General features: G+C 34.1%; 1 long non-coding RNA gene across 1 annotated transcript; it reads left to right on the top strand.

The window, feature by feature from the left end:
* LOC110257315 lies at window positions 64977-127968 on the top strand. Its single transcript, XR_002339767.1, has 3 exons — window positions 64977-65202; window positions 120153-120249; window positions 126648-127968. It is a non-coding gene; the product is annotated as an uncharacterized LOC110257315 (long non-coding RNA).

The raw sequence follows: 144179 nt of genomic DNA, 5'->3' as shown, positions 1-144179 counted from the left end.
TTGCATACAAATGCCCAGTGTGACAGTATATTATATATAATTATAAATAGTGGTTTCAGAAATTATGATCAAACCACATTCTATCATTTTGGTAAACTGACAAGTGAATTTTCCAGAAAAATCTTATATTTGCTATTTTTCAGGGAATCTGCAACTACTAGAGATGAAAATGGTCTAAGATGGAGTTCCTGTCGTGGCTCAGTGGTTAGTGAATCCGACTAGGAACCATGAGGTTGCGAGTTCCATCCCTGGCCTTGCTCAGTGGGTTAAGGATCCACCGTTTCCGTGAGCTGTGGTGTAGGTTGCAGACGCGGCTCGGATCCCATGTTACTGTGGCGGATGTAGCCCTACAAAAGACCAAAAAAAAAAAAGAAAGAAAAAGAAAAAAAAAGAAAAAAGAAAATGATCTAAGAACTATTCTATTGATATCTGTATCAGTCGGGATAGATCAATTGTTAATACAGTAGCCAGTTTTAGGAAATTTAAGACCTGTAAGATAAGAAGTTAAACAGGGAATGACGGAGTAACCATGGATTAGCAAAATCTACCATCTAGGGAAAAAGGTATAAAAACAGGAGATGGTATTATCTTGATCTCAAAGCCTGGGCTGTCTGTTAAGAGCTATAATCACAGGTGCTATGGATGGAGGGAAGAAAAGGAGATACTAAATAATATGTCCCCCAAAAGAGGGTAAGAGGGGGAAATATACTCTGGCTTTTCTCTGCTTTCTCCTCTCTAGTGTCCTATCAGTTCTTCCATTTGACTGAACTTAATCAAACTTGGCAAGGGAGCTTGGGAAACTGTTTGTAGAAAAAGGGAAAGGAATGGACATGAGAACAAATAGACAATGAGGTAAGCGTTCTTCTACCCGGACTGCAGCAGAGCTAAGGGAGTGAAAATAGAATTTTGTTAGAGGAGAAATACAGCATGACGGAATTCTTGTAACTCAGGCTAATGTAATTAAGAGATTTTTCCAGACTCCAATACCTTTTCCTCTATCTTATTGAAGGTTAAGAGTTTAGAATGCAGCCCTAGAGTTCTCTAGCATTGTAGAGAGTATTACTATTGTTGTCTATTATGATTTAACCATGATGTTGAGGTTGAAGAAAGGATAAGTCAGAGCAGAGTGTTACTAAAATAGAAGCCCACCTCAATCCTGCCCTGCTTACTACTGGGAACTCAGGAGGAAGTCCAGAAAACTCAAGTCAGAATTTGTACAGACAATGAGGTGCCTTGATTTATCAATGTTTAGCTGCTTGGATTCCTCTTCCCCCTCAAACCTCAGGGGTTGCTGAGACAGAACCCAGAAGTGGTTGAGAGTCCAGTTTGAAGCTCACCAGAGGGAACACTTAAGTGGGGGTGAAATTGGCTGATTTCACTCTACGTACCAGGGTCAGAGTGAGTCAAAGGAGACCAAGAGCTAGCTTGAGCATCAGTGAAGACCAAAGTGAAGAAGCTCCCAAGGGCATGCTATTGTATTGAACTCAAGCCTAGGTATATACCAAGCATGTCCATGATATGTACCAAAAACAGACTTGGTAGCAAACCAATAGGCAGGCAACACTCAGAATAGGAGTAGATTTGTCCGTGCCCTCACAGACATTCACATGCCTGTGAATCTTTCTCTGTAATATGAGACTGAGTAGTGTTATTCATCCAACCTATATCTAGATGCCATCTTAGAAAGGAAAAGAAGAAAAGGTAGAAAATGTAGAAATTTGTGCCTATTAACAGTCTTTTTTTGAGAGCGAGTTGAGCAAAAATTAATGCCAGTGTTTAATATTTTAGATAAAGCTAAATTTCAGACTGAATAAAACATGTAATTCCCACACCCCATTAATCATGATCTAGTGAAGAAAGTGAGAGTACATATAAAAATAAATACTTTTTTCCTGTATTTTAGAATTTTGATATGAGTGAGGACAGGTACTATTCTAAACATTTTACAGATGGTCATTTAATTCTCATAACAATCCTTATGAAATAGAGCCTACTACTCTCCCTTCTTTATAGGCAAGGAAACTGAATCCAATGCCTCTCTCCCTACCTACCATTTAAATTAAAAAAAAAAAAGTGTTTCATCTGCTCATTCTGATGTCATGCGTATATGAAAATAGTAAATAACAGTGATAAGAGTAAAAGCAAAATTTTCTGATTATTCCAAGAATATTGCATATTATTTATTCATTTTTCAGTCATTATTAGAGAAGCTAGAAGGAATTACCAGTAGCTTTCTAGAATATGAATAAAAAAGGCTATAGCAGATGCATTTCTATGTTTTGAATTTTATTGGGGTCCAGAGTGAATAAGGAAATCAACATAAGAAAGATAAAACTTCACGTCTTAAAAGGACAGTTTACACCCATACATTCATTTATGTGTTCCAGATTAGGTACAACTCTGAATATTTATTTTCAAAGTGGAAGGAAACAAAGGGAAGAGGCTATGTTTTTGTATCTCAGGGTAGAGTCATTTTACAAAGTGAAGAAAATTATATTTTAAATTTTGAATGTGTTTACATCTATTCCTGTGGTACTTTTGTAGAAGAAAATCAGGTTCCTCCACTCCCTCAGATGTGGGTGAACAGCCCCGATTTTAAAGAAAAGCAGCACAAAATTGTGAGCTCCCGAGTCATCACTGTTCTACCTCCTGGGGATCAAGTTTGAGACAAGGAATACCGCCCAACTGAACTTTGTCTCTGCAACTGGTCGATTTGCTTAGGGTGCTGCTACTGAAACATCTTAATTGTTTGATTTGCCTTTTGCCTTATCATCTGTACTCTTACCTTCTTTACCTAGTTTTACCAGACATGCTCTTTCCATGAGCTGATGCTCAATTTTTAGGATTCTAGTGAAACAGCATACATATTTATAAAGTTAGGACCTTACTGTAATTCCACAGTGCTTAATACTGCCATAGATTAGAATAAGACATTACATACTTTGAAAGCTATGGCCTACTATTTCTGAAAGGCAATCCTGTGAACCTCTTTCAAGTTAGTCACCCAATCTGGATGTTAATTAAATTGATGTTTATCATATCTTTTTACTTTGAAATGTTACTTTAAACTTCAAGACCTCAGCCATACTATGTGCCTCTGCTGAGTTTTTAGAATTCTTTACAGCCTAATTAAATGTGGGATTCAGAATCACTTCCTCATGAAGGATGACTGCCCTGATCAATAATAGCAACTCACAGGAACTCTCTTTTTATCCTGTCACATTAACACTTAATAGATCCAACTGAGTCTGTGTCACTTCACCCTGGCTGGCATGTGCCTGGCAATAGTGTGACTGTCCATTCACGTGAATGAAAATTTCTTTTTGTTGTTGATGTTTTGTGTTTGTTTGTTTTCACACTTCCCTTCTAGAACCCCCAGTTACAAATACAATTCAATGGAATTATCCCACGCCATTCCCTTACAGGCATAGTATGTTCTCTGTTAAATTCAGTGAGCAATTTGCTTCTTCCATTTATTGAGTAGCTAGTCTTTGCCAGGCATCATGCTAGAACCAGAGATAGAGTGGATAGCTTATGTCTAAATGGAGGAGACACATAATAAATTTGGAAATATATAACAGGCAAGTTACAGATTTTGGAGAGTGATACAAATTAAATATGGATGTTGTGATATAAAATATTGAAGGGTAGGGGGTATTGATGGATGGAAGGAGTTTATCTGATATATGTCAGCAACAGATAGGGTGCGTCCTTTATCTGAAAGAAGAGACAGAGCTTAGCAGAATAATGAGTTTGGGGAAGATACTGAAGGCAGCGGGCACATCAGTTGTAACAGGGAGCCTCAAGAGATTCTCTGATTCATGTTGAAGGCATTGAAACACATGATGAGAACGAAGCTGTTGGAAGGCACCTTATTGTGGAGAACTATGCAGTGAATGATACAGCAGGATTTCTGTTCTTGTTAATGATGATGATAAGCCATGACAAATTATCAGCACTCTCCCCTGGGCTCTCATGTAATATAAGGCCTACATAGGTAAAATGCTTTGCCTGGGTTAGAGTTTGGTCAAAGAACAGTGTATTTGTGTGAAAAAATCAGTCTATTAAGATGATCAATTCATATCTCTTTATTGATATCCTATTCTTCCCAACTGGATCACATTGACTAAGTTACCTAACATATTATGACATGCATAAAGGACATGGGTCCTTGTAAATATAATGAATCTATTTGTGGGTACATTACAGTACATTTGATAATAAAGATTGAGTTAGTGTTACTCTGTTTTGTATCTTTTACTTGTATGAGAAAGATGGTATTATGTTTGTTAAAATATGTGTAGTACATTCCATATAAATGTACCTTTTACAAAGATAGACTATGACTCTTGTTAGTATCTTGTTTAGGGCTTTAATGTAAGCAGTATTGCAAACATAATCCCTATCTATAAGATAAAGAAAATGCAAGAGGGGTTTGAAAATAAAATTGAACAATATTTTGCCAAATGATCATGAACATATATATATATATATCAAGGCTTATCTGTACAGGTGGTTCTTGTACAGGAAACAGCAGTATATACAGTTTGACTAAAGGTCACAAAAGAATAAATACAGTTCTTTTTGAACTTGACAATAATTTATTGGAATGTAACTTGCTTTTAATAACAAAGTGGCAGCTTAAGCCTCAAAATTCTCCATTGTATACACTCATTTCATTGACCTGACTCATTCTGGGGATAGACTGGTCCTGAGTGAAAGAAAAGGAAGTTTGTATTCAAAGATGCATTGTTAACCATTTAGTTATTATTAGAGTAAGAGGCTTCTAAGAACACTGGTCTTAATTTTTATAATCTTTGAGAGATTGACTGAAATCTAACAATCAGTGATTCAAGAGTCTTATCTTCTGTCTACCTTTTAATCTATTTATCTAATCTATCTGTTAGAATTAAATCTGTGTAGAATTTGGGCAAAACCTTAGTAAATCTAAGATGTATAAACATATAAACCTCAAATCATACCTTAAAAATAAAGTGCTAACTTTTTTTGCTTGCTTAAATTCTAGTGGAATCCTCTGCCCAATTATGGTTTGTTACTGAATTTTTCTGTTTTCTGAGGTGATATTTTTCACCTTTATCCTTTCTGTTGATAAGATAGGTAGGGTAGCAAAGATGTCAGAAAAAATACTTTTTATAGAATTTTATTCTTGTGAGGATAGAAAATATGTTCACAAAATAATGAACTTACTATTTTACCTATGTTTTGAAAAATTGATTTTGTGATTTGCTTAGTATATATTGAACAAGTAATTCATGCATCACCTTGCACCAGGAATTATCCATGTACTTCATTCCCTGTATGTTCCAGGACTCACCTAACCACTTCCCTCTGTCAAATACCCATTTATTTTAGTTTCTTCATTAATTGAAATGCTCCAGTGGATATTTTTTTCTTTTTGTAAAAGCCCATGCTCTTAAGCATTGTAATATATGCCTTAAAACAGAGAGGAATCATATTTTCAATGTAAGTTTGTTATGTTTGGCAGAAAGTAAAAAATGACTTTGCCTTAAACAGAGATAACAAGGGGAGTAGGGCTGATGTTTAGAAGATTATTCTTAAGGAGCTAAGCATCTCATCAAACACTGGAGAAAATTCTGACCCTGGGTCATGGATGACAGTTACCCAGGCCATCTCTACACTGACTTTATGGAATTTATAAGTAGTCTATGAGGTCTAAGTTGGCGTATTATCAATTTTTTTAACCTATTTAACTACTGTCTATTCTCCTGTATTGACTGCTTTTTATTTTTTTCATACAATATGAAAATTGTATGTTCTTTATTTTTTTCATACAATACTGTTTGTTTAAATTTTTAAAATGCTCCCAATAGAACTCTAAATATTCTTCTATGAGTGAAGGGTAGACTGCAAAACTGACACCCATGGCTTTGAATTTTGCATTTCTGTCTCTGCTCCTTATAGACATACTCACTCTTAGTTTCAATAATGACTGAGATGTCAATTTTTAGATAAAATAAAAAAGCTTTGTTGCCCTTTGGTTGGTTAGAGCAGAAATGGAAAGAAAATTATCTTTGATTTTAAAGGTAATTTGCTTAAGAATAAATCAGTTCGAGGTATTTTTTTCTTTTCTTTCAACCAAATGTTTAAAAGACTAGTAAAAAAGAAGTGCAGTAAAAAAATAACTGCAAGAGAACGAGACCCTTAACACTCTGTAGATAATTCTTCAAAAAGGTATCTTTTGTTAATTTTTACAATTTAATATAAATTCAAACAGCACAATTGCTTTAGATACTTATCTTTCAGTTACAAGTATAAAAGCCCTATGGATAGATATAAGTCCAGCCTCCCAAAACATGTAATAATAATATCCAAAAAAGGGTTGAAATGAGGATAAATGGCTTTTAAACATGTAAGCATATATTTAAAATATTCCTTCTATTAAAATTCATCAAATTGCAGGCCTATAGATTGGAAGAGTTGCTTATATTATAATTAAATTATGCCTTCTAAATATTTTATATTAAAAATACTTTTTTTCTCTAATGAATTACACAATAATGTATAAGTGAGTTGTTGAAAAAAAATCCAGTTTTATATGCACACAGTTTAATAAAGTAGTCATGAATAGGAATATAATATTTTAAGTGGAATAATATATTTATTTGCTAAATATAGTATTTCTTCACACTAAAAATGATAGGTAAAATAATACATATCCTTTCTTAGGTTTATGGTTAAAATTATCCAGCATGGCAGTAATCAACTCAATTAGAAAATGCCTCAACTGAATTAATTTAAAATAGATACTTTAATGGCTATGTGATTAGAACTATATGAAAGAACTCTATTCTTTGCATTCTATGATCCACACAGAGTTCTCGGGGTAGCCACATTTTATAGGCTGAAACAAAAACTTTTCTTATGATCAATTTATCAGACTTGAACAGTAGGGGACGATATTTCACCAGCCTGTGCAAAATCCATCAGCAGTAAAACAGAAAATAAGCCTTTAATAGGGTGACATAGCTAGCTAAAAGTAAGACAAATCCAACAGAAAATGATTAAATTAAACTACTTCTGTTTTAAAATGTTTCTTTTTACTTTTATCAAGATCAGCTGTTGTTATTTCTGGAATATTTGGCTGTTCTGTCATCAGCATTTTTTAATATTTATATTTCATTGGAAAGAAACACTTGCCATTAGTTATTTCCACTACATCTTCCCAATTTGAATTCTCCATAGAGGAGGAATTTGCATTAAAAGAGATTGATTTAAATTAGAAATGTTTTTATCCTCTAGCTTTGCCAAGAAAAAAAAAAGTCAAGAGTTAAAAACATCAGGAGGGACAATATCACTGATAATGCTTCAATAGAGTTTATATCAGTACTTTCAGGTCTATTCTATCTCATATTCTGGGCAAAAAAGGAACCTTATCAAAATTACCCTTTTAAAATTATGTTCCTAATTAGATAATTCTGGCAATGAATGGCTCTAGAGTTTTCATGGACTAAATTTCATGAAAATAAATGGTAGAACATAAATCCATATGTGTATATAGATAAAAGGCAAACATGTTATGGTAAAATATTCCAGAGTAGTTTTTTGCATGCTTTTGAGGTTTGCTACATATTTCTTCCATGATATTTTCATGAAAACCAGAATCAGGAAATATATGTTATTTCAAGTTAAGCATATTTATTGATGATAATTATGGTTCTGGTATGAAGTATTTTAACTGTATGTATTAACTATTAAAAGGAATTAATAAAAGGCTTAATGTATAAATTTAGTAATTCATATTTCTGTGTTTTTCTAGAAATAAAATTTCTATTTGCTATTCTAAGAAATGATGGTGAATTAATATTCAATTTTCTTATTGTGAATTAGAATCCTACTTTTAAATTACAAAATATAATTGAGTGCCTTTATGAAGATAAAGTCAGTATTATTAAAACAATGTTTCTGATAGTTTAATTAACATGGAATAATGAACAAAGAATGTAATCTCCATAAATCTTAATTTAATGATTGTCAAAAGTCCAGAAAATCAAATACAAACTTTACCCACTTTATTTTTGTCAATGATTGGATTATTTTTGTAGAGAGTATTTTCTTAGGAAATCTGATTTGGTTAAAAGAGAATTTTGCTGAAACAAAACATACTACAATGCAAAGATAATTTGCTATAAAAAGCAGAATATATTTTGAAAGAAATTTCTCATAATGATCTGAGTTTACTTGTAAAGTAAACTAGATGTTAGTATTGGTTCTGAGCTTCACAATTAATGACACCTACATATGACTTGGATAATGAGAGGAATAAAAATTACAATAAGGGTAAAAAATGATGGAACAAGGAAGGAAGAATATCCAAACAGATGGGCTAAGCAGTCTTCAAACGGCATGCTAACCCTAATTTCTCTCACTCCTAAGGACTGTGCAAACCAAGCAAAAAGATCTCAGACTATTACATAATAGACTAATACATAATTCTAATATTACATGTAGGATTGATTTTAGACCTTGTCATCATAAAGATTTTACATACCACACAATAATAAAGTGTGTTTTATCTTTCAAGATATTTTCAACATACCAAACACAAAACAAAAACTACTTGGAATAATAAAGTTCATGGTCTCACTGAATACCTATCGCATCCAAGGTGTTTTTCTAGTCCTACAGAAACCCTCTGGCCATCAACAACAACAGAATAGAATCCCCTTCACCCACTAGGAGCATGTGTCCTTTGTTTTCTGAGCTACTTGTGGATATATGTATGGAGGTTTAAATGCACTAAAATAGAACTTTTAAATTACTTTGAGTAAGAAATGAGTAATAAATTTAGTGTAATTTTTTTGCCCCCTAAGAGACATTTAGCAACGTCTGGAAACATTTTTGGTTGTCATAACTTGAGAGGGATGATGTTACTAGAAATTGGTGGGTGGAGTCCAGGGATGGTGCTAGATGTCCTACAGTGTACAAGCCATCCCCACATCCCCCCATTTCCAGAATAGAGCATTATCTAATCCAACCTATCAGTAGTGCCAAGGTTGAGAAATCCTGATTTAAAGGCAAGAGGAAAATATTCAGGAAAATGATATTTCTCTCTGCTACCTTTGAGGTCAAGTGGACAAGGGAATAAAGACATACAAAGATTCTTTGGCTGGAGACACATTGGAGAGACCTGAAAAGAGCTGCATGTTATGTAATAAGATCTTTGGCCCCTTCTTGTGACTTATAAATCTTGAGTAAAAGTACAATGCATTTGTTTTGCTTGATGTCCTGTGAAGGGATTGAGTTTTTCAGGTAAGGCTTGTGGGTCCATGAAGATGAAGGAGAACAAATTCTATTTTAGTTGATATTTAGTTGGTGCATACTAGCTCATTGATAGCTGTATTGTTATATTTTCACAAAAGTTGATAAATAATAACTGTCTTGAATTCCCCCAGTAATCTCGATGGCCTGGCAAACCTCCATACTTCTCACTATCTGGCAAATCAAGGGATAATGTCTGACCCAGCTAGGGACTGAAACTGGCCTCCAACACTAGACAAATGTCTTTTCAGATGGATTTGTGTCCTTACTATACAGTGATTAAATATTTTGAACTTCATTTCCTATTATTCTCTTAATAAAATCTAATATCAATCCTCCAAAATTGGCACCTAAAGGGCAATCTACATAGGGTTCATGGGAAGGGCAGTAAAAACCAATTACTCTTTCATAAGTTGAGATTTTTCTTTCTGTTGCAAGTTTGGTAGTAGAGTTTTAAATTTATTAATGAAGTTGGAAGATTCCTTTTGAGAGATTTAGTGTGCAAATCTTGTCAGTATGCTAGTTTTCTAAGCAAAACTAAGAATATTTTAAATAGCATAATATTTATTTGAGTAGTTCAGGATCCTTTGAGTGAAAATGCTTTGAGAAAGCCAGCTCAGTGTCAAAATAATAAACATGTCAAGAAATGGAAATCTCTAAAAGCAAAATGAAGATAGGAATGGAAATGTCAGGTTTGGGCTGTACAAGTTCTCAAATCAATTATATTAAATGCATTTTAATTATCTGAATTTACTTGCTATATTTATTTTGAAGAATTTTTTTTTTATGGTTAACTAATTTTTTTGTTTGTTTGTTTGTTTGTTTATTTTCCCACTGTACAGCAAGGGGGTCAGGTTATCCTTACATGTGTACATTACAATTACATTTTTTCCCCCACCTTTTCTTCTGTTGCAACATGAGTATCTAGACATAGTTCTCAATGCTATTCAGCAGGATCTCCTTGTAAATCTATTCTAAGTTGTGTCTGATAAGCCCAAGCTCCCGATCCCTCCCACTCCCTCCCCCTCCCATCAGGCAGCCACAAGTCTCTTCTCCAAGTCCATGATTTTCTTTTCTGAGGAGATGTTCATTTGTGCTGGATATTAGATTCCACTTATAAGTGATATCATATGGTATTTGTCTTTGTCTTTCTGGCTCATTTCACTCAGTATGAGATTCTCTAGTTCCATCCATGTTGCTGCAAATGGCATTATGTCATTCTTTTTTATGGCTGAGTAGTAGTCCATTGTGTATATATACCACATTATTTTGAAGAATTTTTTTATTGTTGATATGATACTTGTGGCACTACAACTTGGATTGGTTTGCATTTCTTTTTTTTTTGAGGGAGATCTCTGAAATAATGTTGTGAATAGCAAAAGTAATACAGAAGTCCTGGATAAAGAAAGGCTATGGGGCTCTATGATTGTGTTTGGGGAGACAATATTAAAATAGCCTGGGCCCAAAAGTTGTATGGTAGTAGACCTCTTAACTATGGCATTGAATAGTTTTTTTCTTTTCTTTTTTCTTAATTTTAATTTTTCATCAGTATATTCTTTATTTAGAGTGTTTCAGGTGTACAGCAAAAGTAATTCAGTTTTACATATAGATATGCATATGTACTCTTTTTCACATTCTTTTCCACTATAAGTTCTTACAAGATACTGAATATAATTCCCTGTGCTACAGTTGGTCTTTGTTATTTATTTTATATATAGTAGTATGTACCTGTTAATTCCAAATCCCTAATTTATCCCTTTCCCCCTTTCCCCTTAGGTAACCATAAGTTCTTTTTCTTTTCTGTGAGTCTGTTTATGTTTTGTAAATGAGTTCCTTTGTTTAAGGTTCCACATATAAGCGATATCATTTGATATTTGTCTTTCTCTGTCTGAGTGTTTGACTTCACTTAGTATAGAAATCTCTTGGTCTATCCATAGAAAATCCTAAGGGTGCCACTAGAAAACTTCTAAAACTCATCAGTGAATTTGGTAAAGTTGCAGGATATTAATGTAATACACAGAAATCTATTGCATTTCTGTACACTAATAATGAAGTATTAAAAAGAGAAATTAAGCAATAATCCCATTTACCATCACATCAAAAAGAACAAAATATCTAGGAATAAACCTACCTAAGGAAGCAAAAGACTTGTACTCTGAAAACTGTAAGACACTGATGAAAGAAATTGAAGATTTCACAAACAGATAGAAAGATATACCATATTCTTGGGTTGGAAGAACTGATATGGTGAAAATGATCATACTACCCAATGCAATCTATAGATTCAGTCAATCCCTATCAAATTATAAATGACATTTTTCGTAGAACTAGAACAAAAAAATTAAAAGTTTATATGGAAACACACAGGATCCTGAATAGCCAAAATAATCTTGAGAAAGAACAGAGGTGGAGGTTCATGTTCCCTGACTTCAAATTATACTGCAAAGCTATAGTCATCAAAACAGTATGGTCCTGGCACAAAAACAAACTAAACAAACAAACAATAACATGGACACATAGATCAGTGGAACAGGATAAAAAGCCCAGAAATAAACCCATACACCTATGGTCAATAATCTATGACAAAATAGGTAAGAATATACAATGGGGAAAAGACAGTCTCTTCAATAAGTGTTGCTTATTGAAGGGAAAACTAGACAGTTAAATGCAAAAGAATGAAATTAGAGCACTTTCTAATACTGTATACAAAAATAAACTTAAAATGGATTAAAGACTTAAATTTAAGATCACATACCATATAACTAGAGGAAAACATAGGCAGATACTCTTTGGCATTAATTATAGCAATATTTTTTAATTTGTTTTCTAGAGTAATAGAATCAAAAGCAAAAATAAACAAGTTGGACCTAATTAAACTTAAAATCTTTTGCAGAGCAAAGGAAACCATAAACAAAATGAAAATACAACCTATGGAATGGGAAAAAATATTTGCAAATAATGTGACTAATAAGAGATTAATTTCCAAAATATACAAATAGCTCATGCAGCTTTATATGAAAAAAACAAACAACCCAACCAAAAAAAAAAAAAAATTAGCAGAAGACCTAAATAGACATTTCTCAACAGAAGATATACAGATAGCCAACAGGAACATGGAAAGATGCTAATTATTAGAGAAATGTAAATCAAAACCACAACCTCACACCAGTCAGAATATCCATCATCATCTACAAATAATAAATGCTGGAGAGGGTTCAGAGAAAAGGGAACCCTTTTATGTTGTTGATGGGAATGTAAATAGGCACACCCATTTGGAAAGCAGTATGGAGGTTCCTTTAAAAATAGAGTTACCATATGATTCAGCAATTCCACTCCTGCACAGGAAATTCTAATTTGAAAAGACACATGTACCCCAATATTCGTAGCAGCACTGTTTATAATAGCCAAGATATGGAAGCAACCTAAATGTCCATTGACAGATGAAATGATAACATTCCACACACTGGACTATTACTCAGCCATAAAAAAGAATGAAATTTCCATTTTGCAGCAACATAGATGGACCCAGTTATTCTTCTTAAATGAACAGAAAGTATTAATTATAATGACCTCCATGAGTTTCTTCCAGGTGCATTATATTTTAGGGCTAAATGGCATTTCAGTGAAATACCAACCTGTGTAGCATATAATTTTGAAGAGTGTCAAATTATGTTACAGAAGTAGAGTAGAAAATTGGACATCCAGAGTTCCCATTGTGGCACAGCAAAAACGAATCCACCTAGGAACCATGAGTTTGCAGGTTTCATCCCTGGCCTCTCTTGGTTAAGGATCTGGCATTGCTGTGAGCTGTGGTATAAGTCGCAGATGCAGCTCAGATTTGGCTTTATTGTGGCTCTGGCATAGGCTGGCAGCTGTAGCTTCTATTAGATCCCTAGCCTGGGAACCTCCATATGCTGAGGGTGTAACCCTAAAAGGCAAAAAAAAAAAAAAAAAAAAAAAAAAATTGGCCCTCTGATGTAAAGAAATGGATATTCAGATGAAGGATTTCACAGTGTGGAAAATGGCGATGTTCCAAACCACAGAGAGATCAGATGGCTTTGATAATGAATATTTGTAATAAAGTAATTTTTCTACTGTTTTACACTGATAAAAACTAAATAAGCTTTGCCTTCAGCCCACATGTATATTCAGCTTTATGTCCACATCTGTACAGTTTGCTCTCCTGAAAACACTCACATATGCACACACATACATGCTACCTTGCTTGCTTTCAGATACTGAAAACTCTAATATCATCAAGGCGCATTATAATCAAATTATCAGAATCAAAGAATAAGCAGATTTTATAAGCAGCAGGAGAAATGTGACTCACCAAGTACAAAGAGCCACTATAAATCTGTTAGTGGGTCTCTCAGCAGAAACTTTGCAAGTAGAAAGAAAGTGGGATGATATAATCAGTGGGCTGAAAAAAAAACAAGCAAACAAAATACCAATCTAGAATACTTGCTATATCTGGCAAAACTATAAAAGAAAGATATTCTCTCAGGTAGACAAAAGCTGAGAGAATATATCACGACTAGATCTGCCTTGCAAGAATTGCTAAAAGGTATCTTTCAAGCTAAAATGAAGAGATGCTAAATAGTAACACAAAACCATGTGAAAATATAAAGCTTCCGACAAAGGTAAATATATAAACAAATACAGAATACTGTGATGTTATAGTGGTAATGTATAAACACTTTTAATTCTTATTTAGAAATTAAAAGACAAAAGTATAAAAATAACTGTAAAATATGTTCATGGATACACATTATGAAGGTTTACAATTTGTCATATCAATAGAATAAAATAGGATGAAAAAGTATAGAGTATTTGTGTATGATTGAAGAGATTATTATAACTAGAAGATACTTTATGTAAGTCTGATGGTAACAACAAAGAAAATATTATACAAGATAAAGAAAATGAGAAAGAAATCAGAGCATGTCACTACAAAAAATCAACAAAACACGAAGAGAGTAAAAGAAAAAAGCTGCAAGACAGAAAACAGTTAACAAAATGGCAATAGTAACTTCTTACTTATCAATAATTATTTTAAATGTAAATGAATTAAACTTCCTGCTATGATGTATGTGGTTTCTTGATGTGATTCTTTTGATTATGTATTTCTTTTGTCATTACATGTATGTTGTGTGCAGAATACAATAGGAAGGTACCCTTTGAGGCATGGTGTCAGGTTCATCAAGCATGACATAAAGCCTAGTCTGGAGATGGACTCCATGCTTCATGAGGTTTCATGAGGTTTCACTTTTAGTATTGTTGTACCTAGCCAAGACTGATCGGTGCTTGCTAATAGGAAGTGGCAGAGATATCCATTTTGGGGATCTCCTGCCAAACTGACCTAAGATGACATCTGTAAAGAGAAAGTTGGCACTGAAACTCTTTCCTTTCAAAAATGGACATTTTGAGGATCCCCTGCCTAGCCGACCTGAAGTGACAGAGTGACATTAGAAAGTCCCCTCCTTCCAACTGAGTGTATGGCCTTGGAGTTAATGTGCTCCTGGGACTATAAAGATGAGTGAACTGAGAGTGTCAGTTTGAGACACATCTCACTGTGACTCCACCTCTTTGTCAGGATCTGCTTTCCAAGACATCAGCCACTAGAGGCTTTGATGGAGTAGACAGTCTTCATTGTTGGTGACCCAGAGTTAATCCGGACCTGCTTGAGTGCCTCCTTGAGGAAACTGGTCCTCAGGACCAATTGGACTTTCCCTTCCATAGATGCATGTACTTGGTTCATTATTAGAATTTTGTGCTCAAGTGGTTTATTTTCATTCTGCATTTTTTTTTATTTACATCTTTGTTCTCTGTTACTCTGCTCACTTCTCATTTATGTGAAAGTTTCAATAAATTCGTTCATTCATGAGCTACATTTGTTTGTCCTGGCCTGCAGTTTGAATAAAGTAATAAGAAATCTGCCCCTCTCTTTAAGGGTTAATTTGGCATCAGGATATCAGGGATTGAGATCACACTTGGCTGGTACAGCATGACACTCACCAATTAAAAGACAGAATAGCTAAATAAATTTTTTAAAATGTTGTCTATAAGAGACTCACTTTAGATTTCAGAACATGAACGGGCTGAAAGCGAAAGGCTAGACAAAGATATTCCATAGAAATGGTAACCAAAAGAGATCAGAGATGGCTAGTCTTATATCAGATAAAATAGACTTTAAGTCAAAAACTGTCAAAAGAGACGAAAAAGGACATTATACGGTGATAATTACACACACACATCAGAGCACCCAAATATTTGAAACAAAGAATGATAGAACTGAAGGAAGCCACATAGCTCCCTTGGACAGCAACACAATAATAGTTGGGAATTTCACTACCCACTTTCAATAATGGAGAGAAGATCCAGACAGTAGATCAGTAGGGAAACATAAATTACAAGCACTATAAACCAAATGTATCTAACAGATGTATTAAGAACATTCCACCCAACAGTAGTAGAATATATATTCTTCTCAAGTACACATGAACCATTATTCAAGTATAGATTGCATGTTGAGTCACAAAACAAGTCTTAAATTTAAGATCAAAATCATACTAGGTTTATTTTTCAACCACAATGAAATAAAAATAAAAATTAACAGCAGAAAGAACTGGGAAATTTGCAAGCATGTAGAAATTGAACAACATACTCTTGAACAGTCAGTGGGTCAATTAAGGCAAAAGAGAAATTAGAAAATATTTTGAGGCAAATGGAAGTAAAAATAGAACATATCAAAATTTATGGGATACAGAAAAAGTTTTACCAAGAGGGAGTTTTATAATGAAACACAACCATATTATATAAGAAAGATCTCAAACAACATAACTTTAAACCTCAAGAACTCCAAAAAAAAAAAAGGAAGAAAATAAGTACTATTAGAACAGAAAAAAAATGAAATAGAGAATAAAGTAAAACCGAGAGTTGCCTTTTTGAAAAAACTCACCAAAATTGACAAATCTTTAGCTAGATTAACTAAGAGAAAACAAAAGACTCAAATGAATAGCATTAGAAGTAAGAGGAGACATTAAAATTGATGCCACAAAACTATAAGGAGTGTAAGAGACTACTGTTAACAGTAATATGCCAGCAATTTGGTAATATAGAAGAAATGGACCAATTACTAGAATCATACAATCTATCAAGACTGAATCATGGAGAAATAGAAAATCTGAATAGACCTATAAATTGTAAGGATAAATTAGTAATCAAAACTGTGCCAACAAAGAAAACCTCAGGCGCTGATGAAAATCTATCAAATATTTAAAGATGGATTAATGCCAATCATTCCCAAATTCTTCCCAAAAATTAAAGAGGAGGGAATACTATCAAACTTCTTTAATGAAGCCAGCAATGTCTGATACCAAAGCCAGAAGAAAAATCACTACAAATAAAGAAAACTGCAGGCCAATATCCCTGATGAATATTTTCAACAAAATTTTCAAAGAAACACTAGCAAAAATTTACAACAAAATACTAGCAAATGAAATCCAACAGCATTTTAAAAGGTCATACATTATGTCCAAGTAGGATTTATCCCTGGGATGTAAGAGGGTTCAACATATGAAAATCAACCAACAAATACACAATATTAACAGAATAAAGGATGAAAAATCCCAGGGTCATCTCAATAGATGCTGATAAAGCATTTGACAAAAATTCAACACATGCTAAATAATAAATGTATATTTCCAGCATGACCTCTATTCTGAATGTTTGTACATGTGAAAATAATTATATATAAATTGTCATACTATGTCACTACACTATAAATATATAAATATACTACCAACTCAGTATCTCCAGTTGGATATGTAATGGCCATATCAAACTAAGCATGTCCAAAATTCTTAATTTCCGTTTTAAACTGCTCTTCTCTCTGTCTTTATCGTCCTTAATTTTAAATTTTCTTTCATATCCTTTGTTAAATCCATGAGTAAATCTTCCATGTCAACCTTTAAAATATAGCCTAAATTTGATAACCTTTTACCACATTCTCCAAGCTTATCCTAGTCCAAACCATCGTTAACTCTTGTACTCCTAAGGTGATCTTCTCTTGTTAGAAGTCTTCCACTCTTGTCTTTCTTCCAACTTGTTCTTTATATATAAACCATTCTTTATATATAAACCATGCATTTGTTCATTCAACAAGTATTTATTGAACATCTACTATGACCAAACTACTTTTCTAGGTTCTTAATATACATTAGTGAATGGAAGGGATAAATTTTCTATGCTTGTGGCATATATTTCTGGCCAGAATTTTTTAAAAAGTCAGATCATGTCAATCTTCTCAAAACTCTGATAGTTCCTCATTCAAGACAAAATCTAGACTCTGTATAGACATGAGGCCTTAAACAACCTAAATCCCTTTGGAAAATTCCTGACCTCACCCATCTCCTACTATTTTCTCCTTACTGATTTAACTTCATCTGTACTGGTTTTTACTTTTCTTTCTTTTTCTTCCTTCCTTCCTTCCTTCCTTCCTTCCTTCCTTCCTTCTTTTCCTTCCTCCCTCCCTCTCTCTCTCTCTCTTTCTCTCTCTCTTTCTTTCTTTCTGCCTTCTCCATGGCATGTGAAAATTCCTGGGTCAGAGATCAAAACTGTAAACCCACACCACAGCAATGACCCAAGCCACTGCAGTGACAATGCTGAGTCCTTAACCTACTATGCCACAGGGAACTCCTATACTTTTTTTTTTTAATGTTCCTTTAGTATGGGAACCAAGCTCCTCCCTTAGGACATTTATCCTCCTGTTCTCTCTGTGAAGAGCACTGTTCCCTCTGTTCCTTCACTTTTTTCAAATCTCTGATCCAGTTTCATCACTTACAGAGCGCCCATGATAATCATTGTAAATTGTGCTCCTTTCTACTTCTTGACCTTGATTTATTTTCTTTGCATAACTCCTAATTTACTAGTATTTTATATATTTATTTGTCTTATTGCCCTAGGTCTGCAGATTCTAAACTGTGCACCAGAGTGCACTGGACCATCACGGTAAACTCACAGGGCACTGCCCAGTATTGTAAATATGTGAGGGAGGGGAACATCATTATACTTAATATAGTTCAGAAGACACATAAACTGCTAATTTGAGGAATATCAGTTTTAATGTTAGATCAGTTACATTCTTTTTGAGGTGTCATACTTTTACAAAGCTGGGTTTTTGGAGGTGATGACAATGATAAAAAAAGCAAGACCCATGAAAAAATCAATACGAAATAATAAATTAGGGTGGTGGATTGTAATGTAATTCCAAAGTCTGAGCATCACCCAACAGATGCACACTTCCATTATTAAATCATTGAAACCATTAAAGAATATGAAAAAATATTTTTGCGATCTATGAGTATTGTTGTTTTAAATGGCTTGTTTAGACCTAAATAAGTAATAAATAGAACTGTTAGGTATTTCTTTTGGCTTAGGACTACTGCAAAAAAAAATTACTGAGGAACTAACGGTTCTGTGAACCAAGACAGTTTGGAAACCTGAACTCTAAACTGTTAGATTCTTACAGACAGAGACTTTGTCTCTTTTGGCTTTTACCCTAGTACCCAAAAGAGAATTGACATATAACAGTACTATAGCATTACTCAGAGGTAGCATTGGAAGACAGTAATAAAGAGAATCTTCATATTGAGAAGAACTTTAGATATTTCTGGTGATCCATTTTATGTGAAAGAGATGGCCTGAGACGTGGGTTGTTGCTGACTTACAGTAGCTAATAGTTTGGGTGGTGGACAAAATAAAATTGGAAAAGTGATAATTAAGACATCAGGTGTGACGTATATGGTTGGACCGCTCATAAGTGGCACAGGGTGTGAAGATACCAGTGCCCCCCAGAGTCTATTTGCTAAAAGGAAGTTTTCATTGAACAGTTAGATAAGATCATTCATCCTGGGGATGTCTGTTGGCCTCTTGCCTTAGACATCCTTCATCAGAAGGCTTATGTACAAAGAGCCCTTGAACATGGGGACTGAAGCTACACATTGGTTCAGCAACATGGACTTCCTCTCACCAAGAAAATTCTGGCTTCTTTCCCAGTTGAGTTTTCAACCTGCCAATATCAGAGGACATTCATGAGCCTCCAGCAGTGCACCATCCACTGGTGGCAGGTAAATTACCTTAGGCTCCTGTCCCATGGAGGGAAGCAGAGATTGACATATTTTATGCAAACTTGGTTTCTTCCCTTTGGGCAGTATTTCTCTCAGAACAACAATGCAACATTAAGAATGCCTTACCTATCACCATGATATTCTATATGGCATCACTTCTGATTGGATGATTGGTTTTATAGAAAAGAAATGTAGGGAGTTCCCATTGCAGTGCAGTGGTTAACGAATCCAACTAGGAACCATGAGGTTGCAGGTTCGGTCCCTGCCCTTGATCAGTGGGTTGGGGATCCGGCATTGCCGTGAGTTGTGGTATAAGTTGCAGACCAGGCTTGGATCCCATGTTGCTGTGGCTCTGGCGTAGGCCGGTGGCTTACGGCTCCGATTAGACCCCTAGCCTGGGAACCTCCATGTGCTGCGGGAGCGGCCCAAGTAATTGCAAAAAGACAAAAAAAAAAAAAAAAAAAAAAAAAAGAAATGTAGCAGTAGGTTCCTCTACGAAATTATCAGGAAGTTTTATAATGCTAGGTGGAACCTGGCTTTTATTACTCAACAGCAACAGCTTTGATAGAATTAACATGGCCTACTGAAGACTTTGTTGAGGTGCTAGCTGGGAGAAGATACCATGAGAGGACGGGGCATTTTCCTACTTGAGATGTCAAATGACATACACTTGTGTTTGATATGTGTTGGCACCATCTCATACCCAGAACTTGTTTTTCTAGGACAAAAGGATAAAGGTAGAGGTGGTCCTTTCATTATTCCACTAAATTATACTCTGGAAGACATTTTGCTTATCTTCTCTGCTACCTTGGACTTTGTGTATTTGGAAGTCCTCCTGACTACTCAAGAAGATGCATCCTGTCTGAGAACACTGTTATGGGTCAGATGTATTGGAAGATTAGGTCTTTTCTGGGCTATTTTGGGTATGTTATTTAAAGAAAAGTCTGAAAGATGGGGTTACGTAAAGTCAGGGAGAGTGATCCTAATTATCAATAGGGATATTGGATTTCTGCTATACAACTGAGGCAAGGAGGAATGAGGGCCCTGAGTATTTACTTAGGCACCCTTAGCACTCTCCTGCCTAATATTCCTATCACTAGAAATGGAAAGCTATGATAACTCAATAAAGATAAGACCACCGAGAACTCAGATTCCAGGAAAATGAAGGTTTGATTCACTCCAGCAGGGAAAGGACACTGTTCAATTTAAATGATGGATGGGTAAGCTAAGGGGAGCATGGAATATGTGTGGAAGACAAAAACCTTAGTTGTCAATCAACTAGGGCCTCATGATCAGGCATAGAAGCAGGATTACAGCAGTCAAGGTATTTCTTCCTTTCTCCCTCCTTTCCATCCTCCCTCCCTTCCTCTCTCCCCTCATTCTTTTGCCCTCTTTTTTTTCTTTCTTTCCTTTTTTAATTTTTTCCTTTTTTTCTATTATTTTTGTTTCATTTTTTCCCTTTCCTCCTTATCCTCTCATGACCTTTTAAAAAGAATACAATAAATTAAATGTGAACTAAAATTACAAAGCCATAATCTAGAAACAGAAAAAGAATAAATATTACTGGGAAAATATATATGGGTTGTACTGGATATTTTCAGTTTTCCCCTCCATATTTCTACCATTTAATTCCTTGATTCTTTCTTTGGGAGGCTAAGCTGTATGGATTTCGTTACAGGACTCCTTTTCCTCTGGATTCTGGTGGGGTTAGGACAGTGGGAGGCACCAGCAGGAGACTGGGGAGCAGGTGATGAGCGAGGTCCTTTCTCCTTCCTTGTCTGTGTTGGCAGTAGCTCCATTCCTTTATTTAAGGCTGTGTCTGCTGTTGGTTGACTTCTGTTTTACAACCATTCTCTGAGTTCCAGTAACCACTCCCTCTACTTGTCCATTCAGATCTTGTGCTAGGAAATGTACTAGCCTTTGTTAGTTTCCTTACCTCTACCAACACATTTATAAATTGTTCTTTTATTAAATTCTCAAGTATGCTCTTTAAATGTGCTATATCTTTCATGCCAGAACATCAGCTGTTGGAAACAAACAAACTTAAGCAACAGGCTTTGTGGCCATACATTGAGGTCTGTTTAGGAAACTTTGGGTGTTATGTGTAGACAGTATTACTCCAGAGCCTCTCTTAACTACTCTATATAATCTTTGGGGAGTTTGAAAACACTTTCTTTTAAGTCATTACCCTCATGCTTTTAACTCAGACTACAGTTTGGTTAAATTGTCTCATCCTTTGCCTCTGTTCCCAAACAGTTTCTCTGTTGTCTGCTGTCATACTCAAGATGATATAGTGAAACTGTGTTGCATCTCACAAGATCAGCAAATGCCAGTCCATTTATTAATGTAAAGTGTAGCTGAAACATAAAATGATTAACAACTTATTCTGGATGCTTATATTTGAATTTTGTGTCTATAAACATTATTTAGAAACACACAGTGTACTGATTATTGTATTTCAACTAAGCCAACAGCCAAAGGTAATTATCTCCTGGAAATCATCAATAATCTCACTTTTCATCCATCTGCTAATGAACCTATGTACTTTCCAATCAGATTTCCAATTAGTATTCCCTTCTACATAACAAAATAATTACTTTTTTTCTGACTTGTTCTATATTCTTAATGAAAAAAAAATCCTTTTCATGTTCATTTTATCCAAAATCTGAGTTTGGAACAAATTTTAAGCTCAAACAAATGGTACAGTGGTTATTGGCAAGAAAAGAAAGAATGGTGCAATGGTGTGCAGTAATAAGGAAACACAAAATACTCAAAAGCATTTCAAGCAGGTGGTGCCACCTGTACCCATCTAATTCCTGTCCTGACAGTCTGCCACCCACTTGTTAAAAGGATGGAGAACTTGATACTGGTTCAGTCTTGGTGGGGAAAGGGGTCTTTGGCTCCAGCTCAAGTACTAAGTCAGATAGGGAGGAGGGGATTATTACTATTAGTGCCAGTGGATAATTTTCTTTCTCTGAAACAACTGTGGGGATCCCCTCAACAAATCTAGCTTTGATATTGGCAAGCTATCAAATGCAAGCCTGGACACCTGTGGGCCAGGAATTTCCAGCTGTACTTGTTGCCTTGCTGTTCCAGCTGGTTGGCATTTCCTTACAAAAAGTGTAGAAGAGGATCTGGAAGAGGGCAGATAATCCACTAGAGCTAAGCATGCTCTGAAATCAAGAAATATATTAAGAGATCATTTTAAGGGATGTCATTTTTGGGGACCCATTGAAGAAGAACCCAAATAAAGGAGCATCTTTTAAGAAACTCCTAGGGTGTTCTTTCTTTCAGGGATGCTATGGGATCAACTCTGGAAAGAAATAATGTGAAGCTTGTTGAATGACTAAACAAATGACTAAATGAATCAATCAATAAGTGTTATAGGTTTTTTTCCAAAAATCCAAACATCACAATCAGGCTATGTGTGCACAGCTCACTTTTGTATCTCTTTATTGAAGACACTGTTGTTAAAGATGTCATTATGTCTGCCTTGTGTTGAGATATAAAATTTATCTCAACTATTTCTGGCTCTGTTTGTGTTTGATCACAGACAAATCACTTTAGAATGAACTTTAGATTCCCCATCATCTAATACTTCTGTACATCATTACAGAGGAATTGGATTCATATTTTAAGAGAACAGAGTGGTAACTTTCCCAGTCATGGGAAACCCAAGCTTCTCTGCGAGTAGATCTGGCTATAGATATTATTCCTCAGCAAGTGCTAATGTGCTTCAAATTACTTTACGTTGATTTTCTTCAGGTTGTAGTTTTTGAGTAAAATCACCAGGGTTGTCCAGGCCTTATCATAACCCTGTGACCCCTGGTCATTGTTTTCTTTCTGGCCAGTGACAGCAGAGAAAGAGTCATAGTGATGGTGATATCTTTAGTTTCTAATTCAGCCCTTAATTTATCCATTTCCCAAACATAAAGTCATTTGTGGACTAGAGTATTTACATCATATTCTTTAACCACCTAGATGTTTCATCTGATATCCCTCATGGGTTGTGTGGCCATAATTATCTAACAATAGTAGCTAATCCATAGAATTACCTCATCTCTTGTACCAGAGACAAGGAACAGGAAAAAGGTGTCTCTTGGAGAAACTAAAGTAGCTTGCATTACAACAGCAATTATTGAGAACTAACATGAGTTACCCAAGGTTTGAAGTAGTTAAAATTGTCTTTTATAAGGTAATGTGTTCTTCTGCTATTAAGTCATTTTGTTATTACATGTGTTCCAGTATTAGAAAAGGAAGAGCCTGACAGCCCTGATGGTGTGAGGTCCAAAGTAGGATCTTGTTACTAAATTCCTTTTAGAAGCCTAGAATTTCTTCAAGAAAATGAACATCTTATGCTGCTGTATCTTAATGGATCAAAGGGCCTGTAATTTGGGTAAAACATCTATGTACATGGCAGCATATCAGAGCTCCATTTAAAAAAATCTTTCCAGTGAGGATATGCAGGAACAAAAAACCTAAGACAAATAACAGTGGAAACTTTATATTCATTTCCTAGACAACGCATTCAGATTGTCTGGTGTGAAATAGTATTCAGCACCATACTTAAATCTCACACCAAGTAGAGTAATCTCAGCATAGTGGTGACAGGTGCAAGCCTTATGGTTTCTTACTGTAGGTTCACCAGGAAATAGCACCTAATAATGCTGCCCAGGTTCATACTGATTCAGAGAATCTGCCTTCTTAAATCTTCAAATTACAGATTTTATGATTTTTTAGAATGACGTTTATTTCTATTAGTAGTCATTCTGCTTGGTAAAATATTTCCACTTTTCTCTCTCTCTCTCTTTTTTTTTTTTTTTTTCTGTTCACCCTGCTGTACAGTATTTTTGTTGCTGTTGTTTTTTTCCTTTTACTGTTAAGGAAGTAAGACTGGTTTAGAGGAATGTGTGAAAAGGTTATGTACAAACCACTCTGAATTAAAATATATTTAACATTTCCCCAGAAAAGTGATGCTACTTTAAGCAAATGTTTAACTATCATTAGGCATAGAAAAGATTAGATGTGCAGTATGACATATGCAAACAGATCCAGGAGTTCCTTTATTGTAACATATTTGCAAATGTCAATGATGCCATAATTTATTTCTCATCATTCCTGCTGTGGTGGTTCATTTGTATTTTTAAAGACATTAAAAGCATAGGATGAGGCCTTTCTTTTTTTTTTTTTTTTTTTTTTGTCTTTTTTGACATTTCTTGGGCTGCTCCCACAGCATATGGAGGTTCCCAGGCTAAGGGTCGAATCGGAGCTGTAGCCACTGGCCTACGCCAGAGCCACAGCAATGCAGGATCCGAGCCGCGTCTGCAACCTACACCACAGCTCATGGCAATGCTGGATCCTTAACCCACTGAGCAAGGACAGGGATCGAACCTGCAACCTCATGGTTCCTAGTCAGATTCGTTAACCACTAAGCCACGACGGGAACTCCATTGATGAGGCCTTTCTTTCGGCCAGGTACAGATTTAGAATCTCTTTTGCTGGCTCTTTTAAATCATAAGGTACTTTTGTAATTTGAAGAAGAGGAGATACCATTTATAAACTCTTTCTTTTTACCTCACAATCCAAACAAGTGAATAGCGATTGCCCTCCCCACCCCAATATACACATACACACAAATACATAGAACAATATTATAATGTAAAAAGAATTAATATTATTCCATAGCTAATGCATATTTTAACATTTATTAATGGAGTTGCAGAGGTTGGGGGAGGGGCTTAGGGAAGAAGAGGGAGAGTTTGACTTATTATGACTGCTGTCCCCTCTTCCAGCCTAAATTATTCTCCTGCTGGAATCTCACCCTTAATTTTATCTCTCAACAAGGATTCTAAATAATTCTATACTCATACATCACTGATGATTTGAAGAAAGGTCACCAAATCACAAACATAGATACTATTAAAAATGCTGCCAATTAATGAGTGAAGAAGCTGAGGTATAAAGAGGATAGGGGACTTTCTTTAGGACCAGGGTTGGCTTCGTGGGCATGAGACCTGCTTTGTATAGGTTCTTATGTTCAGAAGGGTCCTGTACTTGAATTAGTGCTCAGTTGATGCCCACTTAATTTTTGAAAAAGGAGTTCTGTTTTTTCATTTTGTACTGGGTCCCAAGTGTTATGTAACTGTCCTGTATGGGATTCTTGACCAATTAAATATTAGTTGAATTCACTACCTTTACAATAATATGATTGGATCTGAAACACTCTAAAATTTAATATCTGGAGTTCCTGTCATGGCTCAGCAGAACTGAATCTGACTAGCATCCATGAGGACACAGGTTCAAGGATCTGATGTTACCGTGAGCTGTGGTGTAGTTTGCAGACATAGTTTGTAGGCCAGCAGCTATGACTCTGATTCAGCCCCTAGCCTGGCAACATCCATATGCCATGGGTGTGGCCCTGCAAAGACAAAAAAATAAAAATAAAAAATAATATCTGTTGTTTATTGTTCTCATTGTAGAAGTTAGCAGCATGGAGTAAAAAACACAATTAGTTCTATTTTTAGTTTTCTGAGGAATCTCCATACTGTTTTCCATAGTGGTTGCACCAATTTACAACCCCACCAACAGTGTAATAGGGTTCCTTTTTCCTACCATTTGATCCATCATTCCCACTCCTGGGCATCTATCCAGGGAAAACATGACTCACAAAGACACATGTACTCTGATGTTCATTGCAGCACTCTTTTCAATAGCTAAGACATGGAAAAAACCTAAATGTCCATCGACAGAGGAGTGGATAAAGAAGATGTGCCACATGTACGCAATGGAATATTACTCAGCCATTAAAAGGAATGAAATACGGGCATTTTTAGCAACATGGATGGACGTAGAAATTATCATGCTAAATAAAGTAGGCCATACAATGAGACACCAACATCAAATGCTTTCACTGACATGTGGAAACTGAAAAAAGGACAGAATAAACTTCTCTGCAGAACAGATACTGACTCAACAGACTTCAAAAAACTTATGGTCTCCAAAGGAGATAGTTCGGGGGGTGGGGGGATGGTCTGGGGTTGTGGGATGTAAAGCCTATAAAATTAGATAGTGATGATAATTGTACAAACTATAAATGTAATAAATTCATTGAGTAATAAAAAAACACACAATTAGGACTCTGTATCAAGGCAGATAGGGTCATTTAGTGGCTTGATCTAATCTGGACTTACCTTGTGGAACTGTGATGGATCAGCTTTTGCTAAGGTATTTGGGTGTGTAGGAGTAAATTAAATTCCTGAGAAAAAGTAGAATTCGTGAAGAAAGGTGGAAAGAAATTCTAGATTAACAAACAACAATATTTATCTCCACTTAAAATTTTTTACTTAATAGGTTATTAGTGCTTTTGATTGCTGTAATTATTCCAATACATTTCTTAGAGGAATGCTTTTTCAAGAATGGAGTCTGTAGATTAATTTCACAAGTGTGCTATGGAATGAAATTGTAACTTAGTAAATTTTTTGTAATCCTAAATGTAATTTCAAGATCTACTCTTAATATCTGTCCAAATTTTAGTGTCACATTTTTCTTTGGTAGAAATAATAATAGTACTAATAGATAAATAATAATATGTATAAAATAATTAATAATAGATAAAAAATTTATGTGGCAAAATTCAGTTTGATAATGCAATTCTCTTATTATGATTATCATTGACATTATTTTTTGTTTTTACTATTTGTTGAAATCTTTGAAGTTTAATTAGAAAATTTAAAAAATTGAAGTGATAAATATTTTTGAGACAAAAATTGAGTCTTAAATGTGTTAAGAAGAAGAATAGCTAAAACTTCTTCAGTTCTTGAGTGTTTCTTCTTTGTCTAGCATTATTTAAATTTTTTATGTGGCATGGAACTCTGGGTACTCATTGGTGTATTTTTGATCAAATGCTTGTGTAGGTGATAAACTCTAGCAGAGAGGCAGTAAATGCATGGTTAAGAATGTAATCTATCTGGATTCAAACCTTTCCACCACCACTTACTACCTGTGTGAACACTGGCAATTATTAAGAATTCTCAGTGCTTGAGGTTTTTTAGTATGTAAATTTAAATAATGCTAATAACCTCCCTAATACAGTTATGTGATGATTAACTGATTTAGTAAATATGAAGCACTTTGAAGGCAGTCAGTCATGTCATATTGTAAATATTATAAATGTATTTACTATACTGCACAAGTTGGGATTCAGCCAGGGAAATAAATGCTGCTGTGCATGTTTCAAACAGAATTTAAGGCAGGAATGATTACACCAGTGATGAGAGAGTCAAGACACCACCCACAGCACAGCAAGGCCACACAGAAATTAGGAATGACAGGAAGTTGCTCCCACAGCAAGGCTGAAGGGTTATGGGTAAGAGGAGAGGTTAAGAGAATATAGAGATAATTCACCCAAGAGAAATAGTCACTGCACAGGAAACTGGAGGAAGTTGGAGTTATGGAGGGCATGTGGCTGCAGCTGGAATTGCCCTCCAAAGGAGGAGAAATAGTCCAGCTTCTCCCTTTCTCCTACTCTTCACTTTTCCATCTGTGTCTCTCCTGAGCCAGACCTAGCTAGCAGTCTGCAATGCAGGCAACTAGGGAGCCTACAAAAGCTAGCCCTCCTACCACGTGGAGCAGATCAGCTGAACTGTGAAGAATTGATCTGTGAGTAAACAGGGTCAGTGCTGGTGTAAATACTGTTGTTATCACTTCTTTAGGTGAAAAGTGCCTTGGGAAAATTATAACTCTACTTGTAGTCTATTTTTTTTGTGATAAAAAGATAAATGAGGAGTTCCTGTTGTGGCTCAGCAGGTTAAGAACCCGACTAGTATCCATGAGGACGTGGGTTTGATCCCTGGCCTTACCCCGTGGGTTAAGGATCCAGCATTGCTGTGAGCTGTGGCATAGGTCACCGATGTGGCTGAGATGTGGCATTGCTGTGGCTGTGGAATAGGCCGGCAGCTGCAGCTCCTATTCATCCCTAGTCTGGGAACTTCCGCATGCCACAGGTGTGGCCCTAAAAAGAAAAAAAAAAAAGATAAATAAAATATTCATGTTTATCGGTTTAGACAATTGTACATGTAAATTTATTTTTCTTTTAAATTGGCTTTTTTTTTCCAGAATGCATTCATATCTATACCTCTCATTAGAACGTGAGATAAAATAAAAGGCAACTATTATATTCTTTTTGCAACTGAAGAATTTGAGTGTTCTTGTTTACATATCCAATTTTTAAAGGACCCTCCTTTCATTTCTGTAAACTTTCTTCCATTCTTCTTAATAAGAATACAGGTACAGCTGTACATTGTTATTTACTTTGTATTACATATCGAAGTGTTGTTTTTGCTAATTAACCTCTATTTGTACAGAAGTTTAGCATTCTGAAGAGCTGAAGCCTGGAGATGTATGTATGTATGTATGTTTGTAGTCCATGCAGGTGTTATTTTTTCCTAAGAATTTAGTAGTATAGTTTTGCAAAATAATGTTTTTATTTTGTTTTTAACTTTAAATTTATATGAGTATTTGATGGATTCCTTACATATTGAGTTCTATGATTTTTGTATTTCGTTTTTCAAATTCAAGTATGTTATCTTCAAAGAGCCCAATTTCTGACCCCTCAGACTCTACTGCAGTATTTTATTTGATTTCTTATCGTAATGGCTCTTTATATTGGGAAGACTTTCATGAAGCGGAAGATTTGGTAAATTATTTTTAATATTTAGTATAGCATTTTATTATTTAAATTTATTTTAATTTAAAAATTTTTATTTTTAATATAGTTGATGTACAATATTTTGTTAGTTTCAGGTGTGTGATTAAGTTATATATATATTTTCAGATTGTTTTCCATTATAGCTTATTACAAGATATTGAGTATTGTTCCTTATGTTATGCTGTGAATTCTTGTTGCTTATCTATTTTATATGTAATATTAACTCTCAATCTCATACTTCTAATTTATCCCCCACCATCTGGAAAAGTCTCCCCTTTGGTAACCATAAGTTTGCTTTCTGTGTCTGTGAGTCTGTTTCTGTTTTATAAATAGATTTATTTGTATTATTTTTTAGATTCCATGAATAAGTGATATCATCTAGTATTTGTCTTTCTCCGTCTGACTTACTTCAGTTAGTATGATATTCTCTAGGTCCATCCATGTTGCTGCAAATGGCAATAGTTCATTATTTTTAGGGCTGAATAATATTCCATTGTGTATATATACCACATCTTTTTTATCTGCTGATGTACACTTAGGTTGCTTCCACATCTTGGCTATTGTAAATAGTACTGCTATGAACATTGGGGTGCATATGTTTTTTCAAATTAGAATTTTCTGTGAATTTATGCCCAGGTGTGGGATTTCTGGATTATATAGTAGCTCTATTTTTAGTTTTTTAGGACCATTCATACTCTTGTCCATAGTGGCTACACTAACTTAGATTTCCACCAGTAGTATAGGAGGGGTTCCCTTTCCTCCATACTCTCTCCAGCATTTATATTTTAGACTTTTTGATGATAGTCATTCTGACCTATGTGAGGTGATACCTCACTGTAGTTCTGATTTGCATTTCTCTAGTAATTAGTTATGTTGAGAGTCTTTTCACATGCTTATTGGCATCTGTAAATCTTGTTCAGAGAAATGTCTATTTAGATTTTCTTCCATTTTTTTTAATATATTAAAGTAAACATTTTTATTTAGAAGAAATATATTTTCAGAAACAAATATTAGCGAAGAGACATTTTTAGCATTTTTATGTTTTAAAAAGTTTTATTGAAATATAATTGATTTACAATATTATGATAATTTCTGCTGTACAACAAAGCAATTCAATTACATGTATACCCATCCATTCTCTTTAAGATTCTTTTCCCACAAAGATTATCACAGATTATTGAGTAGAGTTCTCTGTGCTATGCAGTACGTCCCCATTGGCCAGTCATTCCATATACCTCAGTGAGCATATGCTAGTCCCAAACTTCCGGTCCACCCCTCCCGTGCAACCCATTCTCTTTACCAACCATACGTTTTCCAAAGTCTCTGGGTCTGATTCTGTTCTGCAAGTAAGTTCATTTGTATCCTTTTATTAAATTCCACGTATAAGCAATATCATATGATATTTGTCTTGGGTTGCTTGTTTTTGTTATTGAGTTGAATATGCTATTTTTATATTTTGTAAATTAATCCCTTGTCAGTTGCATCATTTGCAAACATTTTCTCCTCGTATGTAGGTTGTCTTTTGTTTATGTATAACTTCCTTTGCTATACAGAAGCTGTTAAGTTTGATTAGGTCTCATTTATTTTTGCTTTTATTTCTATTGCCGTGGGAGACATAAATTGCTATGATTTATGTCAAAGAATGTTTTGCCTATGTTCTCTTTTAAGAGTTTTATGGTGTCATGCATTATCATGCCTTAAATGGTCTTTAAACTATTTTGAATTTATTTTTTTATATAGTGTGAGGGAATGTTCTAATTTCATTCTTTTACATATAGCTGTCTACTTTTCCCAGCACCACTTTTTAAAGAGACTGTTTTTTCTCCATTGTATATTTTTGCTTCCTTTACTGAAGATTAATTTACTGCAGGTGTGTAGGTTCATTTTGGGCTCTCTATTCTGTTCTGTTGATCTATATGTCTGTTTTGTGCCGATATCATGTTGTTTTGATTACTGTAGCTTTTTAGTATTGTCTAAAGTCTGGAAGGATTATGCCTGTCTCCAACTTTTTTCTTTTTTCTCGGGATTGCTTTGACAATTCTGGATATCTTGTGGTTCCATATAATTTTAGGATTATTTGTTCTAGTTCTGTGAAAAATGTCATAAGTAATTTAATAAATATTGCATTAAATGTGTAGATTGCTTTGGATAGGATGACGATTTTAACTATTAATTCTTCTAATCCAGGAGCCTGAGTAGTACAGTATTTTGTGGTAGACAGATCATGGACTAGGAAATACAACTTTCTAATAAGACACCAGTTTAGCTACCTTTATTTTTTTCCATTAACTTTTCAGTCTCAGGAATTCAATAAAAAGGCCCCCAAGCCAAGAAGACATCTTTACATATGCCACAAGGTTAGGATTTTATCTTTCATGGCCTCTTAGTTTTATTTGAAGATAGACAATGACCTGTGCAAATTTAAAGACTTCCCTTTAGAAAATGAATTCTTCTACCTAATCAGCCCTTATCTGTGAGAATGCAAGGCCTCCAGTATCCATTCCAAAGATCCCTTTTTGATATGAATAAGTTCAGTATATTTAAGACACAGATTCTTAAAACAATATTGTAAATAATTATTCCCTAAATTATAGAGCTCTGCCAGAAAGGCTCCTTCCATTCATTAGTACACATATAAGCAATGTTGCTTGGGCACAAAGTAGTATAAACCTTTAATGAGATGGCTCATGCACAGTATGTAACACGGTGTCACATAGTAACTCTTTTATTCTCAAGATGCATAACATGTCCAGTGTGCCTGGGTCAAGGAGACTTTAAATAACAGCTACTAAGCTATACACTGTTGATTTCATGCTTCATTATGGAATCCCTCTTGTTAGGTTTGTTTGGTCTGTATTTTAATATTAAGTTTTTTTCCTCCCAGGGGCACAGATTGCCTCATGATATATCCTATCACTATCTTTTCTGCATCCTTTTTCCCCAGTTAACTTTAGGCCAAGGCCACAATCACGAACAGAGTTTGTTTACATTAGGAAATTCCATATATTACATACATCAGAACATACAAAATCCTAGGTGAAGGTGTAAATAATTTGTAAAGTGATTAAATCAGTGCCACGCACATTACATGCACCAACATAAGTGCTTGCTATTAAATGATGGCATGTATAAATGAATAAACCAATTAATTAGTAAATGAATGGAACTCCATCCCAGATTTATTTGAATCTTCACTCCTAGACCAGTAACTAACCATAATAATACAAATAATTATTTACATATTTTCTCTCAAAATAAAATTATTTTCCTTAGAAAGATGATCTAGTTTAAATTTGAAAAGTAATTAAAAGCCCTAGCCTTTCTCCCACCCCTATACCCAGACTGGGTTTGACGTTTACAACTCTCATGGGATGGAATTTAATGCTAGCCCACATGGTTATACCTAGTGTTGAAGTTTCAACCTAGAAACTGGTTATTTCCAGACATAGTCCACTGACCATAGTTAATACTATTATTCATAAACATGTCTGCTTAGCTAACCACAGTGTACATGCTTCAGAGGGAGAAAGTGTTATCCATCTCTTCACTACAAATTTGCATTGTAATGATTGCTGCATAGTTAGTAGTTAACCAAAATATTTTCTAAGTACAAATAAAACAAGGAATGATAGCTTTTTATCTTTATTTTTTATCTTTATCTTTTTATCTTTAAGATTTTTAATTTAAAAATTTTTATCTTTAAGAAAACCTGCCATTAATAGAATATTTGGAGTTATTGACAATGAAATCATCATTTTATTGATAATGAAATTGTCTCCTGAAATTTTATTTTCTATTTGTATATTTAAGTCCTCAGATAGGAGAGTTGATAATGAGAAAATACTCAAATCCTTGAAGAAATTTTCATGAACAAGTTCTACAAAATGTAAATTACTTTTGTGAATCTTTATCCAAACGTTAAAACTTTTATACATAGTTGAGACTTTTCAAAGACACATGATAAGAATTGCAATGTAAACAAAATAAACACCTGAATACAGTTTAAAATTTGGTGTCACAATTACTTCCCTTTTTTAGCAAAGTGCTAATCTTGCGTACATGTCTAAATAAACAGGAGGTGTTTTCCAAATTTTTATGATGGATTTTTCAGTTTCTGTTTGAAAAAAAAAAAAAAATGGAAATATCCTAAGCTTTCAGGAAGTTAAAAAAAGAGTTTAAGCTCATAAAAAAAAAGTCTTGTGGTTCTGCTTAATGTTCATGTCATCAGTTAAATTAGATGTGACAGGACCAGTAAGCCTGGAGATTTTCACCACTACTGTGATTGCCTTGAAGTATTTTGTCTCCTTAGAATCTCTTTGGCTCCATTTCCCAAGGAAGTTGACTCCATGTTAATCCTGTTGACTCTTTCACAGGGGTTTTAAATAGTCTGTATCCAGCCCTAGGGAAGAGAATACTTCTCTGAAGACTGCTAGACCATTTAGCCACCCAACCATCAGCCTTCTGAGAAAGAATGCTAATTACAACAAGAGATTGCTTATATCTTAACACAGTGGTGAGAGTTGAAAGAGTCACTTGCTTATTTAGGGATTGTGTATGAAGTTAAAGTGTATGCCCTCTTAAAGGTTTTTAAACTGAGAATTGCCACATCCAAAGAAGAAATGGCTTAAAATGGTGATGAAGCAAGGTGACATATTTTCATCACTCATAAACAATCATACTTTATAAGCAAGCTAATGTTTGGTTGACTTATAGGGACCTGGAATCTTTATTATAATACGTAAGGTGTTTAGAATTCAAAAGATTGACCTTCAATTCTTGATTTAATTGTTATCACCTTTAAAATACCATTTAAATAACTTGCTATTGAATTACACATAGATCAAGATTTTAAACTTTATCCTGTTTTTGCTTCAGTGACAAAATATTGTTATTTGCTTTTATGCTTCTTCACCATTTATATAACTTCTAAGGTAGATTTTTATTTAAATAGAAAGAAGCAAGAGTCTTAAAGGAAATGAACAAATAATTTTGAAATAAATTGTTATAGAAAACATACTAATAACTTAGATCAGAATTTTTATGATGAATTTCAATAGATGACAACTTAGTAGGAAAGAATTGCGTTTGAAGGATGGAAAATGTTTCTTGATATTCAGCTAGCAGGAAAAGAATACACTTTAAAACAATACTCTTATATTACCTAGGATTTCAATGTATTTAATTTTTATATTTTACCATGACTATGATTCAGGTATCTGGTTTCTCTAATTGTATTTCCAGTATGAATGTGAAATAATGATTAGGTAAAATAAAATTATTTCTCTGTAAACCATTAACCCATATTTATAGAGCTTTCATCAGTTTTACAGATCATTGATAGATCTGGTTTCTAACACATTTCTACTCAAGATGATTATGTTTGTCATCTTTGTTATCCTTTCTAATATGATAAAATGAAACTGAAAAAATTCTCATGGGATATATTCATAGAAGACCTTTTAGTAAATAGTAATAATAGCAACTTAGACTAAACTATTTGTAGGGGAAGGTAAAAGCTGATATTCCTTCCCAGGAGCTAGTTTTAAGCAAGGGAGCAATTTGAGATACTGTTGGTACATTCCAGAACTCCCCTTGGTCTTAATTAGAACAATTGAAAGAAACTGTTAATTTTGATCAGCTGGTGAATAGCCCTGCTGTTGCAGTCAGTCATTTCTATGGAGTTCAACTTTCAAGTTCATAAGCAAAAGGGTTAGATTAAAGGATTTTTCCTTCCCGCTAAATCATTAGCACAAATGCATCATTTCAAAATTAATACTTTAAGATTGAGCTGTATTTTAAGGTTATAGAGTTGCTAGTTTAAAATGTGACATACAATGTATAAGTAATTCATTTCACAGTGGGTTGTATATTTTTAGTTTCCATATTTAGAGCTAAATAGAATATTTTAATTTGTGGAAAATCCGTCTTTGGAGAACATGTGCTGATATTCATGCTGTACATCTACATGATAATCAAAAATAGTTTTAGGAAAAAAGTAATGTAGAAAGGCCACACAGTATGTTAGAAGGGGCTATAGTGAAGGGAAAAATAAAGCAGGAATGTTGTGGATGAGGTGACTTCAACAACTTTTATGTTTGTAACATAAAACCAAGCCATGGGACAGTGAAAAAAGAAAGCAGGCTAAGATACCACATGCAATTACACACAGAAAATAAATGACAACACAAGATTTCTTATCCACAGTCAAAGCAAGCAAAGAGGATCACAGTATGCTTACCTGGGAGATCTAGCATTGACGGTGGGAAAATTAGTTGTTGACATTGTTTTTGATTTGTTTTTCCTTTTTATGTGGATAGTAATTACTTTTGATACCCAGGTATAGGCCATGTAGATCTGTTCACATTAAATACATGAATGTAATGGTACATGACTGAAAAGATCATCTGATCTACATAATGATTAGGTTTTGATTATGATCAAGGTCACATCAAGCCTAACATAGAGATTATAAGTCTGTAATTGTGTGACTGTATATGTTTGTATATAGATTAAATATTTAAATAATTTTATATTCATTTTTATATTTCACAAAGGGAAGGTTTTCTATTTACTGACTAGTGACATCAATTAAATACAAGTATCTACCCCCCATGTCCACTATCTTGTCAGCAGCTTGGGTGGGTATTGCATCTCATCTGTGAACTCTATGTTTCTTGATTAATCTCTGTTGAGAGGGAGTGTTTCTTAAGAAGTTACAGGCATAGCTTCATTTACATGAAAAATTCAGAAATTGTAGGATTAGGACAGTTGTTAAACAACCATTTGTATCTCCATAAGCATCCTTAAATGTAAATAAATAAGGAAGAGCCAACATGAAAAGCAGCAGCAGCTAGATGAATCCCATCACATAGAGGCTGGGAGGAACTAGAGGCTGAATACTTGAGGAAAGTAGACAAAACTTCTGAACTCTAATTGGCAGGGAATTTATTACTGGGCTGTCTTAAGGACTATACTGATGGAACACAGTTCAAAAGTTCCTTTAATCAATACAGATACTTTGGTTTTTCAGTTGAGGCAATACAGCAAAGAACAGACTATTTTCTCCCTTTTCCACAGATGGTGACTTACCAGAACATAGTGTTTTGTGTAGCAAATTAATAAAATTTTTCTGGAATGGTCAGTTGACAGCTTCTTTCTGTGCACCTAGGAGAGTAGCCACTAAGTACATGTGGCCCCTTTTGCTTCTAGCGAATAGAAGAGGGTGGTTCTTAAGCCAAGCAACGGGAATTACATGAGGAGATTGTTTAATAGATTCTGAAGTCTCTAGTACTGCCCAGGAGTCTGCCCTTTCAGAAAGCGACCCAGGGGATTCAAAAAGCACTACAAAAATATCTTTCTCTAATCCCTTATTCAGTATTTTTTAAGCATGAAGAGTATTTTGGAATTCTTAACTTTTTGAATTTTAGACCTTAATATGCAGTATGCATCATATGTTACATAAAATACCTAGTAGGTCCTGGGGTAACATGGCAGTACCAGTCAGAATCCAGTCAAAACAAGAGAAATCTCACTAGATATTTCAATGCAGGAAGTTTAATGTAAGAGAGATTGGTTATACAAACATTGAAGAGATGAAAAAACAAAGAGAAAAACCCTGAGGGGTCCAGAGAAAATAATAGCAGGAAGAGTTTATGGGAATTTTGAAGGTTGGAAAAGGACAGTGCCTAGTTGGAGCTTTGAGGCTGATCCTGGAGATGCCAAAAGAAGCTGGTGGCTGGAGCCAACAGTGTAAGGTGGTTCTGTTGGCACAGGAATCCAACGGAAAGAAGCAAGGCTCCCTTCCGACCCCTGTCCCTGTTCCTGCCTTCTGTTAGTGCCATTTACCAGTTAAACAGAAGGAGAACCAGTTGGCAAAGGAGAAATGTAGTTTGGAGGGTCTCAGCCCCAGCTCTTCAGAGCCAAATATGGAAGGCTGGATTAGAGTGTGCGGCAATAGCTTAATGGCAGTTTACTGTCTCTATAACAAATCATGAATATTCATCCATTTAGTAGGAACACTAAAGAAATGGCATAACATCTGTTCAGTTGAGATTTTACAGCCAAATGAATTGGCTGCAAAAAAACAAATAAGAGCTCTTTGGATTTTGAAGTTACAGATAAAGCAGTGTAGACTTGTACTAGTACTCTGTTTAGAAGGAAGCAACTTATCTGAAAGTATTTTCCTGAAAGATTTTTCTCTACACAGATCTTTTCCTCTTTTACTGACTGTAAGCTTAAGAGAGGTAGACTGACTCTTTGAATAGAATATCTAGGCACACTCAGATTATATCTGTCCTTTTCCTTCCACTAGAGTATGAACTTAACTCCGGAATGAGTTCCCTTCTGCTCCCTCATGTAAATCAGACCTAAGCAAACTCTTTCTGTATGGGAAATCTTGTCCTACTTCAGCTTTGTCAGTCACTGGAATTTAATAGTGCAAGCACATGTAGCAAAGACATCTAAAGCCACATCTATCATTGGCCTCTAACAGTAATAAAGTGATATTTTTGCCTCCTTATTTATGCAGTAGAGAAGGTAGAAAATAGTGGTACATATCTTTGGGGATCTCTGAGAAAATTTATTGTTTAACATGGTAATGTTAATTACAAAGCTCATGATGGAGAAGGCACTTCGCAAAATTTTCTACCTCTTAATGGCATTAGCTTATATTTTTCTTGAGAATTGCTGGTTCTTGGGAGATGTGTACAGTGAAGCTCTGTCTTACCAGTAAGATAAAGTAAAATAGTTAATCAGATGTGTTGAAATTCACACTAGAGAAATCTAATCTGGTTGTCCTCTACTCACTCTGGAATGGCTTTCAAAACATAGAGCCCTTAAGCCACTTCCCATTCTCTCTTATATTCTGCTTGTGGTTTTGTGATCAGCACTTACTATGAGGCTGAGGTTCTGAGATAATTTCTAGCATCAGTGACTCACACTGGGAAAAATAAAAACAGAATAAGAGATGAATCTGGGATGAAGTCCCAAACTGTGAATGAAGTGAAGTTTCAGGCAAGAAAATTTTGAAGGAGTTGGGTGGAAGTGACAAATCTGAAAGCAAGGAAAGGTGATTAGGAACTGGAAGCCAGTGGAAGAAGTAACACCTTTGTGAAGAATAACTTAACCTCTCAGCTTGTAGTCCTTTGGGTCTTGGACGAAAATCTATTTATCGATGTGAGTCTTCGAATCTTTGACCAACATTAACCATTCACCACCTTTGCTAAAATTCTACTTGTAAATAGCTCTCACTCCTGAGTTTAAAAACTGTGTGCTATGTTTAATTGTCCAGCCAAGACAGTTATCTTGAATTAACTGAGAGGATGAATGATAATGTTGAAGTGTGGCTTTTGTTACTTATAGTCCTCTGCCAATGGAGAAGTAGACTCTTTTCAGAGTTTTGACCTTGGGCTTTTAGGGGATGACCAGCATTACAATGAATATTAATATATAATGGACTGAGAGTAATGGATGGGATAAAATCATAGTCCAGTGAGGGAATGAATGTGAAAATTAAATTTTCCTATGCTAGAATATGCTGACATAAAAACCAAGTGGGATAGATACTCAGGTTACCCAAGTTTATTTTTTTAATTTATTTTATTTTATTTTTATTTTTTTTAGAGAATAAAATACATATATTTAAACACAATTACATTCACACAGATTGTTATATCATGGATCTTAAGAAACAGATTAAGTGACTCCCTCTGGGGAAGTGGAATGGAAAATATGCTGAGACAAATAGGAAATTTATTCGATACTTTATCCCATTTTGTATGGCTTTCACCTTTACTATTTTGTATTATCTATTACATTTCAATTTTTCTTTAAAAATTAGCATTATATTAAAATTGTGTATATTATGCAGCTAAAATTTATAAAGAAGAAAGCCTTATATACCATTAAATATTTTATATAGCATGGTAAAAATAACTTAACTGGTAAGAATAACAAAAATAATACACCCTCTGAAAATAAGGAAAATATAAAATGCATAAATTGGTTAAAAAACAGTGTAACTTTATAAATATGTCCTCACAATTTGTTACATCTTATTGATTCTTCCAATATAGAGATTACACCATTCTAGGTGATGTGATAAACAAGACATTATAGACCTTACATTGTACCATGGAGAGAAATGGTTATTAATAGCACAACTGTAGAACTGTATTATTTAATTGCACAATTGCATTCTTTAATTATAGTTGTCATAAATTCTTTGATGGAGAGGAAATCAGAATCAGATGTAAGAAGACATCAGCATTCCAAGAATGATGTCAAATGACCCCCTTCGTGGTGGATTATGCACTTATTTACTATGAGATATATTTCTTCTCCAGAGATTCCTTGCTTGTGTATCAATTGTAGATTTTTGGTTTGCAGTTATTCTGAAGTTTTGATATAAGAGTCCATATGTATATATGAGATTGTTTTAAGTTGTTGTTCTCTTAATTGCAAGTGCATCTCCAGTGTCCTGCATTTGTACCCACCTCTTCTCATGATTTCTGATTTTGGTGGTATAATTGTGCATGGATGATTTTGTATCTTTACTGTATAGGTACCTTTACTGGTGAGCCTTGTCATTTGTGGAATTTTTGTTTCCTGTTGCTGTCTTTTCTTTTCTGCCTAGAGAAGTTCCTTTAGTATTTGTTGTAAGGTTGGTTTCGTGTTGCTGAATTCTCTCAGCTTTTGCTTATCTGTGAGGGTTTTGCTTTCTCCTTCAAATCTGAATGAGAGTCTTGCTGGGTAGATTAATCTTGGTTGGAGGTTTTTTTTCCTTTCATCACGTTAAGTATATCATGCCACTCCCTTCTGGCCTGCAGAGTTTCTGCTGACAAATCTGCTGATAACCTTATTGGGGTTCCCTTGTATGTTACTTTTTTCTTTTCCCTAGCTGCTTTCAAGATTTTCTCTTTGTCTTTAATTTTGGTCAGTTTGATTAATATGTGTCTCGGGGTGTTCCTCCTTGGGTTTGTTTTAAATGGTACTTGTTGTGCTTCCTGGATTTGAGTGAGTGGTTCCTTTCCCATGTTAGGGACGTTTCCATCTATTATCTCTTGGAATATTTTTTCTGTCCCCTTCTCTCTGTCTCTTCTCCTTCTGGCACGCCTATAATATGGATGTTGGAGCATTTAATATTGTCCTGGAGTTCTCTGAGACTCTCTTCACTTGTTTTCAATCTTTTTTGTCTTTTATTTTCTGCATCCATAACTTCGACTAATCTGTCCTCCACCTCGCTTATTCATTCTTTTGCCTCCTGTATTCTGCTGTTGGCTGCTTCTAGTGAATTTTTTATTTCAGTTATTGTATTTTGCATCTCTTCTTGTTTAAGTTTTATATCTTGTATGTCTTTGGTCAGTGTTTCCTTTAAGTTATCCATCTTTGCCTCCAGTTTATTTCCAATGTCTTGCATCATCTTCAGCATCAACAATCTAAAGTCTTTTTCCTAGAGGCTGAGACTCTCCTGATCACTTAGATGATTTTCTGGGTTTTTTTTTCCTTTCTCCCTCATCTGAGTTTACAGTTCTCTGTCTTTTCATTTTTATAGGTTTTTGGCATGGTGACCTTTTTATAGATAGAGTTGTAGCCTCTCTTACTTCTGGTGTCTGCCCCTCTTGTGGTTGAAGTTGGTACAGGGGTTTGCTGTAGGCTTCCTGATGGAAGGGCTGATGCCTGCGCACTGGTAGGTGGAGCTGATTCCCATCCCTCTGGTGGGTGGGGCTTTGTCTCTGGATGGGATTAGAGGTGGCTGTGTGCCTGAGGGGTCTTTAGGGAGCCTGTTTGCTGAGGGGCGGAGCTGTGATCCCACCTGGATTGTTGTTTGCCCTGGGGCTTCTCAGCACTGACTGATGGGTGGGGCCAGATTTTCCCAATATGGCCACCTCCAGAGAAACGCAGCTTCTGAATATTCCTGAGAGCTTTGCTTCCAATGTCCTTCCCTCACAACAAGCCACATTCTCCCCTGTTTTCACAGGATGTCCTCCAAGAACTGCAGTCAGGTTTGACCTAGATTCCTGCGGAGACCTTGCTCTGCCCTGGGACCCAGTGCACGTGAAAGTCTGTGTGTGCCTTTTAAGAGTGGGGTCTCTGTTTCCCCTAGTCCTGTGGAGCTCCTGTGCACAAGCCCCACTGCCTTCAATGCCAGATGCTCCAGGGGCTCTTTCTCCCAGTGCTGGATCCCCGCACATGAGGGTTTGATGCAGGGCTCAGAACTCTCACTCCTGTAGGTGAGTCTCTGTGAACCAGTTAGTTTTCAGTCTGTGGAGCTTCCCACCGAGGAGGTATGGGGTTGTTTATATCGTGAAATCACCCCTCCTACCTCTTGATGTGGCCTCCTCTTTTTCTTCTGGAGTAGGGAATCTTTTTTAAGGTTTCCAGTCCATTTGGGTTGCAATTGCTCAGCCTTTCATTGTGAATTTTGTTGTTTTTAGGAGAGAAGTTGAGCTCCAGTCCTATTCCACCGTATTAATCCTCTTTTCTTTTTAGGTTACCCAATTTTAGTACAATAAAACTGTAACCTGAAACCAAGGCTGCTAAACATAGACACACATGTTAGGGACTCCAAAAGCTCTGGATCTGGACTAGTACTTTATTATTTATTTTATTTTACTTATTTTTTATTCTTTGGCCATATCCATGGCATGTGGAAGTTCCCAGGCTAGGAATCGAACCCACACCATGGCAGTGACAATGCCAGATCCTTAATCTGCTATGCTACCAGAGGACTCCCTGCTCATTTACTTTAAATGAATACAGATATTAAACTTTGAGAGTATTTTTCTTAGGCAGTAGATGCTTTAAGCAACCTGGAGATCTTGTCTATTTGCTATAAAGACAATCTCCAATTCATAACATAGAGTACTAACCACTATAGGACAGACCATGTGGTGCCACCTTTGATCTGTGTGAATCTGTAGTTCACATAGATCCACATGAAGCCGTACATATGAAGACAACATGCAGTGAAAGAGGAGTGAAGAGAAAAGGATTGTAAAGAGATCAGGGACTCAAATTTGAGTAAAGAGGAAACGTTTTCATAAAAGCCACATCCAAGGTGATCTAGATTTTCTGAGCATATCCTGCTCTTCTAGAATTGATCATCTTCAAATTGATTATGTAATTACTCTAGGATATCTCTTCTCTATTGTCCTGTTCACAACCTCCAACAGGAAATTCAGTATCAGATCCATGGCAAGAGGGAGGCAGAAATCTACTACTGATAGATTAAAGAGTATGAAGGACAATGTTTATTTTTATGTTTGAAATAAATTCATCAAAGATATATATCTATTTAAATGCAACCTTATAGTTTCTTTAAAAGTTCCTTAAGCCACTTGGAAATCAAAACATTTGTTATATATTATTATTTATTGAAATGAATAAAAATTTATCAATCATGACTTATATATGCTGTTTTTATGTAGGTAGTATTGTCAGTGCCCTTGATTCTTCAGAAATAAAGAAAAAGGATAAATGAACACAGATCTTGACACCAGACAGTTACAATATAAAATACAGATCAAAGATAAAAGCATCAGTGTTGTCAGTAGTTTGATTCTGGGTTATTGGGATGACGTTCTTCTTCTGTCATTGTACAAATGTAAGAGTCATATTTGAGTTGTAAAGATGAAAATAATATTCCACAAATTAAAATCCTTTGTATCTATATTTCATGTCATTGTCTGTTATGGCCCCTTACGCAGGGGTTGGGATAGTGGTTCACCTATTGTGGGAGATGTTCAGTTGTCTCCCTTCCTCACTGGTTTTGAAAATAATCATTCCTTTTCTTAACAGCAAGAAAAAAAGTGAAGAAGCTGAAAATCATTGATTTTTCTTAGATTTTTTTTGAAGAACTGAGGTACAGGACAAATGGGTACTCCAAAATCTAGAAAGATAGACTCATACTGAGAGACATAGTTCAGATATTCCTGTTTGTCATATAAGTTGTTGGAGCCATACCTTGGTAGGAAAACTTAAGTGGTAATTTTGAGAAGTTATCGGAATATGAGTGTTGACTGGCATGAGAGGACGAAACTCCTGGGTATACAGTCTCGGGGGGCACTCCTTTTTCTTTGGCTTTACATCTAGCAATCACTCCCTACCCAGATTTTCATGATGAATATCTGAAAAAGATGCCCTTACAATTCTGGGAGGGAGTAGGAAGAAGAAATCATTGTGAAATATGCTCAGAACATTTTCCACATAAAAGGCCTTGCTCCAGGAGAAGTGACTGCCAAAGTCTTAACAGCAGTTGGAGGAAGGATGTTCCTCCACCTATTAGAACCATTTGTAGCCTTGCTGTCTCACCTCAAGGGGGTGGGGAACAAGAATAAAACAAACAGTAACAAAAAAATACTCAATATGGTTCGAAGGCCCAAGAAAACGGACTGGGGGCACTGCAGTCAGGAAAAGGAGTAGGGGACAGGGGGAAATAAGTTGCATCACTGAAGAAACATTTCTGAATGTCACAGCCCCAAGATACATGTTCCATAAATGTGGTAAAATTAAATTCAAAGAGTATAGAACTCTTTCTCTTCTCCACACATTATTACAACACTGGCAGAGCTCAAGTATAACAGTAAATTACAACTGGCATAGATAGTTTCAAGTGAAGAATAGACAGGGAAGCCCAAAATTAAGAGGGAAGGACATAAGGACATAGAGGACTTTGAAGCCTCTGACCTCTGTATCCAGAGCAAACTTTAAGCATAGCTTGACTCCCAGCTGTATTACCATATATCTTCACACTCAACAACTTTTTACTTCAGGTCTTATTATACAACATACATGGCCATCTTTCAGCCAAAAATTACCAGGCATGCCAAAGCAAATAAAATCAGTCTCAAAGATAAAGAATTAATCAAAAATAGACTTGGGCCTAAGTGTTGGGAATCATGAGGCAGGAAGTTTCAGAAAAATTCATGACTAATATGTTAAGAGTACTCATGAAAAAAAATTAGATGATAAGCAAGAAGTATGGTTAATGTAAGCAGAAACATGAGAAACATTAAGCAAGAATCAAAAATTAATGCCAGGTATTAAAACACAGTAAGAATGTTGATGCCTTTGATGGACTCAACAGTGTATTCAACACAGCTAAGGAAAGAATTTATAAGCTTCAAGGTAGGTCAATGGAAATTTCCCCAACAAAGAGAAAGAAGAATGAAAAAAAAAAAAAAAAAGAAAACTGTAGGAAGATTTTAAAAGTTGTGACATATACATGACCAACATACTTACCTTGGAAGAAATGTTATTTTTTTAGGGCAGAAGAAAATTGACATAGCTCAGAAGACTGGATCTACATAAAGGGAAGGAGTGTGGTGGTAAAGTACAAACAGTTGAAGGCAAAGTGAAATCTTTTATTTTTCCTATTCTTAACTGACCTAAGAGATAATTGATCTAAGAGATGACAGTGTTTGGGGTGATTATAGTATGTGATATGTGAAATGAGTAACAGCAGTGTCACAAGAAATGGCAAAAAGGAATTGAGAATACTCTGTTATAAGGTACCTGCACTACACATGAAGTAGTATAGTGTTATTGAAGATGGACTAAGATTAGCTTAAACTATACATTGTAAACTCTAGGGAAACTTCTAAACTCAGGTATAGTTAAATAAGTATAATTGACATGTTAATAGACCTGATAAATTTTAAATTACATTTTCTCAATTAAAACCAGAGAAGAAAAGAAGTGGGGGAGGCAAAGAAGAAATGCAATAAATAGAAAACATTTACATACATGGTAGATATTAATATAGCTATACCATTTTAAATGTAAACAGTCTAAGTACAATAATTAGAAGACAGCCATTGTCATAGTGGATACAAAAAAATCAATACCCAACGATATGTTGTCTGCTGCCAAGCTTGAATTGGGCTATGATGAAAGAAAATCTGTATACAGATGTCTACTAATTCATTTTGTAACCTAGTAGAGATGTGGGAAGATTGGTTGATGGGAATTGATTGTGTAGCCTGTATTTCTTACATTATCTTTCTTAGGAGCTTGCTTTGATTGTAATTATTTATCTATTTCAATAATACCAGTAGAGAGGTATGATCTCCAAAATTTGTGTTGTGATAAAAACAAAGCAATCTTTAATTATTTTCTATTCATGAAAATTTGATCATTAAATACTGTTCATCAAGGGTAGTGATAAAAGGACATGGGATATCTGAGAAAAATTAAACTAAATATCATTCACTTGATTAAAGATTCATAGTTAATTCCCTAAGTGTTCTCAAATGCATGTCTCACTCAGTATTCCAGATTTTGATAGCTCCTAGAAATATGTCCATCTTACGTAGCAAAAATGCTTGCAGGTAGGGTCAGAAATGATGGTCTAAATCTCAGAACTTTAAAAAAATTATTAGAGTATAGTTGGTTTACAATGTTGCATTAGTTTCAGGGGTCAGAAATGATGGTCTAAATCTCAGAACTTTAAAAAAAATTATTAGAGTATAGTTGGTTTACAATGTTGCATTAGTTTCAAGTGTACAACAAAGTGAAGCAGTTATATATATGTATATCTACATTCTTTTTTTTCCCACATAGGTTATTACAAAACATTGAGTGGAATTCCTTATGATATGCAGTAGGTCCTTGTTAGTTACCTCTTTTTTTATATTGTATTGTGTAGGTGTTAATCCCTTCCTCCCAATTCATCCCTCCCACACACAGTTTCCCCTTTGGTAACCTTAAGTTTGATTTTGAAATCTGTGAGTTTATTTCTTTTTTATAAGTGAGTTCTGTATTGTTTTTAATTAGATTACACATATAAGTGATATATGATGTTTGTCATTATCTGACTTACTTCATTATGATTATCTCTAGGTCTATACATGTTGCCACAAATGGCATTGTTTCATTCTTTTTATGACTAATATTCCATTGTATATATGTACCACATCTTCTTAATTCATCTTCTATTGATGGACATTTTAGGTTGCTTCCATGTCTTGGCTATTGTAAATTGTGTTGCAATGAACATTGGAATGCGTGTATGTTTTCAAATTATGATTTTCTCTGAATATGTGCCCAGGAGTAGGATTGTCGAGTCATATGGTAGATAGACAGATGGCCAAAAGCACATGGAAAGATGTTCAACACACTAATTATTAGAGAAAAGAAAAATCAAAACTACAGTGAGGTATGACCTCATATGGGTCAGAATGGCCATCATCAAAATTCTACAAACAATAAATGCTAGAGAGCGTGTGGAGAAAAGCAAACCCTCCTACACCATTGGAGGGAATGTAAATTGGTGCAGCCACTATGGAAAATAGTATGGAGTTTTCTTGAAAAAACGGATCTCAGAACTTTTTTTTTTTGGTCTTTTTTAGGGCTGCATCCATGGCATATGAGGTTCCCAGGCTAAGGGTCCAGTCGGAGCTGTAGCTACTGGCCTATACCAGAGCCACAGCAATGTGGGATTCAAGCCGTATCTGTGACCTACACCACAGCTCATGGCAATGCTGAATCTTTAACCCAATGAGCAAGGCCGGGGATCGAACCTGCGTCCTTTTGGATGCTGGTTGGGTTTGTTAACCACTGAGCCATGATAGGAACTCCCTCAGAACTTTTTTAATTTAAAGTTTTGTTTGAACTGAGACAGTCACACATAAGTTTGGTTGGCTGAATTACAGAGCGAAATAGGGAAACCTACTCAATCAGGTTTAGGAAGATCAGATAATATCTGTTACTTAGCAACCCAGTTCCTCCTTATCTCAAGTCTTTCTTATAAATGATAACTAACTTTTCATACTGTTTCATATGTAATTCTCCCTAACCTTCTAATATAATTTTATCATGACAATCATATAATTTGTAGAAATTACCTTGTATTGCTTTGCTCATTTTCATTTTTCTTTCACTGAGTTCTTTCTATGAACTCTTGCTTCTGAACTGGATTATTTACTATAATGCAAGAAACCACTAAAAATGCTTCTCTTGAAACAGAGAATAGGCAAAATATTTAACAAATAATAATGGAAAGGTAGGTGATGTTAAATTTTGTGACAGGCTTTGAGTGTCTATTGAAAAAGAATAATTATTTTCCTTATTTTAATTTTATTAGATAATCTACTCCTTCAGCTTAGAATTTCCTACTTAAATAGGAAATATTTATCTTTGGATACGTGTTGTAAAAGAAAATACTTTTGAAGTAGATATAGTTTCCTTTCAAGTGATAAAAGCAACGTGACCACTTAGATTTTCTCTATCATTGATTTTAAAGCAGCAGAGCCTTACGGAAGAGTATTGTAACTAAGAGTACTATGCCTAAGTTGACTTTATGAATTTCTATGGGAATTTCAAATGTTCTCAAATGAATTCATTTTATTTTACCTCATTTTATAGGATATAAAAATTTACTTTTCTTGGCTACCACCATTTATTCTCATAGGATATTATTAACAATGACCTGAATTCAGGATAAAACAACACAGTTCCTTAAGTATCTTCTCTTGAGCTAGACTAAAATCCTATTATTTTCTGTGGTTGCCATTACTAACTTAAACTTAATTTCTTTCTCAAGCTGAATAATTTTATATAAACCAGCCCATTGGGTCATGGAAAATTGATGTTTTGCTCTGCTATTAAGTAACAAAGAAAAAAAAATCCCTAATAAGCATTAGAATGCAGGCCAGTGCAAAAGCTCCAATCAGTAACAGGTAATGTATGAGGTTTTATCCAAGGTAAATTCATTTGGGACTGACAAGAAACTGAGAAACCTACAAGTATAGACTTATTTCATATCAAATATTTGTATTATGATATCTATACTCCAGAGATAATGACAGAAAACAGTATCACTCATATCTGAAATTTAGGACAGATATAACATATACCTCTAAACTTCACTTATCCTTTTATCAGAGACTTTATATACCTATTATTCAAGAGGATCATTTAATAAATGTCACAACAAAATCTGTGGAAAAACTGTTACATGAATTAACATTTTCTCAAACTGATTTTAAAATGGAACATACCATATTTGCATAGGAAAATTTAATTTAGTTTCCTTTTTCTCCAACAATTATTTGCCAAATCTAATTTATACTTCCAAAATAAAGACGTTCAAAGACTACTTGTATAATATTTATGGAACGTGTGCTTTTTTAACAGGGTTTCCATAAGAATGTCTTCTTGTAGTAGAAGTGAGTGGAGAAGCCAGGGCAGGGAATGGAAGAGTGGAATCTTATATGTGGTCTAAAAAGCACTTCCATTTCCCACTTTTCCCCCTTGTAAATAAAGATAGGATGAACAGCTAAAATTACTAATTGGTTTACTGATCAGTTGTACTTTGTTCGATTGATTTGCAATTAATTCTGGTTTGTGGTGCACTGAAGAAGAAGGTTGGCGCCAACCTTTGAGGCAGCTGATACTTAATACCCTGCTGGAGACGGCAGGCCAGGGTATCAATAGTCAGTCTGGAGACAGCTCCTAGCCCCTTTCCTGAAGAACTGCTTTGCTTCCTCTTTCTAGGGAGGCTGAATTCATGATGTTTGTTTCAAATAATAATAAAATGTAAGCTTTTAAATTTTGTTTTAAATTTTGCATAATTAGAAACAAAACCACCACATATAAACATAATTTGGGAGTATGAATCCTTTTGCTCATTGCCTGTCCCCTAACTGTACCACAGACTCCACATGTAGTCATACAGTCACACACAGGCACATGCACCACACACACCAGATCCCAACTGGCTAGACAGAATTTGATGAACTTATCCCCGCTAAGTAGAGAAGGATTAATGAAACCTTGAGTATTAACCTTCCTAGATTAATTTTAAATGTCATTTCCATTTTCACTATCAGAGTCAGAGGGCTGAAGAAATAAAGGCTGATGTCAAAATAACCATTATTAGACAATCAATGGGTTAAAAGTGTAGAAGGCAAAAATACCTTGTTGGTCTTTATGAGAATTGTGCATTTGCTGACTTTTTTAATATTAGTCCCCCTCTAACCACCCCCTACTAAGAAAATTATGAGTTTTGTGCCTTCTGCTCTTTTTTTAACCTATAAAGAGATTAATTAAGATTTATTTCATTTTATTGAAGTAAATAGTTGATTTATACTATCCTGTTTCAGGTATACAGTAATATGATTCATTTATATGTATTTCAGATTCTTTTTCATTATGGTTATTACAAGATACTAACTATAGTTCTCTGTGCTATAAGTCAATACTTGTTGTTTGTCTCTTTCATATATAGTAGTGTGTACATGTTAATGCCGTATTTCTAATTTATGGCCCTTTGACCCTATATTCTCCCTGTGTGTTTTCTATGTGAGTCTGTTTTGGTTTCATAAACAAATTCATTGTGTTATATTTAGATTCCAGAGATAAGTGATATCATATAATATTTGGCTTTCTCTGTCTGACTTAATTCACTTAGTATGATAATCTCTAGGTCCACCCATGTTGCCACAAATGGCACTATGTCATGCCTTCTGTTCTTTTTTTTTTTTTTTTTTGAAATTTTATTATTATTTTTTTAGAGAATAAAATACATATATTTAAACACAATTACATTCACACAGATTGTTATATCATGGATCTTAAGAAACAGATTAAGTGACTCCCTCTGGGGAAGTGGAATGGAAAATATGCTGAGACAAATAGGAAATTTATTCGATACTTTATCCCATTTTGTATGGCTTTCACCTTTACTATTTTGTATTATCTATTACATTTCAATTTTTCTTTAAAAATTAGCATTATATTAAAATTGTGTATATTATGCAGCTAAAATTTATAAAGAAGAAAGCCTTATATACCATTAAATATTTTATATAGCATGGTAAAAATAACTTAACTGGTAAGAATAACAAAAATAATACACCCTCTGAAAATAAGGAAAATATAAAATGCATAAATTGGTTAAAAAACAGTGTAACTTTATAAATATGTCCTCACAATTTGTTACATCTTATTGATTCTTCCAATATAGAGATTACACCATTCTAGGTGATGTGATAAACAAGACATTATAGACCTTGCATTGTACCATGGAGAGAAATGGTTATTAATAGTACAACTGTAGAACTGTATTCTATAATTGCACAATTGCATTCTTTAATTATAGTTGTCATAAATTCTTTGATGGAGAGGAAATCAGAATCAGATGTAAGAAGACATCAGCATTCCAAAAATGATGTCAAATGACCCCCTTCGTGGTGGATTATGCACTTATTTACTATGAGATATATTTCTTCTCCAGAGATTCCTTGCTTGTGTATCAATTGTAGATTTTTGGTTTGCAGTTATTCTGAAGTTTTGATATAAGAGTCCATATGTATATATGAGATTGTTTTAAGTTGTTGTTCTCTTAATTGCAAGTGCATCTCCAGTGTCCTGCATTTGTACCCACCTCTTCTCATGATTTCTGATTTTGGTGGTATAATTGTGCATGGATGATTTTGTATCTTTACTGTATAGGTACCTTTACTGGTGAGCCTTGTCATTTGTGGAATTTTTGTTTCCTGTTGCTGTCTTTTCTTTTCTGCCTAGAGAAGTTCCTTTAGTATTTGTTGTAAGGTTGGTTTCGTGTTGCTGAATTCTCTCAGCTTTTGCTTATCTGTGAGGGTTTTGCTTTCTCCTTCAAATCTGAATGAGAGTCTTGCTGGGTAGATTAATCTTGGTTGGAGGTTTTTTTTCCTTTCATCACGTTAAGTATATCATGCCACTCCCTTCTGGCCTGCAGAGTTTCTGCTGACAAATCTGCTGATAACCTTATTGGGGTTCCCTTGTATGTTACTTTTTTCTTTTCCCTAGCTGCTTTCAAGATTTTCTCTTTGACTTTAATTTTGGTCAGTTTGATTAATATGTGTCTCGGTGTATTCCTCCATGGGTGTATTCCTCACTGTAGGTGAGTCTCTGTGAACCAGTTAGTTTCCAGTCTGTGGAGCTTCCCACCCGGGAGGTATGGAGTTGTTTGTATCATGAAATCGTCCCTCCTACCTCTTGATGTGGCCTCCTCTTTTTCTTCTGGAGTAGGGTATATTTTTTAAGGTTTCCAGTCCATTTGGGTGGAGATTGCTCAGTCTTCAGTTGTAAATTTTGTTGTTTTTAGGAGAGAAGTTGAGCTCCAGTCCTTCTATTTCGTCATCTTAATCCTCGCTTTCTGTTCTTAAGTGATATTTTTTCTCTCTGTGTCTGATCTTTGATAAGACTTGGAAAAGCAGAATTTATTTGCTGTATTTTGTATAATCAAGAATATATTAATGCCAATATATAAAAATATATAACCTTGTTTAATAACTTAAATCATAATACATACTTTTCTGGCCAAAATTCTCAAATCCTCCTATATTGATACAAAATGTAACGTTTCACAAAAATCTTACTTTTTATTTTTTTGCTTTTTATAGCCATTCCTGCAACACATGGAAGTTCCCAGGCTAGGGGTTGAATCAGAGCTAGAGCTGCCGGCCTACATCACAGTCACAGCAATGTAGGATCAAAGATGTGTCTACGGCTTAAACCACAACTCATGCAATGCTGGGTTCTTAACCTACTGAGGGAGGCCAGGGATCGAACCTGCATCCTCATGGATGCTAGCTGGGTGGGTAACCTCCTGAGTCACAATGGGATCTCCCATAAACATTTTAAATGTTATTTGCATATTGTCATAAGGATAAAATGTCTCACATTAACTGCTAATTCTCTAAAGCACGTGAGCATATTTTTCTTCCTCTTATACCCAGATAACCACCATATCAGTTAGGATTGCATTGGGGTGCACTTATAAGAAACATACTAAGTGGCTTAAAAAATATCTTCTTGTTTGTTTTCTTACCTGACATAGGGTTAGTCAAGCCATGGCAGATATGGGTATTTACGAACTGGGCTCATCTCTTTCTACTTTGTATCCTCGGGGCATAACTAATTCTCATGGTTGATAATCATCTGTTATACTTTTCAAGTAGAAGGATGAATAAATAAAAGAAAGCAGAAAGCAAAAAAAGCCTTGCTTGGCCCATCCAGTGCCTTGAGTTCATTGGTTAATTCCTCACATGGGCATATCTAATTACAAGGAATTCTGAAAAGAGAATAGGTTGAATGGGCACACTGCCATCTTAAAAGAAAAATGGAGTTCTCTTGAAAAGGAAAATCATGAGAATTGATATTAAACTTAATATTCACATATTTAAGTCTTTAATATTCTATTTTCTTTTTGTTCACCTTACCCTATTGGAAATTACTCATTTAATATTTATTTCTATCTCTTCCTAGTAAAATGAAAGCTCCAAAAGAGTAGAGACTTTGTTTTCTTTTTGCTCATTTTATTTTTAAGGCATTGGTGAATTTTTGAAATATATATTGTTTAACATATATTTGTTAAATGAATGAATTTACTCACTTATGAATTCAGTACCAATATATTGAACATCTACTTTGCATCCTAGTGCTAGCCAGAAGGCTAAATATTAAAAATGCAGACTGGAAAATGTCAGTTTCTTAACATCAAAGTGTTTAGATTTTATGATGAAATCAGTCGTGGAAACAGGTAAAGTGTACGTGATAAAGACCATGACCACGGTTTGTACAGGGAGGTTTTCCTGGAGGCAACATATTTAAATCCAAGTTCAAAATAAAAGGTTCTATGAGCCAGGGGAAGTACGGTGGGGATTGGACGGACAACAAGAGAAGGAGGCGGTATACTAAATAGTAGGACAGAAGAATACTGTAAGAGTTTGGAAGATCCAGGTGGTCAGGAAGCTCTAAGTAGGCTAGTATAAGCAGACAAGACTTTGTGCGCTGGGCATGCAGAAGAGAGGGTGGTGAGTGTGTGTTGATTGTGTGAGGAAACATAAAATTGGAGGTAAAAACAAAGGCCAGATTATGAAGAGCTTTTTATTCAAGCTAAAGAGTTTGCTCTAGAAATCAAATAGAAAAATTGACACTACATGGCATGATTTGATTTTTAGACATCTGTAAGGTAAATTCAAGGTAAGAGAAAAACTGAGAGCAAAAAGACACTCTAAAACTAGTTGGATGAAGGAATAAAGGGAGATAGATTCCTAAAGAAGAGAGCAATTACATGGCATGGCAGTGGTTAAATGATGGGGAAGAGTCAAGGATGACCTATGATTTCTGAACTGGTTAGAAAAACAGAGGTGCATACCTTGAGGGGAAGAAAGTGAAGAGTTCAGCTTTGCAAGTGGTCAGTTGCGTTTTCATTTCTCCTTAATGTTTCTTTACCCTTTATTTTCCTCTTTCATGATAATTAATTGAAAATAATGTAAATTCTTCTGTTTGTAGATGTGTAATAGTGTAATACACTATTAGCAAATAAGAATCTTTTCTAACCTTTTCAATGTAGACCTCACAGGGTTTTCTGTATACTTAGTCTCTTGTAGGAAAAAAAATGCCCAAATTCACTTGCAACAACTTGTGGAATTAATCAATTCTAAGTATGACATAACTTTTTTTTGCCCAAGTTTTACTTCAGAAAATTTATCTTGCTGCAAAACAAGTTTCAATGAGTACACAAAGAATGTATTCAGATTACTCTGTTGTAAGTTTCACTTAGCAATGAGAACAGTTCCTTCCCACCTGGAATACATAATATCAAAGAGGCACCTGTTTGCATTACTATAGTTTTGATTTCAGCACAGATGAGTTCTGATGTCCAACAATTCTAATCCTGAATCTTACTCTTAGGTAATTTATTAACACCTGATAATGGAGGCCCTTTGTAGGTGGACATTTGTTTCTTTTTGCTAAGAATGTGATGTCATGTTACAGATATATAACCTAGAGAGAATGAAATAGGACAAATAAGTTGTTCAGACTCAGTAAACCTATAAATTAGGTATGTGATTTGAAGTTTTGAAGAACAGTGATAAGAAAATGAATTTCAGACTATGTACTACTCTAGAGTACTCTTTTCATTATACTGTGAGCTTGTTTCTACTGCTGAATGAGTCTCCAGCTCCATTTTATTTTATTTTATTTATTTATTTTTTATTGTTATTTCCCCAACACATTTTTTCCATTTTACAAAATGGGGACCCAGTTACACATACATATATACCTACTTTTTTCTCCCATTGTCATGTTCCTTTGTAAGTATCTAGACATAGTTCTCAGTGCTGCACAGCAGGATCTCATTGTTAATCCATTCCAAAAGCAATAGTTTGCATCCGTTAACCCCATCCAGCTTCATTTTAAATCAGCTACATTAAGGATACCACAGTCATCACAGAGCATCCCCATGACAGTGGTGAGAGGGTGGTTTCTTGAGTCCACTGTAAGAAAGCTATCTGTCACTTTATCCGATTGAGCTCTCTTAACTGATGCCACACTTACTCACATAAGGGTATCCATACTTTGTCAGAGCAGCTTTTGTGGTTACTAAGGATGTGAAACAAGATGGAAGGGGGAGGAGAAAACCTTTGCTAAATGAATAAGTTGACCCATGTGACTTTTTAATCTGATCTCTTCATTGTGACATTTAGTTGTACAGCTTTTCAATTGGGAGAAAATTAATTCTTATGGGACAATTTCCTGGTTTATGTCATAATTTAGTCAGCATGTCATATTATTTATGTTATAAACCCTGGTATTGAGTCTAAGAAATCTGTAGATCTACTGCTTGATAGAGAAAACTACATGTTCTCGTATTTGTACTATGAAACCAGTCATTTATTAATAAATGAGCACCAGTCCAAGGAGAGAAGTTGGTAGGCAGGATATTAATGAAACATAAGACGTAATTCCTAAGTTCACAGATTATTATCATTCCACATGACCTTGATGATGAATCCACAGGGTTAGAAAATGGAAAAAACCACCATGAGAGAGAGAAGCACAGAAATTTTGGAGTTGAATTTAATTTTGAGAAACAGTGAAGACAGTGGGAAAAAGAATCATAGTATCTTTTTTTCATTTGTTTTTAATATGACATCCTTTTTCAACATACATTCTCAAAAAAGACAGCATCATCTACATTAACTAGCCCACAGATCGGTGGTTGCCTACAAACGTGAATAACAGGTAGAAATCCTGCTTATTAAAAATCACTTGAAGAAAAAGGGAAAAGCTTGAGTGGAAAAGGCTTTGAGATGGATTTTCAATAAAGCAAGCTTATGAGAAATGTGCTGTGTGGGTCTAAAGTAATAGCCAAGGTGTAACCATTCCACAAGGAACAAATAACTTAGTGGCAGGTAGAGAAATGAGTAAGGAGGACACAAGCAAGTCTTAAAGGTAGGGAAAAGAAGTAAACTTTATGTAAGATTTGAAAAGGAGTTGGAAGAATATCACAAACAGATGAGAAGACAGGATATTGATGAAGCTGCTCATCAATTAAACATTGTGATAAGGCCTATGTTCAAATGGTATACAATTGTTTGGGCATTATGATTGATAAAATGCTGGAATGCTACCATGCAGATGATAAGTAATGAGTGCCCCAGACCCTCCAAGTGTTGATGCTGTTCTAGTCCCTTCCCTGAAACTCTCAGGAATTTCCCCAAATCTACAATCAACTGCTTAAATCTGGAACAGCAGGGTCTTTGGAACCCTGTCCCAGGTCTAAGGTCACCTTCCATTATGATTGCAGCACTAGTGTTACTGGATTACTATTATTCCAGCATTGGGTCATTGACAAATATGCTTTAAAAATGTATTTTTTTCTATACCAGAATGACAATGGCACCTTAGAGAATTTAGAAATGGCACACAGATTCATAGGTCTGAGTAGTTATAGTGATACAGATATATTTTTCTTAATAGAAATTAATTTTTTTTTTTGTCTTTGGTCTTTTCAGAGCTGCACCCACCGCATATGGAGGTTCCCAGGCTAGGGGTCTAATGGAGCTACAGCTGCCGGCCTATGCCAGAGCCACAGCAACACCAGATCCGAGCCACGTCTGCGACCTACACCACAGCTCATGGCAACGCTGGATCCTTAACACACTGAGCAAGGCCAGGAATCAAACCTGCAACCTCATGGTTCCTAGTTGGATTCGTTTCCACTGCACCATGAGGGGAACTCCAGAAATTAATTTGAAATAGGGCTATGTGCAGAAGTACCACAATCATATGTAGAAAATAGAAAATTTTCATCAGTATTTATAAGTACTCTTTGTCTATTATTGGGCTAAGTTTTGAAATAATGGGAATGAATATAAAATAGGTGTAGAAAAATTTAGAAATCTTACAATTACAAGTGGTTTTCATTCCTCACTTTCATAATGGTCAAACATATCAGGTAACAGATATTAAGAGGGAAATAACTATGGAATATTTTCTTTGTATTGTTTTCAGGCAATATTTTTAGAATAGGTAACATAGTGTACATATTTCATTGTAATGGAATTGAGCTTTTTGTTTCCAAATTCTTAAAGATTGTGTTCCATCTCTTATACATGTCATAGCTACCAAAATATCAGGCCATTCTTCTATCGTTTTTTCTTCTAAGATCTTAATGTATTTTACTTTTCATTTTTGTGTTTTCAACCTTGTTCCAAGAAATATTTATTGATTTAATTTTTTGCCCTCCAGTCCTCTTTTATCAAAGTGCTTTTAATCCATTTTCTGCATAGCCCACAGTTGTGTTTAATGTTGTTATAATTATTATTTCATATTACATTCTACTTAAATTCCTCTATGGTTTTTCACTGTCTTTAGGATTACAATACAACTTTTCCAAAGTCTATCTCCCCTGCTAACCTGTCCAATTTTTCCTTGTGCATCTTCCTCTCCAGTTTCCTCTGCCTTCCACCCCTACACACACACACTCTTTGCTTTAGCCAACTTTTACTTTCTGAGAGTGTCACATGACCCTTAAACTTTAGGACTTTATGCCAGACATTCCTTATGTCTGAAATGCTTGTATCCCCTCTGCTTTTCCACACTTGGTCAACTCCTTCTGATTCTGAAGATTTCATCAGTTTTATCTTGAATTGTCTTCTCTATGCATATACAGACTTTGCCCTCCTCAAGACCAAATGCCTATCACCATGTCTTGCAAATAGTAGATGCTTGGTAAATATTAGTTATGTAAATACATAAAGAACACCTCTCAGAAGTTCTATGGTGGTTCAGAGGGTTAAGGATCTTGTGTTGTCACTGCTGTGGCTTGGGTCACTGCTATAGATGGATTCAATCCTGGTCCTAGAACTTCCTTATGCCATAGGCATGGCTGAAAATAAAAGAACACACCCCTCAACTTCCTATTCTCTTTTCAAATCATTTTAGAACATGACTACCAAAAACTCTTTCTCCTATACCTGAAGAAGAGATGTCCTTGTCTAAACCTGCTTCTTCTCCAGGAACTCTGGTCACATTCCTCAAATTCCTTACACAAAGCCATATTTCATCAGTTCCTATTTAGATATTGTCATGCTTTCACTAATTTCAGGAGCTCCTGCTGTGGCTCAGTGGGTTAATGATCTAGCATTTTCTCTGTGGTGGCATGGGTTCGATCCCAGGCCCTGTGCAGTGGGTTAAGTATCCAGTGTTGCCACAGCTGTGCTATAGGTTGCAGCTGCAGCTTGGATTCAATCCCTGGCCAGGAAATTCCATATGCTGCAGCTGGGGCTGGAAAAAAAAATTCTCTGTAACTTTCACTGAATAGGTTTTTGGCATCTTAAATATGTTTAAAATATGGATACTGGAGTTCCTGTTGAGGCTCAGTGGAAACGAATCCTACTAGAAACCATGAAGTTGTGGGTTCATCCCTGGCCTCACTCAGTGGGTTAAGGATTTGGCATTGCTGTGAGCTATGGTGCAGGTTGCAGACATAGCTCAGATACTGCATTGTTGTGGCTGTGGTGTAGCTCCAATTAGACCCCTAGCCTGCGAACCTCCATAGTACATGGCTGCAGCCCTAAAAAGAATAAAAAAATAAAAAAATAAAATATGGATACTTATTGCTTACATATAAAAATAGACAAATTTCTGAAAAGTAAGTCAAAAATAAATCTCATTGTCCTATATTTTCTTTATATTACTATAATTCTGTGTCTGATGCCAAATATGCTATGTTATAGGACAAAATGAAACTGCTCAAATGAATTATTTATTGATTGAATCTATTTTAAACATATAGCAGGAAACAAGGGAAAAGAGATGAGTTAGGTTTACTTTAGAAGAGTGTATAGTGGGATGGAATAACCAACTACCCAAATCCTACGTATTTAATGTTCATATGGCAAACAGGTGAAACTAAGTACAGAAGCAAGTAGTTTGTGAGACATTGTAGACAAGATAAAATAAGTAAAATATGTATGTGCTAATTTTAAATAGGAAGAGAAGAGAGGACCAAATAAATGCCAAAAATTTGAATATTTATCAGCTTTCCCCATGGACATTGTGGATATTAGGACTAGAGTTGATTGCATGCACAGGCACTCATGAAACTTTCCTGGAGCCAAACAGAGAGATTCATGGCTGCATCACCACTTCTTATGCTGCTTCTGCCTGGGATGTCTGTCTTGCTTCTGTTTCTTTTTTAAATCTTGATAATAGCTTTATGTTTTTTTAAATTTAATTTTGTTGGTGTATAGTAGACTTACAATGTTGTATTGATTTCAGGTGTATAGCAAAGTCAATCAGTCACACGTACAAATATATCCTTTTTGTTTTGTTTTTTCTAGGGCTACACCTGCGACATATGGAGTTTTCCAGGCTAAGGGTCTAATCAGAGCTGTAGCCGCTGGCCTATGCCTGAGACACAACAACACGAGATCTGAGCCACGTCTGTAACCTACACCACAGCTCCTGGCAGCAAGGGATCCTTAACCCACTGAGCAAGGCCAGGGATCGAATCCACAACCTCATGGTTCCTTGTCAGGTTCATTAACCACTGAGCCACAATGGGAACTCCCAAATGGATCCATTCTTTTATCCCATATAAGTTATTACAAACCACTGAGTCGATTTTCCTATAGTAGGTTCTCCTTAATCATCTATTTTATACGATAGTGTGTATATGTTATTCGCACCCTCCCAATTCTTCCCACCACCCAACACTTTCATCTACGGTAACCGTAAGCCTGGTTTTGAAATCTGTTGAGTTTGTTTCTGCTTTATAAATAAGTTTCCCTGTGTCATTTTTTATTAGAGTCCACATATAAATGATATCATATGATACTTGTCTTTCTCTGTCTGACCTACTCCACTCATCATGACAATTTCTAGGTCCATCTACATTGGCTGCAAATCACATTATTTCATTCTATTTATGGATGTGTAATATTCCATTGTATATATGTACTACATCTTATTTATTCATTCCTCTCTTGATGGATATTTATGTTTCTTCTATGTCTTGGCTATTGTAAAGAGTGCTACAATAAACACTGAGGTGCATGTATATTTTTGAATTATGGTTTTCTCTGGATATATGCCCAGGAGTGGAATGGCCATATCATATGGTCATTCTGCATTTAGGTTTTTTTTTTTTTTTACGGAACAGCCATACTATTAGTGTATAGTGGTTGCACCAATTTACATTCCCACAGTGTAGGAGGGTTCCCTTTTCTCCACACCCTCTCCAGATTTTATTGTTTGTAGACTTTTTGATGATGGCCACTCTGACTGGTGTGAGGTGATATCTCACTGTAGTTTTGTTTTGCATTTCTCTAATAATTAGTTATGTTGGTCTGTTTGAGAGATCCTTGCCATGTTTCAGATTCCTGGTCAAGCTGCCTACTTCTAAGAATCTTTGTTCCCTGCTTTTGAAATTCTAGCTGCTACTGTGGCAAAATAATTTCCTCTATTATTAAATATAAAATATTTTAATGTGGAAAATTTTCTTTTCATATGTTAAACATAACTATACATTTGAAGTATGTATATTCGTAATCAAAATATATAGTAATATGTTTCCAGATGGTTTGAGTCACTGTTGAATTTGTTTTCTGTGGACCACCTCTCAAAGGCCAGTCTTTGTTAAGGATGTATATTTATCTGGGACATTATTGGCAAATATTAGTATTTGGATTGTAGAGAAAACATTACAGTTTTATTTTCAGTACTATAAATCTAATTTTGATGTCCATTTATTCAGTTTTGTGTGCATATTTCTTCATTTATAAATTTGTATCCATGTATTATAAATAATTGGCTTAATTATAATAATATGCAGTTCTTTTTATGTTCTTTGCTCTTAATTTTTGACTAAGGCTAGAATGAATTATTTTTTCAAAGGGAATCTTGAATCTTAATGAGTTGAATCAAGTGTATTTTCCATATTTAAACATTCAATAAAAATTGTTAAAGGTTATTACCAGTATCTTCTCTTTAAAAAAATCATCCAAGTATTTCATGTTTTCTTTTTATTAGAGAGAACTCTTACTTCAATAAAAGTTTGTGAGTTTCAGAAATTATACTTACTGATTTAAAACATAGAAAGTTAATTGCATGGTTAAATATATTCCCCAGGACCCTCTGAAAAGGCATAGTCCTAAGGTCTATATAATATGTTCCTATTTTCCCAGTACTTGCTTATCTGCTTTTTATCAACGGGAGTTTTACAAGGTCCTTATTTTTGCAAGCAATTTAATAATGAGTTGTTGTAAAGAAATCTCACCAGAGCACTTTGATTTCCCAGCATTCTAGGTTACATTCTCATTCTTGTATTTTGTTAAGGTTTTCCTTTCAAATGAGCAGAATTTTATTTTTTAAGGGCTTCTTGAGTTCCTTACATTAATCACCTATCTCTATTTATGATTTTCATATAATTTTTTCTATCATTTTAAAGAAATGGAACAATTTTAGAAAACATACATACTTCAGTTCTTCAGTTTCATGTATTATTGCTTATTCAATTTTAGGTTCAAATTTCTTTATAAATATGTGTTCTGTGTGTTGAATGCCAGTTGCAAAATGTGTGAAATTATTTTCTAAACTTTTCTTTCTCTTTACAACTAATAGATTATTTAAAATTTAACTTTTGTTAAAGCTTGGTTATTTTCTTATAAAAAATAATATATTATAATAAAAGAAGAATGAAAGACCAGAAAATGTTCTTGCTTTCCATATTCAAAGATTCAATAAATATTTGTTAAAGTGAAAGATCATTAAAAGAAAATATCTTTCTTTCTGTTCAATTTCCCATAAAGGTAGGGGGTGTGTGGTGGGATTAGTAGTCTGGGGTTTCTTGAATTTAATTGCCTCAGAGACTTGACATGCTACTTAGTAAGTTTTTTTGTTTTTTTTTTTTTTACCTGAAACAAATACCTTCTCCTTTCCTCTGTATATAGAGATATAGATTTGAGTTTAGCAAGCTGTCTTTTGTATTCCTTACTTGTTCTGTTACATGTTTAACATGTTGAGAACACATAAATGATTCATGAATCTCAGTCCTTGAAAAATTGTTTTTTACCCCAATAAAACCATCATTCATCTGAATCCACTAGCTCCTAGAGAAGAGAGATGAAAGGTTTGGAGAAGGATGTTCTAAAGTACAACAGATTTTTGAAAAGTATCTGAATATCTCTTTAATTAATCCTTGATACAAGATAAGAAGGTTTTCTGTTTTTATTTGTTCTTAAGCAGATTGAAGTTAAGAGGCAGGACAGTATTTAATTACTGGACTCAAGGTAAAAGGTAATTGTGGTTAAAAACTGAAAATGTTACATGTGTTAGTTTAATTTCCTATCATTAAGAAAAGTAACATGTCCCCTATTACGTGGGTTATGGCATGTGGTCATTTTTTCCCCAGTTGTTCATAACGAATCCATTGAGAAATAAATGTTACAAAAGACCGACCATGCATCAGTGAGTGTGCAAAAATGGTGATAAAAATAAAAGGATAAGATTTGGGGTAAAACAGACTGAACTTCCATTCCTCTGTAGCATTTATTAATCATTAATGCTCTGTCACTTTGTTTTCCTTTATGTTTTTAGAAAGATTAAATAGGAAATGGCGTAGAAGTATATTATTTTCAACCTCTAGTTGAATATATTTTAATTACTTCACTGTCATTTTTCTATGCTGGCCACGTTTCCCCCTTTTCTCATATATATATGTACATATATGTAAATATTATGTGTATATATGTATATATATTTCCCCCTAAGTTCTTTTCCTTGTACCTCTTTTTTGTTTTGTCTTTATTTGAGGTGCAGTCAACTCAAATGTCTTTAACTGTCAACTGTGTGAATGATTCACAAATCTTCATCTTTTACACTACTGCTCCTGATGGTATGTTTTCTTACTTTTTAATTTTTGTCCATAAGTAATGTTTCTTTGCCTATCCTATTTTACATAGCATTATTGAAGTACAACCTTTATTTTAATCCACACTTTGTAGATAGTTTGCCTTCTTTATTTTTATTATTGCAGCGCTACTCTAGTTTTATTTCCCCCACTAGTGCTCATTACAATTTCTTTTCTTTATCTTTATAATTAAATAAGTAGGTATCTTTTTCATTAATTTACTTAGAATACAGTGGGGTCATGAGGAGTTTAATTTGAATTGTTTTTATAAACTATTTTATTCAAAAGTTTTGTGACTGATGCTGCATTTTAGAATCATCATTTTTTATTCAACCTCAAATGTTTATATGTCAAACTTTGTGACTTCAATTTAAAAATAAAAAGATGTTAAATAATACCCATTGATTAATTAAAAACAAGTTTAGAAGAAACAAGGTGGGGCCATAAATTTTAACCTAGAGATTTTACAGGCTCTTATTTCTAAGGAACAGCCTGAATCTTAATTTAGAAAAGTGTACAGTTCTGTGAGGTTTGGCAAACAGAGCCAAGACTTAGAGAGCTCCATTATCCCTCCAAATTTCCTCCTATCCTTTTGTGGTCAAATCCTTCTGCCAACCCTAGCTCCTGGCAACCACCAGTCCACTCTCTGTCCTTTTCCCAAATGTCGAATGAATGGAACCATATACGGTATGTACCCTTTTAGGCCTGATTCCTTTCACTTAGCAAAATGCATTTGTAGTTCATTCACATTGTGTGTATCAATAATTTTGTTACTTTTAATTGCTAATTAGTGTTCAATTACAGTGTTATTCTCCTTATTCCATAATATGGGGGTACCAGTTTGTTTAGCCATCACCAGTTGGAGAAAAGTGAGTTGCTAATTTTTGACAATCATGAGTAAGTTTGCTGTAAACATACTGGGTTTTGTGTGGACACAGGTTTCCATTTCTCTTCAGTAAATATCTAGGAGTGATATCACTGGGTCGTATGGTGAACATGTATTTAATTTTAAGACATTATAAATCTATTTTCTAAATGACTGTACATCGCTTCTCGGCCTTGGCTAAAATCAAGTGTAAAATGACTGTACAGTGTTTTTCTACAAGCAATGCCAGTTCTAAATCCTTGCAGCTATGTGGTATTGTTAATTTCTTCTTTTAAAAAAGTTAAAAATTTTTATTCATTCTGTGAGGTGTATAGTGCCATTTTGTACCACTACAATGGTGATACAAATCGATTCAATTTGCACTTCCCTAAAGACAAATAATTTTTAATATCTTTTTATGTGCTTTTTTTGCCATCCATACGTCTTTTCTGGTGAACTGTCTGCTTGACAGTTTTGTCAATTTTTTATTAGGTTGTTTTATTTTCTTGCTGAACGTATGTATGTATGTATGTATACACAAATATAGACATATATATTTATTTTTCTTTTCCTGGATAAATAGCCTCTGTCTTATATGGATTTTCAAATTTTATCCTAGCCTATGAATTATCTCTTTTTTTTTGCACTGCTCTAAGTACTTCTTCCCCTGATTTATAGTACAACTTGCCTTTTATTTTAAAGACTTTTTTTTAGGGTACTTTTAGGTTTATAACAAAATTAAGAGGGGGGATACAGAAATTTCTTATATATCTCCTGCCCCCATGCTTGCATAGCCTCCCCCATTATCACTCACCAGAATGGTATATATATATTTTTTTACTCAAGGATGATCCTGCAATGATATATGGCAATCATCCAGAGCCTATTAGTTTACCTTAGGGTTCACCCTTGGTGTTCTCTGAGCCTCCAGGATCTGTGGTTTGGGGTCTGACACTAGCTTGTGGAGTCTCAATTGCCATAGTTTCAAATTTCATTTTCTTTTTCTTCTTCTGATGTTCTGATTTCATGAATGTTATACTTTTGTAGTTGTTCCATAGTCCTTGAATATTCTGTTCTATTTTTTTTCCCCAGCTTTGTTCTGTTTGTTTTATGAGGAATCTACTGATAAATCTCATGGTGCAGAGATTCTTTCCTCAGCTGTGTCCAAGTCATTCTTCATTTCTGTTACAGTGTATTATCTCTAGCATTTCTTTTTGATTCTTTAGACTCATATCTCTCTGCTTAGATTACACTTCTGTTCTTTTATGCTGTTAGCTTTATCCATTAGAGCCCTTAGCATATTAATCACAGTTGTTTTAAATTCTGTCTGATTATTCCAACATCCCTGCCTTTGCTTCTGATACTTGCTCTGTCTCTTCGAGTTATGCTTTTTTCTTTTGGTATATCTTTTTGTTAATAGCCAGACATGCTATACCAGAAAAATAGAACTGCTGTAAAAAGCCTTTAGTAATGTGTTAGTGAGGTGTGAGGGGAGAGCACGTGTTCTATATTCCTGTGATTAGGTTTCAGGCTTTTAGTGAGCCTGTGCCTCTGTATTGCAAGCTTCACAGTATTTCTTTCCTTTTATCTCTCCCTTTAGATGGGACATGATGGCTGGCGTGGGCTGGAGTTTGGAACATATCTGCCCTTGGAGAAGGATAGAATTAGATCGAGTTGAGTAGTTCTCTTCCTCTTAATTATTTTGGCTCTGCTAATACTCCAGCAAGTGAGGCTCTGGTTAATTAGTTTCACTTGAGGGCAGGCCTTGTTAAAAGGAAGGGAGTGCTCTGGAATGTTTCAAAATGGTTCCTTTTCCCTCTTGCCGGGAGGCTGAGGGGTTTTCTCTTTCATATTTACTGTGGGAGTTTAGTCAAACTCCTGGTGGTAAATCTCACAGTATTGATGACAAAGTCTTCCTTGAGTGTTTATTTCACTAGTTATCTGAACAATTAAAGTTCAAATTTTCCTACCCAGCGGAGGTTCCTGTGGAGGTTTCTGCTGTGATTGTCTGGTAAGCCAAGACTCCCTGTATCTGTCTTCAGCCAAACTTAGGTCAGTGTTTTGCTGTGTGTCCTCCCCTTCTTATAGATGAAGAAAGAGTTATTAATTTTTCAATCTGTTCAGCTTTTTAATTTTTATTAGGACAGCATGGTGAAATCCAAGCTCGTTACATGTGGAACCATTAAATTATCTTTTCATTCTTGTAATAGTGTCTTTCACAGAGTGAACAATTTTAATTTTGGTAAAGTACAATTTACCAATTATTTCTCTTAAAGATTATGTTTTTGGTGATGTAGCTAAGAATTCTTTCCTTAACCTAGGGTCAAAAAGATTTTTTTAATGTTTTCATATGCAAATTTTATAGCTTTATATTTTTTGTTAGATATTTGAATTATTAGGGTTAATTTTTTTTTTGTCTTTTTTTAGGGCTGCATCCTCAGCATATGGAGGTTCCCAAGCTAGGGGTGGAATTGGGGCTGTAGCCGCTGGCTTACACGACAGCCATAGCAACACGGGATCCGAGTCGCGTCTCTGACCTTCACCACAGCTCATGGGCAACCCTGGATCCTTAACCCACTAATGGAGGCCAGGAATTGAACCCGCATCCTCATGGATGCTAGCCAGGTTTGCTAACCACTGAGCCATGACGGGAACTCCCAGGGTTAATTTTTAGTAATGTGTGAGGTTTATATTTTTTTTTGGTTTGTTTGTTTACGAAACTGTTAATTGTTGTCAGCAACATTAGTTGAAAAATCTCTTTTTTCCCCAGTATTTGCTTTCTGTCAAAACTCAGTTGCCAATGTTTGTGTGGGTATATCATTGGATATTCTATTCTGCTAAGTTGATCTATTGGTCACCCTTGGCACCAACATCATACTGTAATCTGGAAGTCAATTAGTGTGAGCCTTTCAACCTTTTTTTTTTTTTAACAATATAATTTGGCAATTCTCTTCCCTTTATTTTCATATAAATTTTTGAATTGGCTTGTTCATCTATTCAAAAAGTTTTGTTTGGATTTTGATAGAGATTTCATTAAATGTATAGATCGTTAGAGGAGAATTGTCATCTTAAACATTAAGTCTTCCAACCTATGAACAAGTTATAGCTCTACATTTATTTAAGCTTTGTTTGATTTTTTAATCAGTATTTTGTATTTTAAGCAAAAAGTTAATAAATGCATTTTATTAGATTTCAAACTAATATTTCATTATTATTGGTTCTATTGCAAATGGTACTTTAATTTTGAATTCCAATATTTTATTATTATTATTATTATTCACTTGATTTCGATGTAGTGATTTTGAAACTTGTGACTTTTCTAAACTCACTTATTAGTTCTATGGTAGTGTTTTTTAGATTTTTTTTTTTTTAAGCATAGACAATCATCATTTGTGAGTGGACAGAGTTTTATTTCTTCTTTCCCAATTTATATTCATTAAATTTATTTTCAATGCCTTATTGAACTGGCTGAAACTCTAGTACAATGGTGGATAAGAATGGAAAGGGAATACAGTCTTGCCTTTTCTCAATTAAGGGTCATAAGTTCAGTCTTTAATCATTAAAAGATTGTACATAATTACAACTATTTACTAAATGTGTGATCAATTGTGCAGCAAAATCATTTGGGACTTAGATTTTTTGTTGGAATGTGTTTGACTATGAATTCAGTTTCTATAATAGACATTGTCAACTGAAGGGAACATGAATTATAAACAGATAAAAAAGCGATTTATTTGAATTCTTAGAATTGTAATTCATGGATCACAGATTCTGGAGGAACCCAAAATATTGTCCCAATGGAGGATAATGGGTAAGGATTTTTAGGGAAGAAGAGGGAAGTTCACGCAGGCTTACATAGATTGTTTGCCAAGAATTTGGATTGGAAGGTAAATTTGTTCTATATATATGATTGTATTATAGAACACATCTCATCTGTTACCAGGGAAATGTATGTTTTTTTTTCAGTCCAGAAAAAGTTGTATTCTCAGTGTTATTCTTTCCTTTTGGCAACTCAGCAACTATTTAGAAGTTTTATTTCAGAGACTTCAGCAAAAGTTCAGTCCAGGCAGTAAACATAGAGGTTCTTCAGTCAGTCTCATTCATTCCTGACATAGCTCCTTTCCCAATTATTCAGACTATTATATTATTCACTATTCAGATTATCTGTTTCTTCTTCAGTAATTTTGGTAGTTTGTGTCTTTAAAGGTATTGGTCTGTTTCATCCAAGTTTTCAAATATATCTGAATAAAATAGTATTCCCTTATTACTCTTTTTTAGTATCTGTTGGGTTTTCACTGATGTATCTTCTCTTATCCCCATATTTTAATTTGATTTTTTTCTTTTTTTCTTGGTCAGTCTGGGTAGATGTTCATCAGTTTTATTCAGATTTTCAAGGAACTAGCTTTTGTTTTCATTAAATTTTTCTATAAATTTTCTAATTTTAATTTCATTGATTTATGCACTAATTATGTTCTATTTTTTTTGTGTTATCTTAGAAATACATTTTCAAATATTTGAATATTTTAAGAATATATTTTTGTAATTGACTTTTACAATTTTTTTATGTAATGATTTTTTTTCATTATAGCTGGTTTACAGTGTTCTCTCAATTTTCTGCTGTACAGCATGGTGACCCAGTTACACATAGATGTACACATTCTATTTTCTCACATATCATGCTCCATCATAAGTAACTACACAGAGTTCCCAGTGTTACACAGCAGGACCCCATTGCTTATCCATTCCAAAGGCAACAGTCTGCATCTATTAACCCCAAGCTCCCAATCCATCCTGTTCCTTCCCCCTCTCCCTTGGAAACTATGAGTCTATTCTCCAAGTCCATGATTTTCTTTTCTGTAGAATGGTTCCTTTGTGCCACATATTAGATTCCAGATATAAGTGATATCATATGGTATTTGTCTTTCTCTTTCTGACTTACTTCCTTCAGTATGAGAGTCTCTGGTTCCATCCATGTTTCTGCAAATGGCATTATTTGGTTCTTTTTTATGGTTGAGTAGTATTCCATTGTGTATATATACCACATCTTCCTAATCCAATCATCTGTTGATGGATATTTGGGTTGTTTCCATGTCTTGGCTATTGTGAATAGTGCTGCAATGAACATGCGGGTGCATGTGTCTTTTTCAAGGAAAGTTTTGTCTGTTCATATGCACCCAAGAGTGGGATTGCTGGGTCATATGGTAGTTCTATGTATAGTTTTCTAAGATACCTCCATTGCTGTTCTCCATAGTGGTTTGTACCAGGAACATTCCTACCAACAGTTTAGGAGGGTTCCCTTTTCTCCACACCCCCTACAGCCTTTGTTATTTGCGGACTTCTTAATGATGGCCATTCTGACTGGTGTGAGGTGGTCTCTCGTGGTAGTTTTGATTTGCATTTCTTTAATAATCAGTGATGTTGAGCATTGTTTCAAGTGTTTGTTGGCCATATGTGTATCTTTATTTTTTTTTTTTTTGGTCTTTCTGTCTTGTCTTTTTTTTTTTTTTTTTGTCTTTTTTGTTGTTGTTGTTGCTATTTCTTGGGCCGCTCCCGCGGCATATGGATGTTCCCCGGCTAGGGGTTGAATCAGAGCTGTAGCCACCGGCCTACGCCAGAGCCACAGCAACGCGGGATCCGAGCCGTGTCTGCAACCTACACCACAGCTCACGGCAACGCCGGATCGTTAACCCACTGAGCAAGGGCAGGGACCGAACCCGCAACCTCATGGTTCCTAGTCGGATTCGTTAACCACTGCGCCACGACGGGAACTCCCATATGTGTATCTTTAAATTTGATTTTATATGGTCAGCCATATAAAATGTATTTATGAGTTGTATTTTATTTAAGTTAACGAGGTTGATTTTATGGTATGAAATATGTTCTATCTTATTGAACATGTGCAGTTGTTAAGAATGTGTATAAGAGCTATTGTAGGAAAAATCATATATATATATATATATATGTGTTAATGAATTTCAAAGAGAGTATTGTTCTGATCTTCAAAATTTTAACATTCATTTTCTGCATACTATTTCTATCCAGTGCTGAGAGGGGAATGTTGAAGTCTCTAATTTAGTTGTGGATTTGTCTATTTCTCTTGCAGTTTTGCCTTATGTAGTATGAAACTGTTGTTGGTACATACATATTTAGTATTTCTCTGTCTTTGAGAACTGAGTCCATTATCATTATGTCCTATCTCCCTTTATCTATGGTAATGTTTCTTATTCTAAGTATTTTTTAAAGTTATATTTTGTCTAATATTCATATAGCTACTCCAGCTTTTTAAAAATTTGTTTTCATATATTATAATTTCACATACTTTAACTGTGCATTTATTTGTTGAAACAGATAGTATATCTTGCATTTTAATCTTATCTTACAATTTCTCTTTTAATTGATGTGACTATTAACACGACTGGTATAAATGTGACCAACGTGGTATCTGTTTCTGCTTATTCAATCTGTTTTTTTGGGGGGGAAAGTTTCTTTCTTTCCTCTTCCTTTCCTTTGGTTTAAGCACTTATTAATGATTTATTTTTTTTCCACTTTTATTATTTACATTTTTTAAATTATAGAGATTTCCTTAGTTTTATAATATACTACTCAGTTTAATTAGTGTTTGCCTTTAAATAATACTATATTTCATCACATTTTGTGGAATTAACTTAAATACATATTTTGTTTTTAAATTACCTCCCAACCTTGGGCTATTTTTGTCATACATGTTACTTTTTCATATTCTGTAAACACACAATAAATTGCTGCTGGTTTTATTTTAGATAGTATGCTGGTTAATTCCATGTGCATTGAGAGTGTTTTGGAATGAGATTCATATTTAAATTGGTGAACTTTGGGTAATGCAGATTCACCCTCCATAGTGTAGATGAACCCTAGTCAGTCTGAACAATTAATGAAGACTGGCCTTCCTGAGTATGGGAAAACATTCTCTAGAGGACAGCATTTGGACTAGAGCTGCATCATTGGCTCACATGAGTCTTTTTTTTTTTTTTTTTTTACTTTACTTCCTTTTTTTTTTTTTTTTGCTTTACAATGTTGTGCCAATTTCTGATGTATAGCAAAATGACCCAGTCATACATACATATACATTGTTTTTCTCATATTATCTTCCATCATGTCCTATCCCAAGAGACTGGATATAGTTCTCTATACAGTAGGACTTCATTGCTTATCCATTCTAAGTGTAATAGTTTGCATGTGTTAAGCCCAAACTGCCGCCTCCGCCTTGGCAACCACAAGTCTGTTCTCTATGTCTGTTTCTGTTTTATAGGTAAGTTTATTTGTGCCATATTTTAGATTCCACATATAAGTTCTATCATCTTGAGCCTGCTGGCCCATAGTGAAGATTTGAGACTTCTCAACCTGAATAATCACATGAACCTATTGGTTACAATAGATCTTTCCCTCTCTGTATCTTTTTCTCTCCCTCTCCCCGTCTCTTCATATTTATACTTGGAGACCCCTGACTAATACACGTAGCTATTTTTAGAGTAATTAAAGGAAAGAAAAAAGTGTTTTTTAACCTTTGTTTATTTTGTTTTATCTTACATGTTCAGTATACTTAATTACTTCATATGGATTCAAGTTTCAGTCCTCAAATAATATTCTTTAGCCTGATAAACTTCCTTAATATTTCCTTTAGTGCTGATCTTCTAGCTACATGTTCTCCATTTATCTGAATCTTTATTTTAAATGCATTTATGAAGTATATTTGTGGGAAGAGAATTATATTTTGACAGTTTTTTTTTCTTTTCAGCACATTTAAACATCACTCCATTGTTTTCACTTGCATAGTTTCTGATAAGTGTGATGTAGTTGATGTCATTCTTACTCTCATTTCTTCATTGGTAATGTTTCAGTTTTCTTTTGTTTCAAGAATTTCTTCATTTTCCTCTGCCTTTGGTATAATGTGCGTATGTGTGTGTTTTGTGTGTGTGTGTGTTTTCAATTTATCTTGCTCACTGTCTCTGAGCTCTTAGATTTGGTTTGTTATCATAAACCTGGGAAAATTATTGGCAATTATTTCTTCAAATATTTTTCCTCCCATTCTGCAATTCTAATTTTATGTAGGTTTTACCATTTGATATTGGCTCAAAGTTCTTGAATCCTTTACTATTTTATACTCTTATTATCATCATCATTATTATTAATTTAATTAATCTTTCAGTTTGAGTCATTTCTTTTAATCTGTCTTCATTCAAGTTAGGTCTTTATTCTTTCATTAGTTAAGTTGCATTAGTTAATTCTTTAACTGAATTGATGAGTCTGTTGAAGGAACTCTTATCTTCTATTACACAATTTTATTTCTAGCATTTGCATTTAATTCTTATAATTTCCATCTCTGCTAAAAGTATCCATGTGATTTTTCATTTTTCACACCTTTTCTATTAGAACATTTAATTAGTTATAGTTACTTAAAAGTTTTCTCAGTTGTAACATATGTGTCGTAGCTGAGTTTTTCTTTATTGACCTCTTGGCAGTGAGTTGTTTTTTCCTTATTTTTTCTATGCTTCATAATTTTTTGTAATGTTGAGTGCTATATATATTTTTTTGTAAAATAATATGTTATTCTACATCTAATAGTTTCAATGTCTGGAAATAGTAACAGCATTCATTTTGTTATTCTTTATTATCAGGATTTAATTTAATCAAAAAGGGAGATGAAGTAGATTTGAGATTTATTATTTCTATGGTTACCCTCAGTGACAACAGGATTCAGAATTTTCAAGTGATTTCTATGTTTAGATTGGGGATTTTCATAGGCCAAGAAGATTTTCTCAATGCCTATTCCATTCTCAGCTTTAATTCTTTGTTTTAAACCTCAGAGATTGTCTCTATGTTCTTATGTGTCTCTCAGCAGTATTACACTCAACAGTTATTTGCCTGGTAGTAGGAGTTTTTCCCTGTTGTTTTGGTTAAATTTTAGTCTTAGGAAGTCACAGTTTCCAAGAAGGAGATAAATCGGACAGGCAAAAATATTACAAAGACTCAATCCACCATTGGTAGCTTTGAATATGGAGAAAGAAACCCCTTGATTTTAATGCCCTTACTATTGCCTTAATTTATCTGCTTGTTATCTCTGGTCTGGATGTGGATAGACACTACAGGAACTTCCTTGATGTTAGATTGACCCTCTTTTAATCTATCCTTCACATTGTCAAATATATTTTTTAAAGAATTCATAAAGACTTTGGCACATCCACAACTGAAAGTCTTTCATGGTTTTATAGTACAATGATTCATGCATTATTCTTTCATTCATTTGTAAAAATCAAAAAATTTTTTTGAGAATTTACTACCAGTGTCTACCCTAAGTGATCAAAATGTATCAATCATGTAGTAGTCATAAAAACTTTATGAAGAAGATATTGTTATTCTTTTTTTTGAAATAAGAAAGGTGCAATTTCCAAAAGATATATTTAATTAATTAATTTATTTACTTATTTATTTAGCTGCACCTGTGCCATGCAGAAGTTTCTGAGCTAGAAGTGAAACCATGCCACAGCAAAGACCCCAGCAGCTGCAGTGACAATGCTGGACCTAATCTAACCCACTGTACCAAGGGAATGCCTTCAAAAGATAGATTTTTAAAGCCAGATATAAAATTCTGGCAGCCTAATTTTCAAAACTCATAGACTTAACCAACAAATATCCTCTGGCTGCTAACTAAATGCTAGTTATGCACTATGCTACATGCAGGGTCTGTTTGAAAAAGAAAGAGAGAGAGATAGTCTTATAGCAACAAAATTATATGACAGAGAGGAAATGGCAAAGAAAGGTGAAAATGTTATAAATGTTATGAAAAAATTTACCAAGAGCAAATAATTAACCTCAAAAAAGAACTATAAATCTTGAATAGTAATTCTGAGATTTCTAAGATGCATTCTGTTATAATGAATATATCATAAACAGAAGAGAAAATAAAAAATGATCAAGTGAAATAGTGATATATGTTAAAACTATTGAGATTATCCACTTCTTGAGTGAACTTTGATATTTTGTGTCTTTTAAGGACTTATATTTCTTCTAAGTTGTCTAATTTATTGGCATAAAGTTGATCATTGTAGTTCCTTATTTTCAGTATTAAAATCTGTAGTGAGAGTACCCATCACGTTCCCAGGTCAGGGATCACTGATATTCATTGACCAATGTTCAGTGTCTTAAAAAATTGTTTACCATTAATTTTGTTGATTTATTGGATGTTTCAGGCCGGGGGTAAAGCCTGTTTGGGGAAGAGGAGTTCTTCCCATAGCATGCAGAAGTTCCTGTGCCAGGAATCAAACCTGCATCACAGCAGTGACCTGAGCCACAGCAGTGACAATGCCGTATCCTTAACTATTAGGCCACAAGGGCACTCCAAAGCAGATTTCTTTTCATTTTTCTTGGTAGAAAGCAGAGATATCTAATGTAAATTGGGTATAAAATCAAGACTATACACAGGAAGAACTAAGGGATCTCCGCCCCCCCTTTTTATTTTATTCGCAGAGATGCTGGTGGGGATCCTAAAGGTAAAACTCATGAAAGTTTGATGACACTCCTAAGACTGGGCTCCCTACATACCTTAATAATTTGGTAACTAGAAGGAAATAAAATTCAAGAAACAATTCTGGATTAATATATAATCATTATGTCTATAAATGGCTGAATTGTTCAGTGAAGGAGTGAAAATATATATAAGAGAACATGAAGGACTCAGGAGTAGTCTTTGGAGATGAAGATGTAGAATGAAAATGTTCTTTACAGATGTTTAAATCAGTGATTTTTGAGGAAAAAGCATGCCCCATTCCCAACCTCATCTCCCAAGGAAGTATGTAAAATCTCTTTCATTTGAGAAGAATTTTGTTTGAAAACATAAATAGCATCTATTTAACATCCTTGTTTTACAAATAAAATCATCTAAGATTAATTAAATAAATTGTGTGCCTTATCACAAACATCATACTTGGCAGCAGAACTACTTGAAACATAAAGAATTGTATTGAAGTAATTTTTTCCTTGATGCTGAATCTCCATTTTGGTTGACTGAGGTTGAACCATGTCAATCTACAGTTTTTTGTTTTTTTTTTTTAATTCCTTCAAGTATTTATACTTTTGGAATGTTATTTTGTAGCCCCGTACCTCACCAGGTGAAATTTGTAATGTACTCTCCCATGTCTGGTAGTCTCTGTGAATTGTGTCAGCAAACATAATGTGTCAGAAGTGATGGTATGCTAGTTTTTAAGCTTAGCTTTCAAGAGCATTGCATTTTTACACTCACTCTTTCCCTTCCTCTCTGCACCCTTCTCCACAATGAGTATAAATTCAGGCTAATCTCCTGAAGAATGGGGGAACACATGCAATGAAGACAAGTTGTCACTGCTGAGGTGATTATGGACAGGCCTGTCCAAAGCTTACCCTGTCAGCTGACCCTGGAATGATATTCAAATCCAGCCAAGACCTGCTGAGTCTTGTTCTTTTAATCAGAACTGCCTAAAAAAGTACAAAATTGTAAGATAAGCAAACACTTAACCATGCAGTTTTGGAGTGGTTTGTTCTATAGCTATTGCGAACTGATCTAGCCATCTAGTGTTATGTAAAAAAAATATAGTTTTATTCATCTCTCTTGACAGAATTTTCTCATTATTTTCCTCTTTAGCAGAGAAATAAAAATCTTATTCATTGTTTAATACCAAAGATTTTCTATTTTTTAAATGTAATAATTTTAATTTTTTCCATTATATCTGCTTTACAGTGTTCTCTCAATTTTCTACTGCATGGTGACTCAATTATACATACATGTATAGATTCTTTTTTCTCCCATTATCATGTTCCATCATAGACATAGTTCCCAGTGCTACACAGTAGGATCTCATTGCTAATCCACTCCAAAAGCAAGAGTTTGTATCTATTAACCCCAAGCTCCCAATCCATCCCACTCTCTCCCCATCCCCCTCGGCAATCACAGTCTATTCTCCAAGTCCATGATTTTCTTTTCTGTAGAACGGTTCCTTTGTGACACATATTAGATTCCAGATATAAGTGATATCATATGGTATTTGCTTTCTCTTTCGGACTTACTTCCTTCAGTATGAGAGTCTCTAGTTCCATCCATGTTTCTGCAAATGGCATTACTTGGTTCTTTTTTATGGTTGAGTAGTATTCCATTGTGTATATATACCACATCTTCCTAATCCAATCATCCATTGATGAACATTTGGGTTGTTTCCATGTCTTGGCTATTGTGAATAGTGCTGCAATGAACATGCGGGTGCATGTGTCTTTTTCAAGGAAAGTTTTGTCTGTTCATATGCACCCAAGAGTGGGATTGCTGGGTCATATGGTAGTTCTATGTATAGTTTTCTAAGATACCTCCATTGCTGTTCTCCATAGTGGTTTGTACCAGCAACATTCCCACCAACAGTGCAAGAGGGTTCCTTTTTGTCCACACCCTCTCTAGCATTTGTTACTTGTGAAGCTCTTAAGGATGGCCATTCTGACTGGTGTGAGGTGGTCTCTCGTGGTAGTTTTGATTTGCATTTCTCTAATAACTAGTGATGTTGAGCATTTTTTTATGTGCTGGTTGGCCATCTGTATATCATCCTTGGTGAAATGTCTATTCACGTCTTTTGGCCGTTTTTCCATTGGGTTGTTGGCTTTTTTGCTGTTAAGTTGTATAAGTTGTTTGTATAATTTTAGAGATTAATCCCTTGTCAGTTGCATTATTTGAAACTGTTTTCTCCCATTCTGTAAGTTGTCTTTTTGTTTTCTTTTGCTGTGCAAAAGCTTGATTATGTCCCATTGGTTTATTTTTGTTTTTAATTCTGTTGCTTTGGAAGACTGACCTGACCTGTTATGGTTGATGTCAGAGAATGTTTTGCCTATGTTCTTTTCCATGAGTTTGATGGTGTCTTGTCTTATATTTAAGTCTTTAAGGTGTTTTGAGTTTTTTTTGGTGCATGGTGTGAGGGTGTATTCTAGTTTCATGATTTGCATGCAGCTGTCCAGGTTTACCAGCAATATTTGCTGAAAAAACTGTCTTTTTCCCATTTTATGTTGTTGCCTCCTTTGTCAAAGATTAATTGACCATAGGTGTCTGGGTTCATTTATGATTCTCTATTCTGTTCCATAGGTCTCTAAGTCTGTTTGGATACCAGTAACACACTGTATTGATTACTGTGGCTTTGTAGTATTGCCTAAAGTCTGGGAGAGTTGTGCCTCCTGCATAGTTTTTGTTCCTCAGGATTGCTTTGGCATTTCTGGGACTTTTGTGGTTCCAAGACCACAGATTTTCTGATTTAATTATGCACATTGGTAGTTTGGCACATTATCGGGATGACTGGTTACACGTTTTGATACAGGCTCACAGTTATGCATCTCCAACATAAATAATACACTTCTAAAGCAGGTTGAAGAAACAAAATCAAACTTTCTCTATTTATCTATCTTTAATATTTATTATCTATATTTTTAATCTCTATTTTTCTCCTTTAACTCATATATGAGTTTCCAGGAGTAACTCAGTTTTTCTTAAGAGTCAGGTAGAAGTTTGGGGCAGAAAAATGTTATCTCCTAAATTATAGCCCCTTGTGAATTTAATCTCTCACACTAGCCTTTCATAGATTTGAAAATGTTAGTGCTATCCTGAGAGGTTTGGCAGTCTCTATTATATTTAATTGCAAGTTTTTCTGTATATATGATAAGGCTTTGTTTCAGTTCTGCATCATAGAGTTGTTTTCTTAAAGACATTTGAACAACAGTTTAAGATTTACTTTTAAATTCAATCAATTGTATAACTATCAATAAAAATACCTCAACTTTGATGACAAGCAGATAAACAGATACCTTCCAAGCATTTCTAAATTCATGCAAAAACAAGCAGTGACAGCTGTATCGTAACCTCATCCATTGCCTGACAGGCAACACATTTCTTTGGCATAAGTGATTAGAAGAATTTCCAGCTTAGAGAAGATACAATGTGATAAAAGATAAGTGAAAGAATTGAAGAAAAATAGTAACTCCCATTTTTTGAGGGCATTCTCTGTGTGCAATTTTTCTAGTTCCAATCATCTATCTATCTATTATAATTACCATTTAGTATTTATAAAATCTTTATAAAATACCCTATGATGAATTATATATGTCTTCATATGATGACACTGAAATTATAACCAGGAAACCAAGTCTGTGTTCCTATAATCTGTCAGTGGTGAGGAATGAGGCCTTGAGAAAGATAATGCTCCCAGGACATCTTACTTGACCACAAAAACCCAGTACTGTTTGACTCTCAAATGGGTTTGTGCACTTGTCTTTATGATCATGCAATCTCACCTATATTAATCTATCACTGTTTTCCATCTTGTGTTATGATTATCTATTTATGTGTTTATCAACAGCCCAGAATATGAGCTTCTTGAAAGAAAAAAAGACATGTATTTAACTCTGTTGACTAATAAAGCATAACAGAGAATTCTAGCTGAGGATATATTCAACCTCTTTGGTTTAAGTCTAGAGAGGCTCAGCATGAGGGAATATCAGGTTTGTTAAAGGTCGATATAATATGTATGTGTGAAAACCAGAGGATATTTTACAGGTCCATATATGAAAGAGGTGAGTGGCTCATCCATTCCAGTAGAACGGTAGCAGCTGAGCACTCTTCTGTAGGCTCAAAATACAAGTATAATTACCTAAATGAAGTGAATGAGCCATCTGGAGGGGAGTAGGCAGTTAGCATAGGTGACAGATGATGATGGCTCCCAGGTAAGGGTAAGCATCATAGCCTCTCACTCTGAAGTAAAGCCTATGCATTAACAAACCCACCCATGTGCATAGAACTTCTTAAACTTTTATTTCAAGGGAAGTTCATTATTATATATAAATGAATACTCTATTCATGGGTCACCAAAGATTTGAGAGAAGCCGACAACATATGCAAGAAAGGTTCATATAAATAAACAACATCACCTTAGGAGAAAAAAAATAAGAAAATTTTTGATGTATAGTATAGAACCTAAAACAAAACTAAGTAGAGTCATCACATAGAGTTGAAAAGTATTTCTGAAAATCTGGAATAAGATGCCAATTAAAAATAACTCTTAGAAATTTCATTAGCTTCAAAAATATAACACCAAATAGAAGGGGAATAAGTGAAATTGAGGAAACTGTTCGAAAGAAAAGCTCAAAAGCAATGGGATTCAGAAGTTGAAAGAAAAAATACAGAATTTAAATTCTGGATGGCCCAATTTTTATTTAGAGGTTTGACAAAGACTGAATAGAGAAAATGAAAAGAAAGATTTTCAAAGAGACAGTGCAAGAAAATCAAGCTAAAGAGAGATATCTGTAAACTGAAATGGCCTACTAAATGCTAAACAAGATTAATGAGCAAGACCTAATTAAGCCTATTCCTGCTTGGGGCAGAACAGTAAATTAACAGCTACCACAATAACAACAATAATAATCACAAGTAGCAAGGATTGAGTGCTTACAATAGTATGCTATTTTACAATGATCCTCTCAATTTTTGCCCATCTGCCTACCTCCTACGTACCTTCATTTGTCCTGGATCTTTAAATATTGGTTCTTTCTGGTTTCTGTCCAATCTGTTAAGCCATTTGTCCCTGCAAATTATTCCAGAGATCCTTATTTTGGGATACATCTCTCTTCACAGAAAGGTGATGAGATGTGTTGTCTGAAGCCTTGCCCTTTGGAAGGATTTCCCCTCATGATGAGGCCATCTTTGATTCATGAGTATTTTATATTTGGCTTATCTTCACATGTCTGGTTGACCCATCTGAGAACAGAGTTCAAGCCATTTTATCTTTTTAGCTGATACCGGCAGTCTTTCATTAGGTTATTTAGGGAAGGGCATCATTTAACTGTGGCAGGTTATTGAGGTTCTGGGACACCTCTTCATGCAAGCTTACTTTGTACCACATGAACATTCTCAAGCTTGATTCCAGATGCACTGCCTCTACTTTAAAACTGATTGATATTTTACTTATCTAATGGTATGACTTGGTAGGTCTGACATTGTTCAACTCATGATGAACTGTTCTGGTCAAATGGTCACTTGGTGTTTCCATGGTTTGGGAACATAGTCACAGGTTTGGGATTAGGATACGGTTATCTTTGAAGGGGCATTATTTGTTGAAATAGTTTCAGACTACAGCACTGTTCCAGCAGTTTTTTTCTTTTTTCTTTAAAAAATAGCTGATTTACAATGTTGTGACAATTTCTGCTGTACAACAGAGAGACCCGGTCATATGTACATTCCCTTTCTTATATTATCTTACATAATGGTCTATCCCAGGAGACTAGTATAGTTCCTTGTGCTATACGGTAGGACCTCATTGCTTGTCCATTCTAAATGTAATAGTTTGCATCTCATAATCCCCAAATCCAGTCCATTCCACTCTTCCCCCACTTGAATTTGGACCGTAAGTCTATTCTCTATGTCTGTGACTCTGTTTATGTTTTGTAGATAGGTTCATTTGTGCCATATTTTAGATTCCATATATCAGTTCTATTATGTGGTATTTCTCTTTCTCTTTCTGATTTACTTCACTTAGTATGAGAATCCCTAGTTCTGTCCATGTTGCTGCAAATGGCATTATTTTGTTCTTTTTTATGGTTGAATAGTATTTCATTGTTTGTATGTACCACATATTCTTAATCCATTTATATGTTCATAGACATTTTGATTGTTTCCATGTCTTGGCTATTGTGAATTGTGCTACAGTGAACATGTGGGGGAATGTATCTTTTTTGAATGAAAGTTTTGCTGGGTATATGCTCAGGAGTGGCGTTGCTGGATCATATGGTAGTTCTGTATTTAGTTTCCTGAGGTACCTCCATACTGTTTCCCATAGTGGTTGAACAAATTTACATTCCCACTGACAGTGCGGGAGAGTTCCCTTTTTTCCACACCCTCTCCAGCATTTATTTGTAGACTTATTAATGATGGCCATTCTGACTGAGGTGGTACTTCACAGTAGTTTTGATTTGCATTTCTCTAATAATTAGTGATTTGGGCATTTTTTTCATGTGCATACTGACCATCATATGTCTCTTTTGGATAAATGTCAATTTAGGTGTTCTGCCTATCTTTTGATTGGGTTGTTTTTTTTTTGTTGTTGTGGAGTTGTATGAGTTGTTTGTATATTTTGGAGATTAAACCCTTGTCGGTTGCATCATTTGGAGTTTTTTTTTTATGATTTCCTTTGCTGTGCAAAAGCTTGTAATTTTGGTTGTCCAATTTGTTTATTTCTTTTATTTCTCCTTCCTTCCTTCCTTCCTTGCTTGCTTTCTTGCTTTTTAGGGCCATGCTTGTGGCATATGGAGGCTCCCAGACTAGGAGTCAAATCAGAACTACAGCTGCTGGACCTCCACAGCCACAGCAGTGCCAGATCCAAGCTGCATCTGCAACCTACACTCTATACCATAGCTCATGGCAACACCAGACCCTTAACCCATTGACCGACGCCAGGGATCGAACCTGCAACCTTATGGTTCCTAGTTGGATTCGTTTCTACTGCACCACAATGGGAACTCCTATTTATTTTTTTTCTATTGCCTTGGAAGACTGACTTAAGAAAACATTTCTATGGTTGATCTAAGAATGTTTTGCCTATGCTCTCTTCTAGGAGTTTTATGGTATCATGTCTTAGGTTTAAATCTTTAAGCCATTTTGAGTTTATTTTGTGCATGGTATGCGGGTATGTTCCAGTTTCATTGATTTACATGTAGCTGTCCAGTTTCCCCATCACTATTTGCTGAAGAGACTGCAACTTTATATTCTTACCTCCTTTATACCTCCTTTATCAAAGATTAATTGACAATAAGTGTCTGGGTTTATTTCTGGGCTCTCTATTCTGTTTTATTTATCCACGTGTCTGTTTTTCTACCAGTATCACAGTGTGTTGATTACTGTGGCTTGATAATATTGCCTGAAGTCTTGTTCCAGAAGGTTTTGGATAGGCTGATGGGATGTCCTTAGACGCAGTTTCTATTGAAAGGACCTTGCATCTTTTAGGAATGGGAATGCATTAGTACCCTTGCTATTCTTAATCATTGACTGGGAGCAGTTGTGGGAAGTGTGAACTTAGGGCAAACATGGTAGTGGATCCAAAAGTAGAGTAAGCAGTGTGATTAGTCAATGGTGATCCCTGAAGCAGAATATCTTAGTAGTACATTTTTATGGCTTCTATAAATTTCTATCAAGTATTGTGTTTTTTTCTCGCTGATTATTGGTTGAGTTTTTAATTGCCTGCTCTTAGCCACCATGATTCACATAGGTTTTTCACATTCCTGACTGGTGAACTAAATGGGAAATATGATGGACAGATGAACGCTGAGGTGTGCCACCCAGATCTTCCTGAGGAAGGGCTTGCTGCCTGTTTGTGTGGCGTGTTGTCAGCAGAGACTACCCAACTTGGATTCCTTTAGAATCTCTTTAGCTTCAGAGAACTGCTTTGCTGAAGTTATGTTTGTCCAACAATTGATCAAGGCAGGGTATAAAAAGTCAGCAGTTTTCCAGTGTGAGACATTCAGCCAGACATACTAACTCCAGAATACCCAGCTGGATTTGCCCACATTTTATAAGTTCTGCATTAAATTTTGTATCTTCTGCCTACATTGCTTTATCCTCCTTTTCATAGATGCTGATATCTAATAAATATTTCACAGCACTCCATTTCAATCTGCTTCAAAAGAAACCAACCAACATCACATCAGAGCCAGTACCCCTTCATCCTTGAAGTATTTGAAGGGAGTATAATCACTGCTTCATTACTCCTACCCCTGGACAAATATTGGTTTTTATTTACTGTATCAATTGGGGGAGAAGGGAAGAATTTCCTACTACAGTAACTCTTACTGTGCAGGTGAAGGAACTATTAAGAATGTTTTGCCAATTGTTAAGTACATCTAGTCCAATTAGACATTTGTGATCTAGGGAGATGAGCCCAGATTCAGTGATGCACCAGAGCTGGTTTGCCCTGGCAATCAGTAGCTGATCATGTACATTTATTTCCAATCTCATGTTCAGTCTCATTTTGTTGGGAGTTTGAAATCAGTCATGGTGTGAGGATTTAGGCCATGAAAACAAACAACTTCTATAAAAAATTAGGATTTTTTTCCTTCTCAGAGAGCATATTTGTAAGCATTAACTAGTGTGCTGCTGACCAAAGACATCTGTGGACCCAGTAACCCCCCGTGAGATGGGCCTGAACTAGAGCTCATTTTAGTACTGACCCACATGTGCACCTATTGGAAGGAGGGAGATGGCACTGATTTCTTGAATATCAGCATAAAAGTAAATTGCTTATCTAACACCCCTCAAAGAATCTAAGTACCCCTCTTTCACAGATATCCTCTGAAAAAGGACTTGGGCAATTACAGTATATACTTGCTGTGCTGTTGCTAGATCGTTCCTTGCAGAGACCAAGCCTCTAGTTAGTAAGTCTGGGTCTAAGAATTCATTTAGGCCTGGTAACTGGACAGTGGATTATAACTGATATTTCATATTGCTAACCTCATTCTTCGGTGCATCCCTTCTTAATATCTTTGATTATATTTATTAATTGGTTATATATTTCTTAGCTGCCCATTTATGTCTTGTGAGTCATCTCCTTAGTTTTTCAGTGTCATACCCTTCACTGCCCTTCCAGCTTTGAAGCTTATTACATTAATTACATCCACCATGGTTCACAGAGATAAATGCTACTACCCAGCCTCTACTATTTCAGGTCTGCGTCATCTCCATTATTACCTGGGAGCAGGGTTCTGTATTAACATCTCTTAACTGGAGTCCCAAAATATGGAGCACAGACATTAATGAGATTTTAAACTATGCTAATGCCTCTCCCATTAGCACATTCCTCATTGCCTTGGGAAACAAAATGTCTTTCAGTCCTTCCAAAATAATATAGCCAGTTGATGAATTTTCCAATTTTGTATCAGAGATCTACTTTAAAGTGTTCACTTTTCTGAGTCTCAAGCTGTTCCTTTATACTGTCTATGCAGACTGTGGTATACTTCTCAGTTTCCATAGCTTTGTGAGCCTACCAATTCCTCAACCCCCCGCCCCTTCTTCATACTCTCTCTCTCTCTGTTTCCCTGGTGAATCCTAATACATGCATTGATTGATTTTTTTTTTCCTTCAGAGGTTTTCTTACATATTGTATTTATGATGTGGACTTTGGTATTATTTAACTTTTTAGTTCATGCAGAATTTTTTTTATTACTCAAATGAATTTATCACATCTGTAGTTATATAATGATCATAACAATCCAATTTTACAGGATTTCCATCCCATAACCCAAGCACATCCCCCCACCCCCCCAAACTGTCTCCTCTGGAGACCATAAGTTTTTCAATGTCTGTGAGTCTTCTGCAAAGAAGTTCAGTCTATCCTTTTTTTAAATTCTACATGTCAGTGAGAGCATTTGATATTGGTGTCTCATTATATGGCTGACTTCACTTGGTATGATAATTTCTAGGTCCATCCATTATGCTAAAAATGCTGGTATTTCATTCATTTTAATGGCTGAGTAATATTCCATTGTGTATATGTACCACATCTTCTTGATCCACTCCTCTGTCGATGGACATTTAGGTTGTTTCCATGTCTTGGCTATTGCAAATAGAGCTGCAATGAAGTTTAAAAATTTGGGGGGTTCCTGGCATTGCTCAGTGGTTAAGGAATCCGACTAGGAACCACGAGATTGTGGGTTCGATCCCTGGCCTTGCTCAGTGGGTTAAGGATCCAGCGTTGCCATGAGCTGTGGTGTAGGTTGCAGACGTGGCTCAGATCCTGCACTGCTGTGGCTCTGGCGTAGGCTGGTGGCTACAGACCCCAAGCCTGGGAACCTCCATATGCTGTGGGAGCGGCCCTAGAAAAGGCAAAAAGACAAAAAAAAATTGGGGGACTGGTTTTTCAATAGGGCATATGTTAGAACTTCTTGAATATTACAGTTAGGGAACAATAACATGTACCTTTGTAAGAGAACTGATCTTAAAGTATAGACACGATCACACCTGGTGAATGGGTTATTTCTGTCTTGAAACTGGACTGGAGTATAAATTTTTAATTCATTGTCTACTTTTGTTATTCAATAAATAATTACCCTCTTCAATATAAGCAGTTGTAGAAGTAATTCTTTTGCATCAGTGTAAAGTAAAAAGGTGTGATGTCTTATAGTTAGTTGGACTTTATTCAGTTGCAAAAAGAGATTCACATTTCCTCAAGTGAAACAGTGTGTTTTAGGGATGCATAGAGAATTAAAGGAAAGAGGAAAAACCTATTGCTAGGCTTAAATAGAATGATGGAACTGAAAGGTAGTTTTGGTAACAGTGCAAATGAAGATGATATGGTCAATCTAGTCTCTCTCTGTACTTTGTTTCATATTCCTGCATGACCATTAGGATTGATTATGTATTTCCTTGTTTTCCCCTCTGAATCAGATTCTTTATGAGTGAAACTCTGAAAGTAGTATTCAGAAACTTGTCCTAGTTCTGGTCAGTCCAGTGGGCACTTGCCCGTGACCCAGAATTGAGAAGCACTGCTCTTTACTAGTGATCCACCATGAGCTCTTTGTCTCTGCCTCTTGTCGCTAACTGATTTTATTTTCCATTTCTCTCATTTAGTCTCTTAAGGGAAGATCTGACTGTTTCTATCAAACACAATCTTTAATACGTAGTCTTTTTATAAATTTATATATGTATATGTATATGTATATATGCATGTGTATGTGCTCATGTACAATTGCATGTATAGTTAGACACATGAATGTTCTCACATGCTATTGTACAAGAGCAAATGCATTGTTTAAATTTATCTTTTTTTTTTTTTTTTTTTTTTTGCTTTTTAGGGCTGCACCTGTGGCATATGGAAGTTCCCAGGCTAGTTCTTGAACTTCCCTTTTCAGTGGTAATATCCTGTTTTTTGTCCTTTTTGAGTTTGTTCCAATCACATTCGCTATTCATTAAACACGATAGTTCTATTTTGCATCTTCGCAAAAAGAAGGGGTCACACTTGGTCAAAATCTGGAGCACTAGATTCGCTGCTTAGTCTACTTTGTTGTTGTTGTCTTAGGTTTTTGACAAGATTATAGCATCACAGAGAGAGTCAAATGGCTCCATGTATTATCTTAAAATCCATTCCAACTATGGGATGACTGAGCTTCAGGTTGGACAGATTGCCAAAGTCCAAAAGTTTCATCATTTCCTTATTGTCAGGATCCAATTCAGTGATTTCCTGATCCAGGGCTGAGATCTAAGGAACAAAATGCTTTCCTTTCTCTCTCCTTCTGCAGCATGATGGGGATACCTTTCATAAGGCCATTTTGAACCTCCTTTATCAGATGTCTGCTATCTTGTTGTAGAAATTCTTGCTGGAAATCATGGCAAACTCCTTGTACATATGGAAGTTGTTACTCAGGCACATGTAGAACTTCTCTATGAAGGCCCAGGCCAGCATCTTCACAGTTTTGGTGCAGATGCTGCTCATGTTGCCAGGTCCCTGGTAAAAGGGCCCAGTCTCTTTTGTTAATCCATTTCCTACTGTCTTATTTTCTGTAGAAGGTCCATTTTCCTATAAGGTGTACCAGCATGTTACAAAGTATGTCTTCATAAAAAACAGAGATTGACCTACCCACTGGGATCACAGTGTGGACATAAGAGATCTGACGGATACTGTTGCAATTTTTAGAGTAGTAAGACTAGGTATACATTAGAAGAAAAATGTTATTGAGATCAAGAATTTAATGGAGTTCATTGGTAGAAATCAGAAGTCAGTCTCAGCATTGAGTTCATTGTTCTCAGCACAGTAAAATTTGATCCTGATTAGGAGCTCCGTACCTTGACATAACGTGTCACAAGTTGTGGGTTATTCTTTAACAGTATTATAGGAAGCTTGTACTACTTTGTATTTTTACTGCACAATTAAGATTTGATTATTTTTTATTTATTTTTTTATTTCCCAAATGCATTATTTTTTTTCTACTGTACAGCATGGTGACCCAGTTACACATATATGTATACATTCTTTTTGCTCATATTATCATGCTCCATCATGAGGGACTAGACATAGTTCCCAGTGCTACACAGCAGGATCTCATTGCTAATCCATTCCAGAGGCAGTAGTCTGCCTAAATTCATGGGTTTTAACTTACTATTTTGCTCATCTGTATAGAGTGAAGAATGTAACGTAAACACTGAGCAGATAGGGAAGAAGCAAAGATGGATAGGTCTGAATTGTTATGTATAAAGCTTAAGGACCACTGTTATAAAGAAAACCATGGAGGTCCTATTCCTTTGTCAGTAAATCATGAGGGCGATCAGTGGGGATTTATTACCTTCAATCTTAATAAGAGGCCAACCTCCCTCCTAGCTCATTATTATTTGAGAAAACAATTCTCATCCTTAAAGCTGTTTTAAACTGACTGTTCTGTTACTTGCAGCTAAATGCTTTGTAACTGATTTCCATAGTTAAATGTATTAACTTTTTTTTTAAGAAATCTATGACATAAGCAAAGCAAGTCTTAATAGCTTCATTTTAAAGATGTGAATTTTGCAGTTTGGAAAAAATCAAGTGGGCCACTTAGTGGCAAATCTGCAATCAGAATTCTAATAATTAATATTTGAACTAATAGGTATTATTATACAATGTGACATTGCCTTTCAAGAAGAACACATGCAGAATCACCAAATGCTAATGGTCAGACTTCTACACATAGTTTCTCTCTGCAGAAAAATATTTCAAAGGGGGAGGCCCATTCTACTCTAAGTAGATAGCTAGAAGTAAAGTGATGATGGATTGATTGCCCAAGTAGGAAACACCACTTACTGAACCTTCATTCTTTCAATTGTTTATTCATTTATCCATTCAACACATAGGTATTGAGTATTTTCTATGTGTCATGAAATATACCAGAAGCTGGTCAAAGTATAGATAAACTTGTGTGAAAGAATCATACAGTATATAAATCTTATAGATGTATTAAAAATAAGTGGAATGAGATGTTTCAGTTCTATGAATTTAATCCTGGATAGAATTCCTCCCTGACCCAGGGATCCAGGAATAATTAGCAATGGAAAGAAGAGCTAACATATTTATTGGATAAATTTGAAAGGTAGTATCATTTGTGGTTAGGATTTATGTGTCAGGAAAGAACATCAACCTCATAGAAAATGTCAAGAGATATCAAGACTCCAAAGGAGATGACAAAGCAAGCAAGTAGGTTGGCTTAATAGATGCTGACAGTAGATAATGGGTCTTAGTACATCAACGTACAATGGTTTAGTGCTCATAGCACAGCAAACAGAACAAGCATCAGCATGGTGACACTGGTATCCATAACCTCAAGTACCACTAGTGATGTAATGGGCCAGGTAATGGCCTCACGCCCAGTCAGTGGCACTGTTGTTAAGGAACCCAGGAGTTAGGGTCAACACTAATGCAGCAGGCAGTAAGCGAACGGGCCACCTCCCTTGGGGAACAAGTTCTCACGTGGTAGTCCCCCTGTGGTTGCCTTGACTAATTTAATTGCCCATGTGACTAGCTTTAGAAATGACTCAGGGTCAGGATGGTGAGGGTTGCAGTATGGTATACTCAGTAAATGTGTGTTGAAAGACCTGGGGCCAGTGGTGGATTGTATCTTCTAAAATGTTTCCTTAGAGTCTGATTTCCTGGATTCAAGGAAGTCTGTAATTTACAAGTACCATTTACTAACTCTAGGTACATGCACAACTTATTCCACCTCTTTGTTTTCCCATTCAGAATGTGAGATTTTAAAGATGTCTTGCCTATGGGATTGTTTAAAGTAGGGCCTGGAATATAAAAATACATGTATACAGCATTTTATTGCTCTTTGCAGATACTGTGTTTTTTAAAAAATTAAAGGTTTGTACCAACCATGTGTTGAGCAAGTCTGTTAGCACCATTTTTGCAACAGCATTTGCTCACTTTGTGTCTCTGTGTCACATTTTGATAAATCTTACAGTATTTCAAACTTTTTCATGATTATATTTGTTATGGTTATCTGTGATCACTGATCTTTGATGTTATTACTGTAACTCTTGGAGGGCTCAGATGATGGTTAGCATTTTTTGGCAATGAGGTAATTTTTGAAATTAAGGTATGTACTTTTTTTAGGCATAATGCTATTGTACACTTAATAGACTACAGTATAGTGTAAACATAACTTTTATATGCTCTGGAAAACCATTTTGACTAACTTTATTATGATATTTACTTCATTGCAGTGGCTTGGAGCTGAACTTTTAGTTTATCTCCAAGGTATGCCTGTATTGAATAAAATGTTTATTTTTTACTGTTATTCACTGCAATGATATTTTCAGGTTTCAGGAAGAAGAATGAATATGATTAAAATTTTTAAAATGGCAATTGTGCTTTTCCCAGAGGTAAATTAGCACATGTATGAGGAGTTGGTTTGGAGGTTTGGACAAAAGAACTCCAAGGCTTGATGGTGAGTGGAAAAGGAAAGGACAAATGTCCTAAATGGACACAAAGCCCATAGAGTCCATGTAAATAGATCATTTGTAATTTCAACAAACTTGCTTCTTTCAGTAGAGAATTAATGCCTGTGTTCATCCAGTTTCTTGTACATGAAGCTGTTTTGCTTTTTGTTGTTGTTCAGAAAACTAAACATTATCTTTTATGTGATATTTTTGATTATTACTCAAAGATTAATAATTCTGATTCAAAAGTTGGTGTACTGACTTGTAGAAAGTTCAGTAAAGGACACAATCAGTTATAGTCCTGAAAAAATGTAAACATTCATTTCTTTCTCATTTTTGGAAATGCTCTGCTTATCTATTAATAATAAGGAAAATTAAGTAAAAGTTCTAGGTTATAGCTAGGTTTAAGGTCATACAACTAGTAAGTGGCTATATTGTGGAATGGACAGCTAGATTCCAGAACAAATACACTCAACCAACATCTAAAAGGGACAAAACCCAATTGGATGTCAAGTGAGCAGACTATTTTTCCAAAAAAATGTAATCCATCTTTTTGAGGTATATACCTTAGTCATTTATGCATAGGATTTTCATTTGTACAGTAAACAAATCTGTAGTGAATTGAGTGGACCATTTTGAACAATCTTTCCCAAATTTACTACTAGAGCTCCAGCGACCATTTGTTGACCTGGACTTTGATGTCAAAGTTCTTGCTGATCTTTAACCATGCGTGCCTTATAGATTCCCAGACTAGTAAAGGGGCTTTATTTTCTGCCCTGATAGACTCATGGATTTATTTATTGTAAATTACTTACTAGAGAGAGACATTTCATCGTAAAACACCCCCTGTATTGATTCAGTAAAATGAGGGTGTCGTCATTAAACAAATCTTCCCGAATACCCATGCCATTAAAACTAATTGACTGTGTCTTTCCCTTAACGTTAGCTGTGCACTTGATGTGCTTTCTAAGGAAGGTCTTAGCTGCTATTTCTACTCCATACATACAGCATCTCAGGATTATACCTCTTGCTCAAGTCCTTGTGAAGGTCTTTTCTATCTTTGGATAAAGGGGAAATAATCTAGAAAGGCTAACAATAACCATGACTTCTAAAATTATTTTCATTTCATATTTCTATTACCTATTTAAAATTTTAGGTATCAAAACCACTAGAAGTTTGACTTTTACAAAACACCAAAATTTTATTTATAGTGTTTTCTATGGCACTTTTTAGAATTTTCCTTTTGGTGTTAACTTTTCTAAGTTAACTTGTATTAATGCTTTTATTTGATTAATGACTTAGAGGAGAAATCATTGTCCTCCTTGTTCTCGATTGCTTCTTCAGACAATGATTCCTCAATTCACCTACTTAAAATGAAGTAAAAATATCTGTTCTTTGGCACTAGTGCTCTATAGCCAAACCATTCGCTCCTTCTCTATCAAGTGTAAACTTGAGCAGATGACTCACGTTTTTCTCTATTGTCTGTGGACATGTCATTATCCACTGGGCAGACTCACCCAATTCCTAACTTCCAAGTTTATTGATTTGTTTAACTCTATCCACACTACTAATGTCAAATGTGAACAGTGTCCATATCAGGAACTACTCTGCTACTCCAGATCATTGAAACAAGCATGAACATCTCTCATAGAATTCTCTTATTCCTGCTTGAGAGCTCAACTGTTCTTGCTAGAAGTCAAATCTGGCTTCTATCCATCTTCATCACTCTCTTCAAATAGTTATGCTGATCTTCCTACCAGTTTGTATACCAAGTTTCATTGCAGTTCTTATAATACTTGGTTTTTTGATGGCATTTCAATTATCTTTTCTATTTTTCAAAACTTCCTTTGGCTTTGGCATTGGCAATGGCACTTTTTCTTCATACTCTTCTGCCAATGATGGTCAGTGTTTTTTCCACTTTAGCTTTTGATTCTTAAATGTTGAAATTCCTTAAAGCTTGTTCCTCATTTTTACTCTTCTTTCATGTTTTACTCTCTCTTTAGAATATCTTCTTTCTGCTTCAATTCCTGTCTCTAGGACAATGATTTTGAAACTTCCGTTTCTAGCTCTGAGTTCTCGGAATGCTCTACTTCTATCCACCTGGCTATTACGTCTTCACTGGGATATCTCAAAGGCACCTACACTCTACATACTAGAATCTAACCGTGGCTTTCTTTTTAAACTTTGCCGTCTTTTAATGTTTCCTTTTTGGAAAAATTGACATAATGATACTGAAAATTTATACTCAAAATTTGTGATATATAGATTTGAGTTACCTTTAAGGAACAATTCTTTGAAAGAGAATTATACATCGAAACAGTTTCCAGAGTGAGTGGTCTCATTTCAATAAGATAGCCTCTCTGCTGTTAGTGCAAGCTATTCTAGGCTGTTGAATTAAAAGAAATTTGATTTTTTTATAATATATTGCTGCAATATTGGTTTTTTTAAAAACAGCTTTGATGCTTGTGTCGTAGAAAAATATATTTTTTAAAGTCATACGGTGATGTAAATATAGGACATTTTCATTTTGGATAAAATTCTTATGATAGGAATTGTTATAATTGAAAACTACAAGTGGATTTTTAAAAATACATATCATGTTGTAGCATGTCATTTTGTTTGAAAGTAATTTTTAGTAAATTTAAAGGAAATGAAAAGTTGCCATCGTTTTGGATATTACATTTTAGATTTCCTATGCAGAGTCGTATTAATAATAAAATCTCTACTATTAAGACTAAGGAAGATGTCCCATTAATTTTAATTAAGGAAACCTGTCTGTGGATTGGCTTTGGAAAAAAATACTTAAGAATTTTATATCTTCTTTCAAATTACTGACACAGACGGAGGTGTGAGGTTATTCCTTAGACTTTTTTCATCACACCCAAAGTGAAAGGGAAATGGAAGCATGATCAGAATTAGCCTTATTTGCCCATTTTGAGCTTAATAAGGTACTTTTACACAGATACTTAGGGCTCTCTTCTATCTGCGCTAGTTCTAATTAATGCTCACCACCTCTCATCCCCTGGGCTTAAGAACAAATCCAAGAGAATCCGCTTAGAAAGAGGAAAGAGGAAAATATATATTTTTTCAAAAGGTGTCTTTGAAAGATTTAAATACTTCATGAAATAATATGAAATGACTAAAAAAACCTCTCCATGGCTTTTATTAATACTTGCACGCTCACGCTATTATTTGTTGAATAATTAACAAATAAATGAGTGTTTCTTTCTATGTATGATGCAAACATTATGAGCAAGTCACATTTTAATTTCATACTTGGTGCTTCAGCTTATGCTATGTTTTTAGTTAGTGCTAGCCTATTAAGCTGCTAATTTATCTACTGTTGTGAAGGCCTCTGGAAATGCTGCTCCATAAATAATAGAGCAGTGATCCATAACCACCTCCCATGTAACAGCATCAAGTCCACTGCAGCTAATAGGAACGAACTGCCGGTTGCTAGGTGCCAAAATGCTGCTTGCCTATTTAGGAAGTGATATAGTTTTGTCTCCCTGCTAAGATGACAAAACTGTAATTAGAGATTAATCAAGAGCTACATTAGTGCCACAGTTTCCTGCAGTCTGACTTTTGTTGCCCACCAGCAGTTAAGTGCATCTGCCTGTATTTACCAGTTCTCTGGAGATTTAGAAATTTATTGTCATATTTACAGGCACAGCTGCCGTGCAAGTTGTCAAATCATAAAGAACTAACTCAAGAGAATGCATATAATTAACTACTCTCTATTTATTTTTAAAATGAGGCTTCATTTAGAAAGATTAAGTAACATATTACATAACCAGCTTTATTTTTTTGTTCTTGGATTTCATTATTTCTCATTAAAACATTTCCATCAACTGTACAGTGATTTATACTGAATAAATAAAGATCAATTCAAATATTGGAAGGGAGACAAATACATGCTGGTAGCAAAGAAAATGTGGATCTCGTGGTTATTCTAGGAGTTGGGATGATGATGTATGTTAACATAATTTAAAGATCTATGTTATTATGTTTTCTTAAAAATAATATTGACTTATCAGATTCATCTTTATTTAAATTTCACTTGCTCTTCCTTAATAATTTTTGCTATATCTGCTTTGGGATATTTTCTTTTTCTTTTCTGTTTACATATGTTGCATTTTTGTTTTTTCAATTGCTATAGCAGAGGGACATGTTAACTACAACTGATTTTCTCTGTAGAAAACGCAGCCCTCCTAGATAATAGCTTTTTCGTTTTAGTTAATTACAGCAAAGGTAGTGTCAAAATTAAGATGATTGGAACATTTTTTATTTTAAATTATGAAGTTATAAGTAATACTAATAAGAATCCCTTTCCTCATTATAAAATTACCTTAAAAGTTGAAGTATAATGAATATAATTAAATGTAAGGTGTATTTTTATTGTTTTTTTTTTTTTTTTTTTTTTTTTTTTTTTTTAAGGCTGCACCTGTGGCATATGGAAGTTCCTGGGCTAGGGGTCCAATCAGCTATAGCTGCCGGCCTACACCACAGCCACAGCAATGTGGGATCAGAGCTGGTCTGTGATCTATACCACAGCTCACAGCAGTGCCAGGTCCTTAACCCACTGAGCGAGGCCAGGGATCGAATATGCATCCTCATGGATCCTAGTCAGGTTCTTAAGCACTGAGCCATGAGTGAACCCCTGTATTTTTATTGTTTGGGTTGAATAAAAGATAAATGCTTGCAAATGAAATCAGGTGAAGCTATATCCTTATGAATACACTTCATAAAATTAGATACATATCACGTTACACAGGCAGAAGCAAACATGTTTGAGTACATTCAGAGTATGTATATTATTTTGTATTTAAAGGAAATAGATACTGATTCCACTTTGATTCTTCTAGCTTACAGCAGAATTTTGGAGCAGTTGTAACTTTCTACTAACTCTGTTAATGCAGTACTGGGACCATTAGAACTTACATGTCTTTAATAACACTGCAAGACTAAAAGCTGCTTCCAAATGAGTTGAGGTTTTATGCTTAGATTTTTAGTCACAGTACCATATTTCAAGCATAAAATACTCCTGGACATCTAGTTCACTAATATTGGGGTCCATAAGAAAAATATAATTTTTTCAGAGCACTTGATACTTTATTACTTTTCCTCCTTAAAAGCAAGGAAGAAAAAATTGACTGTTATTGTTGTTATTGACTATTTTTTTCCTGAAGAATGTATACCTTAGTTCATATACATATATTTACATATAGTCAGGTAAAAATGTGTCAGTCTTTAGAACTGTAATAAAAAGAAATCATAAGATTGATTATAGAACATTTTGTACTAAATAAAGCATGTCACATTTACTTTGGAGTTTGCATTTTTGTTTTCTAAGTCTAATATGACAAATTTCTATATATTTGAGAATTAATGTTAATTTAAAAATAATAGATGAAATATAAGAAATAAAATATAGGAAGAAATTCTGAATCTGTTAACTGAAAGAGCCTGGCAGGGACTGATTGGGATATTGAAATGGATCCTTCCTGTCCTCAGTACTTTTGTCTGCATTTGAGGGGAGTCTCAGTGCACTAGAGCTAAATCCAAATACCTGCTTATTACAAATTAGGAAATCAGGAATCCCTTGTGGCTCAGTGGGTTAAGGATCCAGCATTGGGACTGCTGTGGCTTTGGTTACACCTGTGACGCAAGTTTGATTCCCTGGCCCAGGAACTTCCAGGTGCTGCAGGTGTGGAAAAAAAAATTATGAAATCATATTCTTGCTGATGATATATAGATTATGATATTATATAATTATTAAAGAAAGTAAAAATTTGCCACCAGTGAATTTATTTTTAGAAGTACCAGAGACATCACTGACAATTTCTTGTAATATTTTAGCTAGCATAGAAAAAATTGATTTTGCTTAAAAAAAAATCTTTCTTATGTGGATATTTACTTAGAGATTTTTTTAAAACCTAATAATATACACTTCAAATAACTTAAAACTTTAATCACACCACTTCCACTTGCTGATAAATAAATACAGATATATATTTATGTTAAAGTCTAGGACATTGTAAAATGAAAACACTATTAACTAGAGTTTTATGAAAGTAAAGTTTAACTAAGCTGTTAGAAATAATTAAAAGGAATATTTCTCCCTTCACAATGTGTTTGTCCCTTCAATTGAAAACATAGTTAGGACTCAGATTTCTTAATGTTAATTACAGGCAAACCACTTATTAGCTGAGGCCAAAAACTTATTTTACATTATTTACATTATTTAATGTAGAAAAGTATGTCTGGGCAATAAAAGAAGTGTGTTAGCAGCTAATCACTAGACTCAGTTTCATTGTTATATTATTTGTTCTCCAGTAACAACAGTAACATCAACAGTAACAACAATAAAACTTTTTTGTTTCTCTTAGGAAGAAACCCTAATACAAATATTAAAAACTAAGATTTACCATGAAACAAATTATCAAATTCCATTGATTTAGATTAGACTGATGCTGAACATCCAATTCAACTTTGATATTCTTTGACGAATTTATTTATTAATTCATTTATGTGTGAAGTGTTAAATTATTTATTACATAAGCAATGACAACTGTAATTTTGTGGATTAGACTGAATTTATCAGAGTGAAATACGTCTTGGGATTGAGTGCCATTCTGCTATATTTTTGTTTTATGGGCTCAGACAAATTAACTGTCTATACCTCAATTTCTCCATATGAAAAAATGGGGAAAATAAAATCTGCCACACAGGGTGGTTCAAGGTTTATATTATTTGTAACATGGAATACTTAAGGTGGTATGTGTTACTGTTTCAGTTGCCTGTTTTAGGAAATCAGGCAGACATAAATATGTTTAGAGAAGCATAGATATATTTTCACTACCATCCCTCACTATATAATATTCTAATTGAATTTATTTTTAAAATACACTTACTCAAATAGAGAGTGTAAGTATTTACTAACAAAAATAAATTAGACAATTTGTATTCTTTTTTTGTCCCCTTTGTCCTATTTAATATACTTTGAGCATTTTAAATGTCATTAAATAAATTTTAAAAATAATTTTTATAGGTACATAATTCAATTAATGGATAAATTATTTACTTAACAATTCCTTCATCATCATAGTTAAATTACTATTATTTTCATCAGAAAAGCAATAGGATGAAAGTTATTCTGCATATATCTTAATTTCCCTTCTGTTTAGGAGAAAGATCTGGCAACAACTATTACTGGAAAACATAATGAAAAAAATGAAAGCTCCGTTTTTCCAAGTTGCTTACCCAAAAGGCTATGCCAATTTCTACTTTTCGAAGTGTCTTACAAAAATCTTTGTGCCATCACACAATTTTAGTATTGGATTTTTTTTTTTATATTTGCTAATTTTATGAAGTTAACAGCATTTTTAAAAATTTACATTAATTAGTGGTAATATGAACCTTTATGTTTTTAATGGCCATTTGTATTTCTTCCTCTCCAAAGTATCTAAATGATTGGGACCATTTTTTGCATTGCAGATAGTGACTTCTTTGACTTAAAAGTGATCTTTGTGTAATACTATTTGTTACAAACATCGTATTTCATTTTATCATTTGTCTTAATGATAATGTAACATTTAACATACTTATTTACATCTGTACACTTTTCCCTCTGGGAATTCTATAATGACTCTATGCATCTAAAAATTCATCTCTCAGAATTCTCAGTGTGACTCAGCAGGTTAAGAACCTGACTAGCATCCATGAAGGTGTGGGTTGGATCCTTGGCCTCACTGGGTGGGCTGTAAGCTGTGGTGTAGGTCGCAGACACGGCTCAGATCCCATGTTGCTGTGGCTGTGGCTAGTCTGGCAGCTCAGTTTTGACCCCGAGCCTGGGAACTTCCATGTGCCACACCTGTGGCCCTAAAAAGAAAAAGACAAAAAAAAAAATTAAAAAAAAATTCATCTCCCATTTCTAAAGTTATAGGTATTTTGTTATTCTCAATCTTTTGAATGATTTACATCTAATGTTTTTAGCACATTTGTGCTTCATTTCTACCTAAGATATGTAATAAAATTTAGCTTTTCTTTACTTAAGTTGACCTAATACTTCTAAAATCATTTAGAGAGTAAACATTTATTCTCCACTGGCTTGTTAATTAATATTTTAGTTTTATTTTTATCATAGCAAAGTATTATATACTGGAATCTATTTCTGAATTATGAATCCCATATTGAGTCTCCTTGTAATTCTTGCAATATGACAATTGCTTAGATTTTTGTTAGTAAATCGTAGAAACTTTAGAAACATTATTATTCTCTCTAAAATTACTTTTAGCTATTGAATCCAATTTATCCTTCCACGTGACCTTTGTCAGATTCCAAATAAATCCCACTGATATTTTGTTTGGAATTGTGCTAAAACTGAAACATAATTTGAAAAAAGTTGTCTTCCTTACAAAATCCAATCTTCTCATCAAATAGCATAGTGTGTCTCATGATGTATATAGCTATATTTATATCACTCAGTCTTGTTTTTTAAAAAATATTTTCTATGTGGTTGTAACTTTGATAAGTGCTTTATATTATAAGACTTGGTGATGAATATATCAGCTAGATACTATGGTGATCATCATTATGTGGATGATAAAATGGAGATTTAAATAAGTAAGTTATTCATGCTAGCGTGTGGCAGAGGCCAGTTCTATCTAACTGGATGCCCACAGGCTCACCCATCACACCTATTGCCTCCCAGTTATTATAGGTAGTAACTTGTGAAGGAATTCTGATTCCAAAAAGATCTTTCCATGCAGGATAATGCCAATTGCATTAGTAAATATAATGGTTTAACTTTTCACTTACTATTTGTGTTAAGAAGTAAACAGCTCCCTAAAACATAGTTATCATGTGAATAATTATTTTAGTAGCTTACAATTTGGATTGGCTTTTTTACTTAGACTAGGACCATTCAATTTGAATTTGCTGCAAGATACAACAAATAAGGAAGAAAAGAAATGCAACAAACTTGCATTTTTGATCTCTAAACATTTCAAAAGCACTGGAACAAGGACTCACCACACCCAGAGGACACAAGAGTCATAAAAGGTTAAACAGTGTCTCACAATAGGCTTGACAAAACTCCACAATGGCTAGGTGACAGCAGTAGCCTGTGAGGGTGAGTCTTCCTGAACATGTTGTTTGTTGTTGTACAGGTGATTTTCAGTCCTATAATTTGTTCCGTCAGGATGTTAATTTTAATTTGGATATTTTTGCCCTTCAAACTCCTCTGGTGTCTAAATACACATCATTTATTAATATATCTTTAAATTTATAGACAACCTCAGACTATCATTCTTCAGAATAAAATTAATTATAGATCAAGATAAAAATATACATAATATAAATATGCAACGTACATATAAGCAATGGAATACTGCTCAATTATAAAAAGGATGAAATAATACCATTTGCAGTACATGGATGGATCTAGAGATTATCATACTAAGTGAAGTAAGTCAGACAAATACCATATGATATCACTTACATGCAGAATCTAATAAAATGATACAAATGAACATATTTATACAACAGAAACAAACTCACAGATTTTGAAATCAAACTTTACAGTTGCCAAAGGGGAAACTGTGGTGGGAGGCCTAAATTAGGAGGATGTGATGAATATATACAAACTACTGTATATAAAATAGCACAAGGAAATATACTCAATATTCTGAATATTCTCAATATTGAACATTCTCAATATCATATGTGTATGTATATATACGAGTTACTTTGGTGGCCACTTGTAACCAATACAACATTGTAAGTCAACTATACTCTTAATAAAATTTTTTGAAAAACCACAGTTAACACTTAATGTCAGCCTTGCTCCTATATTAATATGTAAATTACACCAAGAAATTTAATTTAATTCCAGTTTAGGTTTTACAAATTGAATGTGAAGTCCATAGTAGTTTCTTTTATTAATGAATAGGAGAAAAAATAATCTAGAAACAATATATTGATTCAAGCATGTATTACTATTTTATGGAGTAATTAACTTTTGCATCATGAATATTCTGTTCTTCAAGTGCTCTACCAACCAAGCAACAACAGATGTTCTAAAATTTTACTTTGTGTAACTGAAATCCCAGTGACTTGTTTCTGAGTCTTTGTATATGTTTTTTGAAGTGGTTTCAATTTTTTATATTTGAATCCTGACACTGAGCTGCATTTTTCACTTTTGGTCACAAGAGGAAAAGTGGTATCTATGGCAACAGAAAAGTTGAAGTGTGGTTCCTGACAGGGTTTTCATGTGACAGAAATGACAGCCATCTTTGTTAAGTAATACTATGTTAAGATGGTATCTTTTGTGTCAAATTTACTGTGATATTCAAAATTGGGGAATTACAACTTTAAAGAAAAAGACAGCTCAGCAATTAAAGTGTATATTAAAGAGTCTTTAGACAGAGTTCTGGTGACCTGCCTTTTGGTTCAATGCTTGATTTATAAAGCAGCATGGACTAGTGTTCCAAAATCATGATTATAGGATTAAAAGATGTCAACATTGAGCCTGGACTGAGTATGTTTCTCATAAAAGTGACTAAAATGGCACCTGTGGGTAATTTTGGTTTCTTTCATATCTGACATATTGTAAAAATGGAAAATTCAAGTTATTCAGACATTGAGTGGCAAAATGTAATTAACATTATTTGAGATGGCCTTTTTCTCTTTTCAGTTTTTTTTAAAGTGTACATCCTCACATTCCCCAAGACAGGCACACACATACACCCCATCTACCACACTTAAAAAATTGTTTTGCCTTGCGCTTAATTATAGGAAAATACATATAACATACACTAATCCTTTTTTAAGTGTATTATTTGTGGCATTAAGTACATTCACATGTTATACTGGCATCACCACTATCCATCATCCATAGAACGCTTTTCATCTAGCAAAACTGAAACTCCTCCTTCTTCCCTGCCCCCAACCCCTGGAAACCACCATTCTGTTTTCCTTGTTTATCAATTTTTCTATGCTGGGAGTTCCCATCATGGTGTAGCGGAAACAAATCCAACTAGGAACCGTGAGGTTTCAGGTTCCATCCCTGGCCTTGCTCAATGGGTTAAGGATCTGGTGTTGCTGTGAGTTGTGGTGTAGGTCGCAGATGTGGCTCAGATCTGGCATTGCTGTGACTCTAGTGTAGGCCAGCGGCTACAGCTCCGATTGGACTCAGCCTGAGAACCTCCATATGCAGCGGGTGCAGCCCTAAAAGGACAAAAGACTAAAATAAATAAATAAATAATCTTACTATGCTAGACACTTCATATAAGAGGAATCATATAGAACACATCATTTTATAACTTAGCCTTGTATGTTCCTCATATGAACATCTATTTTGTAGCATGTGCCAGAATGTCCTTCCTTGAACCAGCAAGGTTGAATTTTTGGTAAAGTCTCTTCCTGGCTACAGAGAGCCGTTTTTTCATTATCTTCACATAGTAGAGGGAGAGAGGTGGTGAGGAAGGATGGAAGGGAGGGGGGGAGAGAATATAAATATGAATATGAGAACGATAGGCCTCTCTTCCTGATCTCTTAAGGACACTACATTCCATCTTGTGGGCTCCACCGTCATGAGCTAACTATTTCCAATGGTCCCACCTCCAAATGCTGATTAGGGCCTCATGATATGAATTTTGAGGGGCCACAGCATTCAGTCCAGAGCACGAGGTGTTTAATGTCTGAAGGTTCCAGGTCCACATAACAAAAGGACAGGTGGAGGGAAGAGGATGAATAGGGGATGGGGACTGCCATATGCACCCTATTGTATATAGAGTGGATGGTCAACAGGGACCCACTATATTCCATCTACCCATTATTCTATGATAATCTATATGGGAAAATAATCTAAAATAGAATGGATATGTTTATATATAACTGAATCACTTTGTGTATAGCCAAAATTATCATAACAAGTAGACTTCAATAAAACTTTAAAAAAGGGAAAAAAACCAATAAATATACTTCATTTTATTTATCCAAATCCTTTTCCCCAAAGCCCCAGTTCCTCCATTAGCACATATGGAAGCATTAGTCAGCCTCCTCTCACTATGGACTTCTTTCCTTTTTGTTCATGTATTTCTTATGTTGAAATAAGTTCATCTAATATGTCCCATTGATTATACTTTTGTATGTATATCATCTTACTGCATTTTTAGATTCTAAGGGCAGGAATCATTTGATATATTTTTTCTTCCCTAGTTCCTTACTTTTCTATGTAACATTATTATTGATCAATTTGCATCTCATGGTTTGCTTAATACTTGACTAGTCCTAATAAAACCCTGCTGCTTTAATAATATTTGCATGTGTATTTTAAAAGCCACTTAGTAGATTGAATGCATATATTCAGAAAGAGGAATTTTACTGATTATTCTACATCTTTCCTCAAATTGACATTAAGAAAGATGAGTAGTATTACTTCACTGATCATCGGAGTTCTTTGCAGAGGTCAAGTTAACTTAGTTATTTGAATAAGTAAGAGACAAAAAGATTGCTTTCCTGAGATCTAGTTCAATGTTCTATACACACTAAGTTGATCTCCATACAGAACTATACTTATTTGTTTTTTTTTTTTTTTGGAATTTTTTTCTCCCTTTTTAGATGCATCTGTTGCTGAAATAGTATTTCTCAAGGCTTATTTTGTTATGTATTGAAATATATGTATGTTTTAGACATGTAACACTGGATGGGTTCTAAAGTTTGATTAACCTAGATTGGAATATTGGAATACCAACTCTAAAAATTCCTAGCTACCTTGTTTTTGAAAAGTATGTTAATTTTGATTAATTTATCTTAATTACCTGAAAAATGAGAATAATCCTAGCCATAGAATTGTAAAGATTTAAAGGGTTAACCCATACCAAAAAACTCAGGACAATGTCTAGTATACAGTAAGCTCAAAATATATGTTAGTCATTGCAATTGTTGCGAATGCTTTGTTGAGGATATGTTCCTCTAGATCTAGACATATATATATATGTTAGATTATATTAGCATTTTGAGGGCTCTGATTCTTTAAATCAACAATAATTTCACTGAGAAAATAAATTCCCATAGTTTTGTTGCCACACTACTACGGCTGCTAAGATTTTTACTGTTACAATGTTTACTGCTACTATTTTTTTTTTTTTTTTAAATGGGAAGGACCAAAAACTGTCCACACAAAGGCAAAGACAGTATTTGGAACACAATCAAGGTAAAGTTAGCATGGCATCACTAAGGGAGCGGGGAGAGTTTATGGCAGCTGAGAACAATCCCCTGCATACCCTGTCCACTGTGGGCCAATACAAGTGAAAGATCCAGCAAAGCAGAAGACACAGTGGTGGAGCTCATTCAAGTCTAAAAGTGTGAGAAACACAAAGTTTCATCCTCTTGAAATAAACATTGACTTTGAAATTTTTTTAACTGTAAATGCATGCTTTTTACTTAATTTTAAGATTCATAAAAGATAAAGCAATTGTTATATGTGATAAACATATATAAAATCAAGACAAAACCTATGAATTTAGAAAATATGCTAATTTCTCAAGAAGTATTTACTGGTAGAGGTCTGTACTTCACCATTAATGTGCAAAAGCTGCTTTTTCCTTTGGGAAATACTCAAGTAAAGCAGAAAAATCCCCATAAATTGTCTCTTTTTAATATCTACAGGTTAATCTATCTTTCAAATAATTCTATCTGAAGAAGAACAATTGAAAATGTTTTTAGTGGTGAGTTCTCATTGTGGCTCAGTGGAAACAAATCTGACTAGTACCGTGAGAACACAGGTTCAATTCCTGGCCTCGCTCAGTGGATTAAGGATCCTGCATTGCCATGAGCTGTGGTGTAATTTGCAGACACGGCTCAGATCCACTGTTGCTGTGGTTCTGGTATAGGCTGCAGCTTAGCTTTGATTTGATCCCTAGCCTGGAAACCTCCACCTATGCCATGGGTGCAACCCTAAAAAGACAAAAAGGAAAAGAAAAGAAACATTTAAAAGTAATGGATTAAGAGGCAGAATTTTTAACTTTAGCTGACTGAGTTCCATCAATATGTGATAGATATTCTGATATATTTTATCCAGAATATTAAATATTAAGGTTGACCCAATATAAAAAATAATTATAGTTTTTTACACATTCAGCCACATTAACAAATATAAAACTCAGATTCACATTTTGTAACCAGTTTATTATTTCAATATGAAATTTCACAGTATCATTTAATCACACATATATGCAAAATAAGTATAAAGACTGAACACACAAAATAAGTATTTATTAGAAATTAGTAAGAATTATTTTCAGCATCTAATTATCTTTCATTTTATTTAAATGCTGTAAGGTTTACGTGTTTTTTGGTTATTCATATATTATTATTCTAGGAAGAATTAAGTCAAAATAAGTTTTTAAAAAGTAATTTTTAAAGTAAAAAAGTTCCACTGGATTTAGAAAAGAACACTTTATACTTGTAACTTTAGCAGTCACTTGGGATCAAACGCTAAATCCAAAAGGCAGCTGCACAGCACAGATGAACAATTTTGTTCTCCACAATTACCTTGATTGCAGATAATCTGATTTGGGCTGCTGTGTGTGTGTGTGTGTGTGTGTGTGTGTGTGTGTGTGTGTATCTAATCTTATATAAGAGTTGATGCCTTTGGTGGCTGAATTAGGTCAAAATACAAAAGACAAAATAGCTAATAAGTAAGAAACATTATCAAAATTTTAAATCCACAATTGTACTCTATTTCCCCAAACCCAGAGCTTTGATGAAAATTGTTTATTGCATGGCTAAGTTCTTATCTGGAAGACATCTTCTGGGCTTTGAAGATTTTACCATAGTCTTAGAAATAAAAAATTGAGCAAATTGCAGTGCTTTTCTGTAATTTTGTAAAACAGGGTGTTTCAAGATAAATTATACCAGTGGACTGTATCTGTCTTGTACCACAAAACACATGTAAAATACCTGTAATTTAGTCATTTCAAGGCATGCATGAAAAAGGTAATAAACACAAACACAGACATCCTAGTTTGCAGACATGCAGACTTCACAAGTTAGAAAGATCTCAGGCTTACTAAATATCAAAGATGAAATCTGTACTGCACACAAAACTACTGAAAATTGCCTTCAAATTTAAGGTGCAATTTATTTCAAATGGGGTAAAGTTGTAGACTGGAAGAATTGAAGCATACAGAGCTACACCTAGATTTATTATTTTATATTTACAGTACAAACCCACAAACACATACATGCAAGCAATATAAGCCCCAAATTATGTTCTTTACTATTTCATTTTTAATGGCTTGACAGTTTCAATATTTAATTTCTGTCAAAACTCTTTATTTTAAAGCATATTTTGTCCTTCAAAACTTTCTGAGTTCCAGATTTGCTTAAGATTTTTAGGGATTCTTGGAATTTTTACTTAGAATAAATTATAAAGCCAATTTGTGCCTTGTAGTTAATTAATTTCAATAATAAAATGTTACTTTATTAATAAAATAAATATTTTCCCTTTCAGTTGACTGATAGTGATCCTAGTCTCATTTTCCAAGAACTATACATGACCCCAGGCAGAAAGGACACCCCCCCAAATGGTATAAACACGGTAAAACTATAACTGCACCGTTTAGGTTTTCACTTAACTTTCTTGTTAAAAGATACTAATGTGAAAGAGATAAGAATATTGAAGTATTCTTTTTCTTAAAAAAAAAAAAAAAGAAAAATCCTCCCATGCTCACCTGCATCAGATTGTGAGTCAGAGCTTTAATAATATAATTAAAACTTTATTTTCCTCACTATTTCAGCAACAGATACAGATGAATAGGTGAAAAATTCCATAACTGCAATATGGTCACAGTTTCATTGGGCAACTTGGCGTGTATAGAACATTGATATTAACTTCAGGAAGAAAAACGTATTGTGTCTTATCTATTCAAAAGACTAAATGAACTTGACTTCTCAATTGACCTTTGTAAGTATAAGCATTCAAAGTCTCAATATGATAATAGGACTTGTCCTATCTGTCAATTTAGGGAAAGTTATAAGATAATCAGTAAACTTATCTTTCGGTGAAAAATAAAAAAGGTAGTAGTAGTCATGTGCCTGCTGGAGTAGAAGAGTTTTTACTTACGTATGATAATGATCATAGAGGGCGTTGTTGGGTAGGTGTCACAGGATTTCTGTTGCGATCAGTTTTATAGAGTAGTTTCTGGCATTGTGTATGCCTTTTGTTGCATTGGTTACTTCAAAGGCTCTGCCTTTCCTTAACAGTCTTGTACTTATTGCCATGAGTCTCATGATAGCCTCAGGAAAGCTTCTTTTTACTTCTGTAAATCCAGCTTCATGAGCTTGTGACCTGTGATTGGACAGAAACTGTCACTTGGAAGAGTTTAATGTCATTTGATTTAATGTCACTCTGTGGAAATTCTTGGTAATATAATCTTTGAACTTGTGTTTGTAAGTAAAATCCAAGGGGACAATGAAACATGCAGATGAGCAGAGAAGATGCTCACATTACCCATCTGCCTCAGTTCTTTCAGGGGCATATGTATAGAGCATTTTTGAATCCCAAGAGCACAGAATTCCTACGATCCAGGATTTGTCGCAGTCAGTCAGTCAGGCTCCAGGTATAACGTAAATGTGTTGTATCTCCACTCAGTTCATACAGGTTCTGAAAGGAAACCACCCTTTCTGTTACTTGAGCTAGAACCTGCCTTGAATACAGAAAGAAGGCAATGGCCTTCTCAAAAACACCAAAGACCAAGGAACCCTATTATATCTATTCACCTGTATTACTTCTCTGTATTTCCCCACCACTTAGTTTGAAAGTGATGATATAGAAAGAAGGGAAAAGAGGTCAACCCATGATCCTTTTCCTTTCAGTTCTTCCTTGCTCATGATAGAATGTATGTATATGTATATAAAGTGAAATAAAACCAGTTAGTTTTGTGCAACTTTCTCACTGCTCTGATAAGAATGAAATATATGTGCAAATATGAGCTAGGGGATACAAAATGTGTAATTTTGGTGATTGTGTTTATGAGTTAAAGGCTCTTTGCAGTTAAAACTGGCATGGCACAGTATAAAGATGAATGGCAAAAATCCATGCTAATAATTTTAACATTAAATTTGTCTTTGCTTATAATATTAAGTAGCAAAATACATTATGATAAATTGAGGGGGATGTGTTTGGGAGAAAAAGTGTTATATTTTAGTGCCTTTAATAATAGTTTTTTCATGTTTTTTGAATAAGGGACTCTGTCTTTTTGTTTTTCATTGGGTCTCACAAATCATGTAGCTGGTCCTATCTTTCTAAATATTAGCAAATGTATATTGAGTATTTACCGTGTGTCTACAATTTAGCCAGGCACCTGGGGTGAGAGGTGAGAGGGCAAAGAATTTTGCAAACCCTTCATTTTATTCTCACAATTATGTAATTATGTGGTAATATGCCTGTTTATCAGATGAAGAAAATGAGATACAATGTCACAAAATAGGTAAAAGACAAAGTTAGGATTTAATCTTAAATCTGTTTGACTTCCATCCCCATACTCTTCCCCTTCTCTTCAGTGACCACATAATTAACCGTCCAAATTGGGATACTTTTGACAGAAAAATAAGATGATGGTAGTAAATACTCCAGGCCTACTGATATAAACTGACTGTATGAGGTAAACAAGGATGTCTGATTTTTTTCTAGCTATAAAATTCATTCTGTATGTAGATGTCCATTTATTTAACTTTTATGATCCCCTCCTATATTTGTAAGCTAGGTACAAGTCCTAGTTTATGAATCGTCATAAATTATTTGCTGAAAAAACAATTCTTTACCAAGGTGATCTAAATATCATATGGTTAAGATTTTTCTAGAAATGAAGTACTTAAGTGTAAAAGTTGAAAAAAAATCAGAAAATAATTAAATAGAATTATAACATGTTTCCTTTTATCTCAGTTATGCCTGGTAAACTTCAGATATTATGTAAAACCTAATATGATATCAGTCTACAAAACAAATGGAAAAATTAAGACCCTTTCTAGTATTCACGTTTAAAAATTTTCAGTAATATTGTTACTTAAAAAAATTGTAACAGGATTTTTTTTTCTAAGGGATTAAGTTTCAATTGGATACAATCTTAATAAAGTACAAAGCCAAGTGCAGATTTGTAAATTCATTGGAGAATTTAATTCACCACCCAATGTGCCGAGGACTGAGAAAGAAACTCTTTGGGTATTTATGATGCTTGGATTGTTGAAGACCTAATCACTTTCATTTTTATCCCATTAAGAGTTTTCTTTTTAATAGATTGTTTACTACTTTGAGACAGAAAGAATCTTGTCTTATTTATCAGTGTATCCCACACAATAATCAGTACAGGTCAGGACAAAATCAGGACTTAATCAGTGTTTATGAATAAAACTAGCTATTAGAACATTTATGGAAGCTATGGATACAATTCTAAGAGTAACTGCTAAGAACATTCTTATTTGGAGGAAGAATTAAGATATTTCCTGGATAATGAAAGATGCAATTCTTAATTCAGAGGAGAGAGATGGAAGTTACCTACTCTGATAAATGGAGCTTATAATAACTTTAAAATTGGAGGCATTTTAAAAGAAATGTGGTTGGTCTTAAAACTTTCTTGAGTCTTGCAATATTTAAAGCACAATTCTCCTTGCTCATTCTATTTCTTGCCCCCAGATTATCAAATGAGAAAACTTCTTGTCTTTCACTCCGCTGATTACCATTTCTGGGAACATTGTCTCTGAATGCAGGACATACAGAAATGACATCTCACTGCTGGATGTGCTGATTCACTGGCACTAATATGTCATTTTCAGAAGCATTCCCTCTCACAGATATTTCAGCATGGCAGATTCGTGGGTCGAAGGGTAAAAGCAGGTTACCTGTGGGAAGAAGCAGATAATGGGCATTTTATTACCCAGCCATCTCTTGGTTTAAAGCTGCTATTCTCAAGGATTAGACAGATGACCTCCAGTCATGATTTTGATTCCATAAATTGAAATTGGTTGTAATACTGTTCATTGCTCACATATGATTATGCATGAAGTTAATGTTATGTGATTTTCTATCCGAGGTGATTTCTTAACCTTTTCTCTGCCTCAGTCCCCTTAAGTATGCTGTATGCAGCTTCCCACAGAAATTTACTAAATTCCATAAAACTGCTGAATAAAAATAATGAGCCCATTTAAGAAAATAGCTTATATTTATTTTTTAGGGTTCCGAATGCTCAAATTTAGTATTATTTTTACAGTTAGGCACCTGGCTAAGTGCTGAGTGGTACACATAGTCCCACCTGGAAAAAAAAAGTAACTAATTATAACAAAGTTACTGTACTTATTAATATAACATCAAACCCTTTTGTAGTTTTTTTACTCTAAAAGTTCATATATATGTATTAATTCATCTAAGAAATTTAGTTTTTGAGTAAAATAATTACAGAAGTAATTAAAATGAGATTTTTGCATTAAATATATAAAAACCTGCATAAAAATGCCATATGACTTTGGGAAGAGAACTGCCATCTAGCTGCTATAATCAAGAAAGCTTAGGAGTTTCCATTGAGGCTTGTGGGTTAAGGATCTAACATTGTCTCTGTGAGGATATGGGTTTGATCCCTGGCCTGGCTCAGTGAATTAAGGATCCAGTGTTGTTTTAAGTTCAGTTAAGGATCCAGTGTTGCTGTTATTGTGACATAGGCCTTAGCTGCAGCTCCTCTTTAACCCCTGGCCCAGGAATTTCCATATGCTACATGTGAGCCATAAAGAGAGAAAAAAAAGAAAGCCTAAAAGGGGTTGCTTTTTCAATTGGGTTGTTGGTTTTTTTTGCTATTGAGCTGTATAAATTATTTGTATATTTTAGAGATTAAGTCCTTGTCAGGTGCATTGTTTGAAACTATTTTCTCCCATTCTGTAGGTTGTCATTTTTTATTTTTTTAAGGTTTCCTTTGCTGTGCAAAAGTTTGTGAGTTTGATTAGGTCCAATTGGTTTATTTTTGCTTTTAGTTCTGTTGCCTTGGGAGACTGTCCTAAGAAAACATTGGTATGGTTGATGTCAGAGAATATTTCGCCTATGTTCTCTTCTAGGAGTTTGAAGCTGTCTTGTCTTATATTTTAAACCTCTAAGCCATTTTGAGTTTATTTTTGTGCATAGTTTGAGGATGCGTTCCAGTTTCATTGATTTATGTGTGACTGTCCAGTTTTCCCAGCACCACTTGCTGAAAAGACTTTTTTTTCTCCCCATTTTATATGCTTGCCTCCTTTGTCAAAGATTAATTGACTGTAGGTGTCTGGGTTTGTTTCTGGGTTCTAAATTCTGTTCCATTGGTCTGTATGTCTGTTTTGGTACCAGTACCACACTGTCTTGATTACTGTGGCTTTGTGGTATTGCCTAAAGTCTGGGAGAGTTATGCCTCCTGCTTGGTTTTTGTTCGTCAGGATTCCTTCAGCAATTCTGGGTCTTTTATGGTTCCATATAAATTTTTGGATTGTTTGTTCTAGTTCTGTGAAAAATCTCAGAAACTCATGGACTTGGAGAATAGACTTGTGGTTGCCAAAGGGGAGGGGGAGGGAGTTGGGTGGACTGGAAGTCTGGGGTCAATGGATGCAAACCATTGCCTTTGGGATGGATAAGCAATGAGATCCTGCTGTATAGCACTGGGAACTGTATCTAGTCATTTATAGTAGAGCATAATGGAGGATAGTGTGAGAAAAAGAATATATATGTGTGTGTGTGACTGGGTCACTTTGCTGTACAGTAGAAAATTGACAAAACACAGTAAGCATAGTAAAAGTATAATGGAAAAAATAAAAATCATTAAATATATTAAAAAAACATTGTTCTAGGTATATTAGAAACTTCCAAGAAGAGCATGAAATTGACCTGTCCCTCAAAGAAGTTCAGGAAACAAAACTCATACTTAACACTTAATTAGAGAACCAATGAAGAAAATATATACTTTTAAATTCCTTACATTTTTATGTTTTTTTCATTTTTAAAGCATTGTCATATGTCTTGCTATATTTATTTCTCTCCTTAAGCTTACAAAATGGGTATAATTATTTAACAACAAAAATTGAAACTGAAGAATCAATCTTCTTGATTTAAAGCACATTCCTGTTTAAATAGAAGACCTCAAACAACTAGTAAATGTAGCCAAGACTTATTGCATATTTAATGTATATCATTGCACTTAATAAAAAACAACACTATGATATAGACATGTTACCAGGAAATGAGAATGTAAAGAATTTATTCAGTTTGTCCAAAGTAGTGTAGTTTTTTTGTAACAGAACTGACACTGAACTAGGCTGAATTACTTGAAAGGTTCTCCTCATGACCAGCCTACAATTCCCTGTGTTGATGTTGTCTAAATATAAATGAAGCCAGAACACAGTTGCCCTACATTCACCTAATAAAAGTGATCACCCTTTTGCTAGAAATAAAACTATCAACATGGAGGAAAGTCTGTAAATCCAAATTTTAAAATCATTCCTAAAGCTTTGTCTCTGATATTCATCATCTAGTAAGTCTTTTCAATTTAAATAGCCCTTTCTTTCAGAAGCCTTCCCTTATATCACTATGTCAGTTCTCATCATTATAAACAAAGCACCTTGAGTTTCTGTCAAGCATTTGATGTGCCGTATGGCATTGTTTTAAATAAAAGAGTGGACTTTAGCAAGCACAAATGAGAAGACTTGACTAAAGATAATCAGCCAATGTGGTTATTAGAATATCTTGATGATTCATCTGAGTGAAGTTTACTAGCAGATTTTTCTTGCTTATGGAAATAAAAAAATCACCAGAATTTTGAAGGTCCATCATCAAAACAATTTAAATACCTACTTTAACTGTCCATCAACAGTGTTATTTAAGACTAATTCTGTGCAGGAAAATATGGTAGTCCAGTGTTAACAGGAATAGTACATGGGTTATTGTATAGTATAAGGAAAATTAATAAAGTTCAGAAGTATAATTTCTCCTTGTATGAAATGGATACAGTAACAGTGTTTAACTTATAGATTCATAATGTTTATATTTTTATTAAATGAGATAGTTTGATTAAAGTAATTTGGAATTACTGCCTCATAGTAATCATTGAATTATGGTATACTTATTATACTTTACTTCTAGAATAAAGTTTTATGCCTCTGTAAAATTGTGGTATCTTATATGATAAACTCAACAATTAATCTTGCCCAGAGATGATAAGGTCTTAATAATGTCATAATCAATAAACATCTCATAAAAGTGGAGACTGGTTTGCAATTTACCAATTTATAATAAAAAACCTGTCATGCCAGTCATACTATGTATGTCACAATGGTCTATAAATGACAACTGAAAGCAAATTTGTTAATTTGTCATTAAATTATAAGCCATATTTGGGCAGGAACTGATTGTCATCATATCCCCTACAAGGCCAAGGATTAGCATTGATGCCTATTTTTTGAAAGAATTAATAGAATAGGTTTAACATAACTCGGATAAAACTAAGCTGTCACATGGTCTGTATTAGATCAGTATTACATTAAAAAAAACTGCTAGTTCAATACCCAGAAATACAATTTAAATTTCAAAACATTTAGCCTAATATCAAAATATCTTCTTTTTGTAATTGCAGAAAAAATTATCTCTTATCATCTTATAAATTCTTGTTCAAACTCCTAACCTTAATGTTTTCTCTATTATTCTCCTACCTTCTAACTCTCATCCATTCTTTTACCTTCTTAAGTTATCATTTTCTTTGAAGAGCTGCTTTTTAATGTATCTAATAAGAAAGAACTCTATAAGGTTTATTTTCTGCCTGTTTAATAACTGTCTGCTACAAATCACAAAACCATTTGTATTTATTGCTACTCAAAAGCTCTCCACAACTAAGATGCTCCTTCTCATCCTTGATTTTGGACTTACTCTAAGGGACAGTGAATTAGCTTATATCAGACTAATCCTCCCATTGGTAGTAATTATGAAGTGTGCACAAATATCTTAAAAAAACTCTTTTAAGGCACTAGAGAGCAACCAGTGGAAGATAGAAAAAGGAAGGCATATATCTTGAAAGAATTTGAACATATTAATTGAATTCCACATGGTTGGCTTCTTTAGTGAGGGTAATTGTCAGTTCTTTTCTAACATGGAATTAACCTCAAACATAAAATACAGTTTTATGGGATAAGAAACCTGAATCTGGGACTTCCGGAGCCAATATACATTAAGGTCGAAATCCTGAAAAGGAGGAAGATCCTGAGAAAGGAGGCATGCAAACCTGCAAACACCTGCAAATTCTTGACTCTTGAATTGTACATATGTGGAGCGAATTTGCAGGTGAAAGCAGCACTGGTAAAGATGACAGACTGAACACAAATTTGAACTTAGTGCTTTTCAGTAAGAGTTTGGAATTCAGATTATGCTGAATTAGACAGCCTTGCTAAATACCTTAGGCTACCTATTGAAATTCCTGAAGGATAATATCCCACAATTAAGATTTCTCAGGACCAGGAAAAAAAAAAAGCCTGTTAAGAAAAGATACTAATAGATACGCCCTGATAATACTTAAAACAATAAGTTTCCACAATATGAAAGTAACCAACAGTAATTTAACTGCTGAGTAACACAAAACTCAGTTCTATTCAGATATAATCATATGCCCCAATGTAAAGTAATAATTATATTGTTATATGTATCTGTGTAGCTATTTATCATGTAAGGAAGCCCCAAATATGGCCTTATAAAGATGGGAAAAAATTTGTCAATAAAAACAGATCTAGAGGTGGCATGTTGGAATTAGCAGAAAAGAAGTAAAAATTACCATTATATACACATCAAAGTATCTATTAGAAAATAATGAAAGTGGTGAGGAGATGAGATAATTCAGAATATGTAGAAGAACTCTTTTAATAAGGCCAAAGGAAAATTCAAGTACTAGACTATATTATAGTTGAAATCAAATTTCATGGATATAAAATGTTTGGACAGTATAGAACCATACACACTGAAGCAAGCAAAAATAAATAAATAGAATATAATAATGAGAGATTAAAATCTGTAGCACATCATCAAGTGATTTAATATGAAGTTCATTTGGAATTCTGAGAGGAATAGAAGAAAGAGTGATTAGAAAAAGACTGAAGAAATATTAGCCAAAACTTTCCCAAGGATAAAAGCATCCATCCACAATTTCAAGAAATCCAGTAAATCCCAAACAAAAGGAATTTGAAAAAGAAAAAAAAATACACATAAGTACATCGCAGTCAAATTGCTAAAAAAAAAAAGTCAATCAAAAAGTCTTTAAAACACTGAGGGAAAAACAAAGATTATTATGGCCTTTATCTCAGACATAAGGAAGCCTAGAAAAAAATGAAATATATTTTGGTATCTTCAAAATGCATAGAGGAAAACTAACTTTCAACCCCAAATTTTAGATGCAGAAAAAATATTCTTAAAAAATAAAAGTGATATAAAGATATATTCAAATAAACAAAAAAAAAACTGTGAAAATATGTTGCCAGAAGACCCATAATAAAAGAAATGAAAAGAATATATTTAGACTGAAGAGAATAATTCAGATCCAAAAGAAGACATGATAAGTGCTGGAAATGGTAAACCTATGGGTAAATGTCAAGATTTGTTTTCAAAAATTATTTAAAGATTTATTCACTCTTTTAAAAGAGATAAAAACGTAGTGCTTATAAATTGTATGGACATATATTGCATAAAGTTTGAATCAGTATAAAAAAATTATAGTCTTCTAAGCTTCCTATGGTGGTATAAAATGAATTTATATTAGACTGTATTGTGTGAAGGGGTATAATAAATCACTAAAGCAGTCATCAAAAATGCAAAAATTCACATAAAAATCCAATAAAAGTGACAAGATCAATTACTAAAATAGTTAATCAGCGCAAGAAAAATAGAGTAGGACCAAATAAACACACAAAATGAGACTAATAAAAAACAAATAACAAAGTGATAAGCTTAAACTACCGTAGCAAATAACATGTTAATATAATTGAAAGAAATATTCCAATAAGAAGCCAGGATTATAAAAGTAAACTGTAAGATACTCTAAGCACACAAATGCTGATGTGAATGCAGTACATCAAATAAAGTAGAATTTACCAGTGGTAAAGAGAATCATATCATAATGATAGATCATGAGCTTATCAAAATAATAATAATAATGCTACATGAATATGTACATAATGACAGAGCTTCAAAATTACTTGATGCATTCTGAGGAGATTACAGCTATAAATAGACACATCTATAATTATGGTTGAGATATTAACACTCTTCATTCAGTAACTGATGGACAACATGTAAAAGTAAACTTAGACAAAATTTGAACAATACTCTCAAACAGCCTGACATGATTAGCACAATTATTATTTATAAACACTCCATCAGATATCATCAGAATATTCATTTGCCAAGATAGACTACATACTGACTGTATCATGATAGTGTGGTAGATGGATGGATAGATAGAAACAGAGATAAAGTATATAAACACACATATATATATAATATATAATAGGTATATACATGTGTGTATATATATAGTACACTAGATATATATATTGTACATATCAATATATAGTAGCTATATAGATATACACATATATATGAGATATATATGAGATGCATACATGTATAGTAGATATATACTTATATCTAGAATAGATGTATTCTTATGTCCATAGCAGGTATATTTTTATATCTATAATCAATATGTTCTCACATATACAATATTGTTGAACTGCAGTTGATTTACAGTATTGTGTTCATTTCTACTGTACAGCAAAGTGATGGAGTTATATATTCTTTCTTATATTCTTTTATATTATGGTTTACACAGGATACTGAACATAGTTCCCTGTGTTATACAGTTGAATCTTGCTGTTTTATACATCCTATATATAATATTTGCATCTGCAAGTTCTAAATTCCCAATCCTTCCCTCCCTCGCCTCTTCCCCCTTGGCAAGCACAGTCTGTTCTCTATATCTGTGAATTTTTCCTATTTCATAGATATGTTCATCTGTGTCATATTTTAGATTCCACATACCAGCAGTATCACAGCGTATTTGTCTTTCTAACTTACTTTGCTTAGCATGATAATCTCTAGGTCCATCCATGTCGCTGCAAATTTCATTCTTTTTTATGACTGGTATTACAAAATGTGTATATATATACACACACCCAACATCTTCTTTATCCATTTATATGTCCATGGACATTTTGGTTGCTTCCACATCTTGGCTATTGTAAATAGAGTTGCTATGAGTGTAGAGGTTATCTTTTTGAATTTTGATTTTCTTCTGACATTGCCCAGGTGTGGGATTGCTGGATCATATGGTAGTTTTCTTTTCTTTGAGGAACCTCCATACTGTTTTCCATAGTAGTTGTACCAATTTATATTTCCACTAACAGTGTAGGAGTGTTTCCGTTTCTCTTTTTCTCCACTCCCTCTCCAGCATTTATTGTTTGTATACTTTTTTGATGGCCACTCTAACCAGTGTGAGGTGCTACCTCATTGTAATTTTGATTCACATTTCTCTAATAATTAGCAATGTTGAACATCTTTTCATGTGCTTTTAATCCATCTTTATGTCTTCTTTGAAGTATCTATTTAGATTTTCTGCCCATTTTTATTGGGTTGTTTGTTTTTTTGATATTGAGTTTGTTGAGTTATTTATTAAATGGCTATAATAAGTAATGAAGTCTACAGATTCTATGCAATGCCTATCAAATTACCAATGACATTTTTCATGGAACTAGAACAAAATATTTTTTTAATTTGTACAGAGAGACCAAAGACCTCACATATTCAAAACAATGCTGACAAAGAAAAGTGGAGTGAGAGGAATCAGGCTCCCTGACTTAAGAATATACTACAAAGCTACAGTCATAAAAGAGTATGGTGTGGGCACAAAAGTATAAATTAATGGAACAGAATAGAAAACCCAGAAATAAAAGCATACATCTGTGGTCAATTACTCTTTGATCAAAGAGATAGGAATAAACAATGGAGAAAAGAAAGTCTCTTCAATAAGTGGTGCTGTGAAAATTGGGCAGATTCATGTAAAAGAATAACATTTGAACACTATCTAACACCATACACAAATAAACTCAAAATGGATTAAAGACCTAAACGTAAGACCAGGAACTATAGAACTCTTAGAGGAAAAAATAGGCAGAACACTCTTTGATGTGAATTGCAGCAATATCTTTTTGGATCCACCTCCTAGAGTAATGAAAATAAAAACAAAAATAGACAAATGTGACCTAATTAAACTTAAGAGGTTTTGCATGGCAAAGGAAACCATAAAAAAAAATGAAAAGATAAACCACAGAATTGGAGAATGAATTTGCAAACAAAGTGACCAACAAGGATTGCTTTTATTTCTGTTGCCTTGGTAGACTGACCTAAGAAACACTGGTACAATTTTTTGCCTATGTCTCTTCTAGGAGTTTTATAATGTTGTGTCTTATATTTAAGTCTTTAAGCCAGTCAATTTATTTTTGTGTACAGTGTGAAGGTGTGTTTTAACTTCATTAATTTGCATGCAGCTATCCAACTTCCCCAGCATCACTTGCTGAGGAGACTGTTTTCTCAACTGTATATTCTTGCCTTTTTTGTTGAAGATTAATTGACTGTGGGTGTATGGATTTATTTCTGTGCTCTCTATTCTATTCCATTAATCTGTATGTCTATTTTGTGTCATTATCACATTGTTTAGATTAATAGTTTTGTAGTATTGTCTGAGGTCAAGGAGGGTTATGCCTTCCTTTTTCTCAGGATTGCTTTGGCAATTCTGGGAGTTTTATGGTTCCATATAAATTTTAGGATTATTTATTCTAGCTCCCTGAAAAATATCATGGGTAATTTGATAGGGATTGCATTATTGCTTTGGATATACATACTTGTTTTATTTGAGAATTTTTGAGGATTTGTAACTGTTAAAATATATTTACTCACAGTAAGAAGGTCAGTTATTATGGTGTCCATAAGTCTTGTCTTCATCTTAAGAAAAAGAAAATATACTATATATATGTGTGTGTGTGTGTGTATGCATATATCTCTACATATGTGTATGGATGTCTAAATCTACCTAGCTATACATCTGTCCATAGAGAAAGAGAAGGAGAGAGAATTTTCTCAGACCACAATGGAATTAAATTAGAAAATCATACCTAAAGTACCTAGAAAATCTTAAATATTTGAAAAATAACATATTTATAGATAATACATATAAAGTAGCAGAACTTTCAAAGGGAACTAGGCTGTATTCAAAATAAAAAGTAATGAAAATCCAATATTTCATATTTATTAGACACATGAAAATTTTTTCTTGGAGCCAAATTTTATTTAAATGCTTTTATTATAAATGAAAGATTTCAAATAAATTATTGCTACTCACCTTAGAAAGCAAAAATAAATACAAATATAGAGCAAAGTACATTGAAGAAAACAAGAAGTAAATATGATTATAAATTAATAAAAAAGAGAAATAGGGAAAAATCAGTGAAACGTTAATTCTCAAAAGGTTAACAAAATCGATAAATTCTTAGACTTTTTTTTTTTTTTTTGGTTGTTTTTCTCTTCTTAAAAAAAGAGAGAAAGCAATACCAGGAATACAAGAAGAGAGAACACTAACAATTTTTAGGAATATTAAATATATTATAAGGAATATAATAAATATGTCAACAATTTGACAATAGATAAAGTGGACAAATTTCTTGAAAGATTAAATTACAAAATTCGTATGATATTAAATATAAAATCTGAATCTATATGTGTGAGTAAAATTGAATTTGTAATTTAAAATATCCCCCCAAATATCTTTAGGCCAGGATTATATCTCCAGTAAAGTTTATCAAATATTGATGAAAGAAACAATGTCCATCTTAGTCTGTCTGAGAAAAAAATAGATGAGGGAACATTCTCTAACCTTTATGAAATGAGCAAAACCTTGATGCCAACCTGACAGGGAATTTACAAGAGAAAATTATAGATAACATCCTTTATGAACATAGATCCAAAAAATACTTGGCAAAACTTTGAAAATCATTTCTGATAACAAATAAAGGATAATAACTCCTGACAGGCGAGTTTCATTCCAGAAGTGCAAATAGGATTATCTTTTGGAAGAATAATTAGTGAAAACCAACGAATTAATAACTATTTGGAAAAAAAAAAGATCACCTCAAACTCTGCAGAATATCATTTGACAGAATTTAATACTCACTCTTTATCATCACCATCATCATCATCACCATCATTCCCAGCAAATTAGGAACAAAAGGGATCTTAATCAAGTAAAATGCATTTACGAAAAGCTTAGAGTCACTGAGAGATCAGGAAAAGCCCACATATACATATATATGTATGTATGTATAACTGGGTCACTTTTGTATACAGCAGAAATTGACAGAACTTGTAAATCATAATAAAAATTTTTAAAAATCTATCGGTAGAGAATAGAGAATCCAGAAATAGACCTAATTATATACATAATCAATTAATTTTCAAAAAAATTCTAAGGTAATTCAGTGTGGGGAAGGAAATATTTTCATCAAAATATGCTAAAGCAATTGCCTAGTATCTGAGAAAAAGTAAACCTAAACCCATATCTCATGCCATAAATAAAAAGTAGTTTGAGATGAATCATGGCTCTAAATCTAAAAGGTAAAAATGTAAAGTTTTTACACAGAAATAGATTTTTGCTACATATTGTAGGAAAAACATATAATACAGGACATCAAAAGCAATAAAAGTCAAAAGAAAGTTATTGACAATTTAATTTACTTAAAATAAAAATTCTGCTCATTAAAATACCATTAATAAAATAAAAAAGCCATGCCACAAGACTGTGAAAATATATGCAATACATATAACTGAAAAAGGTATGTGTCCAAAATAGATAACCCCTACAAATCTATAAGATAAAGTTAAAAAGTCTCAATATAAAAATGGGCCCAACAAATAGTTACTTTTCAAAATAAGAGATAGAATAGAAAAGAGCACTCATAATTTGTCATAAGGAAAATACAATATTAAATGATATTGTGAAATCATTGTATACTCACTAAAATGGTGAAAATTTAGAAGACTGGCAAACTCAAGTCTTGTCAAGGATGAGGTGGAGTTTTGGTCTCTCATACATAATTGGTGATGATATGAAATGTTTAGCAGTAATGTAAATACGTGGCATATCTTTATAAGAGTAAAATGGCATCTACTCCATGATCCATCTATTCCATTCTTAGGTATTTTCTCAAGTGAAAGGGAAACAGGTCTATCAAAAATTGGTATAAAAATTATCATAGCAGTTTTATTCTAATTAGCTCCAAACTTGATATTGTATATTCATGTAATTCAGTGTCTGTAAAAAGATATCAACTCTGATATATGCAACAGTATAGACATAAAAGAAGCCAGAGACAAAACAGTACCTACCGTATAGTTCTTTTTATAAAAAGTTCTGGGGTAGGCAGTTATAGACATCAGTTATAAAAATCGGAAATCCAGTCAGTTCTGTAGAAGTTGACAGGAATTGGACATAAGATAAATATCTGGGATGAATGGAAATTTTCTATATCCTGATTTGGTTAGTGGTTATATGGGTGTATATCTTTGTCAAAACTCATTAAACTGTACTCGAAATCTGGACATTTTTATGAGTTACACCTCAATAAAAACATTACTAGAAAATTATTTTAAAATAAGCTTTACAAATCTATAGCCAAGCCTTCCAAGTGGATCCAAAGACTACCATAGTAAGACTAAGGATCTTTTCCACCCACCCATGTCCCTAAACTTCTCAGAGCATCTGGTTTAAAAAAAAATGTATTCTTATTTCCCCAGATTTTTCTAAGTTAGAATTCCATCAGGTACTCTTTTTCCCACCCACCTTTTAAAATTATTATCCCTTATTCTTACCTTTTGGGTGTTATTTTTATCCATAAGCGACTCTGTTATCTTTCTCATGGTAGGTAGTTCTTAAAATCGTTCCATTTTGAAGCTCTATTCTTTAGCATAAAAAAGCCATGCCTGTAATTTTGTTCAAACAGCCAAAAAAATTTTCTCCACATAAAAGTGGGCCAGAAGAATGGTTTAGATGTCCTGTTCAAGCACAGATACAACTATTAAAATGGTGCTTGTGAAACAAATTGTCAGAATAAAAGACATTTAATGAATACAATGGTTAATGGATTAATAGCATTAGGCTCAGAACATCCATAGGAGGAGTAAAGACTGAAAAGATTCTCAGGCAGTACCCAAAGCTTTATCCTAAGGTTTAGATAAAATGTGACTGGGTACCACCAATACTTATCTGTGTGATTCTTTTTTTTTTTTTTTTTGTTCTAAATAGCATGCAACACCCCTTTGGAGACAGATATTTTCTTTTTGATATTTTGTTCAAGTCACCTTCTGAGTGTTCTCTTTGACTCATTTCCACCAGGTGCATCACTAACCTGTACAACAAAAAGAAGAAAAGAAAAAGGTTTCTCTCTGTGGATGCAGCCCAAGAGGATTTGGTGAACAGTGACATCAAAATGGTAAGTGCAGACCTGTATCCACACACAAGGTACCTATGGATTATGTGCTAAATTTCACCTGCTGTGTCCTTTCCTCAAGGTCCTTGTATCCAAAGTACACAGTCATTCCACATTTTCTCTTTCAGAAAGCTGTCTTTTTTCTTCTATCTTGATACATGCACTGCAGTTCTTTATGCCCTCTGTATCAATTTAAGTTCCTTGTTGCAAATAAGAAAACTAATCTAGTGGAATCGGGTTATCTCTGTTCAACATAATGACTGCACTACTGATGAGAAACGTATATGTGTGCATATTCTTTCTGCTAATTTATTAACATGGGGCTAAATGGAATTCAAGTCCATGTACTGATGGATCGTCTCCTTTATTATTTTGCATATCCTGATTTAGAAAAGTTGTTTGTGCTTTAAGAATGATAGATCCAAGCGTCTGGGTCTCCTTTTTTCTGGCCCTGAGGATTTAGTAAGACTTTTTAAATGCTTCCATGCATTGCCTTTTCCTGAGGTGGCATTGTCTTGATTCTAAATGGTATTGGAAATAAAGATTATGACTTAGATCAAACTGCAATTTTGCACTTTAAATGATTTTTTCTATGTAAATATTTTAGTTTCCTCCTCTGTCTTAAAAGACCATGAATTTTATTTGTCTTTGTCAGAATTAAATGTTGCCTAACTATATCTAACTTTAAAAAAAAAAAACCAAATCTCAAGTAGTTTAATTAAAGACAGACAGCTGCTTGTGAGAGTTCCTATATATCAGGCTTGCTGATGCTTCAGATGTGAGGCAGGGATGGATCTGTAGATTCTGCTGCTGGGGTTGATCAGGCAGCAATGTTCTTGATATGGGACAGGAGTGGGTCCCTATTCTGTTTTTGCTGCTACACTGGACCAGGTCTGTCACTGGCCCCGGTTTGGGGCAAGGTATGGGTCTCTAAGCCCTTGCTCTGCCGCTGTGGCCATTTGGACCCTTTGTGCCCTGGATGGGGACCATGGAATGGGTCTTCCAGCGAGGTCTCTGATGGGCTGTCTCCTTCTTGGCCTTTTCACCAAAGAAAGCAGTGTTTTTGTTTGTGTGGGGCTACACATGTTGGTATTTCCAGGTAGTGGGCCTCTCTGGTGCCCAGCTGGAGACCTACAGGAGATGAAAAGAAAACCCAGGGAATGCAGGATTGTGAGGCTTTCTTTATACCTTTCAGTGTTCCGAATCCATATATGGTCATCTGTTGACTGTTTCAGGATGCTTAGATGTATTTAGAGGGCAGGGGTCAGGAAAAGCTTGTGTGTGCCATCTTACAACAAGGTTTTTAAATATGATTTGGTTTATAGTTCTCTGTCAGGTGATTCCAGGAACTCTGGTGTCCTCCGTTTTGGTTATTCTTCATTGCTTGTATTTCATCATTGATTTATTTTTAAAAAATTGGTTCTTCTGAGTATTTTTTCATTAAAATATTCCAAACCTTTTTATCTAATTATAGAATATTGTGCTAGCCTAATTTCATCCTTTTCTGTTACAGCTGTCCACATTTATACTAATATTTATGCAAGATATATTTCATTATCCCATTTTAGTAAACATTGTGATAATTATGTGCTTCATAATTAAATGTCTTCTTAACTAAGCCCTAGCAGTTATAATAAATTCAGCTGAGTGATTGACTCAGATATGGGTAAATATGTAGGAGAAGACCATTTGGCTCTGTTTATTAATACATCAGATAAGCTGCCTTTTGACATCCTAATAGAGACAATATTTCTCTTTTACTTTAAAAATGAGTCATTTAGCCTCCTACAGCATAAAAGATTACATTGACTTTGAGCTGACCTAGGTAGCAAAAGATGAACATATTTGCTTTGTAAATTTGATCAAAAGTATGAGGAAAGTTTTATTTAGAGCACAAATGGCTTTACTAGTATTGAGGCCAATCAGGTTTTCCATCAAGCTTTGCCAAAGCTCTAAAAATACACTTTTAAACAATGAAATTTTCTAACTATCAAACACCTTTGGATACAAGTGTCAGATACAGATAAACCACAGCTGCCATAGAAAAATTAATATGGATAGTGTAACAAAGGTATTGTTAATGAGTAAGAAGAACTGTACTCTTATCATTTTAAAGTTTAGGAGTAGGGTAGTCCCTTTTTTAGAAAATCAAAACTAGAGCAAATTAGATATGGTAGTAGGCTGTAGAGAGTACATTAGCAGCAGGATGAGAGTCCCTATCAAAAGATGTGAGGACACTATAAAAATCCATTGCCACTATAAAAATCAATGTCCAAGGCTCATGGGGAAGTCTGGTTTGTTAATTATAAATGAACAAAATTCTTTAAAGAAAAGGTTAGATTTTGAGCTCGTTGATTGCCACTGATCTTCCCCTTTATGGCCTAATCAGACATAGGATTACTCCCAAGGTTACTTGTAGTATTCTGCATTACGGTCCTTCGGTGATATTCATGCCCTAATTTATGAACCTTTGCATGTTTATTTTTTGCAAAGCAAAAGGGATTTTTATATGTGATTAAGGAGCTTGAGATGGGGAAGATTGTCTAGTTAGAAATGAGGTGATGACAAGGATCCTCATGAGAAGGAAATAGGAGGGTAAGAGAGAAAAAGAGAGATTACATTGCTTGTTTTAAGAGGAACTATGGGGCCATGAGCCAAGTAATGTGGGCAATTTTAGAAGCTGGAAGATGCAGTAAAATAGACTCTGTAGAGCATCCCAAAGGAATGCAGTTCTTCTGACCTACCTCAGACTTCTGCTTATAGAATTGTAAGGTTATAAATTTGTGTTATTTAAAACCAGTAAGTTTGTAGTAATCTGTTATAGCGGCAGTGTGAAACTGATACAGTGCTCTACAGCCAGGAAAGTTTACCATTAAAAAGATTTGACTCGGTCATTACATTTCCAGGAATTAATATACATTAATTTTATTTATGTGCACATTTATATACTAATCTGTATGTATGTGTGTGTGTGTGTATATATATATATATATACACATATATATATATATATATTTGGGTTAATATTCTTGCTTTTATTTTTAACTTTCTATAGGCTTGATTTTTTATTTTGAGCATACTTTTTATTTTTATAAATAAACATTATTTTAATGGATAATACTGAAAGAATATTTGAAACTTATGGGGGTATATCAGTTATGGAAACATTAAGTAAGGAATCTTAATGGTATTTAAATATAATCATTTCTTTTTGGAAAGGACAACTCTAATATCATGAAGCACTTTTAAAAAAATCACAGCAAAACATATTAAACACCATCTTCTCTTTGACTGGAATTCTTAGGTAATACCTTAGTAGAACTATTTTTTTTTTAATATGTACTAGGAGATTTGTACAAGTATGTCTATAGCAGCACTGTTGCAAATACAAGTACCTGGATAGCACCCAAACATCTATCAACAGAAAAATGAGATCAGTTATGGTATAGATTATTGTGTAGCAGCAAAAATGAATTCACTTCAGCTAAACACAAATAGAGAATGATGAAAAGTGAAAAGGGCAAGTCAGGGATTTTGTATTCCATTTCAGCAATGATCAATACATATACAACAGAATATATCATGTGGAATACTAATGTATGCAGTGAAAAATATCCAGAAAAGTCAAAGAATGATAAAAGATTTAATAGAGTTGTAAATCAAGAGAACAGGAAAAGAAAGTAGATCAAGGATCTGGGGAGGGTACACAGGGAATTCACATGCAAAGTTAATTTTCTCCTTTAAATCGATGTATGTTACTATATTGTTAGCCTTTATATTTTACACATAAGTTATGAGCAATTTTTGTGTACTCAATATTTAATAAAATATTTATGTAAAAGCCTTAATTAAAACTATAATATTTGCAAACATAGCTAGTTAGATGAAATGAGTAAACTCTAAATATGTAGTTTAAAATTTTTGACCAAAAAGCCTTGCTGTTATTATTATTCTTTGTTTTGCTTAGCTTTGTTTTATAAGAAGGTAATTTAAATTTTTTTCAATTAATTTATGATTAATTTAAAAAATTATTTCAGTAGTGACTTTGGAATTCAATTTTCTTATATAGTGGTAAAACAATTTGCTCATCAAGATTTATCAATATTTTTTAGGTTAATGTACAGTCAGTTTTTCACGTACTTTTCCATGAGGCTATTATTTTGGGGTACATGATATATTTTACATAGTTATTAGTCAAATTTTAGTTGTATTTCCAGATATACATTTGTATCTAATTTTTTAAATCAGTCGAGACAGTGAAATGTCTTAAGACCACTACATCTATGATTTTTTTGTTTTAATTTCTAGTACTTTAGATATTTAGATATTTTGTTAGTTTATACATAAAAATTCATGACTGCTATTGCATCCTCTTGTATTTTATCTTTTGTCCATTTTATGTTTAATATTTTGATATTAATTATAAGGTAAATTAGTTTTAAACGTCATTTGTGTTTTCCTCAATTATTTCTGCTTGCCCATATTTTTTTTCCTTTAGCATTTATTTATCACTTTATATTAGTTTGATCTCAAATTGACAGTTTTATTTGGAGAGCAAATTATAAATTGGATTCTATGCCTTTTGTTACTCAATATTCATTAAATCTGTCAATAGTCTTAGGTTTCTGGCATGAGAATTTCAGCTTTCTCTAGTAGCCATTGTAACTTTTCTATTTTCCCTTCCTCTCCACTCTTTTTGTCATGTCATTTTGGATTTGAGTGTGGAATAATCTGTAAGTCTCCATAAATATTAAGTTAACTGAAGAAAGTTCAGTAAATGGCAAGACCTGTATTTGAGTATCCACTTTATTTGCTGGACATTATGATTACGTGCAGTCTGGGATAATTAAAATATTAATCTTGCCTCACCTACCTCGCATGGGTCCTATAAGTATTATCTCAGTTATGAATCCTTTGAGATGAAGTTTAAATATATACTATAAATCAGTGCTGGATTCATGACTCAGTCAGTGAAAAGAAATTGTCCTTGACCACAGTAGATAGAATTATTTATTATTGCATTTCCTAGTTTTCCTGAAGACAACTCTCATCTTTTGTAGATCTCCAGATTAGCATGCTTTTTCTCCACCAAATTTCCCTTTCAAGTCATTCTTAGTCCTATTCTAACTGTATCCAGTTATTTTAATAAAAGCAGCAAACCTCTTTTTTTCTCTAATTCCTTCCTCATCCTGTTCATGTATTTATATTTATGCTGTAGGATTCCTATTGCTCTAAATTTGGCTGTTTGAATCCTTGATCTACAAAGATAAGGGCTACATCATTCCTTCTGTTTCATAGTTTACTAAGCTGTGTTTTGGGTGATAGTGATTTGCATGGACCAAGTTAAGCCTAGTATCTGGCAGTATGAATCAGTTTTAATTACCTCTCTCTTTCTCTCTCTCTCATCTCTATCTCATCTTTTTTCTCTTTCCCTTTCTCCAAACTCAATTCCCATTCAGACTGTGACCCATGTTATCTGACATAAGATGTTCAATGAAACATCAAATATGGCTTATTGATACTCATCCTAAAGCGACTCTAAACACTTCAGGAAAGCAAACCTGTGTCTTTGACTGAGATTCCACCCGTATAAATGAGCAGGATAAAGAAATGTCCATAACTTCTACGGTGTAGCCCTCTAGACAGATAGGAGAAATGGCTGCCAGCCCAGCTGGAGAGCCTTGCACAAAGTAGATACAACTGTTTCCTCCTCTAATCTTGTATATAGCTTCTACAGTCTATAAAAAGGGACTTTCTCATGTAACAAGTTAAAGTGGAGCTACTACAGCCACTTAAGTGTTTAGTGTCATTTTTTAATTGAAACTTTAAGGTAGAAAGCAGTTAACTTTGCTGTTAAAAGTCGAAATATCTTAAAATATAAGAAAATAAGTAAATAAAATATAGCTAAATATAGGTAATTCCTCACTTCTTTAAAAAACAGTGAAATAATGTGTGTGTTTCTATATTAACCCTCTAGTGACATTAAACTCTGGCAAAATTAATTGCCCCACTGGATTTTACAACTTATATGTTGAGTACAAAACACCCACAGCATATTGACAAGCTTGTCACTTGCATTTCTGCCCAATAGTGAATAAAGCCTTTAGCTAATCCTTCTCAGCTCTGAAGAACAAACTGCAAGAAATCAGTCAATATTTTGTCATTTTAATATTACTACATTTGCCCACAAAATCCTACACAGATGGAGATGAAAGCTCTACTATAAGCAAAGAGGGCATTTTTTTTCCTTTGCCACAAAATATTGATGAAGTGCTTTATTGAGGTGGAGATCTCATTAATTATTTGATTTACAGAAAAAGAAGGCAGAGGGAAATGAGTGCCCTGGCTAATACCATGATGTACCATCTTGAGACTTAAGATCTTTTTAATGTATTCATCAGGGGCACATCTGAAAGGGGAAAGAGTGAGCTGAATGGGTCCATTAATTTAATTGAAGCAAGCTCAGACAAGAGATAAAACATCCCAGCCGGCTTCTTTTCATGCATCATGAGTGCTGTAGTAAACAGGCAGAGATCCAAACACACCAAAAAGAAATAAAGGTACGTGGAGACTCTAGAGACTTCAAGGCCATGTAATATCAACAGATGCAGAGGTGAATACACCCAGAAGAGGCCCTCTCTTCATATACCACCATGTCACTGTTCTGCGGGCACTGTCTAGGCTTTATTGTGAAACTCTGAACGACTCTGAGGTTACATGTAAGTAATTTAGACTTCCTAAGGCAAAGTTGCGTTTGTTCTTTTTTTGTTTGTTTTTTTCAAACTTCTGAGAAATAGACTCCATCTCCTGTTCTTGAAGAGATGGAACAGGGGAAATGGACTTCCACTGATCTTAGAAGCAGCTTTAAATGATGTTGCTCTCTTTCAGCTATCTGTTTTTGAAATGTAGCAGTCAGAAAATTCTTTTAGTCCTGAAGAGGTTGGGGCCTCTCAGTGCACTCAGCATTTGTCTTTCAGTGGTCAGTGTGATTGTACACAGCATATTATTCAATCCCTGGCTGCGCCCAAGAACAGAAAACAACCAAGCAGAGTCTCCCAGTGAACATAAAGTCTGTCCATGGCAAGTTATTTCATCTGATAAAAACAATTTAGTATATTTAATCAAAATTATATTACATTCAGATATTCATAAAGTCCTTAATATCATCATCTAGGGGCAAACCATGGTGTAATGCATTAAACATGAGTGAATATCAAACTAAATAGGTAGTTTTCATAAAAATGTTAGAAAAAAATAGCATGTAAAGATGCTTCCAACTAGTTTTCAATGTGTGAAAATAAACAATTTGTAAGAGAAATAGTGTCTTTTAGCCAAATTAGATTCTGCCCAATATTATTATTTTAATGGATGAATAAAAATGCTTTGGTGTCTGGGCATGTAGATTTAAAATGATGATGAAATACAGGTATTTTCACAATAACAATGAAGAGATATTTCAGGCCTATAAATCATTAAATATTGAATACCAATTTTACAACTCAGTAAAAACAATAGAAATCCTTAAAAACAAGTAGTTAAAAGAGGCTTGCACTACAGTGATTGAAATAATTGATTTTTTTCATATTTTTTTACAGTATCTATGAGGCATTTCAATTTTTGTTTTAATTTTCATAATTTCTTTATTCTTCTAATGAGGACATTATTTCCCTTCTTAAACAGAGAAAACAATTTCTTGTTTTGAAAATTACTGTGAAAAGAACCCATGTTTTTCAAATAAAATTTTTTGTGGATCACTATTGTATAAAAGAATTAAAAATAATCTTTATTATGGAATTTATAATACTTATTATGGAATTTATTATGGAATCATTTAGAGGCCAACCGTGGTGTAATGCATTAAAATTAGTGAATATCAAACTAATGTACTTTATGAGTTCAATAATATTATAAGGGGGGTTCTAGTAATTTACATATATTATATTTGGGTATATAACTTTTCAAATCATCAAAAGAAAGGGGTAGCAAACTAAGCAACAGATAACAACACCATGCTATTTTAGACTCTGATGGGGTTCAACAGAACCCTGTCCCAGAACAAGGGCAGAACTACACATGCGCAGTGCTGATGGGAGCAAGTGCACCCGTCCTTTTCGAACGGCGGCTCTCAAAACCTAGAAGCTTCCTTCTCATAGATGAAATCACTGAACAATTCCTGGTAGATTTAACAGTTGTTTTCTTTACATAGGTGTTTCCACCTAAGTGTAAGATTGTTTAACTTACTTCTACCTGGCCTTGAGTCACCAGAAATTAAAAATGAGAGAACCTCTATGTATTCATCTAAAAATTACTATATATTTAACATCTGTCCAACGCTGCATTTGAGAATGAAATAAATGAATATATTTTAATAGTAGCATAGGTTTTTGTGACTCTTAAGACTACGGCATTCAATTTGATTTTATAAAATGTGAGACTAAATAGCGTAGTATTGACTCATTAATAAAGGTTTTTATACTATATGAGGCAATAGATAAATCATATCAGTAAATCGTTTCTCTGTTCACAGTTATTTAAATAAGTATTAATGCATATGGATACTTTCCTGAGGGTGTTATATGTAAAAATTACATACCAGATTTCTTGATGATGCCTTATAAACATTATTGTGACAAGTATGTAAGATATGACTAAGCATCAGAACTATGAATTATTTTTATTATTCACAAAGTTAGTCCAGTTTAATAGAAAAACATTGTAACTGGAGCAGAGCAATCAATATTGGCTGAATAAATGGACAAAACATAATTTGCTTTGGACTGGCAAATCATTCCAAAATCATCAATGTCATCATCATAATCTACAGCAATAATAGATGTAGAATAAATTAGTAAATCAATATAATGCCTAAGAATGTTTTTGTTAGATATTGTGTAAAAAATATATAACTTTTATAGGGTAAATGAAACATTAACAGATCTAATAGAGCATAGATTTGGAGGTAAAGTATCTTAGTATATTGAGAATTTCTGTGATAAACAAATAGCTTTTATTAATTAGAAGGAAAGGACAAAAATTAATAAAACATGAGCAAAAGGAGTAAATTCTGAGAAATTTTATGAAAGAGGAAATCCAAATAGCTAACAATCATATGAAAAGGTATTCAAATGCAGTGGCAGTCAGGGAAACACAAATCAAAGAAAGAATGATATATCAATTTATATACGTTTTAGGAGAAATTTAAGTGTTTTTGGCATGGATGTGAGGAAGCCAGCATTCTCATAAAATGCTACAAGATGTGAGAGTTAGAAGTTTTAAAAAAGCCAGTTCATTGCCATGTGTTGCAATTAACTATGAAATGATGTAAATAATTTTTGACCTGTCCATCTTACTTCTAGGAATCTATACCTCAGAAATAAAAACTATTAGAACTCAATCACAAGGGGTATGTATGGTAAATTTATTTGTAGGAGCACAAGTGAAACACCTGAACACAAACACATTCATCAAAACCAAAAAGACTTAGGGAATATCCACAACATTCACACTGCAGAATAAAAGGCTGCCATTACAAAGAATAAATTGCAAATACATCAATTATAAATTTTGTACCAGATGTTGAATGAGGAAAAAAGTCAGAAAATAGGTATATGATAAGACCTGTTTTGTTAAACAAACTGACAAAAATGTTGTTGGTGTGTGTGTCATTAAATAAATTTGGTGAAGAATTATGAAGGCTGTTAGCACAGATTACAAACAGGGCAGTGAGGTAAAAGAAGGATGTTTTTTGTTTGGGAGGAAAATAATGAGAAAGAATCAGATGTATAAGAATATGTATAATCTGGTCAGTTAATCTAGTTATGTCAACTTTTCTGTAAATATATAGGCAAGAATTTTTTTAAAACAATGTAGAAAACTTGTACCAGATTGATGGAGTTTGAAGAATATCTCTGATAGATTTGAAGTATATATTTGCTTCTAATCCTTTATGAATTTCGTAAACCCCTCTTTTGGTTTTCTTATGAATCTGCGTAACTATGAATATAAAAAGATAATATTAAACCTCATTTTGTGGCAATTATGTTGAGTCATTGGATTTGAGAATATTAAACTTTCTGACCATTTGTTTAATTCAGGATTGGGATTCCTTTTGCTGTCTTTTAGCATAATAATTCTCAAAATCTAAAGCATTCATAGGCTAGAATATTTTTAACCAGAAGACAGACGATATTATTAATAATAGTACTCTACTAGACTATTACAGTCAAACAGATGGGAAAGAATAATTTAAATTACAGTTTTATAAACAATTTTTCTTTTGCCCTCATTCAGAATATCTCCAAAACTTGGGACGGTTGACTAGTTTTAACACTGTATATAAGAAAACCTGAATTCTGATTTCCTTTCTACTAGTAGCCAGCTGTGAACTTGAATTCTGATTTTTCTTCTACTATAACTAGATATTTAGGTCAATTTATTTTTCACATTTATTGAGCAGGATCACTAAAACTTAAGCTGCATAAGTTCACAGAGTCTTTGGGATGTGGCATTTTGAAAATGAAGAGAAATCTGATATAGTTCTCATTAAAGAAGTCATCATAATTAGTCATAAAAATAAAAGTAGAAAATATATTTTTATATAGCAGAATGAGATATTTGTATTCAAATAGTATGCTAGGAAAAGGTGATTTTTAAATATGTTTTACAGAAAAAAGATGATCTATAATATTTTATAATGTATGTTATGTAAAGCACAATTTCTTGGGATGTTATTAGACATTTATGGCGGAGAAACAGTCGTTTGTGATCAAATATATTTATAGTAAACCCTGAGTAGATCCATATTGAATAGGCATCATTTTTGTAGGATTTCTCTGAATTTTTATTATGCTTACAATTTCTGTAACTTTCTCAAAGGAGGATAGAGGATGTACTTTACAAATATGTTTTATGGCCAATTTTTTTTCCTCCAAGAATTTCCAGGCTAAGCAATTTTTGTGTGTGTGTTTTTTTTAAGGCCACACTTGCAGCATAGGGAAGTTCCCAGTATAGGGGTCCAATCTGAGGCTGCAGCTGCTGGCCTACACCACAGCCACAGTAAGCCAGATGTGATCCATGCCTGTGACCTACACCACAGCTCACTGCAATGCCAGATCTGTAACACATTGAGCAAGGCCAGGGATTGAACCCACATCCTCATGGATACTAGCCGGGTTCATTACAGCTGAGCCACAAAGGGAACTCAAAGCATTTTTTTTGAAAATGACGTGTAGGGAAATGTTGAGCAAGATGTGACATTCTCAAAGTAAAATTAAATAAATAAAAATAAGCCAACAAAAATTTTTTTAAAGACTGAAAATCCTAAATGATTTCCTTATTTAAAAATAATTATTTCTGGAGTTCCGATTGTGGTGCAGTGGTTAACGAATCCGACTAGGAACCATGAGGTTGCGGGTTTGATCCCTGGCCTTGCTCAGTGGGTTAGGGATCCGGCGTTGCCGTGAGGTGTGGTGCAGGTTGCAGATGCGGCTTGGATCCTGTGTTACTGTGGCTCTGGCATAGGCCGGTGGCTACAGCTCCATTAGACCCCTAGCCTGGGAACCTCCATGTGCTGCAAGAGTGACCCAAGAAATGGCAAAAGGACAAAAAAAAAAAAAAAAAAAAAAAAGAATAATTATTTCTACAAAAATACACATTTATAAATGATCTCAGTTTCTTTACCAAAACATGACTTTAATATTTTTTAACTTCTATATGAAGATAGAGGCTAAAAAAATGAATAGTAGTTAAACATTTTTTTCTAAATCTTGTGGGAGAAAATCTTTCACAAATCTAGATAATTTGAAATTCTTTAGAAATTTTATATACTTTCTTTTTGATCTGGAAATGTTTAGCTTAACTTATGTCATAATTTATGCCTCATATGTATTATAATGCCGGGTTCCACATAGATGTTATAATGAAGAATCTGGAGTTCCTGTCATGGCGCAGTGGTTAATGAATCCGACTAGCAACCATGAGGTTGTGGGTTCGATCCCTGGCCTTGCCTTGAGCTGTGGTTTAGGTCGCAGACGCAGCTGGGATCCCGCGTTGCTGTGGCTCTGGCGTAGGCTGGAGGCTACAGCTCTAATTCAACCCCTAGCCTGGAACCTCCATATGCCACGGGAGCGGCCCTAGAAAAGGCAAAAAGACAAAAAAAAAAAAATGTTGTAATAAGGAAGAATCTGAATATCATAAAGATAATTCAAGATTTAGACAATAAGGTAAAAGTTATTATTCTTATAATTTCAAAGATACTGCTGAGTGCCGTAATTATTTAGTTAATGAAATAAAGATAATATACTCATATTTTAAGTCAAGTGATGGGAAAATAATAGAACAATTGAGAAAATTAAATTTATTTTCTACACTCAGAAATATTATATGGAACCAATAGTTTTGATTAGAGGGAAAGATACAATAACCTGGAACCATAACTTTTCCTTCAAAAAAGTGCTTTAAAATCATTTTAGGAAAAAAATATTTATGGATTAACCCAAAGTGTTTCTTCCTTATTTTGCAAAGTGCCTTTCAAAGATAATGGGGTGAAACAAGGATCATAATATTGAAATATAAAAAGCAAGTGCATGCATGCTGGTAAATTTACCTCTTGGAGATATAATCACCCTCTTATTTGGCATTTTCATTTCTGCTTTTCTGTCTTCAGTTGTCACTATATCTTTATATCTTGAACTGTACTAAAGGCACTGTTGGTGTTCAGGAAGTCATGAATAGCAATAATAAGAAAACTAGTAATAAGAACAGATTTTTCTATAGGTTAAGCTGCAAGAAGGAATATTGAGATTAATCAGAAATCAAATGTATCAGAATTATGAAGCCTTCATTTTGGAAGAAAAAATGAAACAAGTCTGTGGTGTTTGAGTTATCTCATTTAACACCATTGTGTTGAGAGGTTCAACTCTGGGGAAAGCTGCTTGGAGGAGGATGTGGACGTTTGCTTTTTTAATATAGTCTATACTTAAGTCAAGGCATGACATAGGGCTCCTTTATTTATTAGTCAACCAGGTGATGATGGAAAATCTTGATGTATTCTTGGTACCTTCTAAAAAGAAAAAAAAAATTACACTGTTAAATATGAACCCTAATAGAACTGTGTTCACAGTGGCAATCCTAAAGAACATTTTCATTTCCAGTGTTGTCAGTATATTGAATGTAGATGCAAAGGCATTGATATTAAGATTTGTTACTATTAAAGGAGCATACCATGTGGCTCACTGTAGTCTTCTAGAAGCAAAATCAAATTAGTTTTCCAGCTATGGTCTTTTCTCACAAACTGCTGATTTGGAGACAGCCTAGCTGGACATGGCAGAGAGGGCACCTCATGACTAGGAGAGGGCCTCCTGGTGAGGCAGCTGCTCAGTGACTGAGAATGGGAAGTTATGGGAGTTGACAAGAACGGGGAAGGGGGATACCATAAGACATATTAATGGAAGATTTTTCCATGGAAAAACACTAATCAATTTTCTATTTTGTATGTTATGACATATTTAAGATTTGTTGCACTATTTTACAGTATAATGGGGAATTCTGGTTTAGAATTGACATTTCTGATATCATAAATAACCATGTTCATGGTCCATCAACATTTTGAATATAAAAACTTTTTTTTTATTTTGGGTGATATTAAGACATTATTTTGACATTCTATTACAATATTTTGTTGGGAGGGGGAGGTCTTTTTGATGGGACCAGAGCAAGTTTCAGGTCTTTGACTATGATGCCTTGCTTATATAAGAAATGTTGCTATCATTTTTTAAAGAATGATTTTATGTGGTATTTCATCAAAGAATTAAAAAAATCTTCATTTCGTATTATATACAGTGGCCAGAGACAAACTTCTTAGTGTTTATGTTTTGGAATTTCCTCGAACTGAATAAACTCAGTGACTCCTTAATCTTCCATCTGGTTTTCTTAATTATCACCTTTCTAGTGTGAATCTATCACATTCTCATAATGAATCCATAATGAATTAAACTTCAGCTTCCTTGAAATGCATTTTTCTGGAATTGTATTTTGTTTATACACTGCCACCTGACTGTACTGAGATCTGGGTGTTAGCTGAACTAGGATAGCCTTAATTGGAAGTACCTGTAAGACATGCCTGTGTCCTATTTACATCTCCTCTTCCAACGGGTAACTGGGGCATGTTATCATTATTATGCCAGAAGGTGAGTGAAAGCAAGCTCAATTATACTAGAGTTTCTCAGGAGTCTACATGTCTGCTATTCCATTTGCCAGAAAGAGTCATGTGACTGACCCTAGCATCAAAGTAGAGTCATGATAGACCACTCCCCTCACAGTGCACAGGGCTCTGCAGAGTCACTTGGAAACTGGATTAGGTACAAAAAGCAGTGAAGAGCTGGGGCCATTTTTGTAAGTTACTCCCCACTCTTCTAGATTTATTTAATTCGTGGTAATTTATAAAAATCATATATTAGGTTTAATATTTAATTAACATACATCACCTTTTCCCCAGCACATCATTTTTTTCTTCAAAATAAGACTTTTTAAAAGTACATGCTAAGTTTACATTCCCCTTTTAAAAATAGTAGTTACTGAAGGAAAGAACTGCCTTCAGAAATCCATTTTTGACCTGCTGCTACTAAAATGAGCACATTGCTATTACAACATATTACTATTTTGTTAAAGGGTTAAGATAATGACTTTAAAATTTGAAACACTAATAAGAAATTATAATATGCAAGATGAAGGTGAAAATAGAAAAGTATGAAAGTATGAGATAATCAAAAAAGTTGATTGTTTTGGTGGTGAACCTTAATGCAACAGTTTACAAAATAATTTTCACTCATTGCATAGAACATTGATAATTTGTGGCAATTAAAATTACATCTATTTTTATATATTATTGTAGCAATAAAAAAAATTGGTACTAAGTAACTGAAAACTGTGTAAGTATAATCTATCATGGACTATTCTGTCCTTGGAGAAAAAAATGCTGCAAGGACTCAGTTTTGCTGGAATTTAACATTCTATGACATTTTTCTCTTCCATAAATTACAACTTTTTAAGCATCTAAACAGGCAGTTTGATAATGTTCCTCTGTTAAAACACCAGCAAAAACACAAAAAACAAAAAAGAGAAAAAATTGTGAAAGGTAAGGATAACTACTTAAATTATTAAGAATTCAGATGATAACGATAAATATAGTGAATATATATGGAAGGATTTTCTTACTAATCAAATGACATTTTTGAAAAATATAGAAATTTTGATCTTACAGGACCCTGCTGCTACTAAAATGAGCACATTGCTATTATAACTTCTGGCTTAACCCAATTTATATCTGTTGTCCTTTCTTTTATGCATCGTTGACTCCAAATGTGCCCAGAAAAGGTTGAGTCTATTTATGTTCTCTGGTTTCAAATCACATTAAAAATCAAATACAGTGGTTATATTATCTGTCTATATCTACTTATACCTAGACAAATTTCTATCCTAAGAGAAATATATCCAACATAAAAAAATTTCTACTAAATTAGAGCTTATTCACATATGACACCACCTCAAATATTACACATAGTATATTTAGATATGTTATCACTCTTTAGATTGGGGTATTTATAGAGAAAGTTCAAAAATATTTTAAGGAGTTCTCTTGTGGTATAGTGCGCTAAAGATGCAGTGTTTTCATGGCAGTGGCTTGGGTTGCTACTATGGCATGGGTTCAGTCCCTGGCCTGTGAACTTTCACATGCTCTGGGCATGGCCAAAAAATGTTTAAAGTGTTTGATATAGGTAATTACAGCAAATACTTTTTAAAAAACCAACTAATAGAAAAATAAAAGAGTAGGAATTTAATATGTAGAATAGAAAGTAAAGAGTGGTACAGAAAGGAAATCTATAGAAGAAAAGTAACCAGTAAATATACAAAAGCATGAGACCATGAAGTACCAGTATAGTACATGCTATAATGTTCTTACATGCATGGTAATATATCAGGTTGAGTGTAACTGAATATGGAAAAATATGAAATGCTTAAAAATAATTGTGAAGTAATTAATTTATATATATATCCAGAATACTCTGGGCTACAAAAGAGAAACACATATACACACAGATTTGACTAACAATGTTTTTAGAAGTACATGTAAAGAAAATAACTTCTGTACGTCTCAAGGCTTTAGAGAGGCAGTGAAAATTTCTTTTTATGTATTTAATTATTAAATCCACTTGTAAAATGTGTCAAATTATTTTCTTTGGAGGGTGAAATAAACCACAAAAGTATCCTTCTTACTGACATTTCGTTTCAATGAAGCCATTGGTCTGAAATTTGGAAAGGTCCTGGTTCTTAAGGTATTAGAGACATTTAGATGTTTTGTCCTATCAGATCTGTGCTGTGCAACAGTATAATTTTAGACATTTTGGCTCCTCTTTGATTTCACAAATATTTTCGGGAGTTCCCACTGTGTACGATGGGTTTAGAATCCAACTGCAGTGGCTTAGGTTGCTGCAGAGGCACAGGTTCAATCCTCAACCTGACAGAGTGGGTTAAAGGATCTGGTGTTGCCACAGTGTTGTAGGTCACAGCTGTGCCTCGAATTCAGTCCTTGCCCCAAGAACTTTCATATGCTGTGGGTGTGAACATTTTACATACACACACCTACATACATATGTGTATACATATACATATGTGTGTATATATACATATATATATATATATATAAAATGACCATTATATATATGCTATGCATATGCATATGCTATGCATACTATGGGACACTCAGATAAATCCATGATAAATTACTGAAGAAAGAAAGCAAGGAATATGTAGGCAAACAAAAAACATTTACATCAATAATATCCAAACAGTTCTTTGAAAATGTATTTGTATGAAAGTTAGTAGGATAACTTTAAATATGAGATTTAAACTCAATTTAACAATGGAAAATAATATGCAGGAATAATACTATCTCTATTTTTATTTTAAATAATAAAATAGATTGTGTAGCAAATCTGTAGGAAGTCGTATTTCCATTATAATTTATTCTGGTAAAAATTCATACTTGTCAAGTTATTCAAGGTCTACTTTTTAATATAAAACCTTTCTTAGACTCTCTTTTATTATTCAAATAGGTTGTATGAAATCATTGATTTCTGATACTTTATTATCAAAACACACCCTTTGACAATGCAATGAAAATGCATAAAGTTTTAGCGAAAATATAAAGGAAGGTTTAAGGTAAATAAAAATTTTCTTGTAGAGATTATTTAAAATTTGATTTGTTTTAGAAATACAAATGAAAATATGATGTTTGACCCAAATGCAAAATTCTCAATATACAAATGTATGTAATATTAAAATTAGATAACATTGCCCAGACATATACACACAGACAACTAGAGTGTTTTTCTGTAGTAAATTGCAAGAAAGTTAAATTTGCTGCTTTAATTAAAAATGTATGGCAAATTAAAATAGTTACAAGCAAATTTTTTAGGTCTTATATGATTGAAATAAATCATGTTATAGAAAAACAAAAAAATAATTAAGAAAATATATCCTTGGGGTTCCTGTCATGATGCAGCGGAAGTGAATCCGCCTAGGAACCATGAGGTTGCGGGTTTGATCCCTGGCCTTGCTCAGTGGATTAAGGATCTGGCATTGCCATGAGCTGTGGTATAACTTGCAGATGCTACTCGGATCTGGCAGTGCTGTGTCTCTGGTGTAGGCTGGCAGCTACAGCTCCGAATAGACCCCTAGCCTGGGGACGTCCATTTGCAGTGGGTGTGACCCTCAAAAAGACAAAAAAAAAAAAAAAAAAGAAAATATATCCCACGAATTAAAAATTATAACACATCAAAGAACTGGGTAAATGGAAGAAGTAGTCAATTCAGTTAATTACATCCAGCTAAACACCATTCATCAAAATATTAGAATATTATGCTTGCATCAAAACATCTATTTTTAAACTAAATGTACTTTTTTGAAATTATTATTAATGATCCTTTATCTGTTTTTCCCCTGGCTTTATGAAGTATAATTATATACATCCTGATGAATGGATACAGGAAAATGTTCAGCACACCCAAGTAAATCAATATTTCTATTACTTCACATGTTTACCATTTTACTTTTCTTTTTCTTTCTTTCTCTTTTTTTTACCTTTCATTATTTTTTTTCTACTGTACAGCATGGTGACCCAGTTATACATACATGTATACATTCTTTTTTCTCACATTGTCATGCTCCATCATAAGTAACTACACAGAGTTCCCAGTGCTACACAGCAGGACCCCATTGCTAACCCATCCTGAAGTCAACAGTCTGCATCTATTAGCTCCAAGCTCCAGACCATCCCCCTCCCTCTCCCTCCCCCTTGGCAACCACAGGTCTATTCTCCAAGTCCATGATTTTCTTTTCTGTAGAACGGTTCCTTTGTGCCACATATTAGATTCCAGATATAAGTGATATCATATGGTATTTGTCTTTCTCTTTCTGACTTACTTCCTTCAGTATGAGAGTCTCTAGTTCCATCCATGTTGCTGCAAATGGCATTGTTTGGTTCTTCCTTATGGCTGAGTAGTATTTCATTGTGTATATATACCACATCTTCCTAATCCAATCATCTATCAGTGGACATTTTGGTTGATTCCATGTCTTGGCTACTGTGAATAGTGCTGCAATGAACATGCGGGTGCATGTGTCTTTTTTAAGGAAAGTTTTGTCTGGATATATGCCCAAGAGTAGGATTGCTGCATCATATGGTAGTTCTATGTATAGATTTCTAAGGTACCTCCATACTGTTCTCCACAGTGGTTGTATCAACTTACATTCCCACCAACAGTTCAGGAGGGTTCCCTTTTCCACACCCTCTCCAGCATTTGTTATTTGTGGACTTATTAATGATGGCCATTCTGACTGGTATGAGGTGGTATCTTGGGATCGTTTTGATTTGCATTTCTCTGATAACTAGTGATGTTGAGTATTTTTTCATGTGTTTGTTTACTATCTGTATATATTCCTTGGAGAAATGTCTATTCAGGTCTTTTGCCCATTTTTCCATTGGGTTGTTGGCTTTTTTGCTGCTAAGTTGTATAAGTTGCTTGTATATTCTAGAGATGAGGCCCTTGTCAGTTGCATCGTTTGAAACTATTTTCTCCCATTCTGTAGTTGTCTTTTTGTTTTGTTTTTAGTTTCCTTTGCTGTGCAAAAGCTTGTCAGTTTGATTAGTTCCCATTGGTTTATTTTTGGTTTTATTTCTGTTGCTTTGGGAGATTCTCCTGAGAAAATATTTGTAAGGTTGATATCAGAAAATGTTTTTCTGGCGTTCCCATCGTGGCACAGTGGTTAACGAATCTGACTAGGAGCCATGAGGTTGCAGGTTCGATCCCTGCCCTTGCTCAGTTGGTTAACTATCCGGTGTTGCCGTGAGCTGTGGTGTAGCTTGCAGACATGACTCAGATCCTGCGTTGCTGTGTCTCTGGTGGAGGCTGGCAGCTACAGCTCCGATTAGACCCCTACCTGGGAACCTCCATATGCCATGGGAGTGGCCCAAGAAATGGCAAAAAGACAAAAAAAAAAAAGAAAAAAAAATGTTTTGCTTGTGGTCTTTTCTAGGAGTTTGTTGGTGTCTTGCCTTATATTTAAGTCTTTAAGCCATTTTGAGTTTATTTTTGCTCATGGCTTGTGGGTATGTTCTAGTTTTATTGATTTGCATGTGACTGTTCAGGTTTCCCATCATTTCTTGCTGAAAAGACTGTCTTTTTCCAATTTTATATAATTAATATTGTAAAAATGGCCATACTACCAAAGCGATCTATAGATTCAATACAATCCCTATCAAATTACCCATGACATTTTTCTCAGAACTAGAACAAACAATCCAAAAATTTATACGGAACCACAAAAGACCCAGGATTGCCAAAGCAATTTTGAGGAACAAAAGTCACGCAGGAGGCATAACTCTCCCAGACTTCAGGCAATATTACAAAGCCACAGTAATCAAGACAGTGTGGTATTGGTACCAAAATAAACATACAGACCAATGGAAAAGAACAGAGAACACAGATATAAACCTAGACACCTATGGTCAATTAATCTTCAACAAAGGAGGCAAGAACATAAAATGGGAAAAAGACACTCTTTCTTCCTTTCCTTTTCCTTTTCCTTTTCCTTTCCTTTCCTTTCCTTTCCTTTTCCTTTCCTTTCTTTCTTTTCTTTCCTTTTCTTTTTTCTTCTTTCTTTTCTTTTCTTTCTTTCCTTCCTTCCTTCCTTCCTTCCTTCCTTCTTCTTCCTTCCTTTCTTTCTTTCTTTCTTCTTCTTTCTTCTTTCTTTCTTTCTTTCTTTCTTTCTTTCTTTCTTTCGAACATTCAAGATGAATTCCCTTAACACAGCCTGTCATTTATCCATGTTATTTTGAAACTTTCAAAGTAATATACTATACTTTTACTTGTTTTACTAGGTTAATATTTTTTGATTTCTTTACTAACAGTCCAAATGAGGAAAAATAATTTTACAGAAGTCAAAGTTATGAAAATGGAAAACTATTTATGAATTGTTCTAGTTGTAATTCTAGAGCCAGATGTCTTTTGTAAATAATATAGATACTCTGTATTTGATATGCTGTTTACACTGTAAGGTTTTCTGCTATAAATGGAAAAAGAATATATTATCAAACTTTTTTTTTTTTTGTCTTTTTGCCATTTGCTTGGGCCGCTCCCATGGCATATGGAGGTTCCCAGGCTAGGGGTCGAATCAGAGCTGTAGCCACCATCCTACGCCAGAGCCACAGCAATGCTGGATCCATGCCGCGTCTGCAACCTACACCACTGAGAAAGGCCAGGGATCGAACCCGCAACCTCATGGTTCCTAGTTGGGTTTGTTAACCACTGCGCCACGACGGGAACTCCTATCAAACATTTTGAACTTTGAAGAGTAGACAAATCATTATTTTTTAAAACGTCTACCTGTATCTTCCCAGATATATTTCTTGAAGAAAATGAGCGTACTTTTCCCCTTTCTGAGTACTTGAAATAGAAAAAAAAAAGTATAAATATAGCTTTCTACAGGTTTTAAACATTGAAATCATTTCAATTGACATATTTAAATGGCAAAACTGAGTTAAAAATAAAAGATGTATGAATATCAAGTATTGACTGAGATACAGGGAAATGGATATGTCCCAAAACTGCAAATGGGCATAGCCACTTTGGTAATTATTTGAAACTATTTAGAGAATTTGAAAATGTGCAAATTTTATAACTTTTCAGTTTTACTCTTAAATGTTTATTTTCTCATAATGTTCAAGTAGATGAATGCAATGGTTAACTGGAGTGGTAAAAGAAGATAGTCAGAGAACAATATAAATTACTTTTCCACAATGAGAAATCTTCAAAGCACTGGGAGAAAAATAACACTTCATATACATATAAAAAAAATTCAAGTGGTAGCAAATTTCTCATAAGAATCTGTGGGAGTCAGAAGGAAGTGGCACATTTTTCCAATGCTAAAAGGAAAAAAAAATTTGTCAACCCAAGTATAGTTAAAGGAAGCTCTTTAAATAGAAAGGAAGTGAAAAATGAACTCTTTGAAAATCAATTTAAAAAGAGCAACAGAAAGGGAAAATATGGGTAAATAATGCCCTTCTCCTCTTTACTTTTGTAAATTATATTTGAGAGTTTAAGCAAAGAATAATAATATCTGAAGTGGTATATGTAGAAGAAAGAGTTTAAAGATTCTATCATATATAAGGGAAAGTAAAGGTAGATAAGATTTATATATTTGCTGTAGCTGCCAAAATAACACTAGTAGACAATGACAAGCCATGTTATATTATGTAATACTTGAAAAACAAAACCTTACACAGCTACACAAGAGCTATCTTCAAAAGCACTATGAAGAAATTATATGGGAAAAAGAATGGATATATTTATATGTATGACTGATTCACTTTGCTATATGACTGAAGTTAATACAACATTATGTCAACTATACTCCAATAAAATAAACTTTAAAAGGATAAATTGAAATCATATCCCAAAACATGTTCAAGTAACCCATGGTAATATAAAAAAATAAAGATAGTTGAATAGGTCACAGAGGCAAAACATCAGTCACTAAATTACAAAATGACAAACATGCCCTAATATACCAATAATTGCATTAAATATAAATGATATGACTATACTAATTAAAAGAGATTAGCTGAGTGGATTAAAAAACAACTTAATGTCTACAAAAAACTTACATCAAATATAATAGTATGGGAAGTTTGAGAGTAAATTGTTAGGAAATATATCCTGTAGAAATTTAATTAAAAGAAAGTAGGAAAGATTATATTAATATCAAGTAAAATAGACTTTGGGGCAATGAAAATTGGCAGGGACAGAGTGAGGATATTGCATATTGATAAAGTCAGTACACCAAAATATATAGTAATCCTAAATCTGTATGACTCCCAAAACAGCTATAAAGTATGTAAAGCAAAACTAAGAGAACTGAGAGAAGAAACAGTTGGATCTAACATTAGAGTTGATGACTTCTCAAAAATCAGTGGAAGAACTAGGCATGAAATTGGCAAGAATAGAGAACTCAAAAAACAATCAGCCATAGACTCTAATAAGCATTTATAAAACATTCTACCCCAAAATATCAGAATACAATTATTTTTTTTCAATTGTCCACAGACCGTATACCTAAGTAAACCATGCCGTGAGACAAAACACATCTAAATAAATTTATTTATGAGTTGAATCCATATGTCCTGTATCCTCTGACCGTAAGAAATCAAACTAGAAATTAATAACTGAAAGATAATAATATTCTCTTTAAACAGTTGAAATCTAAACAGTGCATTTATAGCTTTAGGTCATAGAGAAAGTCTCAAGGAAAATTTTAAAAATGCATTTAATTAAAAGAAAATGAAAATGTAAAAATTTCTGGGGCACAGTTAAAGCAGTATTAAGGGGGAAACTTATAGTACTAAAACGTTTGCTTTAAAAATGAAAATTATCATATTAGTACTATAAGCCCCTGCCTCAAGAAACTAGAAAAGAAGAAAATAAAACCACAGCAGTCAAGAGAAAGGGAAAAATACAGATAAGAGAAAAAATCAATGAAATTGAAAATAGAGAAAATAAATGAAGCAAAAAGCTAGTTCTCTAAAAGATCAATAAAATTGATAAAACTGACAAAAAGAGAATACACAAATGACCAATGTCAGGTATGAAACTGTTTATCACTACAGATGCTGTAGGGGGTGGTGGGGTCAATGAAAGGATACTGTGAATAACTCTACATCTGAAATTTGACAAATTTGACCTCCTCAACAAACAAGCTACAATTCAAACGAGGAAAATAGATAATTTGCATACCAAGTGAGAAAATTGAATTTGAATTTTAAAAACAACCCTCCCCCGCAAAAAAAAATCCAAAGTCCAGGTAGTTCCACTGGAGAATTCTAACAAATGTTAAATAATTAAGACTAGTTTTACATAATGTCTTCCAGAAAGTAGAGGGAACATGGATACTTCTTCAATGATTTGTAAGGCTAGCATTACCCTAATTCTAAATATAGAGTAAGACATTTTAAAAAACGCAAACAGTATCCCTCATGATTATCAGTGCAAAGTCTTTAACATAATATTAGTAAATAAAATTCAGCAATATATATATATACATATATATATATATATATATAAAACCTCTATGAAAGCCTACAGCAAACATACTTAGTGGTGAAAAGTTGCATGCTTTCTCCCTAATATAGGAAATTTCCTCCTATTACTATTATTTAACATAGTGTTGAAAATTTTATAATGCAAAAAATGGAACTGAAATTTACATAGTTTGGAAAGGTAGGGATAATGCTGTCTCAGGTTTTAAATGCTACAAATTCTATGTAGAAAATCCTAAAGAAGATAGGAAAAAACTCCTGGAACTAATAAATGAATCAGCAA

The sequence above is a fragment of the Sus scrofa genome, chromosome 16 (genome assembly GCF_000003025.6).
Source record: "Sus scrofa isolate TJ Tabasco breed Duroc chromosome 16, Sscrofa11.1, whole genome shotgun sequence".
In the NCBI taxonomy this organism is placed as follows: domain Eukaryota; kingdom Metazoa; phylum Chordata; class Mammalia; order Artiodactyla; family Suidae; genus Sus; species Sus scrofa.
This window is presented reverse-complemented; position numbering and strand designations above follow the sequence as displayed.